The sequence below is a fragment of the Eptesicus fuscus genome, chromosome 4, assembly GCF_027574615.1.
Source record: "Eptesicus fuscus isolate TK198812 chromosome 4, DD_ASM_mEF_20220401, whole genome shotgun sequence".
NCBI lineage: Eukaryota > Metazoa > Chordata > Mammalia > Chiroptera > Vespertilionidae > Eptesicus > Eptesicus fuscus.
In genome coordinates, this window is record NC_072476.1 from 109,703,740 (window position 1) to 109,808,443 (window position 104,704).

The window sequence follows — 104,704 nt, forward strand, 5'->3', positions numbered from 1 at the left end:
AATAAATAAAGGTACCCCGGTTTCCTTTATGTAATTCCTCTCTTCTATTTCTGTTTGCAAAACAAAATCCCACCCAGGTGAAGTCCGGTCGAGTTTACGTTTCTTCTCTCACTCGGCATATGTGGCCAGGATTGCTGCGGACCTGATATAAACAGCTTCCCCAACCCCCGGACTCACAGGGGAGAAGGCCCGGGGACACGGAGAAGGGAGAACCTGGGGGTGCGTGACAGCGAAGAGACACCCAGTCTAACGCTCAGCCAGGTCCCCTGCCTCCCTGCAGTCGTCTGGCGAATCCAGAACGGGGCTGACTCATGTCAAAAACAGAACAGAGAGCTGGGCTCGGAGGCACCTGGGAGAGAAAGAGCTCTCATGGCCTTGGGCCTCCAGTGCCAGGAATCAGAGGGAAGGTAAAGCCAGAGGAGGAGGCGGGGGAGGAAAATCCAATCTGCCTTGGACACTTGGAGCTTGGCTGACAGGCCTGCCCAGGAGCCCTCCAGCTCACCAGGTATCGGGGACCCCCGGGGGCTGGTCCCCGCGGGCCCTCACACAGAAGGGTCCAATGCTCAGTTAATGCTCAGCGGCCACCACCTAGAACGTCTTAGTTTTTTAAAGAATTGATTTCAGAGGAAAAACCAAGATGGTGGCATAGGTTAAACACCTAACCTGCAGCCGGGCACAACAATTTCAAAAATACAACTAGAGGTCAGAACGGACATCGTCCAGAACCACAGGAAAGTTGGTGGACTGAAAGGCCCACAGCTGGGGGGAAGGAGAAGGCCACGGGGACAGTCGGGGAAGCCGTAAAAGCCTGAGGTATGGAGAAACGGGCGGAGACACGAGCACACGCGCCTGCGGGGAGGATGGAACCGGAGAGGAAGGGGTGGCTGATGACCTGGCCGGAGTTCACTGGCAGGAAGGAGATAAAGGCTCCGGAGTGCGCTGAGCACCAGCTCCGATTGCACTGAACCCCATTCCGGGCGAAACCCTGGGAAACTCACTCACTTTCGCAACTCCGCCGCCCCCGCAGGCCGCCCGGCCCGGGACGCTGGGGACGCCGCCGCAGCGGCGGCGCCCGGAGCCCGGCGGCCTCCCAGCACCCGTCCCCGCCGCGCAGCCCCCGCGCGCCTGGTGCCGCGGGCCGCGCGCCCCGCACACCGGACGGAGGCCCGGGCGCCCTCTCCGTGCACCTCCCGGCGGCGCTAGACTTCAGTAGAGTTGACTGAATTCAAGAGATTAAGAAGTACAAATTGGGGGGACGCCGCGGCGGCGACGTCCGGAACGCGGCGATGGCGGTGCCTGGAGCTCGGCGGCCGCCCAGCGCCCGTCCCAGCCGCGCGGCCCTCGCGCGCCTGGTTCCGCGGGACGCGCGCACCGCGCACCGGACGGAGGCCCGGGCGCCCTTTCCGTGCACCTCCCGGCGGCGCTAGACTTCAGTAGAGTTGACTGAAATGAAGGGATTAAGAAGTACAAATTGGGAAGTTTGAAAAAGATGGCGGCGGAGGTTAAAGGCTGTTCTGTTGCCTCGCACCCAGCGAAATCGGAGGGGATGAGGTGTGGAGGTGCGTGGGTCTGGCTGGTGGCGGGGGAAAGGGGCTTTTGTTCCAAACCTAGGGGAGATTAGCTCTCCATCACCCTGAAATCCATCTTCTGGCGAACCCCGGGAGACCCAGATGCCTGCGGGGAGAGGCGGGACTCTTGCGGAGGTGCGCCCAGCAATCAGTGTTTGCTGCGCTGGAGTGCGGAACGAGGGGACTTAGATATGTGGAAGGCAGAAGGACCAGACTCACAGCCATCGCGGCTCGCCGCACCATGGCCTGTTGGCGCCCTGAGACCCCACCCCGCCCTGGGACCCGCCACGCACGTTTTGAAGACCTGCCCCGCAAGTCTTGCAGGCACACCTGCGCCCCAAGCAACGGCTTATGCATGTGGGTGGCCTACCCTCTGGCAGCGGACCAGATGAACTGCTGTTCTAGTCGGACTGCTCCAGGGCCACTCAGACAGGAGGAAGAAACTACAGTTTTTGCTGTAATCCTTGCTGAGTGCCTAAGGCAGTAGCTGATCTACACCCCATTGGAGACCCAGAAACGAGGGCATCTAGTGGTCTGTGGGAGATGACACCAGATTTCAACCACGTGCATAAGGGACACATTCAACGGGAATATTCAGTGAGCGCCAAAGCTTTGCTGCACCAAGACCCGGCCCATAAACGTGTCTCCTGCACAGCAACTCTTCCTTTATAGACAAAGAGAGCCCCCCCAGTGACACCAACAACAATCAAGACTTAACTATACAAAGGAGGACCAAGATGGAGGCATAGGGCGGAAGCCTGATTGTTGCCTACCACAACAACTTTGAGACTACGACAAGAGAGCAGAGCAGACACCATCCAAGACCACCATAGGGCTGGCTGAGTAGATGCTCTACAACTAGAATAAAAGAGGAGTATGTGGGATGATGCTGATGCCGGTGACCCAAAGACCACACTTTAAGAACTACGGCTCAGGCGACACAAAAGAACTATGGCTCAGGCGATACAACAGCGGCCTGGAACGTGCTCGGCTCAGTTCCCCCGGCGGTCTCCGGCTGAGGGGACAGCTCCACTGGCAGCCAAGCACGGACAGACGAGCCCCTATGAGACATGGAGTGGGAGACTCCGCGCTTGCTGACCTCCGAGTCCGTCAAGAATCTCAACACCCCGGAAGCGGCCAGGTGCGCATGCTCGGTGACCGGCCACCGATGCAGACCCAAGGGCCGAAGCAGCGACGCCAGACCGGCCCACCGCCATGCACCGGGTGCACCGGAGCTTCGCCGAGCCGCCGCCCGACGAGTTCTGCAGCAGCCATACTGGAGCTCTGGAAGGATGGCCAGGGGAATTGCTGAGGGGGGATTGACCGGCAGGAATTGGGATCGGGAAGACGGGGCCCCGCTGAGACCCGGGTGCGGGCGGGGTTGCGCGCCTCTGGGCTCGGGTGTGGTCACACGCCTCTGGGTATAAGTGAGGCCTCACGTCCCTGGGTCTAGGTGAGGCCACATGCCCCTGGGTCCAGGTGAGGCCGGACTCCGGGTCCGGGTGAGGCCAAGTGCCCCTGGACCCGGATGACGCTGGATCCCGTGCCCGGGCGAGGCCAAGCGCCCCTGGGTCTGGGAGAGCCCACACACCCCTGGGTCCAGGCGAGACCATGTGTCCCTGGATCCGGGTGAGGCCGCGTGAACCTAGGCCCGGGTGAGCCCAAGTGGCCCTGGGTCTGGGAGAGGCCAAGCGTCCCTGGGTCCGGGTGAGACCATGTGTCCCTGGATCCAGGTGAGGCCTCGTGCACCTAGGACTGGGTGAGGCCACGTGCCCCTGGGTCTGGGAGAGGCCAAGCGTCCCTGGGTCCGGGTGAGACCATGCGTCCCTGGATCCGGATGAGGCCTCGTGCACCTAGGCCCGGGTGAGCCCAAGTGGCCCTGGGTCTGGGAGAGGCCAAGCGTCCCTGGGTCCGGGTGAGACCATGTGTCCCAGGATCCGGGTGAGGCCTCGTGCACCTAGGCCCGGGTGAGCCCAAGTGGCCCTGGGTCTGGGAGAGGCCAAGCGTCCCTGGGTCCGGGTGAGACCATGTGTCCCTGGATCCGGGTGAGGCCTCGTGCACCTAGGCCCGGGTGAGCCCAAGTGGCCCTGGGTCTGGGAGAGGCCAAGCGTCCCTGGGTCCGGGTGAGACCATGTGTCCCTGGATCCGGGTGAGGCCTCGTGCACCTAGGCCCGGGTGAGCCCAAGTGGCCCTGGGTCTGGGAGAGGCCAAGCGTCCCTGGGTCCGGGCGAGACCATGTGTCCCTGGATCCGGATGAGGCCTCGTGCACCTAGGCCCGGGTGAGCCCAAGTGGCCCTGGGTCTGGGAGAGGCCAAGCGTCCCTGGGTCCGGGTGAGACCATGCGTCCCTGGATCCGGATGAGGCCTCGTGCACCTAGGCCCGGGTGAGCCCAAGTGGCCCTGGGTCTGGGAGAGGCCAAGCGTCCCTGGGTCCGGGTGAGACCATGTGTCCCAGGATTCGGGTGAGGCCTCGTGCACCTAGGCCCGGGTGAGCCCAAGTGGCCCTGGGTCTGGGAGAGGCCAAGCGTCCCTGGGTCCGGGTGAGACCATGCGTCCCTGGATCCGGATGAGGCCTCGTGCACCTAGGCCCGGGTGAGCCCAAGTGGCCCTGGGTCTGGGAGAGGCCAAGCGTCCCTGGGTCCGGGTGAGACCATGCGTCCCTGGATCCGGATGAGGCCTCGTGCACCTAGGCCCGGGTGAGCCCAAGTGGCCCTGGGTCTGGGAGAGGCCAAGCGTCCCTGGGTCCGGGTGAGACCATGTGTCCCAGGATCTGGGTGAGGCCTCGTGCACCTAGGCCCGGGTGAGCCCAAGTGGCCCTGGGTCTGGGAGAGGCCAAGCGTCCCTGGGTCCGGGTGAGACCATGTGTCCCTGGATCCGGGTGAGGCCTCGTGCACCTAGGCCCGGGTGAGCCCAAGTGGCCCTGGGTCTGGGAGAGGCCAAGCGTCCCTGGGTCCGGGAGAGACCATGTGTCCCTGGATCCAGGTGAGGCCTTGTGCAACTAAGCCCGGGTGAGGCCATGTGCCCCTGGGTCTGGGAGAGGCCAAGCGTCCCTGGGTACGGGTGAAGCCAGATCCTGGGTCCGGGTGAGGCTGTGCGCCCCTGGATCCATCCGGGTGAGGCTGGGTCCCAGGCCCGGGTGAGACCACGCGCCCCTTGGGTATGGGTGAGGCCACGTGCCCCTTAGTCCGGGTGACGCCGTGCCCCTGGGTTCGGCCGAGACCAAACCAGAGGGAGTCGGACCTCCATTACCCATTTGTCCACCATCCATAGCTGAGGGGTCAGTGCTGACATGTACACATAAGGAACTACTGGACATCGAAATTGGGTCTCAAAGAACTGTTGGTCCAGGGGGAAGCTCGCTACAGATTGATTCATTTGCCTGTCAGCATAACTATTATTGCTCGTCTCACATTCAGTTCTTATTAGTATATATCTAGTGACATATGATCTCGCTCATCTAGGGGAAATGATGAACAACATAGACTGAGGAACAAGAACAGAACCAGAAGCAAGGAGGCATCGATCGGACTATCGGGCCTCAGAGGGAGGATAGGGGAGGGTAGGGGGAGGGTGGGGGGGAGGGGGAGAGTTCAACCAAAGGACCTGTATGCATGCATATAAGCCTATCCAACGGTTAAGTTCAACAGGGGATTGGGGCATGCGTGGGGAGAGGGGTGGGATGGGAATGGGGGGATGAGGACAAATATGTGACACCTTAATCAATAAAGAAATTTAAAAAAATTTAAAAAAAAAAAAAAAAAAAAAAAAAAAAGAATTGATTTCAGAGACAGGAAGAGAGAGATAGAAACATCCATGATGAGAGAGGATCATGGATCGGCTGCCCCCTGCACGCTCCCCACTGGGGATGGAGCCCACAACCCGGGCCTGTGCCCTGACTGGAAATTGAACCCTGACCTTCAAATTCATGGGCCGACACTCCACTGAGCCACACCAGCCGGGCCTAGAAATTCTTAATTATTTGTAAACAAAGGCCCCTGCAGTTTTACTTTCCACGAGTCCCCACGTATTATTCGCTTGTCCTTAGCAACGGCAATTGACTGTATGGAACCTGAGCATCAGGAGTTCTGAGTAGCTCTTTCCTGGGTTCCCTTTAAGCGGGGGAAGAGCTCAGGAGGAGAGCGCCTGGCTGTAAGGCGAGCAAAGCTGATTCCTTTCCTAAAGGGACGGTTCTTTCTGTTCCTTCTCTGATGAGCTGGTGTCACCGAGGCGAATGCATGGGAGGAGCCACAGCAGACACGAACGTGGGCCCACCTCTCCCTGGCACCGGCCACCGCATCCACTGCGGTCCCTGCGCCGAGGGCTGCTTACCGACCACCCCTGCCTCCGCCGGAAGACACCTTCCTGGTCGCAGGGGGCTGCTCGGCCTCCCGTGGCCAATCCTGAGGGCCCGAGTGGGAATGCCTCCAGCCAATGAGGACCAGAGATGTCATGGACGTCCCTCACCTCCGCACCCCTCTGGACCAGGGACACTTGCGAGGATGCTCAGCACTCCCTCTGGAGGGAGCCCACGGGCCCGCAGTGGACGCTGGCTGGCTGGCACACGCTTGATTGGCCCCCTCCCCTTCCCACCTCAATCTTCCATCCCCCTGTTGGAGTTTCCCGGCGTTACCTCCTGAAGAGACCACTGGCACTCAGCTCTTCATCTGGGGATATTTCTGGGGGAACCGAAACAAAGGCACCAAGTCATTGCATCAAATCCAGGGCAGGCTCAAAGAGTGACCGCAGGTGGCTGAGGCCACGTGATATACTTTGGCCAATGACATGGAGCACAAGTGAGCTGCATCCTGCGTGAGCTGAAGGTTGAGAGCCTATGACGGGGAAGTCCATGCGTCAGCCCGGCGAGGCCATGGTACCCAGTCTGGGGTCAAACGCCAGTCTAGATGCTGCTGTGAACGTGTGTTTTAGATGTGACTCACACGTGAAACAGTAGGCTCTGAGTAAAGCTGATCCTGCTCCACAATGTGGGTGGGCCTCATCCAACCAGTTAAAGGCTCTAAGAGAAAAGACAGGTCTCCCAGGGAAAAAGGAATTCTGCCTCCTGACTGCCTTTGGACTTTAGCTACAACATTAACTCTTTCCTGGCCTCCAGCCTGCCCTGCAGATTTTGGATTTTTCCAGCCCCTGCAATCGTGTGGGCCAAATCTTTAAGATAAATCCCTGTCTGTGCTCTCTCTGTCTCTCTGTCTCTCTCTCCCCCACCCCCACCCCACCCCCACCCCCCGCCTCTGTGCACATGCACATGTTTTCTGGTTTTGTTCTCTGGAGAACCTTGACCAATGCAGAGCCTCTGTGCAATTCACCACCTTTTCTGTTTTCCCTGCCACGTGACCTTGGCGTGTGGAAATGAGGCCCCCGGCCTGGGTTCCTGAGTGACAGTATCAAGTCTAGTTCCTCTGCCCTCCATGTGATTTGGGGGGTATTTGTTTACAAATGGGTCCAGGGAGGTAAAGTAGATATGAGGGTGACAGAGAAGCATAAAGAAAGCTCTATGTCTTCAAGCCTGGAATTTGCAAACCAAGATCTCACTCCTGCTACACGTCCTCACGACTTCCGGTTTCCTCTGACCAGGCCCCTCCAGGCCGGAAGCCCTGCAGGACCAGGAGCCACGCTTGGAGTTTTCCCCGCCCACAGTGTCCCTGGGAGCCATTTCTGTTCCCTTCATTCAAGCTCTCCAGGCTCGGAAATCACCTCTCCCTCTCGATTCAATAAAAACGTTTCTTTTCTTCTTCCTGTAAGAGATCACAACTGTGCAACAAGCGGTAATAAGCGAATTCCTTCCAATGTCGGAATAGAAGCTTCTTTTTTCCCAAAGGGTTTTGCATTTGAAAAGATTTCGAAACAAAACAAAATCCCACACAAATGTAGCTGCATTTGGTGAAATTCCAGGAAGTGCAATCAAGTGGGGAGATTTCCTGAAGCAAGGGAGACATGTGTGGGGGGGAGGAGGGTTTCACAGGTGCTCTGCAGATGGGACCCATCCTGTGGATACTGTGCTTTGAATTTCTGGGTGCTTCTGAGTGGCAGAAAACGGGGGTCCTCAGGGAAGCATCCGAGCCACTTCCTGTGTTGTCCAATAAATCCACATTTCTCCTTCCAGATGGCTGCAGTGACATGAGCCACGGCCGCCCAGCCTTTCCTGTCCATCTCAGGCCCAGCTTGCCAGCCACTTGGTTTTCCACAGGGCATGTGACCTTTACCTCAGGGCAACGTCCTTGAAACCTGACACAGAAATGCGCTCTCCCCCCTACCTGTCCCCCCCCCCCCCATCTCCCCTCTTCCTCCATGGAGGCTGACCTCTAACCTCAAATGTAATTCGTATTCAGAAGAAGTCAACGAGGGGTCAAATGCAGATTCGGAGACAGATGGGGTGCAGCCCAGAAAGCTGCCTTTCTACAAGCCTCCTTCTGTGGGGGGCTCAGGTTCCCGTGGCAGCCAGACTGTACTTGGAGAAGTTGCCCCTGGGAGATGGGGTGAGCTGCTAGCACGGCCAGCCCCCCAGAACCTCCAGCTAACTCTTCTCTAGTACGCGCTGACATCTTATTGATGCAGCTGGGCCATCTGCTCACATCCTCAAAACAAAGCAGACAAATAAGACAGATTGTTGCTTCGAGGGATTTCTCTGCTATTTCTGTTTACCAGGGGATTTTTGTGTGGGGGTGGGTGTGATTTAGTCTTTAATGACAAAAACGAGGACAAATGATCTCCCCTCCCACTCACTTTGTGCCACATTTACTTAGGACTGAAAAGTAAACACGTGAGAAAGAAGCACCCGCTTGAGTTCTCAGATGAAAGTGGGATGACAAAGAGTTAAATTTAATTAATGCCGTGTCTTTATAAACCTGTTTAGAGCCAAAAGCCTCAGGGCAGGACCAAATGTCAAGAAGACAAACTCCAACTGGCCAACTGAAGGGTTCATTTCTATGGCCTCCGGCGAGGGGGAGGGGTTGAGGGGTGGGAGGAAGGATGCAGAGTCTCCTACACCTGGAAGGAATTAACCCCTCCTGGCTCCTGCCCAGCCCCAAGCCCTGTCTCTGCCCGAAATGCGTGTGCCCCCTGGTGGTTACACAGATACACTACAATTTACTTTTGCAGGGACAGCTGCAGGTACAGTCCTCTGCAAAGATGCCTCAGGACTGTTTGATAGAAAGGTGTGTCAGAGCTCTGGTGGCATCCTCACACTGTATTCTACATACCTTCAACCCTTGGGTACTTTCATACTTGACATATGCAGACATTTAGCAAACCTTAAAAGCAGTTCTTGCTGTGCCCAACTCTATACACTGAATCAGGCCCACGGTGCATGTCACAGAAAGCACTCAATAAAAGTCAAGCCTACCAGCACCCATGCTTCAATTCCCAGCCCACCTGCCCAGCTTCTGGGTCTGTTTTCCCAACCCAACACCCCCCCTCATTATGGACCCCAGAATGTGCCCCAGGACCGAGCTTGCATTTACCTTGTGTCCCCTGCCCTCCATCTGACTCACATGTTCACTCCATCCCCACCACCCTCGTCAAGGAAAAATCTCCCAGCTTCTCATCAGAGAGTGACAGGAAAAGGCCTCTGGACCCTCAGAGGGGGTTCCCTGGCGTGGCTAGAGTGGCTCAGTTGGTTGAGGGTTGTCCTGTGCACCTGGGTTTCAGGTTGAATCCCGGGTCTGGGCACATACGGACGGCAACCGATCGATGTTTCTCTCTCATATCCTGATGTCTCCCTTTCTTCCTGTCCCTGTCCCTGTCCCTCCCCTTTCATCTCTCTAAGCATATCCTCAAGTGAGAATTTTTTAAAAAGCGGGGGCGGGGGAGGGGGGGACGAGGGATGGCCTTTAGTCAGATACTTGACTCATACATAAGATTTTTTTTAATACAGATACATTCTATTGTTTAGAAATATCAAATACAACATACAGAAGCCATTGATATCAGTTTGGAGCATGTCCTTCCAGAACTTTCTATATATATTTACTTATATAAATGTACATAGAGAGTTTTGTGAAACTGTGGAGCTTTTTTTGAAAAACAAGTACCTATCTTCTTTCACAGCTTGATTTTTTTTAAGAAAAATTATGGATAGCCGAAACCGGTTTGGCTCGGTGGATAGAGCGTCGGTCTGCGGACTGGAAGGTCCCAGGTTCGATTCCGGCCAAGGGCATGTACATTGGTTGTGGGCACATCCCCCGGTGGGGGTGTGCAGGAGGCAGCTGGTCGATGTCTCTCTCTCATCGATGTTTCTGGCTCTCTATTCCTCTCCCTTCCTCTCTGTGAAAAATCAATAAAATATATTTTTTAAAAATTATGGATAAGACTTCATTTATCAATAAACCTTTCCTTGTGCATATATATGGAGGCATTTAGTTCTTTTTAACTGCTGCATACTATTCCATAGTGTTGGGAGTCTGGAATTAATGGAGAAAGAAGACAATAGAGGCAGACAGATATAAATAAAAAACTGACAGAAATGAAAATGCCTGTGTTGTTAGCCAGCTGATCGGCAAGCATGGCTTACGGTACAACGAGAAGGACTTGCCATACTTCACCCCCGAGTGAGTAAAAACTTACCTGTCAGGTCAGGTGACGATTATTCTTTCCAGCCTTTTGCTTGTTTATTAAGTCGAATGTGTATCTTTGGTAGTGTAGAGAATTTTATTTTTATGAGAGTGTCGGAATTTATTTATTTTGACTTCCTTGCTTCTGCGTTTTGTTTCTTTGATTAAAAAGTTCTTCACCATAAACAACCTAAGTGCCCATCAGCAGATGAGTGGATTAAAAAACTGTGGTACATCTACACAATGGAATACTACGCCACTATAAAAAAGAAGGAACTTTTACCATTTGCAACAGCATGGATGGAACTGGAGAGTATTATGCTAAGCGAAATAAGCCAGTTGCAGAAAGATAAATATCACATGATCTCACTCATATGTGGGATATAATGATCAACACAATTTGATGAACAAGAATAGATCCAGAGACAAATGGCAGGGGGGTGGGGGGGTTAGAGAGCAACCAAAGGACTTGTATGCATGCACATTAGCATAACCAATGGATACAGACACTGGGGCGGTGGGGGCTTGCCCTGGGTGGGAATGGCTTGGGGGGGTGTCAATTGAGGAAAAAGGAGACATATGTAAAATTTTAGACAATACAAAAAAGAATGATAACTTGTGAGAATAAACTCAAAACAAAAGTTAAAAAATAAAAATAAAAAGGTCTTCACCATTTCAAGTTTCTTCCATGTTTTATGCTTCAACATTTTATTCAAATGCTTTTGTTCTTTTGCTTTTGAAATAAATGTAAAAATTCATCTGGAACTTACAATGGAATTAAGGAAGTCATTTTATTTATTTTTTCCCAAATGGATAGCTAATTTTCCATTTGCTCCCTACTGATTTAAACATCTCAGTGGGTAGAGCTTTGGCCTGTGGACTGAAGGGTCGCAGGTTCAATTTCAGTCAAGGACACATGCCTGGATTGCAGGCTCGATCCCCAGGAGCGGGCAAGAAGCAGCGGATCAATGAGTCTCTCTCACATTGATGTTTCTGTCTCTATCTTCCTCTCCCTTCCTCTCTGAAATCAATCAAAATATATTTTAAAAATATAAAAATAAAAAGATGATGCTTGAAAAAAAATCTCATCTCTATCAAATACTGACTTCCCTTGACTGCAGAGTCTTCACATAGGGTTCTAATAAAACTGGATAACCAATTTCTTTATCTACCTTAGAATGGAAGCGAGGCAATGAATGTAGGATTTTTCTTTAAAGAAACACGTCCAATGAAGGCAAAAGGAAGGAAAAGTTGAAACAAAAAAGAACACAGGAGATTAGAGGAGAAACTGTGCTGAATTGCACAATAATAGACACAGATTAATATTCTGGGTCTTTTTTTAAATATATTTTTATTAATTTCAGAGGAAGGGAGAGGGAGAGAGAGATAAAAACATCCATGATGAGAGAGAATCATTGACTGGCTGCCTCCTGCACACCCCACACTGGGGATCGAGCCCACAACCCAGGCATGTGCCGTTGGCCAGAATCCAACCCAGGACCCCTTAGTCCGCAGGCCGATGCTCTATCCACTGAGCCAAACCAGCTAGGGCAATATTCTGAGTCTTTAAGAAAATATTGACTTATGTTTAGACTCCTTTGATTTTAGGACAGGTAATAAATTATATATTTTGTAACAATTTCTATTTTTAAAAAGTGGTTAAATGAAGGGCCACTGTTTTGGCACTTGAAGGAGCAAGTTTCCATTAAATATAAAGATCACCCTGGCTGGTGTGGCTCAGTAGTTGAGCATCGACCCATGCACCAGGAGGTCACTGGTTCAATTCCTGGTCAGGGCACGTGCCCAGGTTTCGGGTTCCATCCCCAGTAGGGGGAGTGCAAGGGGCAGCCAATAGATGTTGATGCTTCTCTCTCATTGATGTTTCTAACGCCCTCTCCCTTCTCCTCTCTCTCTCAAATCAATAAACACTTTTTATTTTTTTAAAGAAAGATCAGTTATGTGGAACCTTGATTCTCATATCATGTCTGTAGGGTAAGTACTGATATAATTCTTAGATGTGAAAAGAAGTTACTGCAGAACCAAGCTCATGAAATGCAGAGCAAGGAAGATCTTACCTGTACTTTCCTTTGTAATTTTTCTTTTTTCTTTTTTTAATCTTTTTTTTTTTAAATCTTTCTCTTCCCTGTGTTTTTAAACACACCTGAGGACCCAGTGTGTCTTTCCCAGGCCAGGCCTGGCTGCTGTGTTGTACTGCGTGGGTGTGCAGTCCGTTATGTTACACGTTGCAAGCGCTGTGTGCTCCTCAGTCTGATTGCTTCCTCCCAGGTTTGGGGATTTGTTTGTTTTGTTTTTTAAGTGATTTTTGAGAGAGGAAGGGAGAGAGGAAGGGAGAGAAACATGGGTGTGAGAGAGAAACATGGATCGGTTGCCTCCCCCACCTGCCCCTACCTGGGATCGAACTGGAAACCTGGGTATGTGCCCTGGCCAGGAATGGAACCTGCCACCTTTTGGTGGACAGGACACCGCTGGAATCAGCTGAGCCACAGAGGCCCCTGTCATGTGAGCTTCCGCAGTCTCCTATTCAGCCTGGGGGTAAAAGTAGAAGAGGCTCAAATTTTAGCCTGGAGGCTCAAAATCAAGGATTCTAGGTCACAGTGCCAGTAAGAAAGGAACCGTCTTCCGCAGCATGCCTTTTCCACTGCGATTCCACTCTTCTCACGCAAGGCGTCTCCATGGTAACTCACTGGTGCTTCCAAACAGCCTCCGTGGCCCTGTGGGAGATGGGGCTGGGGCTCCCTCCCTCCCTGCCTCCCTCCCTCCCTGCCTCCCTCCCTCCCTGCCTCCCTCTGTGGGAGGAAACCTCACAGCCTTTGCGTGGGGCTCGCAGGGCCTCCCACTGCAGGGCATGTTCGTGCCCCTGATGCTGGGCTTGACTATGCGATTTGTTGTCAGCGGAACATTTGTCTGTCACCCGAGCTGGGGCTTTAAACGTCCCTGCATGGCTGGTCTTGGCTTGAGTCTCTGTCCCCTGCCAGGAGAAGATGCTAGTCCCCGTGTGCAAGGCATGTGGGTGGGGCTGGCCTGAACCTGGCCTCAGGAGACTGAAGACCTACAGGGAGAAGCAGAAACGTGGCGTCGATGCCGTGAGCCACTGAAGTCAGATTTTTTGTTTGTTTACCGAAATCCCTGCGGGAACACCTGGCCGACCCAGCACCTTTCCTTGGCAGACAGGGCTTCCATGAGCTCCCTGTCGGTCCACAGTCACTCCTCACCAGACCCGCGTGGTGACTTGCTGCATGGGCCCACGCTCCCCACGGTGGCTGGTCCCCCCCGCCCCCCGTAATGTCTCCCACGTCTGTGGGGTCAGAGGCCAGGTACAGCTCCCCCCAGTTGCTGCTGAAGGGACACACTTTCTTCCAACCTGGGTTAACCCCTTTGAGGCCATAAGCCAGCCATCCTGTGCTGTTGTCTACAGCTTTTAAATTTTAAAAAATATATATCTTGCCGAAACTGGTTTGGCTCAGTGGATAGAGCATCGGTCTGTGGACTGAAAGGTCTCAGGTTCGATTCCAGTCAAGGGCATGTGCCTTGGTTGCAGGCACATCCCCAGTGGGGGGTGTGCAGGAGGCAGCTGATCGGTGTTTCTAACTCTCTGTCCCTCTCCCTTCCTCTCTGTAAAAAATCAATAAAATATATTAAAACATATATATATCTTTATTGATTTCAGAGAGGAAGGGAGAGGGAAAGAGAGACAGAAACATCAATGAAGAGAGAGAATCATTGATCAGCTGCCTCCTGCACGCCCCCTACTTGGGATCGAGCTCGCAGGCCAGGCATGTGCCCTTGATCAGAATCGAACCCGGGCCCTTCAGTCCACAGGCCGCTGCTCTATCCACTGAGCCAAGCCGGCTAGGACTGCTTTTTTCATTTTCGTATCTGACTCCTCTCCCAGGAACCTGACACATCAGAGCTGGGCCTCAAGATCATTTGAGACTCTACTCCGGGCTGCATTCAAACCCTCTCTCCTCGCCAACCTAAACAGTACTCCCGGGCCAAGCAGGGTGCTCTTCGTGGGGCGAGTTGCTTTCCTTTTAGAACACGACTGTAAAGGTCAAGGTCAAGGTCAAGTGAATGTTCACTCCTTGAAGGTGCTTACAGTCCCGGGGCCAGCTGTCAGTCCCAGCGCACCCAGCGCCAGGCTCTTTTGAGAGAGTAGTTCCTGGTGGCCCATGTGGAAATGCACTCGAACTCCACAGCTCATGGCTGCTCTCTCTCTGGGATTCTGAGGACAGAAGTGGCTGATAAACGGTATTGTCACTTTCCCATTCTCTAGAGAAAATAGGTTCCTATCAGACTAGTCCTGGAAGATCCATCCTTCCACTCATTCCGCAAGTATTTATTCAACGACTATGCTGAGCACTAGAGATACCAAGGTAAAAAAGACACAGTCCTTGCTTCATGAAGAACTTCCTCCCTCTCTCTCTCTCTCTCCTCTCTCTCTTTCTCTCTTTCTTCCTCTCCCTGTCTCTCTGTTGATGATCCTCTTCCTATTTGGAGATAGCTGCCATCTTGCACATCTTACCTTATAATAGACAAATATGCAAATTGACCGCACCTTCGCTACGCCCAAGCCACGCCCACCAACCAAGCCACGCCCACCAACCACGCCCACCAGGAAACCGTTGCAGGGAAGCTAGGGTGTGGCAGAGCCCAAGGCCGGGAAAGCCGCCTGAGGCTTTCCCGGCCTTGGGCGCCAGCGGGGTGCCTGCTCCGATCGCAGGAGCGAGCCGACCTGGGGGGTCGGCTCACTCCTTCGATCGGGTCGCAGGGACACTGGGGTGCGGCGGAGCCCAAGGCCGGGAAAGCCGCCCGAGGCTTTCCCGGCCTTGGGCGCCAGCGGGTGCCTGCGATCGGGTCACAGGGATGCTGGGGTGCGGCGGAGCCCGAGGCTTTCCCGGCCTTGGGCGCCTGCGGGGTGCCTTCCCAGATCGCAGGAGCGAGCCGACCTGGGGGTCGGCTCGCTCCTGAGATCGGGTAGCAGGGACGCTGGGTGCAGCCGAGCCCAAGGCCACTGCCCAGGGCCAAGCCCGGACCCTGAAAGAAGGCAGAAGGCGGTGGCCACAGCCAAGGCCTGGGTCCCTGGTGCCGGCAGAAAACTGGTGCAGGCAGCCAGGTGAATGAAGGTCTATTGCACGAATCTTCGTGCAAACGGGCTACTAGTGATTTTATAATATCAAACTGGACATTCATGTACATGCAAAGCCTGTTTATAATCATCTGAGCCTAGCATCTATGTTGGCTTTGACATATGAACACAAAGTATATTTTCATAGTTTTAACATGCTCTCGACTTGAAAGGAATGCCATTATTGCACAAATGAAAGAATGATTGTACTGTGTCCTGTTTAAGACTTTAGCACAGCCCGGCTGGTGTGGCTCAGTTGTCGAGTGTCGACCTGTGTACCAGGAGGTCACAGTTCGATTCCCAGTAAGGGCACATCCCCAGGTTTTGAACTCGATCCCCACCCAGTAGGTGGTGTGCCGGGGGCAGCCAATCAATGATTCTGCCTCATCATTGATGTTTCTATCTCCCTCTCCCTCTCCTTCCCTCTCTCTCTCTCTGAAATCAATAAAAAAATATACATATTTTTTAAAAGACTTGAGCACAGATTGTTTACCATTTCAGAGAATCATATCACCAGTGCCCTAGGCATTAGCTGGAATGTACTTGCAACCGCTGCATTGCTGGAGATGGTCATCCTAGATGCAAACACCTCAGGTACTCAGTGTCTTCTAGAGCAGTGTGACAGAACATTAATAAACTGAAATATGCATTCCTTTATTATGAAGTCTTTCCCCCTCTCCTTTTTTCTCTATAGTTCAACTAAGGCATTATAATGATTTTTTAAGTAATAAAATTAGCATTTTATTTTAAAAAGAAAATATTTTATTTATACCTGCATATACAATTGTCTCCAACTTTCATTTCAGGAGAGTGTGGAAAGTGTTATAAAACATTGTTATAAAAGGGGGGTGTTTGGGGTAAAGTGGAGAACCACTGCTCATGGGAACTGATTTTTTGAGTAAACTTTACATGGAAATGAACATATATGCAGAAAAATGTATAAAACATGGGTGGATCACTCAGTGGATTTTTATAAATTACCCATTTGTTATCCAATTTATACTTATAAATTAAAGGTTTACACGTTACCTGTCTCTTCTGATGGACCCTAATATTATCGGCTCCATAGAACTCTTCCTCATATTTTCGTCTCATCACTTTCCACCCACTGTCCTGACTTATTACAGCAGAGTTTAATTTTGCCAGTTTTTAATTAAAACTTCATGTAAAAATTATAATTATGTGAGTTCATGGATCTATTAACTAACCTTATTGTGGTAAATATTTCACAATATATACATGCAAATCAACATGTCATATACCTTAAAGTTACACAACATAATATGTATGTTATCCTATATAATAAAGAGGTAATATGCAAATTGACCATCACTCCAACACACAAGATGGCTGCCCCCATGTGGTCAAAGATGGCCGCCCCCATGTTGACACAAGATGGCTGCCACAAGATGGCTGGCAGGGGAGGGCAGTTGTGGGTGACCAGGCCAGCAGGGGAGGGCAGTTGGGAGGGACCAGGCCTGCAGCGGAGGGCAGTTGGGGGGGACCAGGCCTACAGGGGAGGGCAGTTGGAGGCGACCAGGCCAGCAGGGGAGGGCAGTTGGGAGGGACCAGGCCTGCAGAGGAGGGCAGTTGGGAGGGACCAGGCCTGCAGGGGAGGGGAGTTGGGAGGGACCAGGCCTGCAGGGGAAGGCAGTTGGGGGTGACCAGGCCTACAGGGGAGGGCAGTTGGGGGCAACCAGGCCAGCAGGGGAGCAGTTAGGCGTCGATCAGGCTGGCAGGGGAATGGTTAGGGGGTGATCAGGCTGGCAGGCAGAAGAGATTAGGGGCAATAAGGCAGGCAGGCAGGCAGGCAAGTGGTTGGGAGCCAGCAGTCCTGAATTGTGAGAGGGATGTCCGACTGCCGGTGGGATTGGACCTAAACAGGCCGTCGGACATCCCTCAAGGGGTCCCAGATTGGAGAGGGTACAGGCTGGGCTGAGGGACACCCCTCCCCTATGCACGAATTTCATGCACCGGGCCTCTAGTTCCTCAATAAAGCTGTAAAGAAGTAAAAAGACTTGATATAAATGACATATAAATTTATTTATGTCTGGCTTTTTTTTCCCCTTGGTGTTATATTGTAAGAACCATCTATGCTGCTTCATGTATCAATAATTCATTCATTCTCATTACCGATAATATTCTATTGCATGAATATAATAGAATTTATTTTACCCATTTGACTACTGATGAATATTTGGGTGGTTTCCAATTTTGGACGATATGAATAATTGTTCCTCAAAATATTCTGGCACATATATTTTAGTAAACACATATATATTTATTTATATTTATATAACTTCTGTAGGTATACCAAGAGCAGTATTATTGGATAAGTATGCATTTGTTGAGCTTTAACTTAACAGTTCTCCAAAGTGGTTGAAATAATTGGCATGCTCACGGCAGTTATGATAGTTCTACTTGTTCCACACTCTCCCGTTTAGCTGTTTAAATGTATTCTTCCGACCCCACCTTGCACAGCATCTTGCTTGTGTGGCTTTAAGACGTGGCTATGAGAAACTAGGAAGGTGGGAACATGCACCTCAGCAGAGACCTTTCTGAAAGTACTCAAGGCTGAGCGCGGCTTAGGCGTGTGGCTGGCCAGGGCTAGGAGAAAGCGTTGGCTGTCACGTCCACACCCAGCAGTCTCTGGGGCTCCCGTGGCATCTCAGGGGGAGGATGACTCAGCTTCAAGGCCCTCCAGGCAGAGAAGGGGTTATTCAAAGGCTCCTGGCCTCCAGGCTGGCTGAGCTGCGCATGGGTGGAGGAGTCTGGAGTGGGCAGAGGAAAGGGAAGTGAGGGGGCTGACTGGCAGCTGGAAAGCTGACTCAAGGTGGGTGGAAGTGGGGGCAGCTAGGGTACAAATGACGATATTTCCAGGATGTATGCAAATCAGATGTACTCAGAATTGGGTTTCAACTGAAACATTCATGTATTATATGGCAAACCTTTTCTTTCCACCACCATTTAAAAAACCGGGTGGTGGTTAGAATACAGAACAACGCTCACACAGGTGCTTGCAAAGGGCCCAGCACTGATCCAGAAACTTGACCTTTGGAGGTTGTTCAGCCCTACCAACAACCCCCTGCATCTACAGATGCTACTTTTATCAACCCTATTTACAGAGGAGGAAGATGAGGCACAGAGAGGTCATGGGGGGGGTGCATACTCTTTTTAAAAATATACATCTTTTATTGATGTCAGAGAGGAAGGGAGAGGGAGAGAGAGAGAGAGGGAAACATCAATGATGAGAGAAAATCATTGATCGGCTACCTCCTGCATGTCCCCTACTGGAGACTGAGCCTACAACCTGGGCATGTGTCCTGACTGGAATCAAACCGTGACCTCCTGCTTCATAGGGTGACACTCAACCACTGAGCCACACCGGCCAGGCAAGAGTCCATACTTATTCAGCCTGCCATGCTCCTCTGGGTACGGAATAGCTTGTAGGTTATCCTTTCTGGCTGACATGCTTGTGTCTTAACAAGGCTTTTGGGGTACCAGGCCTTGACTCAAAGGTGTGACTGAAGGCGAGTCAATACACTTTCCCTTGAGTTTAGGAGCGGGCTTTCTCAGGCTAGCTCCGCCCTGGTGTTATTGGTCAGCCAATGGGCACGTCCGCATTTGCCCTGGGAGGCTGTTGTGGTTCTGAATGATGGCCAAGGCACTGCAGCTCCTGAACTGCCTCCCGAGTCATTTCAGAGAGAGGGCGCTGTGCACAGCCTGGTTCCCTCACTAACCAGCACTTCTGGGGGCCCAGCGCCAGGCACCCTGCCTTCCCCATGGGCCCTGTGATGGGGGAAGTACATGCTGAGGAACAACATTCAACCGAGGAAACCGGGAGGTCTCATTGGCTTTAGTAAGTGGTTCATGAATCAGGCAGCAACCCATCCGGCAACTAGAAGGGCTCTCCCAGGAGCTGTACAAAATGGGAGGTTTTAATAGGCCGAAGGAGGGTGGGATAAAGAAGTTAAAGGAGTGGATTATTTTGGACAAGGACACATCCCCTTAGAGCAGTGGTTTTCAACCGGTGTGCTGCAAGAATTTTTTAAACATGCGATACCTGACTATTTAGTCAGGGGCACCGACCTCTTTTCCCTTAGACCAGTGGTTCTCAATTCTTTCCGATGGTCTTAGGCGATCCTGCTAGTGGTTCTCAACCTGTGGGTCGCCTAAGACCATCGGAAAACACAGATATTTACATTACGGTTCATTAACAATAGCAAAATTACAGTTATGAAGTAGCAACGAAAATAATTTTATGGTTGGGGGTCACCACCACATGAGGAACTGTATTAAAGGGTCGCGGCATTAGGAAGGTTGAGAACCACTGCCTTAGATTGTCAATTTAAAAAAATGACAGCAGCCAACACAACAATGGCCATCCGGTGTGAATGAATCAAAATTATACCTATATTTTTGTCAGATCAGCAAAAATAAAAATAATTTTTATTTATTTGGTGTGTTTGTGTGTGTGTGTGTGTGTGCCGCAGAATTTTAGTAGCTTCTGTGTGCCGGGCAGTTTTTTTCTTTAAAGGTTGAACATCGCCGCCTTCGAGGGGAGCAGCCGTCTCAGGCAGATTACCGCACGCGTGTTGACCAGGCAGTCCCACTGCCGGGTTTAAAATTTCACCCCGGGCAGAGGCTAAAACTGCAATGAGGTTCGTTGCTAAGTTTTGCTTGGGTGATGTGGCTTAGCAACAGTGACTCTATCTTGGCCTTTCCTTTTATTTCTTTTACTCAGACGTATTCACCAAGGAATCGCACAATGAGTGAAGGATCGCAACCGCGACACAGGCAACGAAGGCGCGGGGCCTGGTGTCCGTGAGCAGAACAAAGGGCCGAGGGGCGGCTGAGGACCCCGGAGTGGGATCCTGAAGCGTGAGGCCGCCTGGGTGACGAGGAGGTTCTGGGCTGGGGGAACGCATGGCGCACAGCGGGCCAGGAGGCTGGGATGGGGAGCAGGGCAGCAAGGGGCTGAGCAGGCGGGAGGCCAGGCCCCGTGTTTCTTACCCTGCTTTATTCTGAAAGCTGCTGGTGCGTGTGCTTTAGCCTCGGGGGGAGGGCAGCACAGAAGGTTGGGTCAGATCTGCCTTTGGAACCCATCGCTCCAGCTGAAGTGTGGAGGGTGACTGCTCAGTGTAACTGTTTGTATTCTGTGCCAGCCGTTTCTGGACACGAAGGATGGCAGGTATTCTAACTGGCTGCTTCCAGCCAAGTCTCCCACCTTCCGGTGCCGGTCCAGAGGACTGCCTACTGCCTGCTCTGTCGCCGAGAATGGGTGCTCTCTGGGACATAAACCCTTCGGGGCAGAGCCGTCTGCTTTCTGGTTTTAGGTGCGTGACCTGCAGAGTAGACTCACTTACCTGAAGGTACATTTTAAAAAGACTTGCCACCATCCAGCCTGGTTCTTTTTGCCTAAACGCCTTGTGCTTGGTCCTGCTGAACAGAAATGCTGTCTCATTTAGTCCCCACCACAGCCCTGTGAGAGAGGTGGGGTTATTCCTGTCATACAGGTTTGAAGAGATTCAATGATGTCATTCCGCTACGAAATACCCAGGAAAAGGACCCAAGTCCTCTTCATGCCAAAGTCATTCCAAAACCCCTTCTTTGGATAAGCCCCCCTCCCCCGCCGCAGGGGCCAGGGCAGGCCCTTCCCACAGTCCCCTGTGCGGAGAGCACTCCTCAGGCTGCCCCGCCTCCGCTGACCTCTAAGAACAGTTACTGAAGCCAAGAGGCCCGCCTCCCTCTCTCCAGTTACCGGCGAGCTTGCTGGGTGTGCCAGCTGCCCTCCTCCCTCCTCTGAAGGCCTGCCAAGTAAACAAGCATAACATTAGCCTAAAAAGGGATCTTCTGGGCAGGTGATTCACACCTGTCTTTTGTCCTCCAGTTTTATTCAAATAGCCTGTTAACGAATAGTGCGATCTATCAAAGCACTTAACAGTAGGTGTTGTGAAGGCTTGATCGCCCCAAGAAGTTCAAGGCAAATTCCTTTAAAGTTCCGTTCTAACAGCCCATGTGCTGAAGAGGTCTTTCCCCAGCAACACACTCGGAGCACAGATAACTTTAGCCTGGGGAAACATAGTACTCTCACAATGATGCTGCTGGTTTTTCTCAAACATTTTACATCCCCTCCTCTCTCTCTCTCTCTCTCTCTCTCTCTCTCTCTCTCTCTCTCTCTCTCTCTGAAATGAATAAGCAGATAAATCAGACAGGTTCTTAGAACCAGCACCTTTAACAGGAGGAGTGGGGGAGCAGGGTTGGCACCGATAGGTAAGGTATTGTTTCTGCTCTGGTATGAGAAGGTGGGATAAAGCCCTAACTTCAGAGTGCGTTCTGATCCACCCTTTGCCTTTCTTTTTGATGCTCGTATCTAACACTGAAGAGAAACCAGTGACAGAGGACCTGGGGGAAGGCCATGGAGAAAGTGAGGCCGAGGGGAGATGGAGAACTTGTGCAAAGATGGAAGGCAGGAAGGAGGTAAGGTGGGAGAAAAGAGTCAATCAGAAGAGGGACCGCAGGAGGAAAGAGAATGGTTGGAAAGGACTGGAAAAAATAAAGAGAAAACGGCGAGAAAGCAGAGGGAAGAATGAAATACTTGCATGGGGAGAGTGAAGTTCTGTCCTTCCCACGAAAGGTCTGGCACCTTTACCAAGGCCCCTTCCCATCCTGTCTCCCTATCCCTCACCTCCAGTGAGACTGACTTCCCAGCTGCGTGTGTGTGTGTGTGTGTGTATATATATATATATATATATATATATATATATATATATATTGATTTCAGAGAAGAAGAGAGAGAGAGAAACAGCAATGATGAGAGAGAATTACCTATCGGCTGCCTCCTACATGCCCCCCACTGAGGATTAAGCCTGCAATCCAGGCGTGTGCCCCCGACCAGAAGGAACCCGGACCTTCCAGTCCACAGGCCCACGCTCTATCCACTGAGCCAAGCCAGCCAGGGGTCCCTGCTGCTCCTGAGCTCTCCTGCTCTAGGACCGTCCACCTGCGGCCCCTCCCCCAGGTATCTACCGAGCTAGTCCCTAACGCCCTTCAGGGTGGGCCTGGGCCCGCCCCTCCACGCCCTCCTTAAAACAGCAGCTCCCGCTGCTCTCTATCTTCCTACCCGGCTTTATTCTTAAAGCGCGATCACCACCCACACACTACTTAAGTGGCTATTGTCTAACACCCTCCCCACTTTCCCGGGACCTAAATTCCATGTGGGCAGGGCCTTCGTTTTGTTCAAAGCTAGACCTCCAGTGCCTAGCCTGACCCTTTTGGGAGGGAAGGGGGCCTCAATGTACGTCGAATGAGTCAGGGAGTGGCTGCAAGTGGGAGAGCAGCGGCAGAGGCGTGTTCGAGAGGGATGTGTGGGGGCGGGGGGTGCTTCCAGTCCAGCAGGACAGCACGCTTGCCATTCTTTTTTCTTTCTCTCCTCCGTCTTGCCCTCCCTAATTCAGAGGCCAGGGACAAGAAACGGGAATGCGGGGCAGGATCAAGAATCCAAACTGATCCAGCTCAAATTCCGATGGCGAGTGCACAGGCCAGGAGGGCTGAAAGGGAGGGAACAGATGCACACGCAACCGTGGAAGAAGAGTGGAAAGAAGAAAAGAGTCACAGACGTCACTCTCTTGGCCACTCTCCCCGATGCCCCCACGGCCTGGCCGGGCGCTCCTCGCCCTCTCCTCTGCCGCCCGGACTGCGGCTCGCCGGCACGACCACTTTGGAGGACACGGGGCTGGCCTTCCCGGGCGGGGGGCGGGACCCCCCCCCCCCCCAAGGTAGCCTCGGCGGAGGCCAGGCACGCGCCCCGTGGAGCCGCGAGGGCGGCGGGGACTACAACTCCCAGCGTGCCGAGCGCGGCGGCGCCTGCGCAGTGCGGCGGGAGGCGGCGGTCTGTTCTCCGCTGAGGAGGAGCAGGGCAGAGGAGGGAGGCAGCGGGTGAGAGTTCAGAGTTCAGCAGCAGCAGCCCGAGCCCATGATTCCCATATGCCCTGTAGTTTCCTTCACCTATGGTGAGTATAATGTGCCCCATCGGGGCCCCCGCCCGGCCCCGGCCCGGCCTGGGGCGGTGGGGAGGCGCGGGGTTGGGGCTGGCCCCGGGGAGGCGGCGGCGGCGGCCGCCACCGGGGCGTGCGAGTGAGTGAGGGAGTGCGAGGCGGGAGGGGGAGGCGGCGCGGCCGCCACCGGGGCTCCGGCCCGGCGAGGGCGGCTTCTCACGGCGCCTCTCTCTCTCTCTCTCTCCCTTCCCCTCCCTCGGCGTCCGTGCGCCAACGCGCCTCTCCTGCCGCCATGGGACCCTTCGCTCGGCGCCCGCCGCAGTGCCCAGCCGGCTGGGGGAAGATGCCAAAATGGCGACCGGCAACTACTTTGGATTCACCCACAGCGGGGCGGCGGCGGCGGCGGCTGCGGCCCAGTATAGGTAACGGCTCCCGCCCTCCCCCGGCCCTCCCTCCCCAGCCCGCTCCTCCGCCCGGATCCCGCCGGCGCGACGCCCCCGCGCCGTCCCCGCCCCGCGGCCCGGAGCCCCCGGCGCGGCGGCTCCGGCCCGGCCCCTCCCGCCTCCCCCGGCCCGCGGCGGGGAGCGGCCCCCGTGGGGGCGGGCCGAGGGCGGCCGAGGTCTGGGGACGTGGAGGGCCGCTGGGGCTCTCGGCGGCCCCGCAGCTAAAATGGCCTCCCGCGGCCTGGGAGCCCGGCCGCCCCCCCCCGCCCGGCGGGCCGCGGAGGGAGCCGAGGCCCAGGCGCCGGTCTCCCGCCTGCCCCGAGCCCGCCTCGGGTCGCCCTCCCACTGGGTCTCGGGGCGGGTGGACGCCGTGGGGGGGGGGGGTGCCGAGTCGCAGGGCGCAGGGGCCGGTCCCGCGACGCCTGCGGTGCATCGGTCCTCGCCCGGCCCCGGCCCCCGGAGCCCGGATACCGTGTCGGTTTCTCGGGTGCTTTTCCCTCCGGCCTGCGGCTTCCCCGGGCCCTGCGCCCGAGCCCTGCGAGCGAGCGAACTGCGGGCGCCGCTGCCGGGCCCCGGGCTCCCTCCGGGAGGGATGCACGCACCAACCACCTGTGAAGTGTGGCGTTGGTGGACGGCCCCGACGGCCCCGTTCCCCGTGCTGGGCGGGGAGCCCACAGCCTCGGTCCGTTTCCGAGTGGAGGCTCCTTGCGGGCCAGTGTTGACCCGGGCGAGCCCTTCCCCGCGGGGAAAGGAAAGTGCAGGTGCGATTGCACTGAGTTCCCGCCATGCACCGGGTGAAACTCCCACCTTAAGGGGAGCCTGAATGGCTGAAGTGTCATTAACCAAAAAAAAAGGGGGGGGGGGGTGTTTTGTTGTTGTTGTCGCCGCTGTTACTTTCGGGTCAGCCTGAGACGGCCTCTCCCGATGCAGGCCAGGACCAGGTAGGGCTCAGAGTCAGGCCGTGAGCGTGTCTCTGTGGAGTGCCAGCCTTGCTAACTGTCGGGGAAGCCCGGTCCCTCTCCCCTCATCGCATCACTCCAGGCGGCGGGCCGGGTCCTGCCAAGGGCATCATCGGGGACCAGAAGGCCTGGGTGCCAGTCTTGTTTGCTCTTGATTTTAGGACGTCGGGGGTCATCACTTTATCTGGGCTTTCTTTTTCCCCTTATGTAAAAAAGATGAGGTTCTCGGTCATCTTTTGGGGTTAAAATTTGTAATTCTGAGAAAGTTGCCTTATTCCATGGAATTTCTAAGATGCCATTTATTGTAAGGGGTGTATCATTATTTTCTATATCACTAAAAATGTGCTACCAGTTAAAACATGACAGTGCTTACCACCACTGATTTTAGGAGATGTTAACATGTATACATATGCCATTTATTGATGAAATTGGTATTTTACTAATTATTGAATGCCTTTGGACTTTTTTTTTTTACAAGTCTCTTTTATCTGGACACGTATGTTTCAAATAAATAAATAAAGACAGACTGAGATGACAGGTTACTGGGGCAAATTAACAAATCCTTTGCTTACAAGTTGTAAATTAGTCAAGTCTCAGCTACTTTGTTAAAAGCTTTTAGGGCTAATACTTGTGGAGAGAGAAAAAAATTAGCTATTTTCTTTTTCTGGGAAACAAGATAGCTAATCAGCATCTGTGTTATAAATCCAGTGCTACGAAGTACTTTGTGTTCTAGACAAGGCTGTATTTAACCATTAAAAATTTTACTTGTTTTACCCAGTATTTTTCTGTTAAAATGGGCAGAGTGATAGCTTTTTGGTTTATTTACTGAAAATATAGTGGGTTTGTTGTTTGTGGCAGTTTTGAAATATTTTTCTAATGCGAACCTACAGATAGAAATGAGGGGGGCAAATGCCAATTTAAAGGTAATTATTTTAAAAAATAAAATGGTTGCATGTATGTTTTTTATCCCAATATAGGAAACTATTAAATAATAACTGTACCTAATTTTTCTTTGGCTTTGAATCTCATAGTTTCTGTAAACTAACAACAATCCAACTATTGCTATATATATGTCTAGTGAGAATACTTAGGGGCGATCATGCAGGCAGGTGAGTGGTTAAGGGCAATCAGGCAGGCAGGCAGGCGAGTGGTTAGGAGCCAGCAGTCCTGGATTGCAAGAGGGATGTCCGATCGGGCCTGAACTGGCAGTTGGACATCGCCCGAGGGGTCCCGGATTGTGAGAGGGTGCTGGCTGGCCTGAGGCCCCTCCCCCCCCACACGAATTTCGTGCACAGGGCCTCTGGTCCTATATAATAAAAGGGTAATAGGCAAATTGACCAAATGGCAGATGACCCGTTGCTGTGACGTGCACTGACCACCAGGGGGCAGACAGTCAATACAGAAGCTGCCCCCTGGTGGTCAGTATGCTCCCGCAAGGGGAGTGCTGCTCAGCCAGAAGCTGGGCTGACAGCTGGTGAGCACAGCGGCAGGCGCAGCAGTCAGATCCTCTGAGGGCTCCCAGACTGCAAAAGGGTGCAGGCCGGGCTGAGGGACACCCCCCGCCCCCCGGAGTGCACGAATGTTGTGCACTGGGCCTCTATGTAATAAAAGCCTAAGAGACCGTTATGGTGGAACGACCAGAATGACTGGTCGCTATGATGCGTACTGACCACCAGGGGGCAGATGCTCAATGCAGGAGCTGCCCCCTGGTGGTCAGTGCTCTCCCACAGGGGGAGCGCTGCTCAGCCAGAAGCCGGGCTCACAGCTGACGAGCGCAGTGGCAGTGGCAGGAGCCTCTCCTGCCTCCACAGCAGTGCTAAGGAGCAGCGAGCCGAGCGGTAGGGAGCAGTGAGCAGGCGGGTGGTAAGGAGTGAGGGCTCCCAGACTGCGAGAGGAGAGCTGGCCTAAGCCAGCAGGCGGACATCCCCCAAGGGGTCCCAGACTGTGAGAGGGCGCAGGCCAGGCTGAGGAGACATCCCCCACCCCCCAGTGCACTGGGCCTCTAGTCTACATATTTAAATCCCAGAATCACTGCAGGTAAACAATGTTCGGAGAATGATCAGCGCACAGTCACACTGTATCACTTGATCACTTTGTATCGCTCACAGTGATTGGTTTTATTGTGCTTTATGTGACTTTCTGCAGCAGTTTTAACAATGTTCCCATGTGTGCTAAGCCAGCCCCAGCCATGTGCATTTGTTTACTAGTGGTGACTGGGAATTTACTAGAAATATTCAGTATAAATTTAAAATTACAGTAATATCAAAAATTTCTGTGAAAGTGAACTTCTCATACATACTTAATTTTAATTACACAAATGTGTCTATAAATTATAGGTGAACTAATTTGTCAATTTTTTAACATACACATTTGGAAAACCTATTTCAGCCCTTTTTAAAAAATATATTGATAATTGATTTCAGAGAGGAAGGGAGAGAGAGCGAGAGAGAGAGAACATCAATGATGAGAGAGAATCATTGATTGGCTGCCTCCTGCACGCCTCCTACTGGGGATCGAGCCCGAAACCCCGGCATGTGCCCTTGACTGGAATTGAACCCAGGGCCCTTCAGTCCGCAGGCCAGTGCTCTATCCACTGAGCCAAACCAGCTAGGGCTCGGCCTTTTCTTTTCCTTTTTTTTTTTTAATGTTCTTGTTGATTTCAGAAAGAGGAAGGGAGAGGTAGAGAGGGATAGAAACATCAGTGATGAGAGAATCATCAATCGGTTGCCCCTTGCACACTTCCTACTGGGGATGGAGCCCACAACCCCGGGCTGTGCCCTAACTGGGAATCAAACTATGACCTCCTGGTTCTTGGGTCCATGCTCAACCATTGAGCCACACCGGCTGGGCCAGACTTTTGGCTTTAATGGACATGCCCTCACCTGAATTAGTCCGTTATATTGAGGTCCTACTGTAGCATTAATAATGAAAGCATATGCAAAAAATGCAGTAAGGATGCTCTTTCTTCCTGTCTAGAAATCATTACAATGTAACTTTTAAACATGGAAGACTAAGGCCTACTTTGCAAACATTACACACACACACATATATTTTTTCTTTTTTTTAATTTGAAGGATGCGAAGTCAGGGAAATCTTAAGCGGTTATATGTGGATGCTGTGGATAGTTGCTTCATCTGTCATTGAATTCAGATAAATGAAAGTAACTCTTAAGTCTAGATTTAATTCTGGTTCTAAGCTATTTTTGTTACAGCTATGTAAGGTATTTGATTAAATTTATTTGGAGCTTAGACTATTGCTTGTTAATATTGAGATTCATAATGACATTCTAAAAATCAAGGTTTTAAAAAATATTTTATGAAGATCTCATAAGTTTTGCTACTAATAACTTTAGGATAAACCAAGGTTTAAATTTATGTATGCATATGAAACATTTTTGTGATAGGCATTTGTTCAGTTCTTGTGCTACATGTTTCATCAGCTGCTGAGTGTTTTTCTTCCTGCTTTGTGTTATTTTTTTAAGACAAGTAAATAAACTTATGCCATTTGCCTCTCTTGTAGATGTAATTTTTTCATTTTCTGACCTTTAATTTGTTCCCCCCCTTGGAAATGAAGAAATCAGAAACATTTTTAAAAAGTATTGGTGTATGTATATCTATGTATTCTTGATAGAATGTTAATTTGGGGTGTGTAGAACAAGGCAGACCTCAAGCACGGTGAAAAAATAGAGATGACTTCATGGCAGAAAGGGAACTTGGTTGGGTAGGTAACCTACTTCATTCCGTAGAGTAGACCTTTTTGGTTTGAGAAGATAGACTTCCTTTTAGACAGACAAATCTAATTTATAATAAATCTTGGAAACTATTTTAATAGTTATAAGGACTTAGGTTAGCAAAGAAAGTGAGGAAGGCCTGGCTGGCATGGCTCAGTGGTTGAGCGTCGACCTATGAACCAGGAGGTCATGGTTCGATTCCTGCTCAGGGCTCATGCCCGGGTTGTGGGCTGAATCCCCAGTGTGGGGTGTGCAGGAGGCAGCTGATTGGTGATTCTCTCTCATCATTGATGTTTCTACCTCTCCCTCTCTCTTCCTCTCTGAAATAAATAAAAAAAAATATATATATGTATTTTTAATATATATTTTATTGATTTTTTACAGAGAGGAAGGGAGAGGAAGAGGGATAGTTAGAAACATTGATGAGAGAGAAACACTGATTCAGCTGCCTCCTGCACACTCCCCACTGGGGATGTGCCCGCAACCAAGGTACATGCCCTTGGCTGGAATTGAACCTGGGACCCCTCAGTCCGCAGGCCGACGCTCTATCCACTGAGCCAAACCGGTTTCGGCTAAAAATATATATATTTTTAAAATGTGAGGAAGGAAAAACTTTCTAAATAGTTTCGTAGGATCAAAACCATTACCAGTTTTTTATTGATACAGAAGTTGATTTGTGATATATATAAATATATGCATATTTAATATAAAATAAAGTAATCTCATTAAATACCACTATTAATAAGACACAATCATTTTTTTTGAGACCTTTAAACCAGCAGTTTCCCTTATTCTTTAGAAAAGTTTTGGATGTATCAGTTCCTTGTCATCTTTCTAGCTAGTCAAGATACTTGTCTTTTAGCTGGATAACCTAAATCTTTAGCGTGTGTTTAATTAAACTAATTTTCTTTGTCCTATGTATAATTCTTAGTGCATCATTGATATCTGAATGTTATTTTACCTTTCAGTATAGTTACCTATTTAAAATAATCAGTTGGCAACATTTTTTACACTTTGTATCCACTGTTTATTGAATTTGAAGACTTTAGAGATTGCATAAAGGTTGTAAAATAATTGCTTGACCCCCATATTCTTAGAGTCTTAGCAAATGCTAAGGGATAAATGTTTAAGTGGATTTTGACTGTTTTCTGGACATTAGTTTAAGTAATCTGCTAGTCAAAAGAAGGCATATCATCTAATGATTTTTGAGATGTCTTTAGGACAATCTGGTCCTAAATTATAATTATCTCACATCACTAAGATAACTTGGGTAGGCTGATTGGGTAAGCAGGGGCAATTTTCCCTTCTCTTTCTTTATAACTTTTTATTTGAATGTAGTGTTATGAATATTGTGTCTTGAAGAAAAGGATAAAAGTAACTAGTACGAATATTGTGTCTTGAAGGAAAGAATAAAAGTAACCCTAGTAAGGTAAAAAAGGAATAATCACTAACTGAGAAGCTGCAAAAACCAGGTGAACAGGTTTTTGAAACCAATCATGGTGATGGAAATTTACTGGCTCAACCAAAAAAAAAAAAAAAATTTACTGCAACTGCTAATTATATCAGCTCTTCCATTGTTGAATCAGAGATCTTAGGATTCATAGTGCATGAGTGAGTTTGAAATAATGAAAATTTTCTTTCCAAAAAGATTGTTGCTGTTAATGTTGACGATATTTTCTTTTTAATGTTACTAATAATTTTAAGAGTAGGGTGAGCCAGAGTACCCCTGTACAGAATGTTGTTTAAGGTGTGTGCTTTACTGTGCTTTCGTAAACTACCTTACAAATTACTAGAATGAAAGGGCATGCATTTGTAGCTAGACTTGGGATTTGAATCCCAGCTCTGTCCCTCAGTCACTTATCCTTTCTAAGACTCAGTTTCCTTGCCTAACTTGCCTTGAGGTGAAGATTTAAATATAAAACTTACTAGCCTATTGCCTGATTTTCAGAAGGCATTTTACCACTGCTAGTTTTCTATAAAGTAGAGATTTGAATAGTACTATAATGGTTTTTAAAGTACTCCTTAGTTGATTTTTATCATATACTTAATATATAGCGCTTTATAATCTCAAAGTAAAATGTTTTAAAAGTTGGTACTTGAGTTATGGGTAGGCCTCAATTTTAATGTCAAATAAGTCCTGTTTATATATAGCCACAAAACTAACTGAATAAGTAGAAATAAAACTGAGATATGCAAACACTTTAAGGAAAAAAATATATTAGGATATAAAGGTCATAAAAGAAGACATAAGTAAATGAAGATGAGCTATGTTCATGGAGTGAAAAAAATCAGTACCATCAAGTTATCAGTTTTCCCCTAAGTAATCCATATATTTAATGTATTTCCAATAAAAATCTCAACAGGATTTTTGGGGTAACTTGATAAAGGACTTCTAATACTGGTTTTGAAGAGAGTATTGGTCCAAAAGTAGTCATGAAGTATGATAAGGAAGTTCTTGTATTATCCTGTATCCACACTTTATTAAACAGGAAAATGTGGTATTGATACAGAGACAAATAGATCATTGAATTAGATAGAGATTCCAGAGATTTATGCTTATGGGCAGTTGGATCACAATGTATAGCTATTTAAATAGAGGTATTTATAAAAATAAAATAAGCCAAATTATTCAGAAATATGCCATCAGGTTAATCAAGACAGTTCTTAGGCTTATAAATGTAGTAATTGACAAAGTATGTTAGGATCACTTAGATGCATGATTAAAGGTGAGGAGTGTACCCACTGTGCTTGTCCATAATTTGGCAGAATTCGAGTCACTGTTCTGAGGATAACATTTCTTAGTGTTTTGTGAAAGCTGTGCAGTGCAGTTCTTCCTTCTTACTTATAGAGCACAAATTGATGAAATAAAGAACGCTGGGCTTTTTTGTTTTATTATTAGTCTTGTATGATACGTATATTAAAATATACTTGTAGGGAGTAACTCACATGATATTTAATGAACAGCTACAATATGCACATTCCCTGCTCTCAAGGAGTTTACACTTCTGAGTGATGAGAGTGGGAACAGATCAGATACACCCACAAATAACTATACCATGATAATGATCATAACTAAGTTTAATGAAATAATGAGATGGGAATTGGAGGATTCTGACTAGGAATTTGAGGTAGACGTCATGGTCTGCTTTTCTGAAAATCCAGGGAATGTCATTTTATTTTTTATTTTATTTTATTTTTTTATTTTATTTTTTTAGAGCGATGTTTTTTGGTTTTTTTTTAAATTTTATTGATTTTTTACAGAGAGGAAGAGAGAGGGATAGAAAGTTAGAAACATCGATGATAGAGAAACATCCATCAGCTGCCTCTTGCACAACCCCTACTGGGGATGTGCCCGCAACCAAGGCACATGCCCTTGACCGGAATCGAACCTGGGACCTTTCAGTCCGCAGGCCAACGCTCTATCCACCGAGCCAAACCGGTTTCGGCTTTTATTTTATTTTTATTGATTTCAGAGAGGAAGGGAGAGGGAGAGAGAGAGATATATATAAACATCAGTGATGAGAGAGAATCATTGAATGGCTGCCTTCTGCACGACCCCTACTGGGGAGTCGAGCCCACAACCTGGGCATGTGCCCTTGACTGGAATCGAACCCGGGACCCTTCAGTCTGCAGGCCGATGCTCTGTCCACTGAGCCACACACCTAGGGCCAGGGAATGTTACTGTAGACAAAGGAAATGTCCTGAGCCAAGACAGGAATGTAAGATCTGCTTGAGGGTGGATGGGCTCTGAAGTCGGCCCACCTCAGCTGGATCCTGGTTCCCTCTACCACCTGCCTTGTGATCTGAGGCAGTCACTTGGTATTTCAGTTTCTTCATCTATAAATGGAGGTAATGATTCTTACCTCATGGGATTGAGGTTTTTTTAAAATTCTTTGTTGAAGTGTAATATATCACCCAGTTGAAAAATTAGAACTTTACCAGCGTTCCTGGGAGGCCTATACAGTCCCCACTGTGCTGTTTTGAGAATCAAAGGAGGTAATATTTGTAATGTGCTCAGAACAATTCCTGGCATATATACATCCCCATCAAAGTTAGTATTACATTCAGTAGACAAGGGATAGGAAAGGGATAGAGGAGCTTAGAAAAGGGATAAAGGTTGGTAATGTAAGTCTGGATATTACTCATATGGTGGTGATCCACTATAAATAGCTTACAAGTATGGTTGAAACATGATAAAATATAGTGCCTGGCATACATCAAACATTAGTAAACATTTTTTTTTGAATGAATGAAAAATAGAAAAAAGTAGTGCTGTGGTTACAAACTGGGGTAATGTCTGTGTTTAAAGCAGGGCCAGAGAAAGAAATACTGGGTGAGCAGAAAGCTGGAGGAAAGTAATGTCATAAAAATCAAGAGAGAAGTAGTCAGCAAGTTAGGGCTTTAGAGAGAGTGGATCAAGAATTTGATAGTTATCAAATTATTGGTATAATTTTAATGGGTAGCTACTATAGGAAAATTAGAATGGAATCATTTGGCGCTACAAAAAGACTAGTATAAAATTTTGCTTAGTCTGGTTGTTGTGGGTCAGTGGTTGAGCGGCACTCTCCCTCTCTCTCCCTCTCTCTCCCTCTCTTCCCCTCTCTCCCCCTCTCTCCTCTGCTCCTCTCTCCCTTCTTCTCTGAAATCAATAAAAATATTTTTCATCTCTTTGTCTCTGCACATTCTAGTTAATTTTTATAGACACTTTCTGGTTCACTAATTTTTTGCCAGACATGTCTAATCAGTTATGTAGTACCTTTCTGAGTTTCTAATGATAATTTTTATATACTGTATTTCATTTTGTTTGCTTTTTTTAAAAAAAATATATTTTATTGATATTTTACAGAGAGGAAGGGAGAGGGATAGAGAGTTAGAAACATCAATGAGAGAGAAACATCCACCAGCTGCCTCCTGCACACCCCCACCGGGGATGTGCCTACAACCAATGTACATGCCCTTGACCGGAATCGAACCTGGGACCTTTCAGTCCGCAGACTGACGCTCTATCCACTGAGCCAAACAGGTTTCGGCTTGTTTGCTTCTTTTAAAATTTTATCTGGCCCTGGCCGGGTGGCTTAGTTGATTGAAGCATCATCCCGTACATAAAAGGTTGTGAGTTCAATTCCCGGTCAGGGCACATAACCTAGTTTTCGAGTTTGATCCCCAGTTCAGGGCACACATGGGAGGCAACTGATTGATGTTTCTTTCTCACATCAGTGTTTCTCTCCCTTCCTCTCTCTAAATTTAATCAATAAAAACATCCTTTGGTGAGGATTGAAAATTTTATCTAGTTGTTTTTGATCAATCTTTTGGTTGTTGGTCTTAGATAGCCTCTTTTACTTCTTCACGTGTGCTTATTTTATATCCAATAATTCTAATACTTTTAGTCTTTTAAGAAAACCTTTATTCTGCAAATTCTTTCTCACAGTAACTTGTTTCCTTACAGGTTTTGTTGTGAATTTTTTTATTGAGATCTCTTGTTCCTTGGAACATGGTAGCATTTAGTGAGGAATATGCATTCTATGGCACTTGGGAACATTGCCTTCCCAGATATACATTAACTTCTTGGCTTCGAATCTTCCTGTTCAAATAATGTGAATTCTAGAGCCCAAGCCTAGGGAGAGGACTAGGGAGACTTTTCTCTTCCACCCAGAGCCAGGACTGAGACAAGAGTTTCCTTACAGTTCTCCCTTAAAGGGGGAAGTAGTAGGTTTTTTAAAAATTCACCCTATGTGCTGGTTTCTTGTGTGAGTTCCCGGGTTCTAGGCCATTACTTCCATATGCCTTTCATGTGTCTGCTAACGTACAGCAGCATACTGGGTAAGCGGGGAGATTTGGAGCCCTGGATAAAGATACTGCGGCTGCAGGTGACAGACGGGGCTCTGGTCACTCAGGCACTGCCCCTTTCCCTAGGAACCAGCAGTTTCCCTGTTGGATGGAAGGAAACATTTTGCTTAAAGGTAATTAAAAAGCAGAAAAATGAAAGGTGACTACTTGTGAATGTTTTGTATCATGAAATAGCAGGTCTCAAACTTTTTGGTTTTTGTTATTCCTCACCCAAGGATATTTTTCCACTGATTTTTAGAGAGAGTGGAAGGGAGGGGGAGAGACAGAGAGAGAGAGAGAAACATTGATATGAGGTAGACACATCGATTAGCACACACGCCCTGACCCGGGCCCCTGATGGACGTGCCCTTGACCAGAATGGAACCTGGGACCCTTCAGTCCGTGGGCAGGCCCTCTATCCACCGAGCCAAACCAGCTAGGGCGCAATCTTTTTGGTTTTGGGACCTCTCTATACTTATAATTGTCAAAGACCTCAAAGAGCTTTTGTTTATGTGGGTTATGTAATACTATAAGAAATTTTAAAAAATATTTATCAAATCATCTTAAAGTAAGAATAATAAATCACTATATGCTGCCCTGGCTGGTTTGGCTAAGTGGATAGAGCATCAGCCTGCACACCGAAGGATTCCCGGGTTCGATTCTGGTCAAGGGCACATGCCTGGGTCTCGGGCTCGATCCCCACTAGGGGGCGTGCAGGAGGAGGCCGATTCACAATTCTCTCTTATCAATGATGTTTCTATCTCTCTCCCTTCCTCTCTTCCTCTCTGAAATCAATAAAAAAATATATTTTAAAAATATCACTATATGCTAACCAAAAATATCACTATGCAAAATAACCTATATTCTTATCTCCCCCAAAATAGTGAAACACGAGAGCCATTGTTTTACATTTTTACAAATCCTTTTAATACCTCAATTAGATGGTTGGATTCTTAAATCTGCTTCTGCATTCAGTCTGTTGTAATAAATTGTTTGGGTTAAACTAGATGAAGGCAATCTGTAATTAAGAAGGGAGAGCCTCCTCGACCCTCTGAAAGGTCCCTTCGGGATCCTCTTAGGGACCCTGAGTGGTCTTTGGATCACATTTTGAGAACCACTCTTGTATAGAAACTAAAGGAAGTATAGAAATGCTTTCTGTTACCAGATGCCATTTATATGGCAAGCTATTTGTTCATAAGTTATTTTAATTTCAGTTGTGACTATAAATTTAGTATAATGTAAAGCCAGATCATGGTAATGGAATTTGAAAGCATAAAAATGGATTCAGAGTTGGACATAAGTAAGGGTTGAGGCCAGAACATATAAGTTAGATGGAATTGGAATAACTAGAGAGAAGTATTTCAAGTTGGGGTTTGTTAGTCATTCCAGTTGTCAGTTTGTCGGCCCACAAACTGAAGGGTCCCGGGTTCGACCCTTCAAGGCACATACCTTGGTTGTCAAGGGCACATACCTTGGTTGCAGGTTTGATCCCCAGTCCTAGTTGGGGCACATGTGGGAGGCAACCAATCAATGTGTCTCTCTCACATCGATGTTTCTCTCTGTGTGTGTCTCTCCGCCTCCTTTCCACTCTCCAAAAATCAATTGAAAAATACCCTTGGGTGAGGATTAACCAAAAATAAATAAGTAAAAAATAAAGTAGTATAGGAGGGCTTGCAATGAAAACAGCATTCCCTTATTTTTCTCCCAATTCTGTGCATTCTGGTTTTATTTCTAACCTTTGTATCACTAAATAATATGCTTTTCTAGGATTTAATTTGTTTAATTTATACATTATAATTTTATTTTCTACACTTATAGTTAGGAATTTTAGTACATACTCTATCTTGCTTCTCATTTCTCTTCCAGAATTCAGTGATACAGCTATTTCTGTTAGTATAAACAGTTCACTCCATTTCTAGTTCCATCAGAGGTAGATAGTGTCTCAGTACTTTCTATTTTAGGAAGAGATTATTGAAACTTGTGCTTACTTTACCTCCTTCTCCATCCCATTCCCAACTTAGTTATAGTTTTACTTGGGATACCATTTACGTTGTGTTCTATAATCATAGTTTACCTTCTGTATATTAGTTTGATTCTAAAACTTTGAAGCAAAAATGTTCACTATCATGACGGTGTAAATAGTACATACTGTAAGCCAAGTACTGTCTTATGATTGTAATTCCTATGTTTCATTTTTATAGCCCTGTACCACTTAATAGAAGCCTCTTCCTAGGTTCAAATTAAAATGAATTTATCCCTTTTTACACCCTACTAATTGCTCAAAATGTGATGTCTTTTACTGGGATTGAGCAGTTTTATATTTCCTGAAGTGTTTTCTTACTTCTCTCCCTCCCCCCGCCCCCCCCCCCCCCCGATCTTGTTAGTGCCTTGATTATATTTTAAGATATTTCCAGTCTCCCAGTCTACTGTCTACTGTCCAGTCCTCTTTCCTAAACGTCTTGCTCCTGGAGGCTCTGTCCTTCCTTTGATTCCACTCTAAGCTCATTGCCTCTCTGGGCTGCTACATAGCTGCTGACCTGGGCTTTCATCTCGCTCCTGGGTTTGGATCCATGTTTGCAGGATTCTACAATCTTTTTCTTGATTAATTGATTGATTAAAAAAAATACATCATCATCTAGTGCCCTAAAAGGTATAGAGGTGGTAAATTCCTTCAGTCCTTGAATGTTAAGAAAAATATGTATTCTTCCTTAATTTATCTAGGTACAGAATTGTGCATCCTATCTAATAATCCTATTTAATAAAAGAGTAATGTGCAAATTGACCGTACCTCCACTACACCCACAAGCCACGCCCACCAGCCAATCAGGAGCAAGTATTCAAATTAACCCAACCAAGATGGCTGCAGCCACGGAGCGAGCAGGAGGCTTGGGTTTCCCCGGTAATGGAAGAAGCCAAGCTTTCCACACACCCTGGCAGGCCTAGGCCTCCACTCAAGGCTACAAAGTTTCAATTATAGAAGATAAACAAATCCCAACAAAAATGGCGGCAGCCACAGAGCTGGAGAGAGCCGGAGGCTTGAGTTGCCCCCAGCGATGGAGGAAGCCAAGCTTTCTGCACACCCTGGCCGGCCTAGGCCTCCACTCAAGGCGACAAAGTTTCAATTATAGAAGATAAATAAATCCCAACATAAATGGCTGCGGCCATGGAGCAAGCAGGAGGCTTGGCTCTGCTCAAGGCTACAAAGTTTCAATTATAGAAGATAGATAAATCCCAGATACCAGGGCCTCCGCTTGGGTCCCTGGGGAGCATGGCCGGCCTGCAAACCACCACAGGCCCCTTGCCCAGGCCACCCCATGCCCCAAGGGAACCCCCACCCTGATCCGGGACACCCTTCTGCCGGAAGCCAATCATTGTTTTAATAATAGAGAGCTGTGGACAGGGAATTCGGAGGGCTGGTCAACCTTAATTGCTCTTAATGGGTCAGAGCTAATTATTAGATATTGGTAGTTGAAGAAGCCCCCACCTGTTAGTCCTAAATTCACTGATTGGCTTTTATTGGAGTTTCTTGCCTAGGGCATATGGGTGTATCCTATAATTTTAATCTTAATAAAAGGGATGGAAAAGCCAGAGTGAGTAGTAGTTCTCCCACTAGAGTTGGACAACCACCTGGCCCCATTTCCCAAATTAAATCTTTTCTAAAGTCTCTTTTCATTTTGTGCGGCCTTCTCCAGAACCCAAACCCTGAACCGGAACCCTGAATCACTCGGGATGTGAAAGGGGCTTCCACACCCTTCAGGGCAAACCAGCTGGCCCCCACCCGTGCACCAGGCCTCTATACTATCTAATAAAAGAGCAATATGCAAATTGACCATCACTCCAACACACAAGATTGCTGCCCCCATGTGGTCAAAGATGGCTGCCCCCATATGGACACAAGATGGCCACCACAAGATGGCCAGCAGGGGAGGGCAGTTGTGGGCAATCAGGCCATCAGGGAAGGGCAGTTGGGAGGGACCAGGCCTGCAAGGGAGGGCAGTTGGGGGTGATCAAGCCTGCAGGGGAGGGCAGTTAGGGGTAACCAGGCCGGCAGAGGAGGGCAGTTGGGGGCGATCAAGCCTGCAGGGGAGGGCAGTTAGGGGTAACCAGGCCGGCAGAGGAGGGAAGTTGGGGGCGACCGGGCCTGCAGGGACGGGCAGTTGGGGGAGACCCAGGCCTGCAGGGGAGAGCAGTTGGGGGGACCAGGCCTACAGGGGAGGACAGTTAGGGGTGACCAGGCCTGCAGGGGAGGGCAGTGGGGGCGACCAGGCTTGCAGGGGAGGGCAGTTAGGGGCAAACAGGCTTGCAGGGGAGCAGTTAGGTATCACTCAGGCTGGCAGGGGAGTGGTTAGGGGGTGATCAGGCTGGCAGGCAGACGCAGTTAGGAACAATCAGGAAGGCAGGCAGGCGAGTATTTGGGAGCCAGCAGTCCTGAATTGTGAGAGGGATCCCAGATTAGAGAGGGTGCAGGCTGGGCTGAGGGACACACACCCTGTGCACGAATTTCGTGCACTGAGCCTCTAGTTAATAATAATTTTCTCTTGAATTTTCAAGACATCCTATTGTCTTCTAGCTACTAGCTTCAATGAGAGACTGATTTACTTTTAGGTGTGTGTAGGTGACCTGTTTTTCTTCTCTCCGGAGACTTGAAGGATCTTTTTTTTGTTGTGAGATGTGAAATGCTGTATGTCTCTTGGTGTGGTTCTTTCATTCTGCTTTGCACTGTATGCCCTTTCAATTTGAAAATTTGTGCCTCCCTTTGAGGGAAATTTTATTTCTTTCATTTGCTTTTTTCTTTTTTTCTCTAGAATTCCTTCTAGTTGAATATCGGACCTCTTAGATTTCTCTCCTTTTATAGTTTTCATATCTTTATCTTGTCTGTGTCCCTCGACTTTATCTTCTAACTAGTATAAAGGTCTTGTTTTAAGGATACACATTAGAATTTTTGAAAATTGTCTGTTGCCTTGAAATAGTCTTATTTCCACAGGGTCATTCTTTTTTTTTTTTTTTTTTAATGTATTTTAATTGATTTCAGAAAGGAAGGGAGAGGGAGAAAGAGATAGAAACATCAGTGATGAGAGGGAATCATTGATTGGCTGCCTCCTGCATGTCCCTACTGGGGATCGAGCCCGCATGTGCCCTTGACTGGAATCGAACCCAGGACCCTTCAGTCTCCAGGCTGATGCTCTATCCACTGAGCCAAACCAGTGAGGGCAGATTGGTTGGCTATCTATTTTGGTAAGCCCTCTGGCTGGCTTCACTTTTTGGTAAGCAGGTGGATTTAATTAATCTCCAGGTTAAGTCCAAGAATATAAAATGGTTTTATTCCTTAATATTAATAATTCCCTAAATTCTTTTTCTCTTTCTCTTTCCAAGAGAAACACACTTCATTTTATGTCTGATTCCTCAGTTATTTCTTTTATTTTTTTCAAGGCGTCACATTTTATTTATTTTTTAAATTTTCACTTATTTTATTTTTTATTGTTTAAAGTATTACATATAGTAGTACATATATCTCCTTTCCCCCCCCCCCATTTCCTCAGTTATTTCTTAACATTTTTTTAACTGCAAAGAAAATTTTATTTTATATATCACTAGCCATGAATGTTTGTCATTAGTTATTACATAAATGTCTGATGCCATTATCTAAGTGGCATGACCACAGTTCACTTAGTATTTACAGAATATTCATTATTTACATAAGTATGTCAGTGAAGGTTTAACATTGAGATGCAGTGTAACATCCATATGATCTGTAAATAGCAATGTAGATGTATTTTTAATCACCTTTTATTTGAGTCACCTTATGTAAAAAATAAATCAATAACTTAAGAGCATCTAAGTCTCTAAAGGAGATTTTCCAATGTGCTCATAGAAATAGTTAAACAGTAAGATTATCAGAAACAACTTGCATGTCCACATCCTCTTGTAGTTTATCATTTTGTCTTTCAGCTGTTTTCCTTTGCATGCAAAAGGGACCCGGATGAGATGAATGTTTTGCTTGACTTCTTTGATGCCCTGAGCTTTCTATAGTTCTTTTTTTTTTTTTAACTTGTTCATTATAAATTTAGCTTGATGTTGCTGTTTAATCTCTTTAGCTCTTCATTGCATCATTCGTTTATTCCACAGCGCTCTCTGGTATTTGACAGGTTTGTTTCTACATTTTTTTTTTTCAAATTCAAATGAATTATCCACTGTAAGCTCTTTACCGGCTGCTTTATGGGATACTTTAGTCCACCTGACCTTGGGAGGATTGCACTTCCTTTTAAAATTTCTATGACATTTGGATTTACAAAACCTGAACACCTTGCAGTTGTTGTGGATGAACATCATGCAGTGGCCCGGGTAAATGGGCCCGGAGGAGAAATAACACTTCTCTGATGCATGTTGAACACACGCAGGGACCCACCACCCAAACCCCAAGTCTTCTTAACCATTTTTACCCACTTTTTGTTTGTTTCATCATTTATTATTTTATTTGTTCTGGCTAAAAACTGAGGCTGATTAGATTTAATTTATTCACAAAGGATATAATTATCTAAATAGAAGCTTCCGCTGTACTGGATGGTTAGTAAATGAAAGTCTACTCATATTTCACAAATGTATTTTCCCCCATTGATTTTCATAGAATGGGAAGGAGGGGGAAGGTGAGGTAGAGAGAGAAAAACACCAATGTGAGAGAGAGACATTGATTGACTGCCTCCTGCATGTGCCCCGACTGGGCATTGAACCTGCAGCCTAAATATGAGCCCTTGACTGAGAATCGAACCTGAGATCCTTTGGTGCACAGGCCAATATTATAACCAATGAGCCAGGGCCATAAATGTATTTTTATGGCACAAGATTTGGGTTATTTACTTTATATTCTGCTTTATTTAAGAAATAATTTAAAGATAGTAAGTCTTACATTTTATGTAGGGATATAATTTAACACCTTTTCTTCTATCCAAAGCTAGGCAAAAAAAAAAAACCCCTTGATTTAAACTATTTCCACTTAGACAAATTTTAAATGAATTTGAACTTGATTTGACCTGGATTTTTAAAAAATTAACTTGTTTATTTAGACTTATCACTGGATACTTAATTGAATTGGTAGTGTCCAGTCTTGTCATCTACGTCATGTAAAGGACAGATTTTCTAAGGATATTTGAAACTGAAAGAGAAATTCCCAGATGGGTCTAAGACAACAGCCCAGAGGATCTTCATTCTGAACAGCAAGCAGTCAGCTGCCCTAGCCTTGACTCCCCTGGGAACTGGGACTGGATTATCATTGTTCATGATGCTTTTGGTGGAGGACATGGTCAGTCCAGATGATGGGTAGGGACCTGGCTATCCAGAGTAGAGTTAGATTAAGCAGCCTTAGAGATGTATATGGTAATTGCTAAATGCACTGGCATCTTTTTATATGGTTTCTTGTAAAATCTATTGTTCATACTGAGACACAAGGAGAGTGAAAGAGAGTACTACTAATAATTATGCTGGGACAGAGCATATGGTCATCTCATCCTGAGTCACAGGGACTCTTAATTATATAAGAGACAGTATAAGAAAATTGCCTGCCTAGTTGACTTGACATTTCTATTCTATCCCCACCCTGCTTTTTATCCAATAGGACAAATATAGGGGAGAAAGAAATATGAACAGATATTTGATAAAGAATAGTAGGATGAATGGAAATAATATAGAATCCAAGATTATCTGAATTTTTACATAATCAAAATCCCTTTTTTGTATGCAGTGTAGTCTGGATGTATAAAATCTTATTAGTAAATGTTAAATACAAGCTTCACAGAACTGGTGTATTTATATTTTAAATATAATTCTTTTTCATAGTTCTAGGAGTTTTGAAGAAGCTGTTGCTGGCATTTTTTCTTAAGGATGTGGAATTATCCATAGAAAATGTCAATCCCAAACCAGTTTCCCACTATTACAATGGAAACTTCCTTTGCCTGTCTTATAATTGGCATATATGTAGAAAATGTTAGCTAATTTTAACATCAAAATGTGGAAGACCTCATCCAAATAGAAATTGTAAGAGTTTCTTTGAACTCTGTTCTAAATTTTTTGTGTGTTTTGTTTTCTTTTTCATATTGGGCTGAGTTCTGCCACCCTTCCATCCATTGGTTCTAGTTCTGTTCTCTGGAGCAGCGTGGAGTAAGTCTCGTCTATTAGAAGGCAGCTAGTCATACCACCTTTTCTAGACTGAATGTCCCCAGCTCCTCCACTTTTTACATGAACTTGTAAGCTTCATATTGATTCCCTTTTAATAATTCCTAATTATCAGTGGATTTCCATAATACCAGTTAAAATATGATGGTCTCAAAATTTAATTCTATGCCATGTTTCTATGGTATTGTGAGCACCAGTGAAGAATTCTGTTTTATTCTTTTTAAAAAATATATATATATTATTGATTTTTTTACAGAGAGGAAGGAAGAGGGATAGAGAGTTAGAAACATCGATGAGAGAGAAACATCAATCAGCTGCCTCCTGCACACCCCCTACTGGGGATGTGCCCGCAACCAAGGTACATGCCCTTGACCAGAATCGAACCTGGGACCCTTTAGTCTGCAGGCTGACGCTCCATCCACTGAGCCAAACCAGTTTCGGCACTGTGTTTTATTCTTGACTCATTATAGCTATGGTCAGCTAAACTCGGTCAGCTAACTAACTGTTGGAGCTCTCATTTTTTTAAGAAGGCAGTTCTGTCTTGGTAATAAAGCTTTAGCACGTAATTGTGAGTTATATTATTCAGAGATCATAGGACAACAAATAAACTTACTAATATGCCAACATCTTTAGGCCTTGGTTTATTAGTGTGTGACATAGGCTTTCAATGTAAAGGCTAAAGTAAAAATTATTTTAAGAATTTTGGCTGTAAATGTTTTGATTTACGATTTTGGAAAAATTTTGCCTCTTTGAGATTTAACTGGTTATGATTGCAAAACATCTGACTTAGATCTTCTTTTGCAACATCTGCTACATTTTAAAGAGAAAAATAAGTGTGCATAATGAAATTATGTCTATAATCTAGAAAAATTTATCTAAAATAATAGATTCTGCATTGTAGATTTTGTACCCTAGAGCAGTATTTCTCAACCTCAGCACTATTGACACTCTGCATAATTCTTTGTTGTGAGTAGCTATCCTGTGCATTGTAGGACATGTAACAGCATCACTGGCCTCTACCCACTAGATGTCAGTAGCACTCATCACCCACTACCAACTTCTCTGCAGTTTGACCATCAAAAATACCTTCAGACATGGCCGAATGTCCCCGGGGTGGAGGGCAAGAGGGTTTGGCGGCAAAATCTCCCCCAGTTGAGAACCACTGCCCTAGATAGAGCAGGAGAAGTATTTCTTAAGTCAACTGGGTAATAGTTTTTACCTTACATGTTTTCCATAATTGGAGTTAGAATACAATGTTTTTTTTTAACATCTCTTTGTAGAGATTTTTTTTAAAAAAAACTGTGGAGCATAATAAAGAACTTTAGGTACAACAAATATTTTTTTTAATTTCAAGTTTGAGCAACTTCATTTCTTCCTAATACTGCTTCTTATCCCAGTTTGTCATCCCTGCTTTGTGATCTAATCTGTGATCTGAAACATAATGTGTGATTATCTAATGTATTGAGATTAAGCAATGAAAAGTGTGTAACAACAAATATGGTATTGATTGGGAGGTTAAGTTCAAATAAAATACTAGGTTTTTTGCAGTCCATGAGTAAATTCCTTGAAAACGCACTTTTTATTTAAGTTGATTAAGCTCCTAGATTTTTAATAAATTGTATTATGTTTATTCTTCTACCCACAATATAGCCAGCAGCCAGCTTCGGGTGTAGCCTACTCTCATCCAACTACAGTTGCTAGCTACACTGTCCATCAGGCTCCGGTAGCTGCTCACACAGTTACTGCTGCCTATGCACCAGCGGCTGCTACAGTTGCGGTTGCCAGGCCTGCTCCTGTCGCTGTTGCAGCTGCTGCAACAGCTGCTGCTTATGGAGGCTACCCCACTGCACACACCGCAACGGATTATGGTTATACCCAGAGACAACAAGAAGCACCACCCCCGCCACCTCCCGCTACTACACAAAACTACCAGGTGAGAAAACAATTAGTTTCAATAGCCTTAACATACAGGCTTCAGTGTCCTCAGCGTATGCTATCCTGTCCAAGCCAGTGCTTCTCAAACTTGGCTCTTTCCAATGTACCTGTAATGAAAGAAAGAAGTAAATGTGTATTCGTAGGTAATTTAGGGGCATATTCCAATCATTACGTTTCCTTGCTGTAAGGTTTTTTTTTTTTTCTTTTTAAAAAAATATATTTTTATTGATTTCAAAGAGGAAGGGAGAGAGAGAGAGATAGAAACATCAATGAAGAGAGAGAATCATTGATTGGCTGCCTCCTACACGCCTCCTACTGGGGATCGAGCCTATACCCTGGGCATGTGCCCTGACCAGTAATTGAAGCATGGCCTCCTGGTTCATACATCGATGCTTATCCATTGAGCCACACTGACCGGGTTGTGCTTTTTATATTAATAATCTCCCCCAGTCTATTCCAATATATCTGCTTGCTTTAATTTTAAAAAATTAACATGGATTAAATATTTTAATTTTACCCCAAGTTTTTAAGAAAAATTAAGATAATAGGGAAAATGCCCCTTGTTTGTATTGTGGCATTATTTGTCCACTTGGAACACAGCTGTGCCTTCTATTTTGAGAACTACGAGCCCAGGCTATGTATCATCGCGAATATGTTCTCCCATTAGTGGGTTGTCTTTTCATTTTGTGGATGGTTTCCTTTGCTGTGCAAATTAACCCATTTTTTGGTTTGTTTTCTTTAGGATCTGTTTTTTAAACTTTGATCCTTCTGGACTTGGCCTGGTTTTCTATATTCTTTTTAATTATAGGAATTTGAATTAAGAAATTGACATATGAATTAACAGTATTAGTATTTGCTATAATATATGGCAAGTTATTAACATGGAATTGCTTTTGACTTTTGCAATAGTCTTCATTATGTCCAGAGACAGAATATAATAAATTTCATTTTTTTAATAGGGTGTATGAAGCCCATTTTTTTTTTGCACCCTGCCTACTTCTTCAGCCTTTCTATCTGTATGCCTTTTCATCCCTCACTTTATGCAGCACAGGAATTCATACCTAGTTCACCTTGATCTTCATTGCTTTGGAGATTTATATATAACTAGAGGCCCGGCACACAAAATTCATGCGCAGGTATGGTCCCTAGGCCTGGCCTGTGATCAGGGCCAGCTGCCTGCAGCCAGCTCCGCCTCACGCTACTCCCCACCCCCAGTTCCCTGTTCAGCATCAGGTGATCGGTGCCTGCCGGCTGGGGAAAGGGACCAGGAGCTGGTCAGTGCACCTCATAGTGACTGGTCCAGCGGTCGTTCTGGTCGTTCTGCTGTTAGGGTCAATTTGCATATTACCCTTTTATTATATAGAACTAGAGGCCCGATACACAAAGATTCGTGCAAGAATGGGCCTTCCTTCCCCTGGCTGCCGGCACTGCCTTTGCTCTGGCCGGAGCCACCTGTCCGCCTTCCCACGCTGCCCAGAGGCCCCGAGCGGCTAGGGTGGTGTGGAACGCGTGCGCTTCCGGCCGCTCTGCGCCTGCGTATGCAAATTAACCCGCCATCTTTGGGTTAATTTGCATACTCACTCCTGATTGGCTGGTGGGCATCCTAAGGTACGGTCAACTAGTATGTTTCTCTTTTATTAGTGTAGATGTGTCTTCTCTCTGGCACCTCCGTTCCCCTCTCCTCCATCTGGAAGCTCCTATTCATTACTATGTTAATGTTAGTAGTAAATAAGGAATAATGAAAAAGTTGGAGCAAACGTAAAATTTAGTTCACATAGGTGTTCTTTACTATGGGATCCATTTTTAAGGAAAAACTGCCATGAGTTTTTTAATAAAATTAATTTTTAAAAAAAGCATTGCTAATTTTTCTAATTTTAAAAGTTAAACATGATGCTTGAAATGGTTTTGACCTTATTTAATGAAGTCAAAATGTATCCCCTTTGTGATTGAATTTGACTCATGTCTAGATTTAAGTATATGTTTAGTTTTTTAATTTTCTTTATTATACTTTTATATAGTAAAGATGAGGAGCATTTACTGCCTCTTCCTCATAGCAAGGTTTTCTTTCATTCTTTTTCCTTAGGACTCATACTCGTATGTAAGATCCACAGCTCCTGCTGTAGCTTACGATAGTAAGCAGTACTACCAACAACCAACGGCAACTGCTGCTGCTGTAGCTGCTGCTGCCCAGCCTCAGCCTTCTGTTGCTGAAACCTACTATCAGACAGGTGGGTTTACTAACTTTCATGGTTTCATTCTAAACTATTGCAATATATTACTTAGAGTCTTCTTAATGAAGGTATGCTTTTGAGTCAATCTAAACTCATTGTGTTATATTACACAACATAACAGGTTCTAGCCATGTCTTTCCCTTCCTCTGCTAGATTGCCTTTGAGTCCCAAAGAGAAGGCCATGGAAGCAATTCATAATCATGCCCTTCTCTTCTGGAAATGCATTTCATTTCTGGTCTTCAGCTTACAGTTCACTTCCTGCTGAAATAAGCTTTACAAAAGAAGTTGTGGTGGTAACCCTTGGCCACCTTCTTATCTTTGCCAGAAATGCCCAGGACATACTGCTGACTGCCTTTCTAACCAGTAAAGACTCTTTGTGGGCCCATATCTTTAAATCCTCTTTCCCTGATCTGTAATGGCAGTTGATTCTGTAACCAGCCACGGATATTACAGTGGGCTCAAATGCAGGCGGTATTTCGTTTGCAAAGAACCCTATATACTGGGAGTCTTTAAAAGATGGATTTTTTCATAGAGGTTTCACAATTTTCTTTTTAAAAAAATTCTTACCCAAAGATATGTTTTTATTGATTTTTTTAGAGAGAGAAACATTGGTTAGCCGCTTCCCGCATGTGGCTGACCGGGGATCGACCCCGTCACCATTTAGGTGTACGGGACAATGCTCCAACCAACCGAGCACCTGGCCAGGGTGAGATTTGCCAGCTTTTAAAACGAAGCTCTCTGGGCTTTGGAAAGTAGGCAGCTCCTTTACTTTCATTATTTTTGAAGGAGCATGAGCGTGTGGGTAGAACCTTGGGTAGGAAAGAGTAGAATTGGCTTACACTGTATGTTCTCGGACGTGTACATGAGTAGTGGGCCTGTATCTCTCTAGGGCACTTCTAATTCTAAGATATTATGTGTTTTTCAAAGTGGTTTAAAAGATTTTGAATTAAAATGGCCCTGAATTTTCTTATAGTCTCATCTCTGATTTGCAGGTACAGCAGTCTATTGTGAATTTCCTGGTTAATTATCAAAATTACATTGTGCTTAAAAGTATTGAGTTATCTGAGAGTCAAAAGGCCTTGATTTAGTGTAAGTTCTGACATTAACTACACAGCTTTAGTTTTCTAAACTCTTGCCTGGGATGGTATGGCTCAATTGGTTGGAGCGTCATCCTGACACCAAAGATGGTGGATTTGATTCCTGGTCAGGGCACATACCCAGGTTGTAGGTTCCATCTCTAGTCGGGGTGCATGTGGAAAGCAGCCAATCGATCTGCACGCTTTCTCTCTCTCTCTCTCTCCCCCTCTCTCTCTCTCCCTCTCTCTCCCTCTCCACCTCTCCCCCTCTTCCCCTCTTCCCCTCTTCCCCTCTCCCCCCCCCCCCCCCCCCTTCCTCTCTCTAAGAAAAAAGTTTTATGCTCTTAGGTGCTATTTATTTAAGCTACCTTTAGGTAATCGAGCATCAAATTAGTTTGCCCCGTTGGTATTTGGGCCTTTCTTAGAAATGACATTTGTATGCTTTGGTGGTCATTAATTAGTGATTAATTATTAAATTATTGATTGATACTAAAGCTCATAAGATTTGTTTTGAATATGGTCAAAGGCAGCAGAAAGTTTAGCAGAGACACTAATGGTAGCCATTTGAGAATAGCTGCCCTTGCCCTAGCCAGTTTGGGTCAGTGGAAAGAGCATCAGCCTGCGGACTGAAGGGTCCCAGGTTCAATTCCGGTCAAGGGCACATGCCTAGGTTGCAGGCTGGGTCCCCAGTGTGGGGCATGCAGGAGGCAGCCAATCAATGATAATCTCTCATCAGTGATGTTTCTCTCTCTCTCTTCTTCTCCCTTCCTCTCTGAAATCAATAAAAATATTTATATATATATATATATAAATATATATATAAAATATAAAGAAGAGCTGCCCTCAAGATATTGCATTGGAAGGATGATTAGCACCTGTGAGTTGGAATTGTGGATAAGTCAGTAAAATGTGATGGCTGGTATATAAACAAGTTCCATATAATTAAACATTGAAATTTTTACTGTGAATTGAAATATGTGCTTTGAGGCCCTCTCTCTTCTGTTCCCAGTATTAAGCATAACTTTCAAGTAGGCTAGCCTAAATACACACACACACGTTTTTCAAGAACTTGATTTATTAATACCTGTTTTAAGTAGTACTGCTATTTCAGTTAGTTGTAAATTTTTACAAAGTATTATTTTGGAAATATATGGAAAGCATCTGGGATGGGATAGTAATTTATGTAGATGTTATATTTTGTTCAATTGGTATAAGAATTTCACTCCTTTTGCCAAGAAAAAATTGCTGACATCTAATTTACAGTTAACATTTAACATACTTTTTCTAGTTTTCCAAGATGTTGGTATAGTAACTACAGGCATACCTTGGAGATATTGTGGGTTTGGCTCCAGACCACCACAGTAAGGTGAGTATTATAAGTGGTTTACCCTTCTAATTTTCTGATGTCTCTTTTTCAATTTAGCCCCCAAAGCAGGTTATAGCCAAGGTGCAACTCAGTATACACAAGCCCAGCAAACTCGACAAGTGACAGCCATAAAACCAGCGACACCGAGTCCAGCTACCACTACTTTCTCCATTTATCCTGTATCTTCCACCGTACAGCCAGTAGCAGCTGCAGCTACTGTGGTGCCATCCTACACCCAGAGTGCTACTTACAGTACCACGGCAGTTACTTATTCTGGTAAGCTGACAAATAGTGTTTCAATAAAGAAAGAAATTAGAAAGACTTTCTACATTGTGTGGTTTGCTTGTGGGTTTTTGTTGTTGTTTTTTAAGCCAGGAAGATTTTAGCAGAACATTAATTCTCTTTGGACATTTGAAAGCTAGTCATGAGTCCTGGGCCTAGCATTGCAATTAGAAAACATAACAGTATTATTCTCTTTCTGACTTTTCCAAATGAGTTTGAAAAGTTAAAAGATTATTGCTGACAAGTTACATTCTTTTTAGTTCAGCCCTCAAATTTATTTTCATATTTATTATCATGAATAAGTAATCTTGACAATACTGGTTAGCACTTGTAAACATTCATAAGATAATGGTTATAGAACACATCTTAGAAGGACAGAGGAGTTTCATTTTCCTTAAATTATCATATATTTTTCTTGGAGAACTATAATCACTAAAGCCTTACTATGTCCAGTGCTCTTGCTAATTTCTGGCTGAGGTAACCTCAGTATTTCATAATTAAATCACACATTACTTTTTTGTAGACACTTAATCTTCTTGTACTACTGTATGGTTTATTGTTTTGCATTTTATTTATTCCTTAATGCCCTATTTTGTTCTGTGGAGGATTTAAGGTGACATTGGTAATTTCAGTTCTTACCTCTTGATACTTTGTGTTAGAATCCTAGCTATTTAATTAACTATTTAATTTCTTAAGAGGTTTTTTTGGTCTCTTACTCTATGCCAAATGCTATGTTGGTAGAGTACGGTGGTGAATTAGGCAGGCATGGAGTATTGCAGAATGAGAGTTCAGTGTGCCTGGAATACAGGATATATGGATAATACCAGGAGATGAGGCTGGAAATGTAAGTGTGAAAAAGCCTTGTAGGCTCTGCTATAGTGTCTTTTTGTTGTTGTTAATCCTCACCCGAGGATATTTTTTCCATTGCTTTTCAGAGAGTGAAAGGGAGGGAGGGAGGGGGAAGAGAGAGAAAAATACATCATCATGAGAGAGACAAATCGATTGGTTGCCCCCTGCACACGCCTCCCTACATCAGGGCCCAGGAACAAACCGGCAGCCGAGGTACGTGCCCTTGACCGAAATTGAAGCCATGAACCTTTGGTGCACAGGCCAACACTCTACCACTGAGCCACACTGGCTAGGGCTGTGGAGTCTGTCTTTATCTTGCGGGTAGAAAGGGCGCCAAGAGGAGATCTTACGAAAGGGAGCAGTGGACCAGATTTTAAGTTAACTATGCCAATCATGTGGAAGTGGATTGGAATGAGGAGATGTTATTACTCCTAAATCTGTCATTTAGGATTTCTCAGATACAGCTTTTCTGCCTCTCTTTATCTGATTAACCAGTTATAACTGTACTGGAGTTATTTCAATGAAATATGAGTGGATAGTTGTTTTTAAATGTTCATATTTGCTTCAGAATACGGAGTATGATAGTATCCTTTTCTTTATATTACATTAATAATACATCATTATTTTAAAACTAGAAGCTATAGATAAAAAAGGAGAAAAAATTAAATCACTGGACGCCTACTCCTAAATACTGTCATTAACATTTACTGCATATACTTTTCTTCCATGGGAATATACACATCTAAACCTCATGGTTTCTTTATAAAAAAGAATTTGTCGTATACATACTATTGTGTAAACTACTTTCTTATTGTGAATGTCTTTTCATGTCACTAAATACGAAGACATATCTATCATTCCTTTGGTTAATGTTATTCACTAGCTTTATTTTAGAAAAGTTTCTTTCTGCAGAAAAGTTGAAAAAATAGTTCAGATGTTCGTATACCATTTACCTAGATTCACCGATTTATTAATATTTTTGTCACATTTACTTTATCTCTCCTCTAAAAAACATCTTTTCAAATGGTTCAGAAATATATAAAAGTTGCAGATGGAAGATGACACGGTGCTTTGCCCAGAATTTTTCAGCATGTATTTTCTAAGAAGAAGGGCTTTCTTTTATTTTTATTTATTTTATTTTTTTTATATATATTTTTTTATTTCAGAGAGAAAGGGAGAGGGAGAGAGAGGTAGAAACATCAATGATGAGAGAATCATTGATCGGCTGCCTCCAGTACGCCCCCCACTGGGGATCAAGCCCACCACCCCGGGCATGTGCCCTTGACCGGAATCGAACCTGGGACCCTTTGGTCTCAGGTCAACGCTCTATCCACTGAGCCAAACCAGCTAGAGCAAGAAGGGCTTTCTTTTAAATAGCCACATTGCACATGTCCGAAAAAGGATTTGAACATGGATTGTCTAATAAATATCTCCAGTTTTTCACAAATGTCTCTCATGGCTGGGCTTTCTGTGTGCTGGTGCTTTGTTTTAAATTCAGGATCCAGTCAAGGGGCATGCATTGTGTTTGGTTGTCATGTGTTGTTAGTTTGAGGGTGTTTTGTTTTAATGTAGAATAATCTATTTTTATCTTCTCTCTCATGACCTTGACATTTCTTAAAGGAGCAGTCGCCAACCGGTGGTCCGCCGACCACTGGTGGTCTGTGAGGTCCGAATGGTTGGGGACCGCTGTCTTAAAGAGTTAGGCTAGTTGTAGAATCTGGATTTATCTGATTTCTTTATGCTTAGTTTCTAGCAGCTTTTTAGCCAATAAAACAAACTTCCCATTTCATCATATTAGGAGCACATAGTAAATAATGTCAATTTATGCTTTATTGATGATACCAAGTATAAATCACTGGTTAAAGTGGTGACTGCCAAATCTCTCCTTTGTAAAGATACCTTTTCCCTTTCATCTACCTTTCACTCTCACTGTGAATAGTAACCCGTTCTGTAGCCACATAAGTTACCAAATATTCTGTCACATTCCTCCAACTGAACTATAAGCTTCTTTAAGACAAGGACCAAATCTCATACCTTACACATTCTTTATACTCCATAACACCTGGTAGGTGTTGAGTAAATACTTGTTGATTGACTTATATATAAAAGGAGGATAAATGTTTTCTAGGTTTGTTTTTCAAGAAGGATACATTATTTGTAAATATGAATGTGTAAACCTACCTTTATTAACAGAATTTACGGAATTTAAATTCGTAACATTTAGCTTGGCCTTGTATAATTGTGTAACAAAACCTTTGTGTTATTTTGTTTGTAAGGTACGTCTTATTCAGGTTATGAAGCAGCAGTGTATTCAGCTGCATCCTCCTACTACCAACAGCAGCAGCAGCAACAGAAGCAGGCGGCGGCAGCGGCTGCTGCTGCTGCTGCCACAGCTGCCTGGACAGGGACCACCTTCACTAAAAAAGCACCATTCCAAAATAAGCAACTGAAACCAAAACAGCCTCCCAAACCGCCCCAGATTCACTATTGCGATGTTTGCAAGATCAGCTGTGCTGGCCCACAGGTACTTTCTTACCTTGTATGTTTTACCACAAGTCTTCAGTGGTTATTTTTTAACACTTAAATATGGTTGATAATGTAACTCTTGTATTTACAAAGAAGGTTTCCATTTTCTTCTCTTTAGAGTTTAGCTAATACATACATAGTTCATTAAATGGCAATTTTTGAAAAGGTATTTGTATTAAGACATAAGAATTCTATTAAGAAAAAACCATAGGGCAGGGGGATGCCAGGTGGAGGAGGTTAATGGGGGAAAATGTAAGATATGTAATACTTTCAACAATAAAGATAATTTTTTTAAAAACCTGTAAAAATGATTATGAATGTAAATGAAAAATGGGCAAATTGATCTCCCCAAGAAGAATACTTTGCTCTTTAAACCTTAAATTTAGCTTAAAAAGTTTTATATTTGACTTAATTGGGTTTTGGGGGGAAGATTGAATTTTTATTTCTTTTTTAGCATTTATAACTTGCTTTTAAAAGCCTTTATCCAAAATTCTTGACTTTCCTATCTCTTCTTCAAGGTCTATATTTGAGTCTATATATAGAATTTTACAGCTGAAAAAAAAATGATCATAGAGATAATTGTTTACACACTTATATTAAAGATGAAAGAACTTTGTCCTAACCGGTTTGGCTCAGTGGATAGAGCGTCGGCCTGCGGACTGAAGGGTCCCAGGTTCAGTTCCGGTCAAGGGCATGTACCTTGGTTGCAGGCACATCCCCAGTAGGGAGTGTGCAGGAGGCAGCTGATCGTGATTCTCTCTCATAGATGTTTCTAACTCTTTATCCCTCTCCCTTCCTCTCTGTAAAAAATCAATAAAATATATATTTTTAAAAAAAGATGAAAGAACTTTGTCAAATGTATTAGTTTTTGGAGCATATAACTAGCAGGAAAAATTGTCTTTCTGGAATTAAAAAAAAATAAATTATTTTAATAATATACAATTCTCGGGATGTTTCTAGTAAGACTGACTTTTATATATGCTTTATAAGGTATTACTTATTTCTGTATAATCTTCTCCATGAGGGAATAGGCATTCAGGAAACAAGAAAGGTGTAGGGAAGTGAAGTGTTCAAAAATACCGACTAATGTAGCATACAGAACCTTTATTTCCTCCTCTCCCCTTTTTTTGGTCTTTTTCTGGTTGCTACACCTTAAAATATATGATTTAGGCATGAGTCTAATTAGTACAACTCCCTTCCCAACTTTATTTGTTAATACTTTCCTTAAGAGTATCTAGTTTTTTTTTCTGTGTGTGTGTGTGTGTTTTTATTTCAGAGAGGAAGGGAGAGAGAGAAATATCAATGATGAGAGAGAATCATTGACTGGCTGCCTCCTGCACACACACACACACACACACACACACACACACACCCCGCACTGGGGATCGAGCCCACAACCTGGGCATGTGCCCTTGAATGGAATCAAATCTGGGACCCTTCAGTCCTCAGGCCAACGCTCTATCCACTGAGCCAAACCAGCTAGGGCAAGAGTGTCTAGTTTTTTGTTTTTTAATATATTTTTATTGATTTCAGAGAGTAAGGGAGAGAGAGATAGAAACATCGATGATGAGAGACAATCATCGATCGGCTGCCTCCCGCACACCTCCCACTGGGAATCTAGCACACAACCCAGGCATGTGCCCTTGACTGGAATTGAACCTGGAACCCTTCAGTCCGCAGGCCGACACTCTATCCGCTGAGCCAAACCAGCCAGGGCAGAGTGTCTAGTTTTTATATAAAAATTTGATAAGCTGTTTGGCTGGTAATAGGTATATTATTTGATTGAGACCAGATTTTGACTCTAGTTATTTCTTCTGTCTCTCACCTCTGCCCCATCTGTATACATTATTTTTTAAGTTACCATCATTCCCTGAATTACATCAAATTAGGGATATTTTAATATGTGGCTAGTTACATAAAACCTTTTTTCTCCCTATTTTGAGTGTGATAGGAAATGGTTTCATTGTGATTGCATGGTTAGAGGAGATGGGATAGGTGAAGAATATTTACAGTGACCAGGATTAAACATGAAAGGGAGCAAGGATGTTGGTCTTAGTATTTGAGGAGTGTATCCTACTCTATGATGGTTTTTTAGAGAGGATGATGCTATGAGTGACAAATGTAAACCTAAGAGATTTACTGAATCTGTGGCACCCATATGAAAGGGTGGTGGGTTAACAGCAATATTTAGAATGAGTATGTACATGGCTGACCATTGATTTGGAGTATCTGAATGGTTACACAAGAACAGGCCAAGGGTACTTCTGCAAGTCAGATGCAGTGCCTTAAGGGGTTAATGAAATGAGCCTTAGAGAAAAATGTTGAGATTATGAGAGTGTAGGTGTGAACATAAGGAGGGAGAGTAGTTAGTTCAGGATTAAGGGTCCAAGGTTTCAGTCCTGGTTCTGTCACTTACTGTGGCCTTGGGCAAGTCAGAGCCCTTAACTTCTTTGGGCTTTTGTGTCTTTACTTCTATAATAGGAACTTGTTTTAAATAATTGAGGCTTTACTTGCTTCAGAGAACCCTTCAGGCTGCCACAGACTAGAGAAGAATCAAATGGCTAGGTCTTAGGTCTCTCTTGTATCAAAAACAGCAATTTTCCTTACTTGTGCATAATATTATTCATAGGAAGGATTCTCTTGTTTGAAAATTAGAAAGTCATTATTTTAGGTAATCTCTAAAGTTCCACCCAGCTTGGAAATTCTATGATAAATATATAATTTTATGGTAATTATGTCTCTCTTAAAAACAATTCTAAAAATAAAATATGGAAGAGTAACTATTTGGCCCTACTCAAGAATAAACAAACTAACCAGCAATCCATATTTACTTCCTCTCATTTTAATAAATCTGCCTTCTTAATTGTCTGCATTCAAGACAGTTTTTAATATATAATCCTACCTAATAAAAGAGTAATATGCAAATTGACCCTAACTCCGCTACACCCACCAGCCAATCAGGAGCAAATATGCAAATAAACCCAACCAAGATGGCTACAGACACACAGAGCGGGAGGGAGGCTTGGGTTTCCCCGGCAACAGAGGAAGCCAAGCTTTCCGCCTGCCCTTGCCTGCCTAAGCCTCCACTCAAGGCTACAAAGTTTCAATTATAGAAGGTACACAAACCCCAAAAGAAATGGCTGCCGGCCACGGAGCGAGCAGGAGGCGTGGCTCTGCTCCAGGCTACAAAGTTTCAATTGTAGAAGGTAAATAAATTCCAGATACCAGGGCCTTCTCTTGGGTCACCAGGGGGCATGACTGGCCTGCAAACCACCACAGGCCCCTCGCTCAGGCTGCCCCATGCCCCAAGGGAACCCCCACCCTGATCTGGGACACCCTTCAGGGCAAAGCAGCTGGCCCCCACCCATGCACCAGGCCTCTATCCTATCTAATAGAAGAGTAATATGCAGATTGACCATCACTCCAACACACAATATGGCTGCCCCCATGTGGACACAAGATGGCCACCACAACATGGCCAGCAGGGGAGGGCAGTTGGGAAGCACCAGGCCTGCAAGGGAGGGCAGTTGGAGGCGATCAACCCTGCAGGGGAGGGCAGTTAGGGGTGACCAGGCTGGCAGAGGAGGGAATTTGGGGGCAAACAGGCTGGCAGGGGAGCAGTTAGGCATCAATCAGGCTGGCAGCAGAGTGGTTAGGGGTGATCAGGCTGGTAGGCAGAAGCAGTTAGGGGCAATCAGGAAGGCAGGCAGGCGAGCAGTTGGGAGCCAGCAGACCTGGATTGTGAGAGGGATGTCCCAGATTGGAGAGGGTACATTCTGGGCTGAGGGACAACCCCCCTCTGTGCACGAATTTTGTGCACCGGGCCTCTAGCTTCACTATAATGATCACTGTCTAGTATTCTTTATTCAACATTATACAGAATCAATAAAAGACACATTCTTTTTTTGTTTGTTCTTTAACTTTTATTTATTGATTGATTTTTGAGAGAGAGATGGATTTGTTGTCCCACCCATCCATGCACTCATTGGCTGATTCCTGAATGTGCTCTGACTGGGATCCAACCCGAAACCTTGGTGCCTGGAGACAATGTTCTAACCAACTGAGCTACCTAGCCAGAGCAAGATACAAATTCTTGAAACTGAAAGCAGTGACCTTCTATTGGAATTATGGCTCTGTGTGAAAGTCCTTTGTGAATCAAAGTGTTAGACAAATATATTCTTGATGAACAAGGTACAGAGAACCACAGATGTATCACGTGTGTAGGGAGTCCCACGTGCTTTTCTTGAATTGCTTTTAAAATTGTTTGGTGCTCATTTTTTAAATGAGATTAGAGATTTGAGAATTGAATAATTTAAATGACTTTGTATCTAGAAAATTAATAAAACAAAATGTATCCTTTTTGTTTGAAACAGACTTACAAAGAACATTTAGAAGGACAGAAACATAAAAAAAAAGAAGCCGCATTGAAAGCCTCACAAAATACCAGCAGCAGCAGCAACTCTGCTCGTGGGACTCAGAATCAGCTGCGCTGCGAGCTCTGCGATGTGTCCTGTACAGGAGCAGATGCATATGCTGCCCACATTCGTGGTGCTAAGCATCAGAAAGTAGGTGTTTTTCCCACACAGCCTTCTGTCTTACTGTTGTTGTTTTACCTTTTTAGTAGGGAGCTAGGGGGAGTGGTGTAAAGCAAAAGTGGCTTCAAAACTTTGTGTTATAAGCCTTGTTTATGTGCTAACATATATATAAAAGAAGACTGGAGACCTTTCTTTAAATTGGACTAGATCAGTGGTCGGCAAACCGTGGCTCGCGAGCCACATGCGACTTGCGAGCTGCGGTTTGCCGCTCTTGACTAATGACTTTGCCGACCACTGGACTAGACTAAATGTTACCGTGTAGTTGGAAGCTGTGAGGATTAGGCAATTGTGGCATATTGTGTGCAAAAGAGGTAAAGGGTAGTATATGACAGTGGTCGGCAAACTCATTAGTCAACAGAGCGGCAAACCGCGGCTCGGGAGCCGCGGTTTGCCGACCACTGGACTAGATCATTTATTCTATCAATTGGAAAATAGTATGTTTATTTTCCTCCTTTTGTCATGCTTAAGTCTAGGTTGGTATGCATGTGGCCAAGTCATTTCATCTCTCTCTGCCTTAGTTTTCTTACTGATAATAGGTGGAATATGTTTCCTTATCTGCTTCATAGAGGTTATTTGGAAAATATTGAGTTTGTGTATGAAAATATATAGCAAAAAATATCATTTGTATTTTAATTTTATAATGTCTTTTAGACGAACTTGGAAATCTATATTCTGAGTTTCCAACAAATAAATGTGCTTTTATTTATTTTTTTGTAGGTGGTTAAATTACACACAAAACTTGGTAAACCCATTCCTTCAACAGAACCAAACGTTGTTAGCCAAGCTACTGCTTCAACAGCTGTGTCTGTTACAAAACCGACTGCCTCTCCTTCAAGCATTACAGCAAGCAATTGTACTGTGAATACTTCATCAATTGCAACTTCTTCAGTGAAAGGTCTTACAGCTACAGGAAACTCGTCTCTTAATAGCACATCCAACACTAAAGTGTCAGCAGTGCCTACAAGTATGGCTGCCAAGAAGACATCTACACCCAAAATAAACTTTGTTGGCAAGTACTGAAGATTCTTTATGTTCTCCCCAACTCCGTCAAAGTAACGCTTCTCTCCCAGTCCTGGACTAACCCTTCTGCTTATGATCTTGTACCCACCTCCTCCCTTCTTCTCTGGGACCTTGTTGAATCACTTATCTCTATTTTTTTCTTGAATTTTTAGTCAGTCCTCTAGTGGTTTCTTCTCTCTTCCCTTCAGCCATGCAGGTATACCTTTATCTTTCATGGTCTTAAATTTTAAAAAAGATCTTTTCCCATTCCGGTTATCCTTTCAAGCTGCTAAACTAATTCTATACTTACACAGTCCCCGGTCAGTTATAGTGTTTCCACTCTACCCTTTTCTGAAACTGCTTTCAAGAATCACCAAAGACCTAATAGCCAAATTCAGTGGCCAGTTTCTGGTTTCATTCTGTAGACCTCTCTAACTTTTGACTTGGTTGACTGCTATACTGTAAACCTTAAGATAAGTCTCTGTCTCTCTAGTTATATTCTGTCTACCCACCCCTTTCTCAGGTATCTTTATTGGTCTCCTGCCTGCATGTTCACTGCATGGTGGTATTCCTAAGATTCTGATTCTATTCTTATCTTAATCTTCTCATCCAGTATTCATGAGTGGTCTCATCCATTCCAGTGTGTACAGTGACTTTAGAATCTTTTGGGCAAACTCAAAACCCCCATCTGGGTCTAGAGCCATATTTTAGGTATCCCTGGTCATTATCTGAACAGCTTTATAGATGCCTACAAGTGTCTCATTCTAACCCATTGTCTTATTACAAGAGTACCACGAAATGATCTCATAAAATTGCTGCTTTTTCACTTGGAAAACTTCACTGACTTTATTTTTTTCCTTTTTATTGCCTCCTCTAATTGTTTACCTAGTCCTTTTGTTTCTATCACTACAATATTTCTATCCCCCAAGAAAATTCATCTTCATAGTCATTGCCTTATTTTTAGGCCTTCAAAGTCTGCTCCTCAGCCGGCCAGTGTGGCTCAGCGGTTGAGCATCGACCCAGGAACCAAGAAGTCACGGGTTCGATTCCTGGTCAGAGCACTTGCCCGAGTTGCAGGCTTGATCCCTAGGGCATGTAGGAGGCAGCCCATCGATGATGTTTCTCTCTCATTGATGTTTCTATCTCTCGCTCGCTTCCTTCCTCTCTCTCTAAAAATCAATAAAAACATTAAAAAACCCCCTCCTTTAAAAAAGGCTGCTCCTCAGAGCTTTGTCTCTTACTGCATCCAGTCTCTCCAACACTTGTTGAAGTCATTCTGTGAAAATACTTATCAAATTATATTAGACTCCTGATTAGAAGCTTTCCGTGTCACTCCCCTTGGTATAGGAAAAAAACCTCTATGTTCCTTAATTATGTCATCCAAGGCCTTTCCCATTCGGGCTCCTGCCTCATCCATCGGTCGTTATCTCTACCTAGGTAGTAATTCATAGTGAATTACTGAAGCTTCCCTAAATTTACTGTAGTCCTTTTAACTTGATGTTGTTGTGCTTTTTTGTACATCCTATTCTTTCTGTTTAGACATCATTCTCTTCTTTCTGCCTGGCCAGTTCATACTCGTTACTCTTCTTTCAAAGCCCAGCTCAAGTGTCACACACTTGGTGAAGCCTTTCTAACTGGATCAGGTTCAAGGGTAGTGGTTTCTTTGCTCTGCATTCCCACAGTACTCTGTTCATACTTAGTACAGCCCTTATCACCTTGTATTATAGTTAGTTGTTTCCCCTTAATTGTTGGCACCTCAAAAGCAGCTACCTTCTTTTATTCTTATTATATTACCAGAATGTAGGACAGTGTCCAGTTCCATTGGTAAAGAACTAGGGATACCAGCATGAATAAGGCTGCTCAGGTATTTGCTGTTGACTTTTAGGGACTTGATGTTACGAGAACCATAGTGGGGACGGAGAGGAGTGTTGGATGTGGGTGGTGGAGAAGGGGAAAATCCAGATGTGTGTTTCAGTAGTAGGGTAAAAAAGCCACGTGGTTTATGTGGTTCTTCAAACTTCTCATCTATTGTGTGTCAAGCAGGGTTTGACTTGGTAGAAAAGATAATTTTGTCTGAAGTTTTTGTTGTATCAGGTTATACATTTACACAAAAAGAAAGTTAAAATTACTGTAATTCTCCTATGCTTTTCTAGGTGGTAATAAGCTGCAATCAACAGGAAATAAAACAGAAGACTTAAAAGGAACAGAATGTGTTAAAGGCACTCCTGTAGCTTCTGTACAGATTCCAGAAGTAAAGCCAGACACAGTGTCAGAACCAGTCACGCCTGCATCTCTGGCTGCTTTGCAGAGTGATGTGCAGCCAGTGGGCCATGATTACGTGGAGGAGGTATTGGTTCAAGAATGCTATTGCTATGAGATTAGATAAAGGGGACAAGGGTGTCGCTTTGTTGTAGGCATGTTTTTCATGTAAAATTAAATTATATTCAATTAGGTTTAAGTTACTTGTGAAGGGATATCAAAGGGATCTTTTTAAGGGTTTTAAAAAGCATGCCCTTTAAGCTTGTCTAAGTAACATTACAATATTTTTGTTATCTCTTTCCCTGCTAAAACAGCAAAGTAACTCTCCATTTATTTGGTAGACATTCTTATATCTTTCAACTGCCCTGAACATAAAATTTTAAAAATTGTGAGCACCAAAATTTTGATATAGAAAGCCAGTATTTTTTTTTCTAACACTTAGTTTCATGTGTAAAATTAGGGTTGTTAATTTATTATTTATTTATTTTAATATGTTTTTATTCATTTCAGAGAGAGGAAGGGAGAGAGAGAGAAACATCAAAGATGAGAGAGAATCGATCAACTGCCTCCTGCACATCCCCTCCTGGGGTTAGAGCCAAACCTGTGCATGTGCCCTGACTAGGAATTGATCCAGTGATCTCTTGGTGCGTGGGTCGATATTCAGTCACTGAACCACACTGGCTGGGCAGGGTTGTTAATTTAAAAGATCCTTTTTATTTGGTTTTTCAAGCTGATTCCCGTTTTACAGAAAAGTAAGCTCAGTAAATAGAGGAATGAGGGAACATCAGAGAGTCTTGATATAAATATTTGCGGTTAGTGGAAAGACTGTAACATAGAGTGATGTAGCACTAGTCTTTATTCTTTATTGTAGAACATATATAAGTTCTCTGAAATTCAGTGTCTACATCTATAAAATTTGGCTATTCCCCAACAAAGTTGTGAAGATTGAATGAAATAAAGTGCCTAGCATATTGTAGATTTTTGGTAAATACTTGTTCCTTTATCCTTTTTCTCTCACGTTATGTTGGGTTCTTTATTTACAAGGTAGAAAACTGGGTTATGCAATTTATCAGTAGTTCACATACAATTTATTTTAAAAGAGTAAGATGTGGTTATCTGAAAAAATGTATGCCTCCAGAACGCCATAATTTCCAATGATAATAGTTAAGTAATTCCAAACTTCAGATAGATGCATTCAAAGCTAGTCTTTAAAGCTTGCCCTAAAAATTTGAACATAGTATTCATCATAAACTTAATAAGATTCTAGTCTATTTGCCTTCCTAACTGGTTGTACCGTTAGAAACAATTGACATTGATTTTCCACAAAGTTACATGTATAAAATCTTGAGCTTTATCTTTAATCATCTTTATCTTCATTTCCAATAACAGTACCTGATATTCAGTAACTATTTTTTAGAGAATTTAAGGTATCTAATTGTTTTTAAATGTTTACATACAGATAGAAGTATTAAAATTACAGTTAATTACAAAAGCAAATACATGCTAACATCTTTTATGCTAACGCTACAGTTAGAAAATTCTAACAGTTTGTTTTTATAGATCATCCTTTTAAAAAATTTTAGACATTGCCTATCTTTTTCCCTCATTTCAGACTCTTAATTTTTCACAAAATTTTTTTATCAGCGAATCTGGGAGGCCATATGAATGAAATATTCAACTGTAACATTTCCATTATAATGCTTAGATTTTTTCCCCCCTACATCAAGGTACGAAACGATGAGGGAAAAGTAATTCGATTCCATTGTAAATTATGCGAGTGCAGCTTTAATGATCCCAATGCGAAGGAAATGCACTTAAAAGGGCGAAGACACAGACTTCAATATAAAGTGAGTAAAAATTTCAACATTTTTTCTTTTTTTTTTAAACAGCTTGGAACATTCTAGATGTAAAATAAAGATTCTAAACATAACTCACTGAGTCCATGAATTCCCACTCCAAGATTAGCACATTATGTCTCACTTAGATTCAGATGTTTGATTTTTCTGATCAGTTTGTTATACTTAGGAAAGAAGATTATAACCATATTCATCATTCTCAGTGACTAGCTAAATTATAACATTGCTTGGATCAAGTAATCATGTAAAGGTAAGTTTTTCACATAATGAAGTGTTTTGAAAGAAGTGTCAGGTCTCCATTTACCTACTTTATCTTGGTAGAATTCCCACTAAAATGAATTTTGAGATAAGGAATTCTTCATTGAAAACATTTCAAGCATTGAGTTAAATATAAATATTATATGTAAAGTTTTTACTTAGGCTGGACTAATCTAATGCATTAGATCCATGTTTTCTCTTTTAAACACAGGGGTGGTGAAAATTAAATTGTTAAAGGGCAATACTTTTTTTATGAAAAGAAACTTTTTAATTCCACACTTAGACATTTAGAATTATCTATTTATAAAAAAATAAAGGAAAGTTAAATATCCATTCATCCCCTAAGGATCTCTTCTATTGGTCAGCACTAAGGCATGCACTTTTTACATACTAAGTATATAATTAAGAATTTTAGGGGTGGGGGGGAAAATGAATATTAATGTGTTCTGAATCTTTCCTCTGATTCAACTTACATGCTGAATTTACTTTTATATAATAGGAAATTTGTAACTAAAAAAATCTCTATGATGAAGAATATGTGGGATTGTATGTGTAGATTGTTGGAAGGGGGTGCTAGTTTTTGAAATGTCTTTGTCTGTATTAACAGAAAAAAGTCAATCCAGATTTGCAAGTAGAAGTAAAGCCCAGTATTCGAGCAAGAAAGATTCAAGAAGAGAAAATGAGGAAGCAAATGCAGAAAGAGGAGTATTGGCGGAGACGAGAAGAAGAAGAGCGCTGGAGAATGGAAATGAGGTGATTTCTTTAACGTTTGGAAGCATAAGTGATTCAGCCTTCTTAAAAAAATTGCTATTCTGAGTATGTGACTCCCATTCAAAGCGGTCCAGATTTATTTCATGTACTTTTTAATTTTCACTTCTCAGGAAGATCCTAGGGGCAGGAAAGAAATGCATTAAATTAAGTTATTGGCTATTCTAATATTTGACTATGGCCTTGGTATTAGAAATTATGTGGTTAAGTGTATCTTACACCGGCCACACTACATATCAACTTTTTAAAAAAAATTAAGCCACGCCGAAACCGGTTTGGCTCAGTGGATAGAGCGTCGGCCTGTGGACTGAAAGGTCCCAGGTTCAATTCCTGTCAAGGGCATGTACCTTGGTTGCGGGCACATCCCCAGTGGAGGGTGTGCAGGAGGCAGCTGATTGATGTTTCTCTTTCATCGATGTTTCTAACTCTCTATCCCTCTCCCTTCCTCTCTGTAAAAAATCAATAAAATATATTTAAAAAAAAAAATTAAGCCAGGATTTTTTTTTCAAGGCAGCACAGTATTCTCTTGAACAGAGGTAAAATATTCTCTGTAACCGGTTATATATTGTTAGATGTTTAGGTTGTTTCCAGTATTTCCCTATTAAAATTACATTGATCATCCTTGAGGCTATGTTATTGCATAAATCATGATTAGTTGCTAATAATAAAATCCCAGAAATGGAAATGTTTGATTTAAAGATACCCATACTTTGACCTGTACTAGCTAGTATAACATTGTGGTCCTTAAATTTTTTGGTCTAAGGACCCTTTGGGCTCAATGTATGTGAAGACTTCAGTGAGTTTTTGCTTATGTGGGTTATAGCCATCAAGATTTACTGTGTTAGAAATTAAAACTGAAAAGTTAAAATACTTATTAATTTAATTTTTAAATGACATTCTAACTATAGTTGTTAAAATTTAGGTAAAATAACATTCAACAATTATAATATTAGATTAAATATGTTTAATAAGTATATGGTGAAAATTAACTATAAAATAACTATATTCTTCTCCAGAATCATGAGAATGACATTGTTTTACATTTTTGCAAATTTTTTTAATGCCTGACTTAAAAGAAGGCAGCATAATTCTCATATCTGCATCTATGTTCAGTATGTCATGATTACCACATTTTGCCTCTGGATAACTCCATGTATACTCATAAGAGAATGAAAATGGAAAAGGCAAAATAATGTATTAACCTTATTATGAAAGTAATTTTGAAGTCATTGATCCCTTGAAAGGGGTCTCAGGGACCATCTGGGGTTCTTGGATCACACTTTGAGAGCTGCTGCTAGAACTTATTAAAATCTCTGCCAGTGAGCCCTGGCTGGTGTGGCTCAGTAGGTTGGATGTCGTCTCTTGCACCAGGAGGTTGCTGGTTTGATTCCCGGTCAGAGCACATGCCCAGGTTTCAGGGTCGATCTTCAGTAGGGAGGCATGCAGAAGGCAGCTGATGGATGTTGCGCTCTCACATTGATGTTTCTGTCTGTCTCTCTAAAAATCAATAAACTATTCTTTTTTTAAAAAAATCTCTGCCAATGAGAGTGTGAAATGTGAAAGCCATTTATGTTTCAATTTGAATTGTTTGTATGCCTGGCAAATTGAATTTTTATTTCATGCTTGACCACTTACATTTCTTCTGTGGTAAATTGCCTGTTTATTTTTTTACTTACCTGTTATTGATTCAAATAGGTTATAGATATTAAGCCATTATTAACATGTTACTTTTAAGTAGTTCTTATTTATGTATTGATTTTTTTAAATGTATTTAAGTCTACCAGTAAGTCACATTCTTTTATTTTTATTTTTTATTGATTTCAGAGAGGAAGGAAGAGAGAGAGAGAGAGAAATATCAATGATGAGAGAGAATTGCACACCCCCTACTGGGGATCGAGCCCGAAACTCAGGCATGTGCCCTTGACTGGAATTGAACCAGGGATTCTTCAGTCCACAGGCTAACGCTCTATCCACTGAGCCAAACCGGCTCAGGCTAAGTCACATTCCTTATGAAGTTTCTGCCTTTGTCATGCTTTGGAAATTCTTTGTTCCTGTATTATGCAGTTACTTTCTCTTCACTGATATATATTTATTTAAGCACCTAGCATGTGCCTGAAGTATTTGGCATTGAGTATGAATTGGTAAACAATGGATAAAGTTCCCTGCCCTTATTTAACTTAAACATCTTTTGTAATAACTGTTAAAAACTGATTAGTTGCCAATAATAAAAGTATTTGGCATTGAGAGCCTTCAAACTGTTTTTTTTCTTTTCTCTCAAAGCCTAAATAACATTGAAAGTGTGTTTCTAAGTTTGATGACCTAAAAAGCACTGTGTTCTCAATCTGACAGAATTGGTAGTTTCTACAGTGCTACTTGAGAAGCATACTTCTTATGTTTTGTATTAAAAAAAAAATTTGTGTAGTAAAAGCTTATTGTTAAAAAAATTTGATTTCTCTTGGGAGTTATTGGTTTCCTAGTCTGAAGCTGAAAATGAGGATAGAAGTGAAAGAGAGTCAGATAATGAAAAGAAGTTAGGAAGTGTTGACCATTAAAGCAGAGACTATCGCCGAAACCGGTTTGGCTCAGTGGATAGAGCGTCGGCCTGTGGACTCAAGGGTCCCAGGTTCGATTCCGGTCAAGGGCATGTACCTTGGTTGCGGGCACATCCCCAGTGGGGGTGTGCAAGAGGCAGCTGATCGATGTTTCTCTCTCATCGATGTTTCTAACTCTCTATCCTCTCTATCACTCTTCCTCTCTGTAAAAAAATCAATAAAATATATTTTTTTAAAAAAAGCAGAGACTATCTACTAGCTGTCCACAGTCCAAGTTCAGCCCATGGGTGTTTTATTTGGTATACATGGTATTTTTAAATCTGAACTAACACTGAAAGACCGTAGTAGAGAAATGTCTTTGTTTCTACCTGTAACATAGAGGGAAAAATTAAAGGTAGTCTTAAGAGGTTCTCTCTAAATAGAAAAACAAAAACATAGGAGAGAGCGCATTTTTTTGGATACATGAAGAAATTCCTAAATGTTTGCTTTGGATCTTTCACTCACACCCATTATTGGTCTGGATCCTTTAGGCAGGCATTAAGTTCACAATTTCTCCCTTGAAGAGAAGAGAGAGAGGTTGGAAGGAACTGAGATTCCTGACGCTTGTTCTTTCAACTTTGACCTTAGACTGAAATTTTGTTTTGCGTTTCTCTTTGTATTCTCACTATCTCTTTTCACTTGTATTCACTTCTGTTACTTAAATGAAAGCATATAACGGAAATCAGAGGGGAAAAAGAAAGTTGTTAGCAAGGCTGATTGGGAGTTTCTAGTAGCTTTTTATGTCATTAATGTAAGTTCGTGGGTTGTAATTTTCTTATAGGCTCATAATGTCACTCTCTGTGTTTCAGACGTTATGAAGAGGATATGTACTGGAGAAGAATGGAGGAAGAACAACATCATTGGGATGATCGCCGCCGTATGCCTGATGGTGGCTATCCTCATGGTCCCCCAGGTCCGCTAGGCCTTCTCGGAGTCCGACCAGGCATGCCTCCTCAGCCACAGGGGCCTGCAGTGAGTGTCCACTTGGCTTATGTGGGGTGAAAACATAGGACTAGTTCAGCATTAGAGGATAACAGTTTGGGGGAGCCAGTTCTTAGACTTAATAATCTTGTAATCTCAATGTAAATTCATCAGATTTAGAATCCTCCCCCTACCTTTTATTACAGGTTCTTAGCACCTGTCTTTATGTATAAGGACTTCATAGAGTTGCCATGAGTCGTTTCTTTCAACATAAGCTAAATGGGAGTAGAGCTTCTTTGCCAACGTAAGAGATTGTCTTGCCTTTGTTGTTTAGATGAGATCAACAGGAACTGGTTATCTTTCCATTACCAGTGGTTTAGAATATTTTTTCCTTCAATCCTGACGATCTCAAACCTACTTCTACGTCTGAATTGAGTGCCGGATAAGGCGTAGTACATAACTAGTTCAGGATTAGCATCGCGGTTGGTGCATCAGGAAAACTAGAGGAAAGGCCTGCGTCTCAGAGTGTGGAGTCTGGATAAAAGGAGAGACCTCTGGGGGTGAGGAACATTTCATAGAAGCTCAGACTAGAGAAAACAAGAGGGTCTTTTTGCTTGTTTTGTTTTCTGGAGAGCACTTAGAAGAAAACAGCCAATTCCTCCTTTTTAACCTTTTTCATTTGTCTTTACACAGTATAAGCAGCAGTAAAACATTTTATTAAAAGCAAAAAAATTCTGAATCACTGATTTTTAAAGTTGAGTAAAAAAGTATTGTAACTTGAGATGGCATGTATTATCATTTTATTTGTTTTTAGGCAATGTATGTGTATATACTTACATATTCTAGGTAGTATAACTTTCCATAGTTTGCATTTTGTTTTTACTGAAGTGGAAAAAAAGAGAAGATAGTTTTAAATGGACATTTTTGCAAAATCGACCTTTGTTATTGAGAAGATATGATGAAAATATGTGTATTTTTAAAATAATAATTTACCTTTGCTCAGGAAACATTTTTTTAAATGAAGTAACTTTTTTTTCTGTAGCCTTTACGACGTCCTGACTCATCTGATGACCGTTATGTAATGACAAAACATGCAACCATTTACCCAACTGAAGAGGAATTACAGGCAGTTCAGAAAATTGTTTCTATCACTGAACGTGCTTTAAAACTTGTTTCAGACAGTTTGTCTGAACATGAGAAGAGCAAGAACAAAGAAGGAGATGATAAGAAAGAGGGAGGTAAAGACAGGTGTGTCTTCAGAGTTATCTACTTTGTATATTTTTGCTTTTCCTTACATGGACTTACACTTGAATTAAAAGTTACAAAGACTGAAAACTCTGGTGTGGATCTACATGCTTATCGTGCTTGGGTTAGATACCTAGTGTATTCACCTCTTTTTTTGCCAAAATGAGAAATACACAATTCCATACAATCTCCAGCCTTCTAAATTTACACATTTTGTTTAAATATATATAAAACTTTTGAGTTTGTTTTCAAAGCTGCCTTTGTAGTTTTCTAGTTGCATTCATCTGCTGTTAGTTTTTATTTACTTATTGCATTTGTCTTACATTCAGCCTTTGTTTTGTCACCTTTTTTCCTTAATGCATTGACCATAAAGCCTGAATAAACTCAAGCTTTTGCGACTTTCAGTTTTACATTAACTTTTCATGTTCCCTTTTTAAAAAAAATATACATTTTATTGATTTTTTTACAGAGAGGAAGAGATAGGGATAGAGAGTTAGAAACATCGATGAGAGAGAAACATCGATCAGCTGCCTCTTGCACACCCCCCACTGGGGATGTGCCCGCAACCAAGGTACATGCCCTTGACCGGAATCGAACCTGGGACCCTTGAGTCCGCAGGCCGACACTCTATCCATTGAGCCAAACCGGTTTCGGCTCATGTTCCCTTTATTTGGAAATATTTTTGTATGATATTAGAAATGACTCTTATTCTAATTTGTAAAATGTGACACAGAAGTGTTAATGTTCTTTGTTTTTCAGTTCTCCCTATGATAACTCTTCATTTATTTATCTATATTTCTTGTCTAAAAGAAAGGTACTTCTACAAATATTGAATGTGTTTATACTGTAGTTGATGGAAAATTTAATAGTATAGAAAGTTATTTAATTTACTGTGTGTGTTCAAAGACTATCATGGTTCTGGTTAAGAAATGTCATAATATAATTTGATTTTACTGCAGAGCTTTAAAAGGAGTTTTGCGAGTGGGAGTATTGGCAAAAGGATTACTTCTCCGAGGAGATAGAAATGTCAACCTTGTTTTGCTGTGCTCAGAGAAACCTTCAAAGACATTATTAAGCCGTATTGCAGAAAACCTACCCAAACAGCTTGCTGTAAGTATTATGGAAATGTTCATTTTTACCCCTTGTCTGGTTCAAACGTTTTTGGCAGAACTAACTTACTGTTTCAGCTTAAACCTAAGCCAGCCTTTAAGTTTTTGGCTTCACTTTCCATATTGAGTTTTATTCTTGGTTGTGCGAATTAGGGCTATTTTCTACTTTGTCTTTTTAGGTTTTATAGTGCTTGTAACTGGCATGAAGCCATCTTAGGAATTTATTCTAAAATGTAAAATTGCATGTCCTCTTTGTGTTCTTTTTCTAAGATTTGAATCATCAGAGAGAAGGCAGTTGTTCAGAACAGAAAGTGATTTTTTTAAACAAAGGCCATGTATAGTAAGCTTAACTTTTTAAAAATCATGAACCTCTTGCCTATGTACTTGAATGCATGTTTTTAATAAAATATAATAAAGAAAATAAGCTTTCTTATTTGAATTTCCCTAGTTTATTGTAGTTATTTTCAGTTTTCTACATATTATAACAGTAGGAATTCCTCCCCTGGTGTCCATTTATTAAATCATGGAAATACACAATTAATAGAATATCCCCTTTTGGTTCTACAAAAGCAATTGTTTGAATTTTTTTAATATTTATACATTAACTTGTTAAAATCTCTGGCTGAGATTTAAAATACAGATTCCTTGAATAATTTTATGTGTAAAACCTTGCAATTTAATTAGGATTCTAAATCCAAGGACTGGCATTTTATTGATATTGTAATGAGTCAGAATAAGTAGTACCTGACCACAGCAGAGCAACTATAGCAAGGAATACTGAAGCACACGATGGAGCTTCAGCTGTTGTCTGCTTGTATTAACCTTTGTGCCAGAGATGGAGTTTCTTATTGTGGATGAGTCTCAAGTATTAGGAGCCAGCAGAATGGGCCTTGTCTCCTTACCGGTACTCTGTTGAGACTGCTAGAACAATGAGGAGAGCGAAGAAGAGGTTTGAGGTCCTTGAAAGAATCATGTAAATTTGCAAGAAACGTCTTGACCCTAATTGTGGTGCTTAGTAAAACCACAAAGCAGAAAATGTTATATCTTAACTAATTAATAGTTAAATAAGCAAAAAGAAGAATATTTTTTCCAAATCAATCTGTAATTATTGTTCAAGTGGATAAGCAAGGGAAATACATCATCATTGTCATAGTTAACGTTTATATAGCACTTACTATGTATGTGCCAGGCTGGTCCTGCTTTAAGTGTTTATATAGTTAATTCATTTATTCCTCCAACAACCCTATAAGGTAGAATTACTGTCCCCATTTTACAGAAACAGGTATAAGGAAATCCAAACAATTCTAAAAGGAAAGTGGAGCAATAATTTAATATTTTCATTTAATGCAAGGCTTCCAGGGGAGCAGTATATGATCTAGTCCTTATAAAATGGTGGTAGTAGTGAGAAAATGAAAGAGCCATGATGAAACTGCTTTGTCTGATAATGTAAAAGGTCCAGCTAATTATTGTACTCTTCATTACATAGGTTATAAGTCCTGAGAAGTATGACATAAAATGTGCTGTGTCTGAAGCGGCAATCATTTTGAATTCATGTGTGGAACCCAAAATGCAAGTCACTATCACCCTAACATCTCCAATTATTCGAGAAGAGAACATGAGGGAAGGAGGTTGGAAAGCCATTAAACATTCTATTTTTCTATTAACTTTTTTTTTTCATTTACCTACTCTTTGAGATGGCATTAAGCCCTGGAAGGCAACATGCTGGCATTACATATGAATTTGATGGATTTGATTTAATATAGCAATCAGTTTTACTTAAGATCATTTCGCAGAAAGTAAATGTTCTTTTTAGTAATGTACTTTTATATAAAACACTCATGGTATTACTGATTTTCTTGATTTTTTTCTTTTCTTGCTAACCTCAGATTTCTGGAAAAAAAAGTTCAAAATTATTCTTACTGGCATAGTCGCAGCACATGAAAAAATTAAATGTTGCTTGTAAGGGGCCACAAATTTAACTTCTTTTAAGAAGTTCTTGTTCTTGCCTTGTCTTACAAAAAAGACAAGCGTTTCAGAAGTAAAATTGGTTAAACACTCATAAGTTATATTTTTAGAGACATTGTTATATATGTAATCATGGATTTGGCTTGTCCTGTGATAAAAATATTTCTAGTTCTCTGAGGTTGTTCTTTGGTTTGGAGCACTTTCATAAATGCAGAGTATCCTATTGCATGTAGATATGGGCATTTGACCCCTCTATTATACTAGAGATGCTGAAAACCAAATGGGGTAGGTGTAGTTAGTGAGTTCTAGTACAGTTCAGGGTTTACTTTACAATTGTAGAATGTGAAATCCTGCTGGTGCCAGCAATGTTGCTTTAGGGACTCTTCTGTAACATTTTCAAAGCTTCAAAAGCTTAAGCCAAAAAGCATGGTCAGTGTCTGCCATATGTTGGTTCTGTTGTTTTATGGGTCAGATAAAATTTACTTTGTTTCCTTTCATGCTGTTGTTAATTATGGAGTTAAAAAGTCTACACTAGTAGTTCTTTGTGATATATGTGTAGGAGACAAGAATACTATATATTGAATGTTAAATTTTGTCTAAAATAGCATCAGTAGGCTCTCAATTACTGTCACTTTAAATTTGTTTTCTTACAGCAAAGCAATTTTTTTTAAAAGCACTGGGCTTTTTACTACCCAGAAAAAGAACATTTCATTGAAACGTCATTGGGAGACTTGTCTAATTTTGCATACTTTGTATATAGACCCTATCAGGAGTTGTATGTTCTATAAGCTTTGCATCTTAAAAATAAATGGATTTTGTACAAAGGATCTTTTATATGAACATGAATTTCCACTCAGGGTCTGGCTGTGGACATTATTGGAAACAGTTCTGAGTCAAGCTGGTAAATTCATATGCAGCCAATGACTCTTAGGGATCGGGGGAAAAATCTTCTAATATATTATGTTATAAATAAAGGGTGCTATATTTAGGGTGAAATTATACTTGTATAGCCATTTAGCTTTATTTTATAGCATATTTTATTCAATTATATTTAGGCTGTTTAACTTGTGCAGTATCAAGTCATTTTATTATGTTGCAAGAGTCTAAAGTCAAGTTATCATAGTTGTAGTAGAATGTTTAATAACCTATCCCTTTTAAAGGAAACAAAATTATATTTTTGTCTGACCCAGACTTGATTTAGAATTATTGTTCTGAATTTCTGAGAGAAATGATCAGTCCAAAATTGAAAGATTTTACTTCAAGACACTGAGCTGAACAGTTGGATGTGCCAAAGTGAGGAAACATTGGTAGGGTGTTCCTTGCTGCAGATAAGTGCAGTAAACCATTTCTTTAGCTTCATTATGAAGATTGCTTCTTTCTTGCTGCAGAATAACGGTATGTATTCTCTCACTGCAGCTCCCAATGCTCTGTGTCTTAAAATCATGTAAAGCCTATAGCTTGCTTTGGGGAGTTAGTACAGGGGTTAAGGAAGGCTTTGCCGGAAGAGTGATTGTAAATCACAAGACTTAAGACTTGCGCATAGTGTGGTAGCCTCTTTAATGCGTAATGATCCCATTTAATGCCAAAAATTATTTCAAGGAAATTATTAAATTGTCCAAATAACTGTTAAACGCATGTTAGATCTATTTTACAGTACAGTGTTTGACAGTTAAATATTAAGTAAACGTTTAATTGACTTGAAGCTTGAAATGTTCAAAATGCTCTAACCCTTGCTACAGAGTGTTTTCTGCAGCAAGTCAAGTATTGTGTGTGTTTTTTTTCACCTGTAGCTTATCAGGCCCGGTCCAAAGCCTTCTAGCAGAGGGGATTGATTCCTGTCAGGGGTTGCTGCCAAGACATCGGAAGGATTTTTGACCAAGGTTTTCAAAAGCTCAGTGTCACACCTGCCATTTGGTTAAGAAGAGATTTTGGATGCAGAGCCTGGCATTTATTGTCCTTTGTGTGGCTGTTCTGTTTTGTCTTTGTGTCTTCTAGAATTGAGCAGTGTTCACACTAGTTTTTAAACGGTTGGGTGGATTATATATTTTACATAACCATGTTAATTTAAATTAATATATTCCTATTAACTTTTAATCATAAAATAGTGTGGACACAGCATGTTTTCTAACTAGTGATTAACCCCTTAAATTTTATGAAATACATCCATGTAGGGTAAGAATTTTTTTTAAATAAATTAACCCATTTTTGTTTTGTTTTAACTGGGTATTAGGCAACAAGTATGCTTTCAGTACAGTATATCTAAGGGGTTAATCCACTTGAAGTATAAAATGGGTGCAAAAATCCACACTCTACCAGAAATTTTCTAGCTCTTAATTTGTTTTTAAATTGCAGTAGGTGTCTTGGCATCTTTGAAATTATATCTGTAATTGAAATTTTCAAAGTTTTGAATGCTTGTATCCAAAAAGAAAATTTTTCTTACATATTAGAGGAAATTATAACATTAAGAATTAACATTAGAAATTCAGAAACATTTTTAGAAAGAGATTGCACACTGTCACCTATTTGCATTCTAGCTTTAGCAAATAATGTAAGTAATTAGGGACGTGGAAAGAGGGCCTTTCAGCATGTTCTGTAACCCTGCTTTGAGGAGTGGGTGGGTTTGGTTTTTTGTTCTTTTTTCCTTTCTTCTTTCCTTCCTTAGTTAGCCGTGCTTTCCTGTGTTTCATATCTCAGAATAGCCCATTTCTTATGTTCAGTATATTTCTTGATTCAGTAGTTGGTCATGCAGGTTTTGAGATTGTTTATTACCTTTAAAAAGTAACTAATATTTTTGTCTTGATAGTTTCTTTTGAGTACCCAGATTCCTCTTAGTGTTCATTCTTAGGATATGACACAGTGTTCTTTGATTACTAGTAAATCTCCCTTCTAAACTGTCTTCGGAGAAATCTGTGCCATCTGATTATTTTAGGAGCAGGAACTAACAATAGGCAATATAATTCTTTATCACTTAAAATACACTTTCTTATATGTTATCTACTCAAAATACGGTCAAGTATCTCTTAAGATTTCTGAATGGTCATATAAAATAGGCAATCAAGTAACTTGTCCAAAGTTGCAATGGTACTCTTAAAATGAAATCATCGTTTAACTGTTTCTTTTATCACATATTTCTTTTCCTCTCACCCATTTGGTATCCTCAGTGATTTATTAAATTATATCCTAAAAGCACCTTCTGGTGCTCTTTTGCCAGAAGACTGTTAAATTCAGTAGATTATTTGCCTGGTATATAATTTCCCTATAATTTAGAAAATATTTATACTGTTAAAATCATCAAGAGTTGTGAATTTGATGGGCATAATTGCTATTGTGAATAGTTTGATCAGCAAATTTACTGTTATATTTAAACACATTTTACAGATATGTTTAGGTGAATATGAAGCTGGCCCTCCAACTACTTTTGAGAATGTAAAATTAACCTCTTGTCTTGGTTTAGGTTCAGATTTCCTTCTCAAGTTTTATGTAGCTCATTTATGTTTTAATATAATCTTATTAAAATCAGTTATTATAACCTTAGACCTTACATATTATCATCAAAGTGCTCTGCTATTCCATTTCTTCTATTTCTATGCTTACTCTATTTAACCATGCTAGTTTCTATTGCTGTTTTCTATGTTACCCATTGTTTCTCTCCAGTTACTCTTTGGAACACCTTTTGGGAACTTTGAATTTTTAAAAGGCATTTTGTATTCCTTTACAACTAAAAATCTCCTTGTAGAAGAGGCAGTATTAAACTCTTAGAAATGCCAATTTTGCCTCTTTATTTTTTTCTGTGATCATGACTGTGTTGTCATTCCATATTTATCATTAATTCTTTGCTATATTAGCCCCAGAATAACCTATGACCATTTAAAATACTGAACAAACTCAGTAGTGTTTTGTACATTCTCATTTATTAAGGTGGATTTTTGTGTTCCCTCTTGTCTTGTCATCTTTGTGCTGGTGCACTGTGTCCAGTAATCCTTCCTTTTGATTTTATTTTGGTGGGTAGGGTTTATATTTGCAGAAATTATTATATTTCTAAATTAAGAGTTTAAGTCTCCGTTTGATCGTCATGTTGGAATATGTAAATTTGTTGAAAATAATTCCCTGGGTACGTTAACGTTCTGATAAACTCTCAAATGGCTCGTGTGACACTGATGCTACTTTAAGGAAGTGTCTTGCTCACCTGGTCAAACACCCATTCCTCACTGCATTTTGCCAATTCAATCCATTTTAGATGTAACCTCGGGTATGGTGAAAGACCCACCGGACGTCTTGGACAGGCAAAAATGCCTTGACGCTCTGGCTGCTCTCCGCCACGCTAAGTGGTTCCAGGTTCGGAACATCATTTTACTTTTTTATTGTAGCCTTATGAGAGAGTAGTTCAGTACAACATGTTTAACTGTGTTTAAACATTTCGAAAGATTGCCCAAGCAACACTATTTTAAATTAAATTTCAGAAAATATGTTGACATAGAAAGCTGGGTTTAAAGATCTGCATATTGCAGTTACTATTATTTGACATTGAACTTAGGTTTTGGGGGTGCTTTGTAGTTTGGGTTATTTTATTTTTATTTTTAGTAGCTATATTTAAAGTTAACTTGTGTAGGAACATCACGTTTGTGTATATATATTATATTCCATAAGGCTGCAGATTAACTTTGCTTTACATAATGGAATATGTGTTTAAAGCTTTGTGTATAGTTTTAAGATTCCCCCCAACCCCTCTTTCTCTAAGTGAATACGTGTAGGGAGTGAAAGGTGAGGAAGCAGCTGTTTGGTTTAGTGACTTTGCAGTCATGCAAAGGCACAGAAGGGAAACCAAACAGATTTCTTTAACCTTTCAGTCCCTAGACAAACTTTTTAGCTCTTTACTTTTTCTTTTATTTCTAATGTAGGCAGATTTTTTTAAGTTTATTGATTTAAATGATTGCAGGTCAAGGTTCACAGGGTATCAAGAAATATTATTCTTGTATAATCTGTTTACTTTGACCTAAAATACCAGCTTTTAAATACTAACCCTGGCATAAAATACTGCTGTAAATGGCAGCTCATTGAATCGAATTTCAAGTGCGATTATTTTTGTTTCATTTTTATCTGAGCTTCCATTGAACAGCGGTATTTTAACTTTTTTTCATCAAGGGATATTTTCAATATTTCTAAGATTAATTCAATTGGTTTTTGTGTTGCTCTCAAGGCTAGAGCTAATGGTCTGCAGTCCTGTGTGATTATCATACGTATTCTCCGGGACCTTTGTCAGCGAGTTCCAACTTGGTCTGATTTTCCAAGCTGGGTAAGTAGTATGTAACTGTATGGTGTCAAAAATGAATATTTAGGAAATATGTGTTCAGTGTTTATAGTCTCACTAGTAGCCCTGTGCACGAATCCATGTGCCAGTAGCTCTCTGCCGGGCCTGGCTGCTCCGCGCCCGCTGCCCAGAGGCCCTCCGCAACCTAGAGGCCCATCCGCAGCCGGGCGCGGAACACTTGCCTCGTTGCTGTGACGACGAAGCAAGCATTCTGCCAGGCCGCTCACACTGCCCACTCTCAGCGGCCGCACGCGCGCCCCCCCCCCCCCCCCCCCCGAAGGACTGGGGGGACTCCAGCAGGTCTGAGAGGACTGGGCGCCACCATCTTTGTGACGGAGTGATGGTTAATTTGCATATTACCCTTTTATTAGATAGGATACTTAACTTTATTTTCCTTTCATAAATGTAGTTTCCTCTTTTAGTGAAAAAACCTGGAGGTCTTAGCGTTTTTAATTTTCTAAGAATTTAGTATTTAAAAAACTGAACTTAAATGTTTCTTTTTTGCATTTTCCTTTTTCTGCTGGTCTCACAATGACAGTAGTTATTAATTGGCTTTTATATAACAGCAGTACAAAGACTAGAAATGAGCTGTTTAATCTCCCTTTGCAGGGTTCTGTTACATTTTTCTTTTAAATAATGGGTAAAGGTTAGGAATCTTACAAATTCAGATATATAGATTATTCAGAAATCCTATAATAAAGAGCTAATATGCTATTAGACCGGCTGGCAGAATGACCTTCTGGAACAATCTTCCAGGACAATGTTTTGGAACGACCAGTGAGTGGGGAGTGGGGCCATGAGGCAGCCGGGGCTGCTGCGAGGGCCAAGCCCCTTGCATGAATTTCATGCATCGGGCCTCTAGTAATGTATATAATGGTAGGACATTCATACAATGCAGAAAGGCACAAAATAGGAAGTGATTAAAAGCAGGTTATATCTTAACAGTTTGTTGTGATTTCTTCCAGGGATAAAGGGCATGCATACACATCACATATGCTTTTATATATGTACAAGTATCCCTTTTGATATTTGAACCTCTTTGGTTCCTGAATAGGACAAATTCAGATAGAGAGGGATTCATTCAAAAATATAATTGAACCCTTTGATTCCACAATTGGATTGGATTTGTGAGAGTCGAATAGCCAGGGTTACCTTAAGTCAGTCTTCCCTCTCTCCCTCCCTCCCTCTCACAGGAGTGATCATGATATTTTCATTATTTGCAGCATGCTTAACAAAATACATCTTGGAGCTTTTTAAGAAGGACACCTCATTCTCTGTGTTGGCTACATGGTATTCCTTTGTATGGAGATGCCATATTTTATTTAACTGGTATCTATTTAGTGGACATTTGGGTTTGTAGTGTTTTGCTATTAAATGTTCATTTTGTCAAACTTTTGTAAGTACTACCAACATACACGTGATAAATTACTAGGGCTGCAATTCCAAGGTCAAAGAACATGTGCTAAAACTTCCAAACACTGTTAGATGGGGGTTTCCTTTATGCCCTCACTCACTGTGGGATGTCATTATACTTACTAACAATCCTATATAATAAAATCCTAGGTGGTGTCATGCCCTCATGTGACATCGTCACAAGATGGCTACCACAAGATGGCCGCCACAAGATGGCTGGCAGGGGGAGGGCAGTTGTGGGTGATCAGGCCTGCAGGGGAGGGTAGGGTAATTGGGGGCGATCAGGCCGGCAGGGGAGCAGTTAGGTGTCTATCAGGCCGGCAGGGGAGTGGTTAGGGGGCAGGCAGGCAGGCAAGCGGTTAGGGGCGATCAGGCAGGCAGGCAGGCAAGCGGTTAGGAGCCAGCAGCCCCGAATTATGAGAGGGATGTCCGTTTAAACCGGCAGTTGGACATCTCCTGAGGGGTCCAAGATTGGAGAGGGTGCAGACTGGGCTGAGGGACATCCCCCCGCTTCCGTGCACGAATTCCATGCACCGGGCCTCTAGCATAATAAGTAAAGCACCATGTCTCCTTTTCTAATGTTCATTTCTTTGAGTGATTGCTGGCATTTGTAATTATTTTTCTCTTTAACTGCCATTTCCTTTGTTACTCAACATTTTCTTAATTTATATCCTTTTTTTAAGAAATTGTCTCTTATTTGTATTAGAAAATTACTTTTTCTGTCTTTTTATTTGCTTTTCAACTATAGAATTTTTGCTATATAAAAAATTTAAAAATTTTTACAACTTCTAACTCCTTAATCTTTTATGACTTCTGGGTTTTCTGTTCTGCTTATAAACTCCTCATGTATTTTTGGTCATAAATCAGTGCTTTCTTCCAGAACTTTTTTTTTTCCCGATCAAATTTTATTTTCTACAAGTGTATGTGTATATATAAATACCTAGCAAAAGCTCCTAGAAGAATATATTCCAATCTACTAGTGGTTGCCTCTGAGGAGTAGGTGGAAGGGATGATTAGAATAGAGAACTGTAATGTTTGGTTTTTACCAGGATAAATTATACATCTATTGTTTATAAAATTAAAAATTAATTTAAAATTACAAATGGATTAAAGCTGGATTCAGCTACATGTTTTATGAGACCAGTTGCCAATCATTTTTAAAAAAAAATATATTTTATTGATTTTTTACAGAGAGGAAGAGAGAGGGATAGAGAGTTAGAAACATCGATGAGAGAGAAACATCGATCAGCTGCCTCCTGCACACTCCCTACTGGGGATGTGCCCGCAACCAAGGTACATGCCCTTGACCGGAATCGAACCTGGGACCCTTGAGTCTGCAGGCCGACGCTCTATCCACTGAGCCAAACCAGTTAGGGCTCATTTCAATATTATTTAGCAATTTTTAAAATAATGATTATCTGTTCTCCCAATCCCCACTGTGAAACATCATCGCTGTCATGAACAAGTGGCTCTCAGCCAGAGGCAGTTTGTCCTCTAGGGTACATTTGGCAGATGCCTGGCACCATTGTCCAAACTGGTCAGCAGCAGCTTGAGGTTGAGAAACCCTGTCAGAAACCAACGTTTCGTTGTCGTGGGCCTGTTTCTACAGCTGTCTTTTATTCCTCAAGTTTGTCGTCTTCTCTCGTACTACGCTTTTAATATTGAAGCTCGATAGCTTTACAGTTCAGATGGTCCTCTTCATCGCATTCCTCCCTCTCGGTTCTTGAACCCCCATTATAAACACCATCTTGCACCGAAGAATGTTTTGGCTCTCATATGTTTGTTTTTCCAAATGAACTTGACTTACCATTTTGTTCATTTTCTTCAAAGTTCTACTGATGTTTTCTAAGTAGGACTGCATTGAATTAGTAGATTAATTTCAGGAATAACACTTTTATAACATTAACTGTTCCTAGCCAAGAATATGGGATATCCTACTTATTGAAATTAATTTTATGTACCTATTTAGATTTGAATAGGATCTGTCTTTGTTGTTACTTTGTATCTAAGTATTTTATCAGTTTTTTCTCATATTGTATTTTCTAGTTATTGTTCATAGATATATAAGCTATTATCTTTGGGTATTAATTTTATTACCCACCACCTAGCTGCATTCCTTTATTTGTAATAATTCTTTTCATGTGATTCCCTTGTGATTTTCTAGTCTTAGAATTTTATGTAGGTCCTGGCCAGGTAGTTCAGTTCGTTCGAGTATCATCCCGAAAAGCCAAGGCTGCAGGTTTGATCTCCGGTCAGGCACAGACAAGAAACAGCCAGTGAATGCATAAATAACTGGACACAAATCCACACTCTCTCCCTCCTCCTTCTCTCCCTCCCTTTCTGAAATTCATCAATACTTTTTTTTTTTTCAAGGAATCATATGTAAAAGTGATATTTTGCCTTCTTTTTCTAACTTAATCGGTTGGTCTACAACAAATATGGAATAAAAGAAATAATACTTTCCTATGCATGTTATGTTCCTAATTGTATTGAAAATGCTTCTAGTGTGTTAAGTGTATTTAGCATGATGTATACTCTTGAGATACTAGCTTTGTCATGTTAGAAGTATCAATTTTTTTCCTAGTTTGTTAAGTAATTTTGAATCAGGAATAGAAATTGAACTTTTAGCCGAAATCGGTTTGGCTCAGTGGATAGAGCGTCGTCGGCCTGCGGACTCAAGGGTCCCAGGTTCGATTCCGGTCAAGGGCATGTACCTTGGTTGCGGGCACATCCCCAGTAGGGGGTGTGCAAGAGGCAGCTGATCGATGTTTCTCTCTCATCGATGTTTCTAACTCTCTATCCCTATCTCTTCCTCTCTGTGAAAAATCAATAAAATATATTAAAAAAAAAAAAAGAAATTGAACTTTTATCAGGTAAATTAACAAGATTTATTGACATGAATGCATAGTTATTTCTCTTTTAATCTGTTAGTATTATATACTAGAGGCTTGGTGCATGAAAGTTCATGCACTGGAGGGGTGGGGTCCCTTAGCCCGGCCTGCCCCCTCTCATAGTCCAGGAGCCCTTGGGGGCAGGAGGCGACCTGGCGATCAGGGGAAGGCGACGCCCCCATCACACCTCTGCTGCTGCCACTGCCACCAGTGCAAGCCTCGGCCAGCCCTGGTTTCCTGAGCCTCCATCCGAGGCTTGCCTGTGCCTCGGGCCAGCCCTGGGCGGCTGGGGGGCTGAGGAGACTGGGGGACTCCGGAAGCAGGCGCACGGCTGAGGGGCCTGGGTGCCACCATCTTGTGGCTGTTGGCACTGCCATCTTTGAGGGCATGACAGTCAATTAGCATATTTCCTCCTTATTGGCTTTGGGCACCACCATCTTTGTTAGGGCGTGAGGGTCAATTAGCATATCTCTTTATTAGATAGGATTATACAAATAGGTGTTCTAATATTTAGCTACATTTGCATTTCAGAGTTGAGTCTTAAATAGTATATGACAGCCTTAAACTAACTATAAAAACAATTTGGGTCCTGGCAGCTAGCTCAGTTGGTTAGAGCGTGGCCCCAGTGCGCTAAGGTTGCAGGTTCGATCTCCAGTTGGGCACATACAAGAAAGCCAATATGCGTAAATATGTGCAACAGCAAATCGATGTTTCTTTCTCCCTTCCTCTCTCTTAAAAAAACAAAACACAAACAATTTGAAAGTGTTGTTCTTCTCTAAATTCTGAAACTGTTTAGTGGTATCACAACTATCTGTTCATTTATAGTTTATAAAATTCATGTGACATCATCTGTTCCAATCTTTTTAGAGTTAGTGTGTGTGTGTTTATTTCTTCTATTGTGATTAATCAATTTTTCTCTCTCCTGGAGTTAATTTTGGTAACTTACATTTTCCTAGAAAAATCAACCAATTCAGCCAGATAACTCAGATTTTTATATAGTAGAGTTTTGCTAACATTTGAAAAATATATTGCAACATATTTATTGTAACTTTTTCTGGTTTTAATTTTTCTTTGTTTGATTAGACTAGCCAGTAATAGCAGTGCCATATAGAAGCAGTGACAAATGGGTATTTCAGTATTTATTTGTGATCAGAATTCACATAAATTCTCAATCAATTTTAAATATAAAAAATGATAATCATTATAACTGCAAATGTTAAAAATTTTTAGCCTTGGCCAGTGTGGTTCAGTTTGTTGCGCACTGAAAGGTTGCTGGCTTGATTCCAGGTCAGGGCATGTGCCCGGGTTTTGGGCTTGATCCTGGGTAGCGGGTGTGCAAGAGGCAGCCAGTCAATGTTTGTCTCTTACATTGATGTTTCTCTCTCCCTCTCTCTCTTCCTCTCCCTCTCTCTTCCTCTCTGAAGTCAGTAATAAAATATATATATATATATATATATACACTTGAAAGTGTTAAAAAAAGAACCTTTGAGTATAAAGTAAGGTGCTGTGCATAAATATAATACATAAATATAATTCATATATATAACATTCTGCAAATGGATTTAAGAATAGAAGTCTGTCATGCATGTATCAATATTACTCTCTGTCAACTGGAATATACAAATAGCTTTTGTATATATAATTAACTGTTGTAACGGTACTCAAAATCCTACTTCAATAACATAAACATCTTTATGTGTAAAATGGGAATAATAGTCATATCTATCTCCTAACATTAATTATGATGATTAAAACTGGTTAATGTACGTAAAGGATCGGAATAGTGCTTAGTATATAATCAGTTACAATGGTGAAGAGGATAATTGTTACTGTTACTATTATTTAACCAGAATTCCTAGTGTTAGGTATTTCTGTTTTAGTCCATTACAGATAAACAGCTTCACTGAATTTTTTTTTTTCTGAAAAATTTTTTTAATGCATTCATTTAAGTATAATAGCCCAATTGTAAATCTTTAGTACTGACACTGCTGGTGTATGCCTTTGAGCTTTCCAGTTGTGTACTAAAAAAGGTTTTACCAGTTTATATTCCTACTAAATGAACATACCTATATCACCACAATCTCACCGATTTTAGTGTGGGTTTTTTTTTTTTTTTACTCTTGATATCTACCAATACTAGAAAAGGATATTTACTGAAATATAGTTTAAACACACACACACACACACACACACACACACACACACACGCACACATGCACACATGCACACACGCACAGACAAAACATAAGTTGAGTCAAACTGACCTGGGTTCAAATCCTAGTCTTTTTACCTTATAATTGTATGCCTTTTTTTAACTTTAGCCTTTTTCTTTAAAAAAAAAAAAAGTATTTTTATTGATTTCAGAGAGGAAGGGTTAGGGAGAAAGAGAAAAATCAGTGATGAGAAAGAATCATTGATCAGCTGCCTTCTGCATGGCCCCCACCAGGGATCGAGCCCACAATCTGGGCATGTGACCTGACTGGGAATCAAACTATGACCTCCTGGTTTATAGTTCGACAATCAACCACTGAGCAACGCCAGCTGTGCTATAATTGTATGACTTTAGTTTTCTTTTTCTAATCTTTAAAATTATCTATAGATATAAAAGCCTAAGCAACCGAATGACCAGTCAACCAGTCGCTATGATGCGCACTGGCCACCAGATGATAGATGCTCAACGCAGGAGCTGCTCCCCCAGTGGGAGCGCCGCTCAGCTGACGGCTGCCAGAAGCCGGGCTCACAGCTGGCAAGCAGCTCCAGTGGTGCGAGCCTCTCCGCCCCTCTGCTCTGCGGCAGCGCTACCAAGCAGCGGCAGGTGCAGCGGCACCTGGCCCAGCCCAGGCTCCTCTCTGGCAGCCTGCCGCTTCACACACGACTACATCTCTCGGAGATGTACTGCGGGTTTCGGCCAGCCTGCGGGGATTGTGCCAAAACCAGCAGTCCAACATCCCCCGGGGGTCCCGGATTGTGAGAGGGAGCAGGCCAGGCTGAGGAACCCCACTGGTGCACGAATTCATGCACTGGGCCTCTAATAATATAATAATACCTAGTTATAAAAATTAAATGAAATCATGCATTTAAAGTGCTTAGCTGGGTGCCTACCACTTAGTAAGCATTATTACCAGGGATGGGAAGGAAAAGTATGCTTCATGACTCTTTTTTATCTATTTATTTATTTTAAAAATTTGTCTTTATTGTTGAAAGTACTATAGATGTCCCTTTTTTCCCCATTGACCCACTCTAGCCACACCCTAACACCCCCATTCTTTACCCCCACCTTCAGCATACTATTGCCTGTGTCCATCGTTTATGGATACAAGTTCTTTGGTTAATGTCTCTCCACCCACCCACCCACTCCCACCTTTCCTCTGAGATTTGTCAGTCTTTTCCATGCTTCTATGTCTGTGGATCTATTTTGTTCTTCAGTTTATTTCTTAGATTCCACATATGAGTGAGATCAAGTGATAACGTGTCTTTCTCTGACTGACTTACAAGTTCTTTTTACAAGGCCAGCATTATACTAATTCCAAAACCAGATAAAGACACTGCAAAGAAAGAGTATTAACCTGCCACTATCCCTGATAAACATAGATGCTAAGTAAAATCCTCAACAAAACATTAGCAGACCGGATCCAGCAATATATTAAAAAGATCATACGCCATGACCAAGTAGGATTTATTTCAGGGACACAAGGGTGGTATAATATTTGCAAATCAATAAATGTGATACATCACATAAACAGATTCAAAGATAAAAACCACATGATCTTATCAGTAGATGGAAAAAGCATTTGACAAAATTCAACACCCATTTTTTAAAATAATATATTTTTATTGAATTCAGAGAGGAAGGGAGAGGGAGAGAAACATCAGTGATGAGAGAGAATCATTGATTGGCTCCCTCCTGCACACCCCGCACTGGGGATGGAGCCTGCAATCTGGGCATGTGCCCTGGACGACCAGGAATTGAACCGTGACCTCCTGGTTCATAGGTCGTGCTCAACCACTGAGCTACGCTGGCTGGGCAACACCCATTTTTGGTAAAAATTCTCAGCAAAGTGGGAATAGAGGGATCATTCCTCAACACAATAAAGGCCATATATGACAAACTTACAGCCAACATTTTGCATAATGGGCAAAAACTAGAACCGCTTCATGACATTTTAAAAACAAATGTTGAAGTTATTGATTTCAAATTATTTAATATGGGGACCTTTTCTCTTTAAATAACTTAAGCCACTAAGATCCTTTACATTACAGCCTAGATATTATTTCTGTAATTTAATTCTTGGATGTTGTCCTTTTACTAGTAAATGCATGTGTTTCAGAGTTATAAATCCACGTATGTTGTACTTTTGTTGCTTTACTAATCATAGGTATCTGCATGGAGAATAGCCATTTTCTGTAGAAAATTAATATATATATTTTTAAATGTTTCAATTGATTTTAGAGAGGAAAGGAGAGGGAGAGAGATCAATGATGAGACTCATTGATCATCTGTCTCCTACATGCCCCCTCCTGGGGATCTCACCCGCAACCTGGGCATGGACCCCAACCTGGAATCAAGCTGTGACTTCCTGGTTAGTGGGTACATGCTCAGGCACTGAGCCACTCCAGCTGGGTGAAAATTAATATTTTTAAATTGCTTGTTTCATAGCAAATGATCTCAGAAGTTAGATTGTTGGCTTAGTTTCATTGTATGTTTAAATATATTTATTGACTTACTGTTTTTCCTAAATAATTCATTTCTTTATTGATTCTTAATTAGTTTCTATCTACCTTTGTATGCAAGTATAACAAATTCCTACTACTTAGATCAGTCAATAAGCAGATTTTGAAAAAGCTTAGTATTACTTGAAACACATTCTCTATCTTGACATATAGGTTATAGGTGATTATTTAATACTTATTTTCTCTTAACATTATCTAAAGATACTTAGTAGAAGTTTAGGTATTTATTGAGAGTTGCATATATTATTCAATTTTATATTTTAAGCACAGCATCAGTAAGTAATTTGCTTATTACCCTTTTATCAGCAGGACTATTATTACACTAGAGGCTCAGAGCAAGAAATTCGTGCACTTGGCAGGGGGTGGGGAGGTGTTCCCTCAGCCCGGCCTGCACCCTCTCGCAGCCTGGGAGCCCTCAAGGGATGTCTGACTGACAGCTTAGGAACGGGCCTAAGCCAGTAATCAGACATCCTTAGTGCTGCTGCAGAGGCGGGAGAGGCTCCTGCCACCACCTCTGTGCTCGCCAGCCATGAGCACGGCTCAGGGCTTCTGGCTGAGCGGTTGAGCATCTGCTCCCTAGTGGTCAGTGTGCGTCATAGCAACTGGTCGTTCTGCCATTCGGTTGATTTACTGATTAGCCTTTTATTAGATAGGATTCTTTCCAAAGGTATTGTTTCACAAATATTTATTGAGTATTTTCTATATACTGGCCATTTATGATAGGTGGAGGGGTTCAAAATATATGACATTGACCTTATCCCTCAGAATTTCACAGTCTGTTGGACATCTTAAAATAATACTTTGTTTGGCAAGGAGATATTTATTATACAGTCATAGAGTTGTTTGGAAAACTGAAGCTGATTCCTTAAAATACTGAAATTTTAAAATGAAAATCCTTTTAAAATTTCTTGAATATTTTTCATTCTTGAACTGGATAAACTGAAAGCCATGATTTTATTTTGAGTTGTTATTTACATGTATCATTTTGAGCATTCACTTAAAAATTTTTTCCCACTCTCTCCTGCTGTTGCCAGCAGTAGTCATTTTTTACTGTTGTTAACATCCACACTTTAATGTGTCTCTTTAAATTACCCTCTCTCTTCTGATTTATTCCCAATTTGTTTGGGACTCCAGTCTTCACATGTCCAAACATTTTAAAATTCTTATTTAAAACACCTGAGTAGTAGCTTTGGAGTGGATACTTTTATATAGTTTTTTACCTCTGATTAATAAATCTATGAGCTTTTCAAGCAGACAACTAAAAATGGATTCTCACTAAGGTATTTTCAACTTCAGTATTATTTTAGGGATTTCATTGTATTTCTAGTTTTTTTACTTTCTCTGAATTGTTATTGGTAGTTTTATTTAAAATATAAGTTAAAAGCTACACCATGGGTGAACTTTAAACATTATGCTGAGTGAAGAAAGCCAGACACAAAAAGCCACATTTTCATGGTTTTATTTGTATGAAATACCCAGAGCAAAGAAATCTTTAGAATAGAAAGTGATTCAGTCATTGCCAGGGGTAGAGGAAAGGGAGAATGGGGAATGACTGCTAATGGGTAAGGAGTTTCTTTTGTGGCGATGAATGTGTTCTGGAATTAGATAGTGGTTATGGTGAACAACTTTGTAAGTATACTAAAAACTACTGAATTGGAAACTTTAAGAGTGAATGTTATGGGAATTATATCCCACTTTTAAAAATCTAATTGAAAGCAAATTTTCTAATAAGCCCTTCAAAATACTTCCTGGATTAGCTGCTTTCTAAACCTATACTTTTTACTTTTGTATTTTATTCATTGGCTTAGATTTTAAGTCTCAAATATAATTTATAGTGAAAGCATAATTTGTATTTTCCTTTGGGATAATAGAAGTTCAGTTGTGAATTAAATACAAATTTAGATAATGTACATTGACTGTTTGTAAAGAAAAAACAAAAGTGTTCTCTGCTTAGTAGAAGATTGGCCTCCTGTAACTCCCTGGTATCATCAGTCTGTAGGTTTTAAAGAACAAATGTATGTGAGCCCTAAATATCTAAAGGATAGCAATAATTTAAACAATAAAATACAAAAAAAACCCTATTAATCTATTTTTTTTTTTCATTAAGAATAAATTGTAGCCCTGGCCAGGTAGCTCAGTTGGTTAGAGCGTTGTCCCTGTGCCAAGGTTGAGGGTTCAATTCCTAATCAGGGCACATGTAAGAATCAATCAATGAATGCATAAATAAATGAACAACAACTTATTTTATGTTGTTTCTCTCTCTCTCACTGTCACCCCCTCCCTCTCCCATCCTCTTTCTCTCTCTTCCTCTCTCTCTAAAACCAGTAAATAAAAATTTTTTAAAAGAATAAAAATGTTTTTAAATGTAATTTTTATATTGCCTTGTGAGTTTTGTTTTCATTATTTGTTTTATTTTTATATTACATGCAATTTTTATTTTCTGTTTTTGTTATTTGTTGTGTGTAACTTTTTCAGTCTTTAAAATTTTAGTTTTTATCAAGTGGTTGATCATTGTATTGTTTGGTATGTTGAACACATGTTGTATGTTTGTTTGTAGGCTATGGAGCTGCTAGTGGAGAAAGCGATCAGTAGTGCGTCTAGTCCTCAGAGCCCTGGAGATGCACTGAGAAGAGTGTTTGAGTGCATTTCCTCAGGGATTATCCTGAAAGGTAAGTTTTGCTTCACTTTTGATGTGTATGTTTGATCATTGAATCAGAACTCTTCTTGCTTTTATGAAAAGCTAATGTGTTTTTCTCACTGTGGTGATTGCTGTAGGTAGCCCTGGCCTTCTGGATCCTTGTGAGAAGGACCCCTTTGATACCTTGGCCACAATGACTGACCAGCAGCGTGAGGACATCACATCCAGTGCACAGGTGAGGGGGTGATCCTAATCCCAAAGCTTTAGTGGCTGCTGCCTCAGGGTTTGTTTCTTTATAACTGTGCTTTAGAAGAAATACTGTGTAGGATTCATGCTTCTGTTTCTTCATTAAGTTGTTTGGAAAACTGAAGCTGATTCCTTAAAATACTGAAATTTTTAAGTTAAGTTCATTAAATTCTTAAAGGGTAATAGAATTTGAACTAGATTTCACTATTACAATCAAGTTTTATTATTTTAACTCTATGTATGTCTAGTTAAAGTATATTACATAAATATAAAAATAAAGCAGTATTTTCAGTCTTGTTAAATCTGAGTATTAGGTTATATATGAGAATCAGTAGGGAAACAATATCATCTGCTTTTACAGAAGTGATGTGGTTTGTGGTAATTATTGTTACAATTTAGCCTGTCCTACCACTGGGAAGGCTGTCTCATGTAATTAAAGTGTGGGCTCTGGAGTCAAGACTCCCTGGGTTTGAACACCAGCTCTGCCATCTCATCTGTAAAATGGGCTAAAATCAGTGTCTGCCTCAAGCAGGATTGGTGGCAGGACTGAATGAGTTCATGTGTGTAACTGTAATAATGTGCTTTGCTATGTGCCATCGAGTCAGCTCTGACCCAGGTGATGTCCACAGCGTCCTGTCCTCAACAGCCCAGCCTCGCTCCTCTGGACTCATGCCTGTGGCTTTTATGCAACCAGTCCCTCTCCTGTTGGTCTTTCTCTTCTCCTGCTGTCTTCTCATAATGTGCCCAAAGTGGGACAGCTTCCATTTTGTCACTTTTGCGTCCAGCGGTGTTTCAGGCTTCCTTTGCTCTAGGACCCGCTGATTTGTCTTTCTGGTGGTCCAGAGTACCCATCGAGCTCTCCTCCAACATCATATTTCCAATGAAACCATTTTTTTTTTTTTTTGCTACCAGCTTTCACTGTCCAGCTTTCTGTTGCCTATCATCATTGTCATTATCAGTCCTATGAGAAGAATTATGAAAAGGGAAAAGTATGTGAACCTAATGAATGAAAGAAAAAAATTGATCAGTCAAAAACTGCTATAGCTTTCCTTTTTTTTTAATCCCAAAAATATATTATTCTGGCTAAAGAAAATAAAGAGGGGTTAAGAATAGTCTAAACAGCCCTAACCGGTTTGGCTCAGTGGATAGAGCATCTGCCTGCGGACTGAAGGGTCACAGGTTCGATTCTGGTCAAGGGCATGTACCTTGGTTGCAGGCACATCCCCAGTAGGGGGTGTGCAGGAGGCAGCTGGTCGATGTTTCTCTCTCATCAATGTTTCTAACTCTCTTTCCCTCTCCCTTGCTCTCTGTAAAAAAATCAATAAAATATATTTAAAAAAAAAAAAAAAAAAGAATAGTCTAAACAACAGCCATTTTGAAAAACTGTGTGACTCCTAGATTTATACCCAACAGAACTAAAAACATGTCCATGAAAAACTTGAACATGAGTGTACATAACAACATTATGCGAAATAGCCAAAACGCGGGAACATCCCAAATGTTCATCAGTTGTTGACTGGGTGGATGAATTGGTTTCAGTTATGAAACTAATACTGTTCAAGGTATTTCTTTCATTAAACAGGCGTTTTTACATATGGGGGTATAACCGAATAAGAATTATTCATTAATCCTACATTCTGACTCTTTGTTCCAGTTTGCATTGAGACTCCTTGCATTCCGCCAGATACACAAAGTTCTAGGCATGGACCCGTTACCCCAAATGAGCCAGCGTTTTAACATCCACAGCAACAGGAAACGAAGAAGGGATAGTGATGGAGTTGATGGATTTGAAGCTGAGGGGAAAAAGGACAAAAAAGATTATGATAACTTTTAAAAAAAGTTTCTGTAAATCTGCAGTGTTAAAAATAATAGGTGCCCATTTGTTGGCTTTTTTTTCATTCATAATAATGTCTACTTTAAAAAATTTATCACGAATTTCATGGAAGAACCAAGTTTTTCTGTGACATTAAAATCTTCATGTACAGTGTTAGGTGTTATATGAATGGAAAGACACCCCCCAAAAGTTGTGCTCCAACTAGGGGAAAAAACATGGTTCAGACCCCCCCCCCCTTCCATTATTTTAGTTACATTTACTGGTTGCCCTAGTTTCTTCTATTTTTGTGTCTTTTATTGACTAGTCTTATTAAATCTTCACTGTATTTAATGCAGTATTTGTATTTCAGTTACTATGTGTACTTTGAGATGTTTATTTAGAGGTTTTGTTTGTTCTTTGACACTAGCTGTTTGTGTTATAGATGACGTCCTTTACTCCTTACTATTTTACAGCAGTATATTTTTTGTAACGTGAGACTGCATAATTATTTCCTGTTTGTTTTGTTATTCTATATGTGATGAATTATAACACAAAAAGTTATCCTGCCATTTAAGTGCTCAGAACTGAATGTTTCTGCAGATCTTGTGGCATTTGTCTCTCTAGTGTGATATATAAAGGTGTAATTAAGACAGATTTCTGTTAATCTAATCAAGTTTGCTGTTAGTTGTGCATTAGCAGTATAAAAGCTAATATATACTATGGTCTTGCAACAGTTTTAAAGCCTCTGCATAATTAATAAAAATGCATGACATTTTTGTTTTTAATAGACTTTTAAAATTATAATTTTAGGTTTGACACGTAGATCTTTGTACAGTTGACTTTTTGACATAGCAAGGCCAAAAATAACTTTCTGAATATTTTTTTCTTCTGCATAAGTGGAGAGGGCATTTTTCATACTATAAGTGGGCTAACCAATATTTTGAAAAGAACTTTATCATTGTGCAACTAACAACAGTAACTAGCCCTTAATTATGATGACAGTTCCTTGTTGGTATGTGTGAGATTACTCTAGCGAATATTACAGTATAACACAATTGAATGATTCCTTTCCCCTGTCCCCGTACCCTATCACCCAGAGAATTTACAGTTCTATTAACAGTGAGGTTGGTAAAGTATTACTGATAAAAAATTAAGATTATCTAAGGAAAAAAAAAAACAGAAAATTATTTGGTGTGGCCATCTTACATGCTTATGTGTCCTACAAAAAGCTAAATATTCTAGCAGTGGTGTAATGAAAAGTTACATCTTACTGTTGATGTGTGTATGCTCTGGTACACAGGTGTCATTTTCTTGTCACAGCACTACAGTGAAATACACAAATAAAAATTTAAATCATATTATGACTTAAATCTATTATATGTTAGAATTGACATAAACTACTTTTGCTTTGAAATGACTTATGCTTTAGTAAAACTATATTCAAAAGTATTGAGTAGTTATATTTTGTTATTGCTGACAAATGTTTTGTTGCCTGAGCACATAATTTCCAGAAAATTTTATAATTTTCAATACTGTATTGGTTCAATATACTGTAGTCTCTTGAATTGGGTCAGATCATCAGAGTTCTATTGACTTAAAAGCCTGAGCTTTTAATCTTTATGCCATGTACGTCCTATAGATGTGTTTTTAGCCAACCCTCTTTCTATAGAATTTAAATGCTCAAGACATGGCGTGCAAATAGATTTTTTAAGTATCCCAATTTTGGTCTACTCCACAGGCCTGCCCATCAACCTTTTCCACCCCTCTTTATTCTAAAGAACTTACAAAGCTATATCTATTTCTAAGGTCAGTGGTTACGTAAGGATGGGAAAATAAAGGAATATCATCTCCTTTGCTCTGCATTTTTACCTCTTCCTGAGCCAGAAGTCAGAAAGGATATTGTATGTACTATATCCAGAATATAGATGGGTGTTATTTGTCCCAAATTCTGTTAGAGACTCCGAGCCAATATTAAAGATTTTAAACAAAGAAATCCTAATTTGACTTCTCTTGAAACATTGGCAGATCTGATGACACAGGACATGCTACTACATGGTATTACTTAGCTAAAGCTGAGGGTAATGGCCACTCCCTGGAGGACAGATTTGAGACAAAGCCTCTTCTGGACAGTGGACCACAGCCTTCTCCTTTGCTCCCTGTTTTCCTACCAGGCTGGCCCTGTGGGCATTTAGTTGTGTCACAGCGCAGATGCCGGCCATCTTGCCTGTGGACTCTCCCAGTCTGTGTGTGTAACCACATCCGTTAAACTGAGGCCCAGAGAATCTCTAAAATTACTTTGTTTCAAAATTCTTCAGTTCTGTGATCCTGTGCTGCCTGCACTAGCACACTTGATGTGACCACGTTGAATGTAAAGGACAGTCATAAAGCAACGCTTTCACTTCCCTCATTGATGGTTTGCAGAGAAATGTCAGGAGGCCTGAAAGTCCGGCAAGCTGCAGCCTGAAGGGCGTGTGTCCTTCAGAGCAGAGACTAAAACCTCTCCTGAAGACCTCACTCGGACAGCCTGCCTGTCTTCCTGCCTGCACTTGGGTTGGCCTGAGAGAAAGAGGAGAAGGCTGTGGGAGGTGAGAACAAGATGGGCTAAAAGGAAAATAAGACTTCCCAGATGGCAAGATTCTTAGTTGCATAGGTGCTTCAATTTTTTTATTTTTTGAAATCTTCGTGTACATCAAAAGAGATGAAATGGAGAGGGCTTGGTTTATGGTAAAGTGGAAAGGGAGAGGCAGCTAAATTATTAATTGAGACCCAGTTTTTGAGTTACAGCTCTGGATAAGATGAAGTAAGCACCCTCTTCCCTGTCTCTCTGAATGCAACTATAAAATCTGGATAAAATGCTTCGAGCAGCAGTGTGAGGACTCAGATGTAATTAGTGACAGAGAGGTTGGAAAGGATCACAAGTGGACTATCAAACTGACAGTTGACCCTCCAGAGGTGAACTCCCTGCCTAGCATGGACACGAGCACAGCCATGGAAGACTATGGCAGTGTGTGGTAATCAAAGCCCAGATTTCTGGCCAGAGGATGCAAAAGAAGAGCCCCTGGGAACTGGAACATAACGGCAGGTTGGGGGGAGGGAGGAGTGAGGGTAAGTGACCCCGTAAAGTTACTTGTGAATAATTTTATAATAAGTTTTTTTCCCAGGGCTCAACCCCAAGTTGTTTTGTAAGGCTAACATTACCCTGACAAACGATTAAAAAATAAAAGCTTCAACAATAAAGATTTAAAAAAAAGAAAACAGGTGGAAAGTTAAAAAAAACACCTGAAATGCAAGGCTGATTCAATGTGAAAATCAATATATGCATTTTTATAATTTTAATAAACTATTCTAGAATAAAGTTTAAAGAAATAACTGGGAAAGCCATTACAACATACTAGGCTAGAAAGTTGAAATTGATAAAGATGTTCAAATCATTTGAATCTGATTCCACTAAGAATTGGACACGGGCATAAAGATTTACTACCTAAATAGTCAAGAATTGGAAAAATGGGTCCAGCTGGTGTGTCTCAGTGGTTAAGCGTTGACCTATGAACCATGAGGTCACGGTTCGATTCCCAGTCAGGGCACATGCTTGGGTTTCAGGGCTTGATCCCTAGTGTGGAGTGTGCAGGAAGTAGCCAATCAATGATTCTCATCATTGATGTTTCTATCGCCCTCTCTCCCTCTCTGAAATTAATAGAACATTTTTTAAAAATTGGGAAAATGGGACATCCATATAGTGGATCTCTACAAATAATGATGTAGCTATGTATCAGCAAGCTGAGACGTTCACAAATAGCATGTGCGAAACCAGCACTTTTGCGATACATGCGTCTGCATATGCACACATACATAGGAAAAGTCCTAACAAAACTATTGACACTGGTTACTCTGGGGTACGAGATCCTGGATGACTTTTTCAACTGGTTCAGATGTTTTGACTGAACAAGGAATACTTTGGTAATGAGATAAAAACTTATTAGCATATTTTTAATGCTGGATTTACTCCTGGGCCACAAGTTTTTGTTCAGTTTCTTCTGGGATATCTTTTTCTGTGCAGCCTCCTCTTCTGGTTTAGGAACACTCTGCTCCTTTTCAGTAAGGATCATCTCAGATGGCAGGGAGCGCTCGCGTGCGGGCTCATCCGCCTGTGAGCTTCAGGCTCTGCACCTCATCTCGGAGCTGTGTTCACCTGACTGCTCAGTGACCAGAGTCTACACCGAACCCTAAGCTCAGCACTGCTCTGCATTCTAAGCATGTGCAGCAGGAGATGCAGCACTCTGCATCCAGCCCCCGCACACGTGGCTTCCGTCAGGTGACTCCCTCAGGTACTTGGTGGCTTTTCCAATAGGCACGCCCTTGATGGCCCAGGCAGTTTCACAGGTGTTCTTAGAGTGAACATGACGACTTGAACCTCTGGATTTGCATGATTTCATGGGGGTTTCTGGGTCAAGTGAATAGTGAACCATTTTCAGCGGTCATCTCAGACCAAAAACCTCTCTCTAAAAGGGTAAATGACAATGTAAAGGGATGGACAATTCTCAAAAGAAGTATATATTCTCAAAAGAAATAGAAATGGCCAATAGCCATATGAAAAATTTTCAACCTTACTAGTAATCAAATAAATACAAATTTTTAAAAAATGAGGGTAATATACTTCTTGTCAACCAGATAGATAAAGGTTGTGAAAATAATCAGGTCTGAACTAGTAAAACCAAGATTGCAAAGGCAAGAGGCACTAGCTCAGTCGACATCGAAGGACCTTTTTTTTTGTTATTATTGTCTAAAGTTTTACATATGTCTCCTTTTTCCCCGATGGACACCCTCCCCGCTCAGCCATTCCCACCCCAGGCAAGCTCCTATCGCCCCAGTGTCTGTGTCCATTGGTTATGCTAATGTGCATGCATACAAGTCCTTTGGTTGCTCTCTAACCACCCCCCTCTTCCCTGCCATTTGTCTCTGGATCTATTTTTGTTCATCAAATTGTGTTGATCATTATATCCCACATATGAGTGAGATCATGTGATATTTATCTTTCTCCAACTGGCTTATTTCACTTAGCATAATACTCTCCAGTTCCATCCATGCTGATGCAAATGGTAAAAGTTCCTTCTTTTTTATAGCAAGGTATTATTCCATTGTGTAGATGTGCCACAGTTTTCTAATCCATTCATCTGCTGATGGGCACTTAGGCTGTTTCCAGATCTTAGCTATTGTAAATTGCGCTGCTATGAACATAGGGGTGCATATATCAGAAAGATCTTTTTTAAAAAATAAAATAAAATTACTAGAGGCCCAGTGCACGAAATTCACACACGGGGGCGTGGGGTGTCCCTCAGCCCAGCCTGCACCCTCAGGGGATGTCTGACTGCTGGTTTGCAGGAGGCGACCAGCAGGGTGCTCGCTGGCCGGCCTCGCCCCCTGATCACTACCGCCAGTCACCTCCCTCTCAGGGGGCAGACACTCAACGCAGGAGCGTCTGCCTCCTGGTGGTCAGTGTAACCTGTTGTTCTACTGGCCGTTCTGCCATTCGTCGATTTGCATATTAGGGTTTTATTATATAGGATATATACAAATAAAGAGGGAGACTCTTTGACCCAGCAACTGAGCTTCAAAGACTTTATCTTAATAAAATCTAATCAGATAGGTATACAAAACTATAAATTCAAATATTTTTACTGAAGCACTATTGGCAAGTGTGTAAGATTAGAAACAATTGAAATATCCAATAAGTACTCGACTGAAATACTGCTCAGCCATCTAATGATGTGAGAGACCAGTGATCCCAAAGGGAGGGTTCCCTCCTGAAAATTCCTCGTCATTCAGCCCGTTACTCCTGAGGGCGTCAGCTCCCTCAGGAACGTGACGTTGAAAAGAAGGTGAAAATAACTATGTAGTAGAACAATACATGAAGAAATTTATGATTAGTAAGAAACCAGATTATAAAGCTGTAAAGTAGTATCCCTTTTTCATAGATAAGCTTTACACACACACACACACACACACACACACACACACACACCATTCTCCCACATGTTCCAGTGGACGCGGGAAGCTCATCTCTAGTGTGACGATGGCGTGTTCGCTTTGGGGCTTTTGTTTCTATCAGATGAGGCGGTTTGCTAATCTCTGTTCCTATCATATATTTCACCACATAAGAACTACCGAATAGTTCTTAAGTAATTACAGCATAATACGTCTTTAAAAAGAAAAAATGGTGTGAAAACCGTCCAAGATCTCCACAGGCCTGGAGCATCCTTAGCCTGGCACTCAGGGCTCCACTACCTGCCCTCCCAACCTGCTCTTCCCGCCCCTCCTGCCACGGGTGCCAGCCCCCCGCAGAGCACGGCTCTCCTCTCCACCGCCTGGCCTGTCCGCTCCTGGGGCAGCGTCCGAGGCCTGGGGGCGGGGGTGCCCTTCCCCGACCAAGAGGGGCAGCGCCTCTCTTTTGGGGTGGGGGGAGGTGTCGCCCTGGCATTGGAGGAGACCAGGATCAAAAATAAGGCGGAGAGGTTGGTGAGGAGGAACCAAGATGGCGGCATAGTTAAACAACTAATCTGCTGCCTCACACAACAATTTCAAAAACACAACTAAAAGACAAAAAGTCTACCACCCAGAACCACGGAAAAGCTAGCTCAGTGGAAGATTTACAGCTGAGAAGAGAAAGGAGCACAATCGCTGAAAAGCTGAGGTACGGAGGCACGCGAATCGGGCCGGCGGCGGCGGCGGGCGGCTGGGTGCGCGGCTTTTCTTCAACCCGCAGGGAGACAAGCTCCCGATCACTCTGAAATCCAGTTTCTGGGGACACTCGGGGACCCAGGCACCTACGGGGAGAAGCTGGACTCTCGGCCATCGGGTCGGAAAGTGAGAGTGACTTTTTTGCAGAGGTGCGCCCAGCAATCATTGTTTACTGCGCTGGAGCGCGGGGCACAGGGACTTGGAAACGGGAAAGGCAGAGACGGCTGACGGCAGCCATCGCCGTTGGCCACGCCCCAGCCTAGTGACGCCCTGAGACCCCGCCCCGCCCTGAGGCCCCGCCCCGCACATTCTACAAACCCGCCCAGGCTCCACACAGCGGCTTTTGCATATAAATGGCCTGTTCTGTGGCAGCTTAACCAACTACAGCTCCAGACTGCTCCAAAACCGCCCAAGCAAAGGAGGAGAAAACTAGCCCTTGCTGTAGCTCCTGCTGGGGAACACACAGTACACAAGGGTACACCAAGAGTGTCCACCTCAAGTAACTGGGAGGCTGACCCATTGAACCAATAGGACACCTAGTAGACAAAACTACCCTACCAACTCAGGGAAGCAGAGAATATGAGAAGGCAAGGAAACAGATCACAAACCAAAGAAATGGAGGAGAATAAGCGACTGGACATAGAGTTCAAAACCACGGTTATAAGGTTTTTCAAGAATTTCATGGAAAAGGCCGATAAATTCAATGAGACCCTTGAGGATATGAAAAAGGACCAACTAGAAATTAAACATACACTGACTGAGATAAAAAATATTATACAGAGACCCAAAAGCAGACTAGAGGATTGCAAGAATCAACTCAAAGATTTGGAATACAAAGAGGCCAAGGACACTCCTCCAGAGAAGCATGAAGAGAAGAGAATTCAGAAAGTTGAAGATAGGGTAAGAAGTCTCTGGGACAACTTCAAGCGAACCAACATCAGAATTATGGGGGTACCAGAAGAAGAGAGAGAGCAAGATGCTGAAAACCTATTTGAAGAAATAATGAACGGAAACTTCCCCCACCTGATGAAAGAAATAGACTTACGAGTCCAGGAAGCGCACAGAACCCCAAACAAAAGGGATCCAAAGAGGACCACACCAAGACACATCATAATTAAAATGCCAAGAGCAAAAGACAAAGAGAGAATCTTACGAGCAGCAAGAGAAAAACAGTTAGTTACCTACAAGGGAGCTCCCATACGATTATCAGCTAATTTCTCAACAGAAACCATGCAGGCCAGACGGGAGTGGCAAGAAATATTCAAAGTGATGAATAGCAAGAACCTACAACCAAGACTACTCTACCCAGCAAAGTTATCATTCAGAATTGAAGGGCAGATAAAGAGCTTCACAGATAAGAAAAAGCTAAAGGAGTTCATCACCACCAAACCAGCATTATATGAAATGCTGAAAGGTATTCTTTAAAAAGAGGAAAAAGAAGAAGAAAGATAAAAATTATGAACAACAAATACATATCTATCAACAAGTGAATCTAAAAGTCAAGTGAATTAAAAATCTGAGGAACAGAATAAACTGGTGAACTTAATAGAATCAGAGGCATAGAATGGGAGTGGATTGATAATTCTCAGGGGGAAAGGGGTGTCTGTGTGGGGAGTATGGGAAGAGACTGGACAAAAATCATACACCTATGGATAAGGACAGCGCGGGGGGAGGTAAGGGAAGAGGGGAGGTAGGAACTGGGTGGTGGGGAGATATGTGGGGAAAAAGGAGAAACAATTGTAATCTGAACAATAAAGATTCATTAAAATAAAAAAAAAAAATAAGGCGGAGAGAGGTTTTCCTGAAAGTTCATCGATTTCCTCCCTGACCTCATGTGGTTGCAGCCTAAGTTTCTCTTAGCACTTCCCCTTGGGCTGATGTCTCACGTGGGAGGAGAGAATGAATGGATCCTTCGCCCCCCCTTCTTTTTCTGGGGCCCCAGTTGAGCTGAGCCACGAAACTTCTTTCCCGACTTCTTAAACCTGCGCAAGGTATTTGCCAAGTGTGGATGGGCTGGTTTGGTGCTTCCCCTGGCTGCCCGGGACCCGCGCCAGCCCGGTGAGTGAGAGGTGCGGGGACGCCGGTCCGGGCAAGGGGTTGGCTGGTCGGCCGGAGCCCGGGAAGCTGCTCGGAAGAAGCCTGAGACGTCGCTCCGGCTCGGCCATTGCCCCTCCTTGAATTCTCTTCCTGCCTTTGGACCGGGAGGATTTTGGAAAAACAGTTTTGAATCCATTTGAACCTCGGGACAGACGAGCATTTCAGACGTGGAACAGCGGGCCTTTCACCGCCTCCGTGCCGGTCCGCAGCCACCTGAACAAGGAGCCTTTCAGGTCGCAGCGGTGGAGGGCCCAGGCCCGGGTGCTGGAGCCATCGGGTGGCCCAGTGGGGGGCATGCTGGCCTGTTCCTCCCAGAAGGCTCTCCCTGCCCTGTGACAGCAGCAGCTTCCCTCTTCCCCGTCAGCACCCGTGGGCGCCACACCCTATGGGGAAGGGTTTCTCACCAGATTCAGCCTCCAGCCAAACTGGGAAGGAAGGAGAGGGCCTCCCCGTGCCATTCCCCTTCCCATTAGCGGACAAACAGCCCGAGGCCAGGTCCCGCTGTCCCCAGCCAGCTCTGTGCCACCAGCTCAGAGATTTACCCTGGATGCTTCCCTCAGTGAAGACTCTAGAAGGAAGAGCGCGTTATTTTTATTTTGCGACACTCGGCCTTCGGATGATTGAATGACGTGGAGAGCACTAGGTTCCGTCAGCCCTGATCACTGGAGACATCAGCAAGCCTTTCCCATTCCTCTCCTGGAGGCCACCCGCCTGGAATCAGAGGCCAGATCTTGGTGCTGTTCTCCTGGAATGAGGCAACCAAAATAACAGGTTTTTCTGCCTGCTGGTTCCACCCTCCCACTCCCCCTCCCACCCCGACACACACACACACACACACACACACACACACACACACACACACACTGACACCCCGCCCCCTGGGCTGCTGACACCATCCGCCCGCCCCCTGCTCTGAGGCACAGAGAACTTGAAACCTTCCCAGAACTTGCGAAAACCCCTTTGCTCCTCTGTGTCTCCCGGGGGTGAACATGACCCACCGTTTTTCATGGCCCCTGAGAGACCCAGAAAGTGATCAGAGTGAGCCAAGGTGCTCCTGGGAGGCTGCCGAGCAGAGGACATGCTCAGACCAGCCCGGGAGGAGGACTCCGCTCAGCTCTGAGGCCTCGCCATCCAGCCCGCTGGGCTGGGCAGGACAGAGTGACCGCAGGCCCCAAGCGGGCACCTTCCCCGCCCAGAAGCACATGGGACAAGCAATGGGACCAAGTCAGGAGGGTGGGACCTGGCCCTGCTCCCACCGAGGCCTGGCGGGGCTTGGGGCCAGCCCAGGGCAGGGGAACACACAGAAGGAAGGCCTTCTGAAAGGGACTGACTGCCTCAGAAGACCAAGCGACCAAGCTAAAGCTCATAAGTAACCAGATGACGTCAGACCACAGTGGACTGGAGTTCATGCTCAGAAACCAGATTGGACGAGTTGTTCCCCTGCTCTGGGCCTTGCGACTCCCCCCCCCCTCCCCCAGGCTCTCCACAGTGAATTGGTGCCCCGCTCTGGGAGTTGTGGGGGGCGCAGCGCTGACGCAAGCCAAGTTCTAGTGCACGCTTCATGCGCCCGCCCGTGGGCCAGTCAGTGTGCCCAGAGGAGGCCTGGTGAGGGAGGACGGGGAGGCACAGTCCCAGCCTCCTCTTCAGTTATTCTTGATCCTGTACCCAGCCTGGGCTTGAGAGTGCCTTTCTGGCTCTCCACATTTCTAACTGCCTGTAGAGGGCACAGTGTCCCTGTCCCAGAGGCTGCCCGTTCCGGAGTGTCAGGTCGGAAGGCTTATCCATCCATCCATCCATCCATCCATCCATCCATCCACCCATCACCCATCCATCCATCCATCCATCCACCCACCCATCATCCATCCATCCATCCCCATCCATCCATCCATCCATCCATCCACCCATCACCCATCCATCCATCCACCCATCACCCATCCATCCATCCATCCCCATCCATCCATCCATCCATCCATCCATCCACCCATCACCCATCCATCCATCCGATCATCTCTTCACAGCACCGAGCACTGTGCTGTAGGGAGTATCACGAAGCGCAGGAGGGCGTCCTCGGACCATGAGAATCTCCGGGCATAGCGCTAGGGAAGGAGACCAAGGCCTGGACCCACTGCAGTGATCCAAGCCAGGTTCAAGGTTACAGCCAAGGCAGCGTGCAGGCTCTGGTGCCTAGAATTCAGAAGAGTCTAGATTGGTCCCAACTGTCTCTAAGGAAGGTGCCAACGAGGTGTGGCATTGGGAGGAGACCCTCATGGATGGGGGCGAATGCCAAGACAAGCAGAGACAGAAAATGGCAAGGACTTGTTAAAGGCTCTTGTTTGTAAATTAAATTTCAAGGTATTTTAATTGTTCACTTTAAAATGGCTTTTACCTTATGTGATTTTTTGCTTTAATTTAAAAAATCTACATGAGATAGGTATGTGTGTATACATTTTAATTTATTTATTGTTGAGCTAGGTGACAATGCTCATGGTTCAAAATCCAGAGGTAAAAAGTAAAAACTCTTCTTTTAAAAATTTTATTTTTCAATTACAGTTTGCATTTAATGTTATTTTTTATTATTTTTATTTTATTTTATTATTTTTGCCCAAGGACACAGATAAAAGATGTAGGGTAGGCAAGGCCAGCTACATAATTTGCAGGACCCAGAGCAAAATGAAAATGTGGGGTCCTGGCCCATGGCAAGGAAGTCAATTCCCTCCCCACAGGGTCTGGGTGACCCCCAAGGGATTGGTGCCTAAGTGCCTGGCCACACCAGGGCATCAGGACGGGAGTGGGTGAGAGGCTCTGGCCAGGCACTAGGGCAGGGATGGCTACTCATTCACACTTCACTCCAAAACCACGAATTAGAGATACAATGATTCAGAATGTCAAGGCTGCAAGCGCAGAGCATTAGCTCCCAAGCCCGTCTATCTCAGTGTGGGCCCTGTATGACCGCACCAGTTGCATGTCCAACAAGCCAGCCCTGGCCATAGGTTCCCACGCTAACACACTGACTCTGGTGGAAGATCACGGAAAATCAAAGTTAATTGAAAAGTAAGGAACTAAAAATTTGCTCAGAATGTCAGCCCTGGTTGGGCGGCTCGGTTGTTGGGAGCGTCGTCCCGTACACCAAAAGGTTGTAGGTTTGGTTCCTGGTCAGGGCACATACCTAGGTTGCAGTTCCCTGGTCAGGGCTGCCATTTCACTATGAAAAGTGAAAAACTGTTGTGAAATATAAAGTGGTCTTCTTAGTCCTGACAAAGAACTTCATTCTTCAACACCTCCTGAAGGAGAGTCTTTCTTTACGAAGCTTGACTTGGCCTTCCCCAGTAGAATGGACACTCTTTCATGGTGCTCTTTCCTAGTGTGGATAATTATAATATTAAGAACATGGGCTCTGGAATCTGACAAACCTGGCTGGAATCCCAGTTCTGTCAGTAACTAGTTGTCGGACCTGGGCAAATTACTTACATCTGTTTTCTCACCCGCAAACGGGGATGATGCAGCTCAGTGGTGGCGACAGTGCTGAAAACTGGGTAGGCTTACCGATGGCAACCTAGTTGGAAATGAGGCTGAGACAGGACAGGAGTAACACGGGACTCCATCTTGACTGAAACAACTCCATCTTCGAGGCCTGACTAAGGCAACTTCCTCTCCATAAAATTCTGTAGTTAAAATTACCCAACCACATCCTTAAAGAATCTGTGATGGTAACATCATGTTCTGTAAAATAGTTGTCTTGTCAATTAAATGGTAACGGGAATATTTGCACAGGCATTATTTTACAGGCCCTTTGGGTGGCCCAAGGACCATGGACAACATCTTGTGACTCCCCCGGGATCACCTCCCCCAGAGGATGATTTAGGGACAACTGACCTCCTCCTCATTCCCAAGCCCTGCACCCACCCCAAGGCTCCTAATAAGCCACCCACAAGGACCCCCCAGGGAGCTCAAAGAGAGGGAGAGAGAGGGACAGACACACACACACACACACACACACACACACACACACACACAGATTTGTTTTCTACTTATTTATGTATTCACTAGAGGCCCGATGCATGAAACTCATGCAAGAGTAGGCCTTCCTTCCCCCGGCTGCCGGCACTGGCTTCCCTCTGGCACCCGGGACCCTGGCTTCCCTTGCAGCCCTGGCTTCGTCTGGAAGGTCATCTAGAAGGATGTCCGGTCTAATTAGCATATTATACTTTTATTATTATAGATGAGTTGATTCTTGTATCCGCTCTGACAGGGGATTGAACTTGCAACCTTTACGTATCTGGAGACCTCTCTAATCAACTGAGCTACCCAGTTAGGGCCACAAGCTCTTTTCAATAAACGAATACACTCCAGCTGCTTGACCTTGTACTGAAATCAGTGCTCATTTCTATGAGATTGAGACTCAAGACCTTGGCATTCAAGGTCTGGGAACAAGGCTACAGGACTTGTCCTAAAACTATGTTTGCAAAAGGAAGCACATTCATTATCCGTTAGATTCTGTGTTTATTCGGAGTTGCTTGGAAGAGTGCTGGTGGGGAGCACTCATGGCAATGAAGAAGGCAAGAGCATTAGTCCTTGACATAGAAAAAATTAACTGCAAATATTTCTTAGTGTTTTCCACCAGACTGAATTTCTTGGTGGTTGTTATCCTCACCCAAGGATATTTTTCCATTGGTTTTCAGAGAGGGGGAGTGAGGGGGAGAGACAGAGAACCATCCATCTCACATCCATTGGTTTCCTCCCGCATGTGGATGGAGCCTGCAGCCGAGGTGTGTGCCCTGGACCAGGATGGGACCAGGTACCTGCCCTTGTCCGGAATCGAACCGGGACCGCTCCGTCGCTGGGCCCACGGTCTATCCGCTGAGCCAAACCGGCTCGGGCTAGACGGAATTTCTTGAAAGCTGTGCCCTGTATTATTCATCTGGGCCTAACCGTGCGTGGCGCCAAATGTGTTATTTAAATGAATTTTCTTTGCAATCTTCACTAAAAATGAGGGTTTTATCGGTACCTTGGGAGAGTGGTTAAGAGAAGTCTCTTGCCGAAACCGGTTTGGCTCAGTGGATAGAGCGTCGGCCTGCGGACTGAAGGGTCCCAGGTTCGATTCCGGTCAGGGGCATGTACCTTGGTTGCGGGCACATCCCCAGTAGGGGGTGTGCAAGAGGCGGCTGATCGATGTCTCTCTCTCATCGATGTTTCTAACTCTATCCCTCTCTCTTCCTCTCTGTGAAAAAAAAAAAAATCAATAAAATAAAAAGAGAAGTCTCTTACGGTCTTTTGACATTGTCAGAAACACAAAGAAACAAAAAAATTTGGAAAATGAGATCGACAAGGCCTTTTATAAATAATCAAACATTAAACCTATTCCCAAGTGCCTGTTAACTCTTGGTTTATCTCATTTTTTTCAACTTTTGAAATAACTCTGAAGCCACTAACGTGGATTTGGAACTCACACGCGGAGATCCGACTTCCCACACTTCTGGGAAGTTTTATTTCAAAGCAACAAGCGACAAACAAGACGACTGCTCCTAACTTAGTGACCGCCGGATCATTGGACGACGGCGACATTCTTGCTATCCAATCGCCGAGGAGTCCAGAGAGAACGCTCT

At 43.0% G+C, this 104,704-nt stretch overlaps 1 protein-coding gene across 3 annotated transcripts; it reads left to right on the forward strand.

The window, feature by feature from the left end:
• Positions 1-23,196: 23,196 nt before the first annotated feature.
• On the forward strand, positions 23,197-90,366 carry ZFR (zinc finger RNA binding protein). Of its 3 annotated transcripts, none has more exons than XM_008154808.3 (20): positions 23,197-23,289; positions 23,597-23,696; positions 44,049-44,331; positions 46,417-46,561; positions 49,064-49,282; positions 52,414-52,661; positions 57,037-57,228; positions 57,976-58,267; positions 60,411-60,604; positions 62,244-62,363; positions 63,238-63,383; positions 66,799-66,961; positions 67,953-68,158; positions 69,115-69,265; positions 70,751-70,892; positions 75,467-75,564; positions 76,427-76,522; positions 88,130-88,241; positions 88,348-88,445; positions 90,111-90,366. In XM_008154808.3, the coding sequence occupies exons 1-20, from the start codon at positions 23,253-23,255 to the stop codon at positions 90,288-90,290; spliced, it is 3,222 nt and encodes a 1,073-aa protein (XP_008153030.1). In that variant the 5' UTR covers positions 23,197-23,252; the 3' UTR covers positions 90,291-90,366. The 3 variants fall into 3 exon arrangements, with proteins under 3 accessions (XP_008153030.1, XP_054571315.1, XP_027985907.1); XM_054715340.1 differs by having other exon boundaries at positions 52,429-52,661; XM_028130106.2 differs by lacking the exon at positions 23,597-23,696.
• The last annotated feature ends 14,338 nt before the right edge of the window (positions 90,367-104,704 follow it).

Bases quoted from the DNA above. Each gene is read 5' to 3' on its own strand.
- ZFR (XM_008154808.3), top strand. From the start codon at position 23,253: ATGATTCCCATATGCCCTGTAGTTTCCTTCACCTATG. The intron at 52,662-57,036 runs GTACTTTCTTAC...TGTTTGAAACAG, and splicing joins TCAGCTGTGCTGGCCCACAG to ACTTACAAAGAACATTTAGA. The intron at 63,384-66,798 runs GTGATTTCTTTA...TCTGTGTTTCAG, and splicing joins CGCTGGAGAATGGAAATGAG to ACGTTATGAAGAGGATATGT.